Genomic DNA, 124,283 nt, shown 5'->3' on the forward strand with positions numbered 1-124,283 from the left:
AAGATGACAATAGTTTCTTAGGTGTTACTAGCTAGCGCGTGATAGGCCGCCATGACAAGCAGCTATAATGTCATTCAATGGTGAGCCAGTGTAACATGTCTCAACATTAATATATTTGATCGGTTTAAATCATTAATGTATTACTTGATTACATCGTCTTAATTAAATCAGTCTAAATACAATACTCATCACTATATTATTAATTACATTTTCTGACCATTCATGTGTCTTAAAAAGAATGACATCATGCAATAATTATTTACACTTTTTTCTAATTTAACTTTATAACTTCACAAATTATTTTACTGAACAAATCTTACTTCACAGTTTTATTTCGTGTTTGACGAAGGCGGATACTACACTCCACGTATGATCAATGTATCAATGTCTATATCAAAACCATCATGTTACGACTGTCCATAGGATTTTAACAAATATACCGTGCCAGTGTTACAAAATTTCAACATGTGATTACGTCATCACTATCTAGATTTAATTATATTAGAACCATTATTTCGTATAATTTAACATCTGTACTAATATAGTTTGCTGTAACTAAACATAATAACAAATAAATGGCTTACTGTTTATCCATCCATTTTGTCTATAGCAAAATTGTCAAAGCCAACTTTATTTCTCCTCTCTGCTTCTTTTACAGGGGCGTAGATCCTGGGGATACATCCCCCTTCATTTTAGGTGGGAAGTAAGGTGCATACAATCATCCCTCCCTACAGTTTGGTCTGTTGATTCGTTTTATTGCATCACAGGCCTAGAAATTGTGTGTTTGTTCTTGTGATTCTCGTGTTCTTACTAATCGAATTGCATAATTAGGCCTGGATGTAGGCTTTTTCAGTAGCCGAAATGTACATCTTTCATATTGGCATGCTTCTAAGCTTTTCGATCTAAGTGATAGTTCGTTAAGTATTAGTCAGTAGGCCTAAGTATACATGCAAAGCTTACAAGCACGATCACAAAATCTACCTACGTCTTGTACGTAGTGCAAGATTAAGCAAAATTTTAATCACAACAGATTGAACAGAGCATGAAATTCGAAAATATTACTCCCAAGCGTAAACTCCTGTGAGCTAGATCTGGCAGGCCATTTGTAGCTTGTAGCTGCATCAATCTTATGTGGATATTGTGCGGTTTTCATACGCCATTTGTTCTTATGCATGTCTCGCCGGTTTTATTGTCAAGCGCCTTACTCTCCTTAGCTGCCAAAGCCGCTGACCATAGTGTACGTTTAGTGTACAGTTAACGACAGGTTCGGGCCGCTCGGATCCAGACGCGCCCTACATCACCCCCTCCACTCTCTCTAGTCTGAGCCTCGATTTCACAACAGGGCTCATTAGACTTGTATTTGTGGCCCTCGGTAATCCATGAAATTTGAGATTATCACCGCCCTCTAATAAAGTGCTGGTGCTTTATGGTAAAAGAACAATATATTCTCTTATCATAGATAGTAAAAATATTGTATTTTCTTGTATAATTAGAACACAAAAGGAGCGATTTCAATGGCCTGAAGCCTCTACTCGAATTGTATTGCTAGTTTTTGTTTAGGTGTTTTTATTTAATAGACGTGCTTACAGACATTATATCACAACGTGTTTTATGAGCTTTAACAGTAATATAATATATTTGTGATTGTTTAAATATTTTTCGAGACATTTGCAATTACTTGTGTTGTAACTAGCACACATTATTGTCCCAGCGATGCCCAGGTGGTCAGTCGGCTCGGTAGTCACTGTGAGGTTCGCGCGTTCGACTTAAATACATTCTACAGTTCAGTCCTACTTCCATTTTGTTCTTTCTTCGTTCGTTGTACGTTAGAGTTTTTCAATGAAGACTGTATTTTAGTCTGTTGAGTCATCTGGGAAACAGATTCCAATTATGACAAGCAAGCGTCTGAAACTTTCTGATATTAGACAGTTCTTCAAGCCAGTTATTAGGAAAACAAGTGACAATGCAGATGCAGATAATCAAACAACCTCAAACAAAAAAGTGCTGTGTTTTCTTTTAGCAAAGCCACATCGGGCTATCTGCTGAGCCCACCGAGGGGAATCGAACCCCTAAGTTTAGCGTTGTAAATCTGTAGACATAATGCTGTACTAGCGGGAGGACAAGCAAAGGAATAGAAACTTGCCATACAGAGGAAATACCATGATCATCAGAGGATGAGTCTGAAAATGATTGTGGAACTATTGCACATCATGAACCACCAGAGAGTTGTGAAACAATTTTGTGCAGTAATGAAAAACCTGACACTCCACAGATACAGTATGGAAAACCATATCATCCAGACGCACAACTAATACCACGACAGAAAGCAAAATCTCAAAATATCAACTTCCAGGACAAGTGATTTGATGAGTTCCCATGGCTGCACTTCGACAATCAGACTCAAAAAGTCGTATGCTTTCATTGTTCCAAGGCGGAAAATAGAGGCCCTTTTACAGGGAAATTGAAGAGTATACCTTCATATCCACCGGTTTTTGCAACTGGAAAAAGGCAAAACAAAAATTCAACGAACAACAATCCTCCTCTCAGCACAGATTCGCTATATCTCAAGAAGGTTCACTGGATGTAACTTCAGTGACTGTCCAGCTACATGATGGAAAAAAAGAAGCATCAGGAAGAATACAAAAGAAGTTTAGACAAAATATTCAGAAGATTACGTTTCTTACTGTGTCAAGGTTTAGCATTACGTGGACATACTGATACGGATGGGGAACTTTCTGCAGTTAATGAAGCTCCTGGAAGAGGAAGATCCTGAGTTGACGGCCTACTTGTCAAAGAAAACCACATTCACATCACCCCAGGCTCAGAATGAAATAATAGAGATAATCAGCCATCAAATACTGAGGAACATAGCACACGAACTGCAGCAAAGTAAAATCTTTGCATTCATGATTTATAGCACTCAAGATGTTACAGGTGCCAAACAGGAAGCAATATGTGTACGATACGTAGATTAGAACCTTGACGTTCATGAGACATTTCTTGGTTTGTACAGTGTTTCCAGTACAACTGGTGAAACAATAGCCTCGACTATACTTGATGTACTGACTAGACTCAATCTGTCAGGATTAAGAGCACAAACTTATGATGGAGCCGCTAACATGAGTGATACGTACAGTGGATGTCAGGCAAAAATAAAAGAGAAGCAACCGTCAGCTTTGTTTTTTCACTGCAGAGCACACAAGGCTAATTTAATTATGAAACATGCAGTTGAAGCTTGTGAATGTGTTCGAGATTCTATCCAGTGGGTACATGAACTTGGCGTCTTGCTTCATAGGCTAGGGAAATACAAGACAATCGTTGAAAATATTGTATCGTCAGACACCCACAATGGTCCAGTTAAATACATCCGCCCACTGTGTCCAACACGCTGGTTGTGCCGCCTATCTGCAATTACATGTGCTAATGATCACTATAGTGACACTGTTAATTCTTTGTCTGAATTAGCAAATGAAAAATCAGATGTAGCAGTGAAAGCACAAGGTCTGCCGGACAGATTTGACAAAGGAAAGACAGTTTTAGGATTGTTGATGGCTCAGCATCCATTAGCTGCATTAGAGGAACTAAACCGTGCATTCCAAGCAAAATTAGCGACACTATCTGGCATGATTAAAGTATCTGCAATGACAGTTGAGCAATTGCGGGTATTGCGAACAGAGGAAAATTACAACAAGATATTTGATGAAACTGAAAAATAGGTAACTTTCCTAAATCTGGTGCCTATCGAACTACCACGCATTCGCAAACCCCGCAGAAGGATCACAGGTGATGGCTCAGCACACCATTCTGCAACAGCTAGAGATTACTACAGAAGCTAATATTTTGAATTTGTGGACACAGTTATAGAACATCTGACCACTGGATTCAATGTAGACAACAATGACTTGAGGCAATATCTGGCACTTGAGAACATGATCACATCTGGCAAGATTGACAACTCGGTTATAAAGTTCTATCCAGAAATCTCAGCACAACGGCTCGAGTTTCAGTTGTCTATGTTCAAAGGAACAACAAAAACAGTATCTCTGAAAGGTGCGAAGGATGCTTACTGTAAAATGCAAAGAAACAATCCAGCAGATGTTTAGTGAATGGTTTCTTCTCATGAAAATTTTGCTTGTATGTCCAGTATCCAGGTGCGAATGTGAACGCATCTTTTCTGAATTAAGACGGTTGAAGATGTGGTTAAGGTCAACTATGTCTCAGTGCCGCCTCAACCATGTGGCTGTTTGTCACACTCGAAAAAATGAGGTCGACAAGATAAATATAGAAGAGCTTATGAAAGAATTCATAAACAGATCATCACAAAGGAGGTCTACGTTTGGGAACATGTAGACTAGAGGACTAAATGAATCTTACTTCAATGAAAAGTATGAATAATTATGTGCTACATTGTATTGATGTGTAATTTTCAAGAGTTCGCAAAGACATTTTAATTATTTTTATCAAACAACATTAACAGTTTTTCAGTAGATATAAACTTATCAAGGGTAATTACTAATTTTATTAATATTTGAAAACGTAATTCATGCAATGAAAGTTATTAGTAACCTTGTCGAGTATAATGGCCATCTTTTATACTGTGCAGTGTGCAGGAATAAATTCATGTGGCAGTTAATTTGTGATACATTTGTCTTTATTCTATTAACATTTTGAAAACTGTTCACAACACCTCACTTATACAAACCTACATGGAAACCATGAAGTGTCGTGGCAACAAGATTACTCTGTGACTGCATGTTTACAGCTTTCAGGTTCACGTAATTAGAGATTACCAATTTGTAAATTGAACAGTTCACATAAGTGGTTGTAAAAATCATCCCTCCCATCGGGTGTAAAAAAATCTACGCCCCTGTTCTTTTACCTTGCTCAGAGTCAACTGACGTTAGGAACTAACAGTTTTATGACTGATATAAAACACGACAAACTAATATAAGAAGAAGTTCCAACATAAGTGAAGTTCATAGAGTAACTGACTCTGTTTCTTGAACATCAGTTACAACAATTTTAAATGGAGAAGCACACACACAAATGTGTAAGACAGAAGATTTCCAGCTTCTAGTTCGTCTCAAAAAAACATGTGGGCTCTTTCTTTGACTTTTCCTGGTTTAGTGATTGATAAAACATTAATTTTATCTTTCTTAACTGGCTACATTTATTTCTCAACCCCATAATATTTCTTTAATTATTGGTAAGAAGTTTATATTATGTATACAAATAAACATTAGTTTCCTTTTAGTCAAGCTCATTAGATAAAATTCACTGTTTTCCCAAATACGTACTGTAAAGTTAAAAGTTGGAATAAAGTTCAGAGGTTAATAAATTTAAAGATTATAATAAAAATTAGTATTGAAGTGTTTAGGTATATATTAGAGTGTTTATTTTAAAGATGTTTTCTACTTAAGTTGGTTACGTTGATATTTCTGTAATCTTTCTTACAAATTGATCTATTCCAGAGAATAAGTTTATACCAATTTAGATATTAACTCATTAAACACAGGCCACAATAAAATATACAAAACTCCACGATCAAATTTCATGAGAGAGTTTAAGCAAGATTATCATTACAGCTGGACCATTTCAGCCATTAAAAATGGCTTAGCATTTTTAAGTAATTAACAAAACAGAAATTACATTAATGACTAGTATAGAAATGTACAGTCCAGCTGATCAATAGAGGTAAGTACTGCTGCCTTAATAAAAAAAAAATTAACATAAATTATTAAATGAAATTAAATATTCACGATATTTTTATCTAAATATTCTAGAATGATTACCTGTTTTACACATGAATACTATACATAATATATTCTGGTCTATTGTAATATATTCCAGTCAATTACTAATAATTACCAGATGTAGTTAAACAAAAAGTAATAAAATAAAGATAGAAAATCTTCAACAATTTATCCTGTTGTACACGCTTATTTGCATTGAAGCTAGTTACTTACAAACAGAGCTTTCTTATCTATGCATTCAAAGAGGATCAGAATGAATTATGTGTAAGTAATAACTATTTATCAAGAATAAAAAAGAGTGGGCGATAAATTTGAATAGAAATGGAAATTCTGAATTCCAAAATGGTGCATTACTTTGCTCACAAAATAGGATTTTAATTGGTGCTGTCCTCTATTGTCACAAACTTTCAACATTTAGCACTAGCATTCCATCCCACACTTCTGTATATCTACATGTAAATGATTGATTACACAGCAACTCTTTACCAATGGGAGTGCACCCTCTACACATTGTTGTTGTTTTTCCTTGGGAGTTTGTCAATATTTAACTTGATATTACAGATTTAGTTTTTGTTTACTATGTTGTTGTCATTTCTTTATTTACCGGACCTTTTGTCAGTATATTGTGAATCTCACACTGTGGCATGTGGTGCATAATCAGACTTTTTTAATTCACACTGCCCATCCTGTGACTATGATCAATATCAATTACATTGTAACTCTTCCTACTGCAGACCTGATTTACAATTCCACTAACACTAGCTGTTAGTTGTGTGTCTCTATTTAGTCGTCAATCATTCCAAAACTATTACTTTTCAGGACTAGGCTACACATAGTGCGTATTGTAAAGATGTGGTGTTCCACAGGACTGCTAGCAATTTTCTCTAATGATCGTTTGCTTCATAAATATATTTGTCCTGGTAAAGCAGACAGAGATTGCTGCCCATCTCTGATGCTCTGTAGCACCGAAACTCTAATGATCTAATGATCGTTTGCTTCATAAATATATTTGTCCTGGTAAAGCAGACAGAGATTGCTGCCCATCTCTGATGCTCTGTAGCACCGAAACTCTTCTTATCACATACCTGATGTACAATTCGAAATGTCACCAAGTGTTAGTTGATCAAATCTGTTGATGTGGTTTCTCTGGTTTTTTTTTAAATATGGTATCTCAGTCACTCATTGCACTGTCTCCTCTAACACATCTTCTGGACTATCCAAAACATTTTCCCTTCCTTTCTCCTGGTGGAGTATGAAAATCATGCCACTGAAAAGTTCCCAGCTAGTGGGGTGGTAGATTATAGAGGCCTGTCCTTCTGTGTGCTGTATTCAGTTGTAAGTAGGACGGTGATATTCTGTGAGTGTCCATAGCATATAGCACTTCCTAACATGGACGTGATGTACAATTCCAGATGGTGCCAGGTTTTGTTTGTGGCATTACGACATATTAATATATAGCTATCTAACATATTGCTTTTTCTCACTGTGACATTCCTCCATTTCTCAGCTGTACATTTCTGGTGGGTCTGATGTTGGTTGAAGATGACTTAGTCACAATTAGAATAATGTGTCGATGGCGTGACACCGTTCCTACCTCAAACCCGATGCACAATTTCAGATACTGCCTGGTTTGGTTGAAGCACTTCCCCGTGTCACAACTATATATATAGAAATTTAATACTTAAACATTTTAGCAAAATTAAATCAAAAGGAAGGACTGTGTTAGAAAGAACAAATATAAACGTGTGATAAGTGGAATTTAAAAATTAACAAAAACACCACCAAACTAAAATTAAGTTAAAGATGCTGCATAAATTGAAAGGATCAACATGGTAAAGGCGGCTATAATACAGATTAAGACTGAGAGACAGTGTATCCTCACAACAATGTGGGTCTTACTTACACAGTTGCCTTCAAAACCCATAATACATTTTCTATCTCACATTATATCCTGTATCCTGGAAATTCTTTTAATCCATGTGGTAGGCTTAATTTTTGGGGGCTTGTTTCCGTTCATATATATACTGCATTCGTACCATGGACTGGGTGAAAAATGCCCAATGGCATCAAGTTTTGGATTGAAGATGCATCTCATGTTTGTGGTCCCTCTTCCTACCATTTCGCGAGTGTTAGTTCCCTACGTATCTAATGTTGGTTACAGCTGGATGTAGCACATGTATTGCTATTTACATGTGTCCAAATATCCTCCTCCTTCCAGAGCCTGGAAGAACTACATCTAATGATGCCATATTTTGGACCAAAGATGTCATCACACTTGAGCTTTTCTACTTTCTACCATCCACCCACTACGTGTTGGTTCGTGATGGATCAAGTGGTCGTTTGAAATGAGAGCAAGTGGAAACAGATATAGATATGGAACCTTGGCTTTCCTACCAATTTCTATTTTGAAATGTAGCTGATCCTCTGCCTACTGTTGTACAATTCCAGATTTTGCCAGATGTTGAATGAGGTTGAATTGCTATCGTGGTCTGTTGTGCCCTATCTACTGAACACCTAGAGATCTCAATCTCATTAATAGGTTTTAAATTTTGTGTTCGCGACATAGCCATAAAACAGTGAAGAATATAGTTGTATCAGATGTGATGCAGTCTGCTGCTGAGATGTGATGTTTTATTTTTGTTCCCACACCTCATTGTCATTCTTTGGGTGCTTCCTAAGTGTGGATCATTTTTTTACTGGCTCTCCAACAGTTCAGTGTGGAACTAGCTGTTTTATGAGAAGAGTTAAAGTATATTGTAAGTTAACATTTTCCTAAACTGAAAATGTATTTTCAAAAGATACTTACCTCCTCTAGCATTTCTCATCCAGCCTCTCCACTTCTGATTAGCCTTGAAGTAATTAATAAATATAGAGAGGGTGCTGTTTATGATAGGGATTGTGTCACACTACTATAACAATAGCTATGATAAACATTATGGCGCACTTGATAATTTACGAGTGGGTATACAGAAGAGGGCTAGTGGCAAGTGTTAAAAATTTACACCAATATAGAGCAGTACTAAGCATGAAAACTATTTTGTGACAAGAGGTAAATATCTAACCAAAATACGTTTTCAATTTAGGAAAATGTTAACTTCCGATATAATATCGTAAGTCATCTCCTAAAATAGCTAGCATCTCACATTGAATTGGTGAAAAGCTGGTAAAAAAATTATTCCTCTTTAGACATATATGCATAATTGGACATTAAAGGTGAATTTTACAGAAAAAAAAGAAAACTTTGCAGTCAAAAGAACTACTCATACTGATTAATTTTGCAGGATCACATTTTTTTATAAAACATGTGTGCTAATAAATGAAACATAGAACTTGGTGCCGAAAGAACCCTTTCCGAGCGGCAATCCGAACGTTTTAGTTTTTACGTTTCCCGCTAGGAAAAGTACTGTGACGTAATAGTTGCCAAACAAACTGCCAACGCCAGCGCGTTGAATGTAAATAAACATAGCCAGTACATACGGAGAAACAGAGGCGGAGTCTGTTTTGACTTTGTGTTCTGAACAGTGTTGAGTAGCGCCATATCAATTCAAACTTTATAAAATTTACATTTAATATGACAATGTCAAAGTACTGTGTTAAGATTAATTTTATTATGATGAGTTATGGAAATATGTTATGGAGTTTATATTTGATTGTTTACAAGTACAGAATGTATTTTTTAAATACATAAGATGTACTAGGTTACTTCAACATGCTCAAGACATAATCTTATTTCAATTTATCTTGAAATGTTAAATTTGAAAAATGGTATTCTTCACACTTTTCCATATGTAAAAATGATACAAAAACATCTACAGAATGATCTACTAGCTTTTAAACTTGGAATATACTCTATTTGGGATAGATTTGTCCACTGTCTAGACTAGGAAATCAAGGTTTCACTGACTTTCAGGTGCCACAAATGCAAAACACGCTCATGAATGTGAAATGTGTATGTCTAGCTACATTCTTCAAAAACTTTTAATTTTTAAATTATTATATTATACTAGTTATTGTTTATCACTTTATACTGTATAAAAACATTATACATTATTCTTATGAAAAGAATAAGTTCGTTCTTTTCGTGATGACAAGGGATGGCTTCAGATGGGTGGAACCTGTACGCTGCAGACTGAGATCAGTCCTCAGCTCTACACGAGGAAAAATGGTAGGGACGATCCTGTCTACTGCCGATGGTTTTTTTCAGTCTCAACCTGCCTGGCTTGAAACCCACGGAATCCAAAACAGTGGGATCCGATACAAAACATGAGCGTTCAAAGTGGTCTTTACAAAGTTTTGTATGGTGTGAAGGAGTCCAGTTCTTCCTATAGACTATCTGAACCCACTGTCGCCACCTTGTCGGTTCCTTCTCCTTGCACAGAAACGAAAAGAAGCTTTTGCCCGATGCCGAACCGTTTTTACAAACATAAGCAACGCAGTAAACCATGTTATCATAAAACAAACATAAAGTAGCAATATCAAGACAAAATTAGTCTCACAAAGTATGTAATCCGAAAAAATCACCGATAGATTTACATAAAACACCAGAACTGAAAGGAACAAATTGATCGGCGCGCAACGAAGAGTGTTTGGCAACTATTACGTCATAGTTGTAAAACGTCACGGAAACAGCCGAACGACCAAGAGGAACATGAGTTCGAGGACCGCATATTTTGTTTCATTTTTTGCTCAAAAACTAAAGTGTTTAAAAATACGGCAACTACACAGGAATAATACCTAACCAAAGTATAGTTTGTAAGGCAATTATTAAATTTGTTAAAAATTCACCTTTATGATATTAACAGGAGTGTTCTAAGAACAACAAATAATGAATATCAGGCTTTTAGTTTTAACCACATAACAAAGAAGAATTACTGACTTCCATTTCTGCTCCATGATTGGGTTTTAATAGAACTTTTCCACGAAGAATCTCTAAGACCTTTTATCTAAAATATACTAACCATCTTTTCAAATTAACAGAAATTTATTATTTTCTACTCTGTTTCTATTTTTACTGGAAACGGCTTTTTGACCCCATTTTTTTGGCTTTGGTCATAATAAACATCAACCTCTCTTTCACAATTCTGGTTTATAACGACTTACAGCGGAAGCAAATTCTTACCAACATGGAACAAGAAACTGTCCATCTGACCAATGCTTTTATTACAGACGAGGACATATTTGATAGTTATGAAAATATTAAATACTGTTTTAGAAAACCCTTGATTGCCTGTCTATTCAGTATACAGAATAAAAACTTTAATATACGAACAATTCTTTAAAAAAGGCCAGGGCTTGGGAGGTTTCTTTTATATTGAATACAATCATTAATCAGTGATGTCGAGAAACCCACTTGTTGAGAAATTTATATGCAAAAACGGCTCGTTTGGGTTGAGAAAATATTTTACATAGAAGAGCGAAACATTCAGACCCATGAATAAAAAAGACAGCACTTCTTTAGACTGCATAATCATTCTGATAGTATCATTAAACTGTATTTACTTATTTTATGAACTGAAACAAATGTTAACGATTTCTTTTGTTGTTGTTTTTCTCTGGTGACAATAGATAGTAAGCTTGTTTGTATTGCAGTGTCTATGGATAGACGCCGTCCACTTGTGTTATTTTTTCGAAGGTTTGCGTTTAGATTGCGTCCAGCATGAATTCCATCTCTTTTAAAGTTCCCGTTTCAGCATTACTTGGTACTAATTACGATTTAGTTTTAATAACACATCACAGCTGCTAACCTACTGTCAGCATCAGGAAAACCACCTGATAAAGACATCTGTGTTGGTAGTAATTTAATTTGTTCATGGGCTCTCTTACCTTCATCAAATCTGATAATTCGTGCACTACAAGAGTATGAAGGAAACCTACAGATGAAACAAGAAAAGGTTAAAAAAAGGAAGTGAATGTGAGAAAATCAATCCTTGAATAAAACAATACAACAAGATGGTACAGGAACATACTGTAGTCCAATGTTAATTGTATAGTTATATATATATAACAATACAACAAGATGGTACAGATGGTACAGGAACATACTGTAGTCCAATGTTAATTGTATAGTTATATATATAACAACACAACAAGATGGTATGGATGGTACAGGAACATACTGTAGTCCAATGTTAATTGTATAGTTATATATATAACAATACAACAAGATGGTATGGATGGTACAGGAACATACTGTAGTCCAATGTTAATTGTATAGTTATATATATAACAATACAACAAGATGGTATGGATGGTACAGGAACATACTGTAGTCTAATGTTAATTGAACAGTTATATATATAACAATACAACAAGATGGTATGGATGGTACAGGAACATACTGTAGTCCAATGTTAATTGTATAGTTATATATATAACAATACAACAAGATGGTATGGATGGTACAGGAACATACTGTAGTCTAATGTTAATTGTATAGTTATATATATAACAATACAACAAGATGGTATGGATGGTACAGGAACATACTGTAGTCCAATGTTAATTGTATAGTTATATATATAACAATACAACAAGATGGTATGGATGGTACAGGAACATACTGTAGTCCAATGTTAATTGTATAGTTATATATATAACAATACAACAAGATGGTATGGATTGTACAGGAACATACTGTAGTCCAATGTTAATTGTATAGTTATATATATAACAATACAACAAGATGGTATGGATGGTACAGGAACATACTGTAGTCTAATGTTAATTGAACAGTTATATATATAACAATACAACAAGATGGTATGGATGGTACAGGAACATACTGTAGTCCAATGTTAATTATATAGTTATATATATAACAATACAACAAGATGGTATGGATGGTACAGGAACATACTGTAGTCCAATGTTAATTGTATAGTTATATATATAACAATACAACAAGATGGTATGGATGGTACAGGAACATACTGTAGTCTTATGTTAATTGAACAGTTATATATATAACAATACAACAAGATGGTATGGATGGTACTGGAACATACTGTAGTCCAATGTTAATTGTATAGTTATATATATAACAATACAACAAGATGGTATGGATGGTACAGGAACATACTGTAGTCTTATGTTAATTGTATAGTTATATATATAACAATACAACAAGATGGTATGGATGGTACAGGAACATACTGTAGTCCAATGTTAATTGTATAGTTATATATATAACAATACAACAAGATGGTATGGATGGTACAGGAACATACTGTAGTCCAATGTTAATTGTTATATATATAACAATACAACAAGATGGTATGGATGGTACAGGAACATACTGTAGTCCAATGTTAATTGTATAATAATTGTATAGTTATATATATAACAACAAGATGGTATGGATGGTACAGGAACATACTGTAGTCCAATGTTAATTGTATAGTTATATATATAACAATACAACAAGATGGTATGGATGGTACAGGAACATACTGTAGTCCAATGTTAATTGTATAGTTATATATATAACAATACAACAAGATGGTATGGATGGTACAGGAACATACTGTAGTCCAATGTTAATTGTATAGTTATATATATAACAATACAACAAGATGGTATGGATGGTACAGGAACATACTGTAGTCCAATGTTAATTGTATAGTTATATATATAACAATACAACAAGATGGTATGGATGGTACAGGAACATACTGTAGTCCAATGTTAATTGTATAGTTATATATATAACAATACAACAAGATGGTATGGATGGTACAGGAACATACTGTAGTCCAATGTTAATTGTATAGTTATATATATAACAATACAACAAGATGGTATGGATGGTACAGGAACATACTGTAGTCAATACAATGTTAATTGTATAGTTATATATATAACAATACAACAAGATGGTATGGATGGTACAGGAACATACTGTAGTCCAATGTTAATTGTATAGTTATATATATAACAATACAACAAGATGGTATGGATGGTACAGGAACATACTGTAGTCCAATGTTAATTGTATAGTTATATATATAACAATACAACAAGATGGTATGGATGGTACAGGAACATACTGTAGTCCAATGTTAATTGTATAGTTATATATATAACAATACAACAAGATGGTATGGATGGTACAGGAACATACTGTAGTCAGGAACAATGTTAATTGTATAGTTATATATATAACAATACAACAAGATGGTATGGATGGTACAGGAACATACTGTAGTCCAATGTTAATTGTATAGTTATATATATAACAATACAACAAGATGGTATGGATGGTACAGGAACATACTGTAGTCCAATGTTAATTGTATAGTTATATATATAACAATACAACAAGATGGTATGGATGGTACAGGAACATACTGTAGTCCAATGTTAATTGTATAGTTATATATATAACAATACAACAAGATGGTATGGATGGTACAGGAACATACTGTAGTCCAATGTTAATTGTATAGTTATATATATAACAATACAACAAGATGGTATGGATGGTACAGGAACATACTGTAGTCCAATGTTAATTGTATAGTTATATATATAACAATACAACAAGATGGTATGGATGGTACAGGAACATACTGTAGTCCAATGTTAATTGTATAGTTATATATATAACAATACAACAAGATGGTGGTATGGATGTCCAATGTACAGGAACATACTGTAGTCCAATGTTAATTGTATAGTTATATATATAACAATACAACAAGATGGTATGGATGGTACAGGAACATACTGTAGTCCAATGTTAATTGTATAGTTATATATATAAACAATACAACAAGATGGTATGGATGGTACAGGAACATACTGTAGTCCAATGTTAATTGTATAGTTATATATATAACAATACAACAAGATGGTATGGATGGTACAGGAACATACTGTAGTCCAATGTTAATTGTATAGTTATATATATGGATATATAATGTTAATTGTATAGTTATATATATAACAATACAACAAGATGGTATGGATGGTACAGGAACATACTGTAGTCTAATGTTAATTGTATAGTTATATATATAACAATACAACAAGATGGTATGGATGGTACAGGAACATACTGTAGTCCAATGTTAATTGTATAGTTATATATATAACAATACAACAAGATGGTATGGATGGTACAGGAACATACTGTAGTCCAATGTTAATTGTATAGTTATATATATAACAATACAACAAGATGGTATGGATGGTACAGGAACATACTGTAGTCCAATGTTAATTGTACTGTAGTTATATATATAACAATACAACAAGATGGTATGGATGGTACAGGAACATACTGTAGTCCAGTTATATATATAACAATACAACAAGTATGGATGGTACAGGAACATACTGTATAGTTATATATATAACAATACAACAAGATGGTATGGATGGTACAGGAACATACTGTAGTCCAATGTTAATTGTATAGTTATATATATAACAATACAACAAGATGGTATGGATGGTACAGGAACATACTGTAGTCCAATGTTAATTGTAAGTTATATATATAACAATACAACAAGATGGTATGGATGGTACAGGAACATACTGTAGTCCAATGTTAATTGTATAGTTATATATATAACAATACAACAAGATGGTATGGATGGTACAGGAACATACTGTAGTCCAATGTTAATTGTATAGTTATATATATAACAATACAACAAGATGGTATGGATGGTACAGGAACATACTGTAGTCCAATGTTAATGTTAATTGTATAGTACAGGAACATATATATATAACAATACAACAAGATGGTATGGATGGTACAGGAACATACTGTAGTCCAATGTTAATTGTATAGTTATATATATAACAATACAACAAGATGGTATGGATGGTACAGGAACATACTGTAGTCTAGAACAAGATATGTTAATTGTAACAGTTATATATATAACAATACAACAAGATGGTATGGATGGTACAGGAACATACTGTAGTCCAATGTTAATTGTATAGTTATATATATAACAATACAACAAGATGGTATGGATGGTACAGGAACATACTGTAGTCCAATGTTAATTGTATAGTTATATATATAACAATACAACAAGATGGTATGGATGGTACAGGAACATACTGTAGTCTTATGTTAATTGAACAGTTATATATATAACAATACAACAAGATGGTATGGATGGTACAGGAACATACTGTAGTCCAATGTTAATTGTATAGTTATATATATAACAATACAACAAGATGGTATGGATGGTACAGGAACATACTGTAGTCCAATGTTAATTGTATAGTTATATATATAACAATACAACAAGATGGTATGGATGGTACAGGAACATACTGTAGTCCAATGTTAATTGTATAGTTATATATATAACAATACAACAAGATGGTATGGATGGTACAGGAACATACTGTAGTCCAATGTTAATTGTATAGTTATATATATAACAATACAACAAGATGGTATGGATGGTACAGGAACATACTGTAGTCCAATGTTAATTGTATAGTTATATATATAACAATACAACAAGATGGTATGGATGGTACAGGAACATACTGTAGTCCAATGTTAATTGTATAGTTATATATATAACAATACAACAAGATGGTATGGATGGTACAGGAACATACTGTAGTCCAATGTTAATTGTATAGTTATATATATAACAATACAACAAGATGGTATGGATGGTACAGGAACATACTGTAGTCCAATGTTAATTGTATAGTTATATATATAACAATACAACAAGATGGTATGGATGGTACAGGAACATACTGTAGTCTTATGTTAATTGTATAATACAACAAGATGATGGTATGGTACAGGAACATACTGTAGTCCAATGTTAATTGTATAGTTATATATATAACAGGAACATACTGTAGTCTTATGTTAATTGGAACATACTGTAGTTATATATATATACAATACAACAAGATGGTATGGGAACATACTGGTACATGGATGGTACAGGAACATACTGTAGTCCAATGTTAATTGATACAATACAACAAGATGGTATGGATGGTACAGGAACATACTGTAGTCCAATGTTAATTGTATAGTTATATATATAACAATACAACAAGATGGTATGGATGGTACAGGAACATACTGTAGTCCAATGTTAATTGTATAGTTATATATATAACAATACAACAAGATGGTATGGATGGTACAGGAACATACTGTAGTCCAATGTTAATTGTATAGTTATATATATAACAATACAACAAGATGGTATGGATGGTACAGGAACATACTGTAGTCCAATGTTAATTGTACAGTTATATATATAACAATACAACAAGATGGTATGGATGGTACAGGAACATACTGTAGTCCAATGTTAATTGTATAGTTATATATATAACAATACAACAAGATGGTATGGATGGTACAGGAACATACTGTAGTCTAATGTTAATTGTATAGTTATATATATAACAATACAACAAGATGGTATGGATGGTAATGTTAATTGTACAGTTATATATATAACAATACAACAAGATGGTATGGATGGTACAGGAAGATATTGTAGTCCAATGTTAATTGTATAGTTATATATATAACAATACAACAAGATGGTATGGATGGTACAGGAACATACTGTAGTCTAATGTTAATTGTATAGTTATATATAACAATAAACAAGATGGTAATGGTACAAACAAGAGTGTTAATTGTATGGATGGATGGTACAGGAACATACTGTAGTCAATAAATGTTAATTGTATAGTTACATATATAGGAACAATACAACAAGATGTTATATATATAACAATACAACAAGTATGGATGGTACAGGAACATACTGTAGTCTAATGTTAATTGAACAGTTATATATATAACAATACAACAAGATGGTATGGATGGTACAGGAACATACTGTAGTCTAATGTTAATTGAACAGTTATATATATAACAATACAACAAGATGGTATGGATGGTACAGGAACATACTGTAGTCTAATGTTAATTGAACAGTTATATATATAACAATACAACAAGATGGTATGGATGGTACAGGAACATATTGTAGTCCAATGTTAAATGAACAGTTATATATATATATTGTTACGTGTTAATTCTTATCTGTGGGGTCATGTAGTAGTGATGCTACTGTCATCCCTACTAGCTTGTTTAAATTATTTTTATAAGTTTATTAACCAACCTTACATTTACTTCCTTTATTGAATTTTTAATTATTTATAATTGGCTGGTAATTCCTGTTTCATCCTGAACATAAGCTTTATAAAGAAACAAATTATGTAAGAGAGCTAACATCAAGGGGTAATGATAAAATCGTTTACACTTGAAACATGAAAAATGGATCAAACTGACTTATGAGCTCAATCAGCCCTAACAAATTCTCATTCTGCAGTGAACCAATCTTTTCATCAGTTCCTCAAAAAGCCAGGCTACGTTCAGCTAACGTACTAATAACAACTATTACACGCTCCAAGACGTGTTCCCAGTAAGTGCACTCTTCTTTAATTTGTTTTCCAACTCTTGTCGCAAGCCTAAACCTTGTCTACAAGTCAAATATGTTAGCATAGAGTCTTGGTGAGTAGTGCATTTTGCATGATGGTCAAGTACAATAGTATTTCACCAGTCATCAAACCCTTCTATTTCAACAAAATGCGAGGAAAATTTAGGAACAAAAAGTTTAAAACAAAGCAGTAAACCGAACCTGTTGATAGTGAATACAATAACCACTCTCTCTTATATTGCTCACCATTGGTTTTCACCCCAAATAAAAGTTTTTGCAAACATTATCTCATTAGTTTGCCACTATTAAAAGTCTGACAAGATTGCCAAATGGCCTAATGTGGTGTTGATAGTCAGGGAGTCCACAAGCAATCCAATAAGCCACATCATCAGCAGAGAAATGGAGCCACAACCCTGGATCATTTGATGTAGTTTCTTCATCTTTTGAAGACTGAAGAATTTTATCAAAGTCCAGTAGATTTTCATTTTTAGCAATTATTTCAACTTCAGACTGTCTTGTAGAGCAACTTGCATCAACATTAACACTAAAGATATCATGAGAATTTACAGGCAAAGTGAGATCAGTTGTGAGGCTTGTCAGTTGAGCCAGCCTGTGACACCTCAACATCATCATGAGGTTCTGACCTTGAAATAGCCAAAATGGTATTTCTAGCTGTGGAATTTGGTTAAACTTCAATCTTATCAAAGTCAGATGCAGTACAAATGACTTCCGATGGCAAAGATGGGTTTTGACTTGGAAGATTGTGTTGTGTAAGTTGAATGAAATATTAGTCAGCTTTTTGGTCTTGGCCACTGAATGCAAAGCCTTTTGTTGTTGTTTTTTTTGGCAGTTTTCTCTTTTGTGCACCACTTAAGTGAACACGTTTCATCTTAGAGTCTGAAAAATACAGAAACAAAAATAAAAAAACACAAAATAATATATGGATCATATATAGTTATAATGATTAGATAAACACTGAAATTCATAAAGAAAAACATTGGTAAGACAGTCAAATATACTAAACTCTAGGTCTACATTTAAACAAAGATTGTCAGAAAGTTATTCTGGGATCTCGGTCCATCAGCACATAAACATGAATTCATAAATACCTTTATTTATTTTCTGCATTCTGATTGGTTGAAAATCATTCGAGGCTGGCTTCAATCCATTTTAGGATAATTAGTTTTCAATCATTGCTAAAGTTTCATTAAGGTTGTTGCTATGATAGCTGTATGTAAGAATCAATGTTAATGGTGACATGCAAATCCCTTGTGAACCAAAACGTATTCCAAAACAATTTGTAATCAACGACACATACTGCAGTAGCCTATATACACAGTGATCATTCTGTACTGGTACACATACATAACATATAATCAATTGTAAACTGTACTGCACATCGTACTACTAAATACTGGGTTAGGCCTAGGCTAGAGTACCTTAAGCCCAATCAAATATGTGAAGAATGAGTTGTAACCTCAACTTTGAGTTGTTTTGACCTGGGAACTTTAAATGAGCCAACAAATCATACATCAACAAAATAGGCATATGCCTGAAACTTTATCTGCATGCCTGGATGCGAAGGCAAATTCAAAATGATTACTTTAAATTGGGAATAGTCCACTTCATTACTCCAGGCTACAGTACCATTTCCAGTGTACTTACACTAAATTAGTTACAGTATTTAGGCCTCACTCAGTTCTCAGAAAACAACAGTAACGTTAGGCCTAATGCTAATACATCACATCTGAGCCAACTAACGTTAAGCCTAGTACTCAGTACTAACCTTGCTCACATGAACTTGTTCAATTCATGCAATTTCAGACAATCCTAAATTGATTTTGTTCATTTGTCGATTCTTTGCAGAGTCTTTGTATGACCACAGTGCTACTACTAGTATAGAGTATACATAACAACATTAAGAATCATGTTGTCGCACATGTCGAAGACTTACGCAATTTGACCTAAAAGGTTGAATTATCGCCTTCAGACTGCTCCGATCAGTCAATTGTTTTTCCAGCTTTTCAGAAGTGTAACAGAACACATACTGATCTGAATTTATAGTCGTAAAATAGTTGAATTACACCTAAAAGTCTATCGTCGTTGTCTCCGTGTGTCGGTTTCGGTTTGTTCGTTTATCTCATAAAAAATATCACAAGAGGCTCTAGCCGGGCATAGGTATTATGACGTCAGGATAGGATCAAGAAAGAAATGAGGAGAATATAATTGTGACCTACATTTTTGGGTCTAAAAATGGCATATTTAACAAAATTTTATTGGCTGTTTATGAATGGGAATAAAAACAATGGTGCCCGGTCTTAAACCACATTTAAGAGCGGGCACCCTTGTATTAATACTTTAAGTAAATCTCAACTTCAGATCTGTTTATATTATTACATAATCGCAAGGGAATACATACATGCCCAAATACTCTTAAAGGTTACATATAATCTATGAACGGTGGCATTGGTACAGTGGCATTCCTTTCTAAATTTATTCTTGGTATGATAAATTACAAAACATGTACTCATACACAAAGGAGGTTTTTTTACAGTACGTTGTTTGTAGCCAAAAAAAAAATTACAGCTCAGAAAAGCTTCAGTGAGAAACACATTTATGAAAATATTACAAAAACACACATGAATAATGCAATACTAACGCAAGTAAAACTATTATAAAACACACGAGACAATCACCCAAATATAACGTACGAAAACAGAAACCGAAAAAACATAAAACTAGCCACGTCTCTGTACACCTCTATCACCATTTCGTTTGACTTATGTTTATGTGGTATTATACTATTATTTTTCTGTAGATGTGACTGAATAAAGCAGTAAAAGGTAAAACAAAACAGTTCAACTGCCTATAGTTTCTTATAAACAGACACGACAGAAGGAATGATTGAGAAAAATATTTCATTTTCAAGGTTAGACATCATAACATACGATCATCTTTTACTTGAAGTTTTATTAACATTTTGTTCTGCTCTTTACAGTAATCTTTCGCAAATCAATGACTTCTTACTTCTGATACACAGTTTAGTAGTTTCTCGAAACTTCAGTCGCTCTCCGAGCCAAAGAAAACGTTTTTATAGCAATGCAGAGTAAAGTCGAACATGGGCAGATAAGGACAATTACAAAAAAATCGAGTAAGTTTGGTGTGGCAGTGAAAGAGTTAAGGGCATGATAGCTTGGCAAAAACTCTGTGGTGCCCCATTCTCTTGGTGACCTCAGCACGTGCTTATTTTGCTTAACGGTTAATCCAGGGCTGGTTACTTTATATGTGTGTGAAAAATGTGAACTCGGCTTGGGTTTGAAATCTATCTGTAGCAAGACAAGAATGGCAGACAATTCTTAATGACACAGTTTCTCTTTCACGATACATTGGCAGTAAATTATGTAGATATAAAGAGAGAGAGAGACACGAAGGAGGTATTTGACCAGAAAGTAGTTTATCTCACCTAAGTTGTTTGGTTTGATTCTTAAGTAAACTAGTCCATGGCCGAAATAGAGAGAAGGAGGGATGAATGTGTTGCCCTAAAACTGCATACCATGATTAGTAAAAACGTATGAGAATAAATTTGCGTCTTTCGTTTGCTGGAAAAGGAGAACAGGGTAAAGAAATTTAGCTCACAGTTGTCAAGTGTAATATTATGTATTATATTTTGAATAATGAACATATCTAGTAATCATGTGTCAGCTTTAAGTGGATAAAACAGCATAATTATGTCGATCTTACGTTCATGAAGTATTTTTGATACTTAAACGAAATGGGAAAGCAGTCTGCTGAGGCCCCTGAATCTGGGCAGTGATCACGTGCTTCGTTAGGTCTCGCTAACGGGATGGTGTCTGCAAGTTGTTGCTGGCTGATATGAAAGGCCTTACGATCGTCACTTGTTACCTAACGCTCTTTGAATGACTTCGTAAGATCTTGCTCGTGTAACATCGAAGGTCAAAGCCAGGGATCTTTCAAGTGTGAGGGCAAATGTCCAATATTTCGTATATCACTGTGACGTAGTTTATTTTTGCCGTTCAATCCAAATTTGGTCATGAAATGTACAGAAGTGTATTTAATGAAAGTCGTGTTCGTCTATTGATATGGGTATTTAAGATCAGTTATTCGTATATATTTTTAAATTTAAGTCGAAGTGATAAACTTATTTTGTGATGAAACGTAGCTTGTCTTCATGGATGGTTGGCCAACATTTTAACAAGCTCACAGACTAAAAAATTTGAGCCGTGGAAAATCATTATTCAAATGAGTACTTTTTCTACAGAACTGGAAGATGAACGATTACAGTGTGAAGATTTTGGGTCTAACTTTAGCCTGCTACAAATAAATCATGACACCAACGACCGTATCTCACCGGTATCACGATTCATTCATCCTCGGCGGGTGAACCTTCCCCCGTTATCGTGGGACTGGAGTCGTCTTAAAAGGTACACTTTTCAGTCCCCAAATAACATTTGGTAGGCCTTTAAAAATCGCAACTCGCCTTACGTAGCATGTAACTTGTAATATTGTATGTAATTTATAACATAACATTATAGGGCTGTAGGAAGCGGTCAGGCCATGGCCTGACTACGTTTTTCATGGCATGTATAGGTACAACTTATGTATTCGAACTTGTTTCTTTTAATTCAATACATTACGTTCTGTATATGCAACATTCGGAGTTCAAATAGCACCAGATTTAATCTCGTACTATTAAATTTTCAAAATCGTACTTGTGAGCGTGCTCTTGGACCCCTCCAACCCTCGTAGAAATGGCAGGCTTTGCATACGATAGTGTGCTTATGACGTGTTCGACACATTGGTCTGTGGCCTGGCCAGTCAAAAATTGCTTCCTATAGCAATTAACTATTTACATAGTTCTGTGTGTTTTGTGGCAGATAAACAATTTTTATAACTTTCTGTCGTAGCTAATATGAATATGAAACAATAATCAATTTTGCATTTGCACTGATTTAATTAAAACTACTGAAAATAGTAAACATAACATGAAATACAGTAACTAAACTGAACAAAATACTAACATTATATACTTTAACCTCTTTCATTTTATCCAACACCATTTGTATTCAGTTTATCATCTTTCATTTTATCCAACACCATAACTGTTTAGTTTAACCACATTAGTTTATATAATGCAACCACTGTTTTTGTTTTATATTGATTGAAGAATGTTATGCTAATTTTTATTTAATTTTAAAATCCAAACAACTGGATGTAACTGGTAAAAATTAAAACGTTGATTTAGACGGCTATATTGTGAATGGTATGGGCTATTGTTCTCCTTTAAGTATTTAAAGTTGTGTGTTATTAAGTGAAATATACTAAGTAACAACAGGTTCTTTCATATATATTCATTTACAGGAGTTCGTAATTTCAGGTTAGGAATATTATCATATCGCACAAGACTGGTTGGTTCTTATTTAAAACACTAGTAAATATTCAGTTGTGGTTTCCATTGTGCAAGAAAAATGCAGATTTGTTAATGTCTATGAAAGTATTAAATGATTTGAAAAATTAGATTTTGAAGAGATAGACTTAAGCATTTTATTCATGTGTGAGGACTAATAGTTATTAATATTGATAAGGTATACAAATTTAGGACTAACAAATTAACATACAAACAGCAAAGAAGCATTTGTTTCTTCAATCCTGTTGCATGCCTACTCTTAAGAAATGGTCAAAGTTAAACCTTTTGTTTATTTGCCTGGAAGTCATTAATTCTCTTAAATACTTATTAAGTGCTGTCATTTGCTGCTATTGATTGTAACTCATTCTATAAGCCAATGAACTGTTGGAAAACTTTATACTGTCATAAATTTTTTCTAGATCTTTACGTGTTTCCTTTAGAATACAGATAAAATGTTCAGAGACCCTTACCCTGTTGATATCCTAATTAATCTTGTAAACAGAGATCACTATTTACTCGTGTTTTCTCGGTAGAACGTGAATTAAAAACGTTTAACCTATACCTGTAAAATAAATTTTCCATATCTGGAGTCATCTTAGTTGCCTTAGTTAGTTGGTATTGTTTCTTAGCACACATTATTGAAAGTGAAGGCTAAATTGTAATTTATTGAAAGATGATAATCTGTCATGATTCTAATCAACATGTTTTGTAAGTACACCTAAAAACATTCTGTTAGGTTTAACAACAGAACACTGCTTCAGTGGGAAAAGTGACATATACACCACTAATGCTAATATCCTTTTCTTCAGCTTCACTGAGTACATTCTTATCTATATAAAATGTGTCATATAAATTATAATAATACAAATTCATTATCTTGCATTTTATAATTAAAGGCCAACTTCTGAATTGAAACGAGTCATTCTGTATAGTTCGTCAAAGTCAACGTTGATACAGGTAAAACACCCAAGAGTTTATTGTCGTCAGTGAACTCGACTAATTACACCCCATCACTAAAATTAATGTGAAAAACAAAAGTCCAAACACTAGTAATATTGGTCTGGTTTTTACTGGAATTTAGAAAAAGAAACCTTTTTTTGTTCTTTTTCAGTTGTTACAACTGTCCAGTTAACCCTTCTTTCATTAACCTCAGTTAACTTTTCAAAATTGTTAACAGATTAATAAAGCAAGGTTTCTCTTTAATATTTTCATCTTGGATTTTGTAAATGAATTATGCTATACATTAATTATGTTTTGTTCTATTATGATATTTTCTTGTTTGGATGCATTCCTGTTTATATTATGTCTTAACTTCCATTCAGAAAGTGTTTAGAAAGTGTCACACAAAACGTTAATTATAAAGTCAGATTCTTATAAAATTGTTTAAAATGTTAAACAGCAATAGGTGTACTAGAGTGTTTTAAAATAGGTCCCTTATTGTTTGTTTTATTGTTTTACATTAGAATGTTATGTTCTAACAATATCAAGGGTAATGAAGAGATCACACGTTAGAATGTTATGTACTAACAATATCAAGGGTAATGAAGAGATCACACGTTAGAATGTTATGTACTAACAATATCAAGGGTAATGAAGAGATCACACGTTAGAATGTTATGTACTAACAATATCAAGAGTAATGAAGAGATCACACGTTAGAATGTTATGTACTAACAATATCAAGAGTAATGAAGAGATCACACGTTAGAATGTTATGTACTAACAATATAAAGGGTAATGAAGAGATCACACGTTAGAATGTTATGTTCTAACAATATCAAGGGTAATGAAGAGATCACACGTTAGAATGTTATGTTCTAACAATATCAAGGGTAATGAAGAGATCACTCGTTAGAATGTTATGTACTAACAATATCAAAGGTAATGAAGAGATCACACGTTAGAATGTTATGTTCTGATTTGTCCCTTTACTACAGAAAAAAACATGAACAAGCCAGAAGAATTGCAAGCTATGGTCACTGCAGTGATATATATAGTTTAGGTAGGAGTATAGACAAAAGCATAAAACCTTTGGTGACATAAATAGTTTAGGTAGTAGTATAGACAAAAGCATGAAACCTTTGGTGACATAAATAGTTTAGGTGGTAGTATAGACAAAAGCATAAAACCTTTGGTGACATAAATAGTTTAGGTGGTAGTATAGACAAAAGCATGAAACCTTTGGTGACATAAATAGTTTAGGTGGTAGTATAGACAAAAGCATAAAACCTTTGGTGACATAAATAGTTTAGGTGGTAGTATAGACAAAAGCATAAAACCTTTGGTGATATAAATAGTTTAGGTTGGAGTATAGACAAAAGCATAAAACCTTTGGTAATATAAATAGTTTAGGTAGGAGTATAGACAAAAGCATAAAACCTTTGGTAATATAAATAGTTTAGGCAAGAGTATAGACAAAAGCATAAAACCTTTGGTAATATAAATAGTTTAGGTAGGAGTATAGACAAAAGCATAAAACCTTTGGTAATATAAATAGTTTAGGTTGGAGTATAGACAAAAGCATAAAACCTTTGGTAATATAAATAGTTTAGGTAGGAGTATAGACAAAAGCATAAAACCTTTGGTAATATAAATAGTTTAGGTTGGAGTATAGACAAAAGCATAAAACCTTTGGTAATATAAATAGTTTAGGTTGGAGTATAGACAAAAGCATAAAACCTTTGGTAATATAAATAGTTTAGGTTGAGTATAGACAAAGCATGAAACCCTTGGTGACATAAATAGTTTAGGTGGTAGTATAGACAAAAGCATAAAACCTTTGGTGATATAAATAGTTTAGGTAGTAGTATAGACAAAAGCATAAAACCTTTGGTGATATAAATAGTTTAGGTTGGAGTATAGACAAAAGCATAAAACCTTTGGTAATATAAATAGTTTAGGTAGGAGTATAGACAAAAGCATAAAACCTTTGGTAATATAAATAGTTTAGGTAGGAGTATAGACAAAAGCATAAAACCTTTGGTAATATAAATAGTTTAGGTTGGAGTATAGACAAAAGCATAAAACCTTTGGTGACATAAATAGTTTAGGTGGTAGTATAGACAAAAGCATAAAACCTTTGGTGATATAAATAGTTTAGGTAGTAGTATAGACAAAAGCATGAAACCTTTGGTAATATAAATAGTTTAGGTAGGAGTATAGACAAAAGCATAAAACCTTTGGTGACATAAATAGTTTAGGTGGTAGTATAGACAAAAGCATAAAACCTTTGGTGATATAAATAGTTTAGGTTGGAGTATAGACAAAAGCATAAAACCTTTGGTAATATAAATAGTTTAGGTAGGAGTATAGACAAAAGCATAAAACCTTTGGTAATATAAATAGTTTAGGCAAGAGTATAGACAAAAGCATAAAACCTTTGGTAATATAAATAGTTTAGGTAGGAGTATAGACAAAAGCATAAAACCTTTGGTAATATAAATAGTTTAGGTTGGAGTATAGACAAAAGCATAAAACCTTTGGTAATATAAATAGTTTAGGTAGGAGTATAGACAAAAGCATAAAACCTTTGGTAATATAAATAGTTTAGGTTGGAGTATAGACAAAAGCATAAAACCTTTGGTAATATAAATAGTTTAGGTTGGAGTATAGACAAAAGCATAAAACCTTTGGTAATATAAATAGTTTAGGTTGGAGTATAGACAAAAGCATGAAACCTTTGGTGACATAAATAGTTTAGGTGGTAGTATAGACAAAAGCATAAAACCTTTGGTGATATAAATAGTTTAGGTAGTAGTATAGACAAAAGCATGAAACCTTTGGTGATATAAATAGTTTAGGTTGGAGTATAGACAAAAGCATAAAACCTTTGGTAATATAAATAGTTTAGGTAGGAGTATAGACAAAAGCATAAAACCTTTGGTAATATAAATAGTTTAGGTAGGAGTATAGACAAAAGCATAAAACCTTTGGTAATATAAATAGTTTAGGTTGGAGTATAGACAAAAGCATAAAACCTTTGGTGACATAAATAGTTTAGGTGGTAGTATAGACAAAAGCATAAAACCTTTGGTGATATAAATAGTTTAGGTAGTAGTATAGACAAAAGCATGAAACCTTTGGTAATATAAATAGTTTAGGTAGGAGTATAGACAAAAGCATAAAACCTTTGGTAATATAAATAGTTTAGGTTGGAGTATAGACAAAAGCATAAAACCTTTGACTTGCTTCCTTCATAGTTTTCAAACATGGCTGGATTTAGGCGTTAAAAGATTGACAAGTATGAGTAATCTTTCATGGCATGGTCTGTTAAAAAAACAGAATAAAAATCATTTACTAACTGTATGTTCAACAGCTTGAGAGTCAGGATTTTTGGAAAAAAAATTATACACAAACAGATTTGAAACATATAGAATGGTCTACTACATGAACTTGTCTGTCATTAATTAAAAATTAATGCACATGTTTGTTGGATACATGAGTGAAAGAGCAACATTTTGTTTGTTTTGGATGAATGGATGATGATCTCATTGGCTGAGTGGTTTATTGTCACCTCTTTTTCAAATGAAACCAAGTTTGTAAACATGAAGCTGTTTAAATCACCACTATTTAGAAAGAAGTATTTGTTTGTATATTTTTCTGGCTCAAATTAAGTAAATTTGTATGCATACTGAAATTTAATAGCTAATCTGGTTTGTAAGCCTATAATGCTATGTGGCTAAAACATCTTAATATGCAGTGTCTCTTTAATCACATATATAAAAGCAGATGAATTACCTCATTTTTATGTGTGAAGCTATTGATAATTGTTAACATTAGTTAGAGCTGACTGAGGTGCCCTACACAAAGATGGTAACAGATAACAAACTCAGCATGTCGTTAGCTTATCTGAAGTACCAAATAACTACCCTATTTCTCCTTCGTGAGTGTCACATGATCTCGACTGTAATTAATAGAGGCAGTTAATTTACATTTCCTTCATAAAACCTTTTGCTTTTACCAGTCATTGTTTAAGTATAGTGATACCCTTTACCAAATACACACAATAATAACAAAAGCTATTAACATACCAACTACATTTGGAAAGTTTAGTAGTGAAGCAACTCATTTCCCTATTTTATAAGTGGTAAAATATAGACTACATGTACACATAGTCCACTAAGGGCACCTCTCTTGTCTGTCAGAAAAGCTAACCTAAATTAGACATGCTGCCCTGTTTCACCTCTGTAACATAACTATCAAATAACAGTTTAAACTAACTACACAAGGCACATTATGATGCAAGTCATTCCACAAGATTATAGCTGTCAAGAAGTAATTCTGCTAAAACATAACTAAAGAAAAAATCTCTGATATTATTAAAAGAATGTATTAATTATGTCTTAATGTATGTATAGAATAGAATATATGACAATATAAACTGCATTAATTAAACCATTTTAAATGAAAGTTCATTACACTGTGTTCTGCACATAAAAAGTAGTGGATATATTTTTACATACATAAATGTATTAATGTTGGCCACTAACCAGGTCTTTGACCCCGAACTCATACTTAGATCAGAGATCCTATTCACTGGCAATAGTAATTATATAGAGAAATATGAATGTAGCTGAACAGCCATAGAATAAATGAAAATACATATAAAGTGTTTGTTAGCCGTAAGCTTAAAGTCTTAAGCTATAATTCAGGTCTTTATTTTGTCATGTGAATTATGTAGTATATAATTTATTTTTTAAGAATATAAACATTTGTTTTATTAATTTTATCTTTAATTATTAGAAGCTAAACAGATAAATGGTGTTCAGTGTGTGATATCTCTGGTAATTGTATAATATTTTTTACTAATTCTAGAAAAGGTAGCATGCAATTACATTTATGTCATATTTACTCCAAATATTTATTCTAAAGCTGTTTATTAGAAGTATGTGTTTGCCATATCTGCAAAAATAAAATTGGGATATTTAATATATTGAAAGAAATTCAAGATAAGAAAAGAAATTAAAGTATTAGATTTCCATATATATATAATTTTATTCACAAGTTTTAAGATTAATTCCATTTTTACATTTGAACCTGAAGCAGTGTTTACAAAATTGGATGTTTTTAAAAGTAAGAATTACAGATTACAGAGTAAACCTTTTGGTGAATTCAGAATAATTTTTGAAAATGCAAAACAAACTTAGATGTTGCTTGTTGTTGTTGTTAAAAAACAACAACTTCATTTTAACAGATGTGAAATGTTTGAAAAGAAAGAAAATTATCCTAATTCTTTAAAATAAGTGTACTATTTCTGTTTCAGAATTTTGGAATCAAATTCCAAATCTCTAAATTCCTTAACGCACACACACTCCCAGAAATCAATGGATTCTAGCCTTGTCTCTGTCCACTCTTCCCACAGTATAGCACCTGAAGATGAACAACTGGAAGAAGATGTTTGGATTATTTGGGGAAAAATAGTTAATGATTGGGACAATCACATGAAGAAAAGACATTTGTATGTTAAAGTAAGAATGTTTTTTATCTTCAGTTTTATTTTAAGATGATGATTTCTTGTGTTTATTATCTCATATAATATGTAATACTTTTAAAGAGTAACTTATGGTATGAAACCCATCTGAACATTATAAAAAGCCATGTATAGCCTAGTGGTTCTGAGAATCAGTGTTTCAAATTATTTTGCTTCAAAGTCACACACTGTCAGCAATGGTAGAATTATTGTAATGATGATTAAATCCTACTATCTGTTAGATTAAAATACCCTAAGATGTTGTTGAGTGGCTGCCTTCCATCTTGTAAACCCATTAAACATTTGTGATGTTGAATGCATACAGCCCTTGGGTACATTTTCATAAATCTCACCCAGAGTAAGTCATGTAAACACAGAGAAAATCCTGAGAGGGTGAGTGATATATTTATTTTGACCAATATTAGGATTCATTTCATAACAACTTAATGGAATCTTTACATTAATTAAAAATAATATAATGTTATCTTGTATATTATTATCAATAACAGTGCTAATATCCATAACAGCCATTCTGAGATACATTTTTATTTCAAGTGGGTTTCTCATCATCAAGAATGGTGTCTGTCTCTCATTTATGATGGTTAGTTCCCGTTCTGCTTTTGAAAAGCTGTGCACGCAGACAAAACTCAGTATTCACTTTTGCACGCAGGAATCACTAAATTGTCAGGAATTAATCATGTAATCTATCATTCACATTTCATAACGTGATGTTAACTTGAAATAAAAGTACATGATTATTATAAGTTTTTGTTGAGCAACTCTTAGCATGACTGAAATGTTCAACATTGTGGTGGGTGGTACAAGTAGCTCAGCATTATGACTTTGAGTGAAACCAAGATTGCTACAAAATTACCCTTTCTAAAGTCCATGAAATAATTTAAACTGATAGATTAACTTTCTCATCACTGGGGATGGTGCTTATCTTATTATATAATCATAAATATTCAATAATAATCAACTCAAACTGCTTGAAAATTGTAAACAAATGTCAGAGTCAACTTGCTATAAACAATCCCAGCAATGTCTTTATAGAACCACAAATAATCTAGAACAGTGACAGACTACATACATTTCTCATTTTCTTGTTAAAAACGTTTGGGCTTTCTGTTTATATATAACAAAAAAAGTAAACTTTGCTTGCATGATGTCATTTTGGTGCTGTTCTATCACTTCCATTGCTGTATTACTTGTCATTTTAGCTGTTCAGTGCTAACTGTCTCTTTGACTGAATCACTTGAAGTAAACATAACAAGTAAAGTCTCACTACTAAGGAAAGTTAAGTACACATTAATAATTGCAATGAATGATGAATCATTTTATTTAGTGTTGAAACAAATTTATTAGAACATCTCAACAATTACCATTTTATGAGTCTTACAAAAGTTTCACAGATTTGCTACACACATTAGCTTGTAAACATTGGAAATTATTTTTACAGGAATTTGTTATACATTTAATACACAGGTGATCTCTTAATATTCAGTCTGGCCACATATGACAACAGTAACAGCTTGGTAATTTTGATAATGTTTGTTTTATTCAATTATTAATGTTGGAAGCATGTTTAAGCTTTGTGACTCTTCTCAGATAAGTTCCACAATCTAAGTATAATCTACATCACTTTTATTAAGGCAGATCACCTGTATGATGTTGGTAACCACTCTTTGTTGTTTTGTTGAAATGTTAAATGAAATTGTTACAACAGAAATCAAGGGAACATTAAAAGTCGATCCTTGCATGCAGTTAGCTAGAGATTTCAGAAGGGGAAATGAATTAATGGATCATTAAGCATAAAAACATTTGCTTCTGTTGGTCAAAACTGCTGCAAATAAATGATTATATGTCAACAGGAGGACTCTTAGATTCAAAGAAACGTGTGTTTTTGTGTGAAATATTATATGGCTTGCACTGTTTTGCCTTTAATGATTTCACTTCTTTTTTGTAATGTTACAGGATGCAACCTGGTCATCAAACTTATTTAACCAAAGAGAAACAAACCATTACCTATGTTATATAGAGGCTTAGAAAATACAAACTACATAATAAATAAAACATCTTTCAAACTTTTACTTTTTAATGACTTTTAGAAAAGGGCTTTAGTTGTCAGAAACTCCCTCTGTCCTTCTTTGTAGAGATATGATTCACAATAATGTAGTTATCTTCTAACAGTAAAAAATTGTTTGTTGATTTAATATTAATCTGTATGCAGACTACTATTTAACAAGAATAAAAGCTCCCAGGACTTTAATAATATTTTGATCTAAGATTACATATTTATATTGCTTGAGAAACACAATATTTTAAAAGATTTTTAAACATAATTCATAACTTACTGTTCAGAATGTCATTAAGCAGCTCGTACATTCTTAGAAATACCTGTATTATTGGTAAAGATAGAACAAGGAGAGAAATAATGATAATTGGAAAATGAATTCTTATTTACATTTCTTGTGATCCAGGAGCAGGTTCGGAAGGGAATTCCACATCACTTTAGGGGATTAGCATGGCAGCTGCTCTGTAATGCTCAGAATTGTTCTGCCAAGGAACATTTCGCAGAATATATAAAGATTTCATCACCATGTGAAAAGGTAATTAGAAGGGACATTGCCCGGACATACCCTGAACATGAGTTCTTCAGGGATAAGGATGGACCAGGTCAGGAAGGTCTCTTTAATGTTATGAAAGCTTACTCACTACATGACAGAGAAGTAGGATACTGTCAAGGAAGTGCCTTCATTGTTGGGCTACTACTATTACAGGTGAATACTTTCAGGGCTAATTAAATTAGTAATATTAGAATACTACAGTATTCTAGGCTTTTAATGTCAAATGATACCAGTATTTCACTGTAGTGTACTATATAGTACTTTCTTGAATGATATAGCTGATTCTGTCTGTAAAACATTTATATTTTAATGCAAGTTAGTTTCAAGTGCTGTTAAAGTATCATTTAAGTAGTTCTCTATTATTCATACTGCTGTGTTTGATATACTTCCTCATATTATTGACAGATACGAGAACAATCCTGTAAGAGAGGAAATCATATTTAAATTTCTGTTTTTCTATTTACATGTGTACTAGCTGAAGTGTCCATCCTCTGAACAGAAGATTTGTGAATTCGTGATTAAAGAAAAGTTATCTTATGGCATTAAAAGTTGTTTCCCTTGTATGTATTTCTCAAAAATGTAAAATCATCTATAAAATGTGAAGCTGCAGTTTTGCATGTATCTCCACATGGGCCCAACAAACCTTCATGTCAAATTTGGTGAAGATTCCGAAACAGGAAGTGATGTACTGGTAAAAAAATGTCCAAAAAACACAAAATTCTAATCTAAAAATTTGTATGTATCTCCCCATGGAACCAATGAATGTCCGTACCAAATTTGGTGAAGATGCTTCTTGACCAATGGAACTTCTCCCACCATCCTATCACCCTTACTTTGGGACCAGGACTGACCCAGTTTGAGTAGCTCGACAGTGCTCTTACCGCAGTTTGGGTTCCTCTTCCTACACTTCATTACAACTTTCATCTGTTCAATATTGCTTTATTGGTGGGTTGGGGCTTACCTTGACTCTTGGGAGATTTTGGATCTGTTTTCCTTAGTAGAGGTTTGTCAGCTTTCAGTCATTACCTCTCATTCTTGTGGGAATGGGTGGTTTTAGTTCATTCAGACAATCCACTATCATCAGTTTATCACTAAACAAGGGGAGAACTAAGTCCAGGTCTCTGTGTTTTCAAACACTCGACCTCTTGTACTGGGTCCACAACATAGTGATATTGATGTGTCACATTCCTGGGATTGTGAATCAAATTGCAGACTGCTTGTCCTATCCAAACTAAGTCCTTTTTACAGAGTTGTCCTTTCATATTCAGGTTTCAATAGGTATGTTCTCACCTAAGAACATTACATATGGATGGATTTGTCACTCACTGGAATGCCAAATTTTCTTCCTTTTGGCCTCCTTTACCACACCTGTCAGTTTTGGGGGATTGATGCATTCAGTCAGGATTGGAGGGACCTTCATCTGTATACCTACCCTGCAAACAGACACATCTCCAGAATAGTTTCTCTCATACAGACCACTCCTTATTGACCTACTCAGTTGTGTTCTAACAACTTTGATCAGACATTTCATTCTGATGTCATCAAACTCTGTATTTATGCACATATTTTGTTTGGTTTGTCACCTTCACTCAGTGTCTCATCCCTTGTGTAGTGTCTTTGCATACCCCCACCATTCAACCTTCCTCTTTGTCTATGAATAAACATTGGTCTACCTTCAGACAGTGGTACATTTGCCATTGCTACTGTCCTAGTTCCTTACCTGCCTATTTGATCAGGATTTTTCCATTTCTAGTTATTGTGCTGTCTCATCCAACACGTTTCATTTATCCTGTTTTACTAATTCCTTTTTCTCCCCTGTTATTTCCCTCCTTTTCAGTTACTTTCATTTTGTTCATACCCGGAGTGTCCCTTTGTGTCTCCAGAATGGGATTTCGTTGGGGTTCTTTATGCCCTAGCTCATTCTCCATTTGAACTAATTGCCAATTTTCTTTGCATCATCTTTCTCTTAACATCTATTTCCTTTTCCTCCTACCTTGTGGGCATTATTGTTCTTATATTTATGTTGTTCTTATATTTATGCTATTAATGCTTCCTTCACACTTTATTATTTTTCTTATATTCTGTTTTATTCCAATTGTTTCTTTCTTCCTAGAACATCAGCTGCTCAAGAAGGTTGCTTTGCCTTTTTTTTGTCTTACTTCTTTACCTTCTATTTCTCATTTCCAGTTGAAATCCAGATTGACTTCTTTCTCCAATTTGTTCCCTTTATTGTTAAATGTATTGGACTGCCTTCTCTCATGGTTCTCTCTATTCCATGGAATCCCTCTGTATCCTGTGATCTTTGCCATTACTGGCTGGGTTTGGCAACTCATACATCTGGCTTTTCTGACTTCTCAGTAGAAGGTTACCAGCAATTTAATATTTCTTCACACTAAATACACCATCTAACTATGTCCTTAGCTGCTCAGATATGCCATCCATTGGAGGAGATTATTCATGTTGGTATTTGAAGTTGGGTTTCGTCTTCAGCCTATGGCAATTTTCCACTTGTCTGTTCACTTTTTACCAGGGCAAGTGACGTTTTTTTTCTTGTTTTTTTTCTTTTTGCCTTTACATTTGTTTTGAATTGTATTTTTAGGTCCCATCTAGAGGCAACTTTTGCCTGGTCAGGTATGACTGAGTTTTGTTGCTGTTTTTTCTTACCACAAACAATATGTATTTTTCTAACACTCACTGTGAATGTGAGGTGTTTTTGTAAGACCACTGGCCACACATTCAGTGGTGTGTCTGTATCGATTTATCAGTTTTTGGTTTTTTTTATCTTTATGTATTTGCAGTTGACTATTGTTCATGGACTTCACGAGTAAAGCAGATAGGGATTTGTACCCATCTCTACTGACCTGTGATTCTTACAATTAGGGATTTTCTGCTTTTCAAAATAGGGAAGTGCAGACATGCTTTTGCACTATGTCCAGAGCATTGTTCCTCCAGAATCCCCTCCAGATGCATAATTCCTCTTTTCTTTTTGTGAGGCAAAGGGGCCCTTGCCAGTTCTTAACAAAGGTTTCTTCACAAGTAGGACTTTTGTAGTAATTACAATTTCCACTTTCTGAGAAGAGGGCTATCATCATTATGCTTCATATTATACACTCTTGTAATACTCTTAATCCAAGGTGCTTCACATGGATGTCCAGTTCACCTCACTTGTTGATTATGACATGAACTGTTAATGCAAAGCACTAACACTGGATGTTATCTGCCTGGATGAACTGCTCTTTCTCTACTCAGTAACCATGAGCCACTTCTTTTGTTCTCTTAAAACCTTTTGTACATGATATAAAACCAACAGTCTTATGGCACTAACACTGGATGTTATCTGCCTGGATGGAGCATGATTGTCATAACATCTTTTATTGATCTCTCATTTTGTTAGAATCACAATTTATGCAATCAGTCTTATGAAAGGCATTTACTCTGGATGTCTTTTGTCTGGACATACTGCACCTGTTGATCTTTATAAACTTGTGCAAGACACTTCCATGTTGTTTCGGCTCTTGAACTGCACTAGGCATAATCTGTTGTATTGCAAGGTACTTTCCTTGGTTATTTTCTTCTTGGGTGGGTCACACTTGGCCTATTCATATACTTTACGGTCTTTTGGCCAAAGCCATGTAATCTCTTTATTTCCATCTCCATATGCTTCCTTTCTTATTTACTTAGCAAAGAGCATGCCTGTTTCAAAAGTAGTACCATACCTCATAGTTGTGCCTCCTTTATTTTAATTGTAACACACCTGTTCTTTCATTGTAGTTGTTCTCTGTTTATGTTATTGTTTTTGCACCTACACTGGCTTCTCCATCTTTGCAATGTGGGATTCGGATAAGTGGTGGTAGTACTGTTTCAGTAGTTAACATTGTTTAATACTTAATGTATATCCTCTCATCCACTTTGCTTCCCATTGATTTGCTGACGCATCTTGTTTGTTTATGTCTGTTCTCGAAAGCAAATATTGTGCTGCAATGCTAGAGGGAATTAATTATCTGGACCAGTATAGATGGTACAGTACGATTGATGATGAATAGTTACACAGTTGGCACATGTTGCTACAATGATGCAAAAATGAAAGGGTATAAAAGACTGGTGCACTGTTAAAAATTTAGCATGGTTAAAGGACAAATGAAGATAAAGATGGCTTAGGGGTAACTTGGGGTAAGTACCTATCAGAAATATATTTTTAGTGTTAGAAAATTTTAAATTTTGTAAAATAAGTTGTGTATTCAAACATTTCTAGATGCCAGAGGAAGAAGCATTTGCTGTTCTGACAAGGCTCATGGAAGATTACAGACTTCGAGAAATTTATAAACCTAGCATGGCTGAGCTAGGCTTATGCATGTACCAGTTAGAGTCCATTGTCCAGGTAAAATTTCACTGTAATTTATTTAAGATAGATCTTTAAATTCTGTAGCAAATTTTTCTTCAAAGTTAGTATTCAAAAATTGTAAACAGATAAACATAATATGCAAAGTCATATCATTCTGTGTTTTAGATTTTTTTTTGTAATGTTTAAAAGTTTTTGTTTTCTAACTTGCCTGTCAGGCAAGTTATAAATTTGATTGCATAAAGAAAACTAGGCAGCTTGTTGTCCTCCTTTTCTGTTAGGCCTACTACCTAAAAAAGAAAATTCTTATATTTTTGGGCATAACTGGAATAATTGCACAATTTATCAAATTTATTACAATTTCAACTAAAAGCTTTTTTGTTATTTGTTAGTGGTAAAGAGTGTAAGCCATCTTGATTCAAGGTTAAATGTACAGTATTGTATATGTATACAGTTCTTTGTAGTTTAAAAAATTACTCTGTTGATATAATGCCAACAAATATCATAGTATAGAATATATTTAGCATTATTTTAATGGTGAGTTATTTTGTTGTTTTTTTTAATTTAAGTTGTTTGGAAACAAAAATTAGTGTTAACTATACCATGCCCAAAGTAACTGAAGTATGGACATGCAAGGAACAATGTTAAAGTGTGTATGTACTAATGAAACTTGTCAGATTTATTTTGTTGTTCAACTTCTTTATTGCTTACTGAGCATGTTCATACCTTTTGTCTCTTGTTTTACTGACAGGAATGAAAACTCTAACTACAGGTTTACCAAAAATGTAAAATTAAATCTTTCATATCATTGTTTCAGTTACAAAATATAACGTTTTTTTTGAACTGGGTAATTGGTAATAATTTTATGCTTTGCTGAAATAACAAGTATAGTTGCAATACAGATAAATAATAAATTAAAACATTAAAGTGTCCACGTCATTTAATTAAAAAAGTATTTGGAATGAGAATATATATCGCATCATCACTTAAGCCCTGAATTTTATAATTTTATAAGGTAATATTTAATAAAATCCCAACCTACCTTTCCCTAGTGTAAGTAGCATTCCATCTTCTTTGTTTTATTCACTACCCCACCAATAAATATAAAATTCAACATTAATTGCTCACTATAAATTTGTCATTGCACATGCAAACTATGCTCTTTATAGCTTTCAGTTTTGTTTGGTTACAGAGCCATCAAATAGAAAATGAGACTCCTCTTATCTTATGCTATCCTTCAAGATTTGTTAACAGTTCTGTTCTCGTTTAATTCTATATTATCTATAACCAATAAAGAGCTGAGGGTTTCATCTGTCAAATGACATATTTTATTACATTGCTTTCTGAACAGCAAATTCTCAATTTCACTGTTGGTACAAGTTTTGTTCCCACAGAAAAGATAATCACTAGTTTGGATGAATTTGTAATGGCTTTTGTGGCATAGTTAGAAAGTCAGAAGAATTATTATAGAAAAAGGAAACTGTCTTTGTTTTCCATGTTGTTATTTTACAATATTTGGTGCATTATGTAATAAAATAAAATTGTTCTGCATTACTACCATTTGTACAAAATCAAAAAAGTAGGGTTAAGGGTCATAGCCAGTTGACAAAAAAAAAAGACAAGTAAATACTTCATTCTTTATTTTTAACGTTTATTATTTATTTATTATTGTAAAAGTAACTAAATGTAGAAGTAGAAATCTCTCTAGGCTAGTTAAGGTTACATGAGGTAAAATATTTCACAAGTCACACACACGAACAAGTTGGAGTAGCTCATGAGTAATGTAATTCAGTAGTGTAACATGAACTCGACACATTCTCTAAGTGATTTTATAATTTAATAATAGCACCAATAGTAGTTAGATATTGTTCAAATGGCAGTAAAACAATAAAACTTAATTATAAACAGATGTTTACTGTTGCAAGTTTAAACTGACTAATCTCATATAGAGTTAGAGTAGATAAACATTTGAAATGTGTTTACGAGATTTTAAAAATCAAACAAATAAAATGAAAATATTTTTTATCTTACGGACTATTCAAAACAAATACTTCATATATTCATAGACAAATCTTTATTTTAGTTTATTTAAAATATTTCACCAAAAATTATAATTTGTCATATGTAAAAGGCTTGTAATGGTTACTGAAAGACTGCCAAGTTTCATGAAGATATACAAACTATACTAAGTTAGTAATATCAAGATATACAAACTATACTAAGTTAGTAATATCAAATCTATAAAGAATGAATGTGTCAAATTGACTGTGTTGATATTGAGAGAATGGATGATGTATAACGACTACTGAATACAGATTTCTTGTACTTCTTTCATAGAAACTGATTCTTATAAAGCTACATATCCATTATCAGTAACAAAAATTTAACTTGTTTTTAACTGATTCTTATAAAGCTACATATCCATTATCAGTAACAAAAATTTAACTTGTTTTAACTGATTCTTATAAAGCTACATATCCACTGTCAGTAACAAAAATTTAACTTTGTTGTTAACTGATTCTTATAAAGCTACATATCCACTGTCAGTAACAAAATAATGATTAACTTTATCCACTGTCAGTAACAAAATTTATGTTGTTAACTGATTCTTATAAAGCTACATATCCACTGTCAGTAACAAAAATGTTAACTGATTCTTATAAAGCTACATATCCACTGTCAGTAACAAAAATTTAACTTGTTGTTAACTGATTCTTATAAAGCTACATATCCACTGTCAGTAAGAAAAATTTAACTTGTTGTTAACTGATTCTTATAAAGCTACATATCCACTGTCAGTAACAAAAATTTAACTTGTTAACTGATTCTTATAAAGCTACATATCCACTGTCAGTAACAAAAATTTAACTTGTTTTTAACTGATTCTTATAAAGCTACATATCCACTGTCAGTAACAAAAATTTAACTTGTTTTTAACTGATTCTTATAAAGCTATATATCCACTGTCAGTAACAAAAATTTAACTTGTTTTTTCTTCTCAGAAAATGATTCCTATGTAATAAGGTATCCACTGTTTTTTTCCATTTCAGGAACTGCTTCCTGAGTTACATGTACACTTTCAGTCTCAAAGTTTTTACACATCAATGTATGCATCATCTTGGTTTTTAACCCTCTTCACAGCTACTCTTCCACTCCAGCTAGCATCAAGGGTGATGGATTTATTTCTTTCTGAGGTAAATATTTCTAATCTTTATTAGGTGTTTGTATTAAATACAGGAGTAATGTAATGAAACTACACTGAGAATTTAATTTCACAATAAATATGATCAAACTCATGACAGTGTAAAACTGTAGGAATTGTTTTTTTACTGGTTATTGTTTACATTGGAATGAGGTAGGTTGATTTTTTTTTTTGTAAATGTATTAAGTTATGTCTGAATTAGGTTTTAGGCATGGTTTCACTGATTTATTTTTTAAAATTGTATATTCCATCCATAATAAAACATACAATTTAATCCAGTATTTAATCATTAGGAAAAGCAAGCACCAGAAATTCTGAACTGAATGTAAGACAGCAGAATCTCAAATAGAATTAAAGTATATGTATTTTGAAAAGATTCAAGTATAGTAAAGTTTCTTTGTATTCTTTGATGTTAGCTTATTTTGCCTATAAACCCAGACCCAGCATGGCCAGGTGGTTAAGGTGGCAATCAACTAGTAACCTGAGAGCCATGGGTTTGAATCCCCGTCACACTAAACATGCTTGCCCTTTTAGCTGTGAGGGCATTATAATGTAATGGTCAATCCTACTATTCATTGGTAAATGAGTAGCCCAAGAGTTGGTGGTGGGTGGTGATGACTAACTGCCTTCCCTCTAGTCTTGCACTGCTAAATTAGGGACGGCTAGCACGGATAGCCCTCGTGTCGCTTTGCACAAAATTCAAAACAAAACAAGCCAAACCTATAAACCCCTTAAATTATTATCATGTTTGTTGAACACACACACTTACATTATAAATATCTTGCATGAGGTAATTATATTTTTAAAAATTTAATATTGAAATAAAATGTCTGTAGCTATGAAAATAAAACCCATAATATCCATATACTTAAATAATTTCAGAGAAGTTTCACAATTATTGTTGCTATTTATATTAATCTTTATTATTGTCAAAGCAACATTCTTGTCACTCACATGATTATAATAATATTACTTTTATTTATACAGAAAATAACTGAATATTTGAATTAGCATGTCCATGGTGGGTTTTATTGAAACAATAACATGTTTTTCAAATTGTTTGACACACACTCTCATTAGTTATCTCTGTGACAGTGACCAGTTTTACATGGCACCTGTCTTAAAAGAGTTGTGAGTGTTATTTAACGGAAACAATAAACCATAGTTCGTGCATGTGTTTCTCAAAGTGCTGTTTGACTGTGTATGATCAATAGTAGAAATTCAGATACTGAAGTTTAGTGTATTTTTATAACTTCTATCCATGTTACCTCCTGGTGATAAGCGTGAGGGCTTATAACAGTGAAATTAAGAGTTCAATCTCTCTGCAGTTGACAAAGCAGAGATAATCCGTTGTGCAGTTTTGCACCTGAAAACAAACAAACTTATTTACTTTGCTATAAACTTGACAGATTTGGTGCTATTAATTATCTCATTATGTTCCAGAATTAAATTTCCAAAACAATTATTTATAACTCTCAGAGATTTGTGTAAATTATATTATTACTAAATGTGAGTCTTCATTTTCAGGGCATGGAAATGATATTTCGAATTTCGGTTGCAATCTTGCATTTCTGTAAAGAAGACTTGCTTCAGCTTGACATGGAAGGCATGCTTAAAGTCAGTAAACAGGCTTGTAATAACATTTTGTGAGGAGTTGTTTGCAATGTTAGTACTAAAGATTTGATTTCACTGGTTTTTACAAAACTAAAAATAAAAGAAGTGAATTAAATGTAGTTTTGGTAAAAATGTAACTGAACTTGGAAACAATAAGAACTTTTGAATTGTGTACTGTGATTGTGTTTACCACAATAGCAAGTGAACTACCAGTTAATGTGTATAAGATACAATCAAGAACATATATAGACCCTTCAGTGTACTTGCAAACCTTTATCTTTCACTGATATGACATATTAAAGGTTGAGCCCAGAAATGCAAGTGAAAAGTCATAACAAAAAAAATTCAGGTTTTATTTATAGACTTATAATATTTTAAAGTTACTTTTAAGTAATGTTTGTATTAAATAAACTGGTAAAAGGCTGCACATTAGATATAAACATAGTAGCAATTTACATAATGCTATTTCCACAGTTAAATGAGTTACATTACCTCGGCGATTTCTTTGACAACCTGCAATGGAGTATAGATATTGGGAATATATAATTGAAGTGATGCTCTGAGATTACATTCTTAAAATTAGTACTTTATGTATACTAAGCATTAAGACAACTAAACCGAGTTATTGATTGTGATTGGCTGTAGAACATTTTTTTTAAAACATTATCCTAACATTACAAACATTCTCTTCTTTAAGTGTTCAACAACTCTCATTTAAAAATGCATTATTTTTGTATGAGGGACATTAGTTGACTTAAATTTACAGAGAGCCCAATATGGTAGTTTTACAACAAGAAAAACAGAAGGTACATAAATAAATAAATCACAACATATGGAAAAAAAAAGACACATTTGTTTACCAACATTAAAAAATTGCCTTTTAAAACTTGTGATTATTTATTTAGTTTCTTGTTTTCCTTCAAGTACTTTCAGAAAGAAATGCCATCTAAGTGTGAAACAGACCCAGACTATTTAGTAACCATGGCACTTCAGGTCAAATATAACAGCAAGAAAATGAAAAAGTTAGTACACTTGTAATTATAATTCTAACCTTCGGTCAGTCATCAGTTGGTTTAAGTAACTTAACAAATCAGCAGGAAAGAGTTTTACCATGTGTGGCTTGTCACTAGATTGTAAATACTATAGTTTTTAATACACTTTCTGGTGACTTGCATAAAAGAGGTTTTATATCATTTTGTAAATTATGAATCAAATTGTCAAAAACATAAGTATCTTACAAATTAGACCATTTATGAAGAATGTTTCCTGAATTTTAATCAAATTGTCTCAGGTCATGTACTGCCCTTTGAACTGCTACAACTGTAGACTTGCCAGTTCTTGTTATTTAGATGTAATTATTCCATTTTCATTGTGAATTGTTGTTTTATTTTACAATTTTATACACAGTTCTGGAAGTTTTTACCCAACCTTGTTTTTTGCTAATACTTTTCCAGAAATAATTCACCATTTTTTCACTTTGTATCCAAATCTTGAAATAGTTTATTAAAACGTGCATAAGTGTTACATCAAGAGTACAGTTTTCAGTTATGGTACAATGTGACTCTAACAAGCAAAAGAAAAGTTTATGTTTAAGTATGACTACTTAAACAGTGGTATTGTGTCTTCCTCAAAGAGTTTTAATTGTCACCATGTACAGTTTTTTATTAAATAAAACACAATTAATAACAACACTATTTTTACTTTATATATATTTTCTATTTTTCCCATGTCCCAGTTGGAATTACCATTATTTTTTAAAAATTTAATGTTGGCAAGTCTGGAAGTACTAAAATGCTGACATGACATATTGTCATGAGGTACTGGATGGCAAGATGATTTTTTAAATATATTGACAGATCCTTCCATGTGCATGGGCACAAGCTTCAAATCACATTTAAGCAAACTAAAAAAATAAATGTTGCTCTTTAGAAATAGACAGGGATTGGATTAAATGTAACAGCTGTGAAACCAGTTGGTTACTTTTATCCCTAGTCTAAAATGTGATTGCAATATAATATTCTGTGTTATTTCCAAATTACATTGGTTGCATTACAACTACTAAAAATATGTAGAAAAAAAAAAGAAGGGATATTATATTATCTCTTGTACCATGAGGTGCAGAAAGTTTTTCAAAAAATTGTGTTCATTTTTTCCTATAATTGTTTAACTTAGTGAGAATTTCAATTTAACTTGGGATACATATTTATAGCAAAGAAAGTAGGAGCTTTTTGAGCATTCAAGTTGCTTTTCATACACTAAAATAAACTTCTCTGAAAATGATGTTAAAAATATTTTGCATGCTGAATAAAAACAGTGGGTATGTAAAATTGATACTTTTGTTTTGCATTTAGAGATAAAGAAAATTTGGAACAACTATTTTTTGTTACTTTGGTACACTATTAAAACTGAATAGTATACAGAAGTTGTAGGAAATAAGAGACAACAGCATTATGAGGTAATATTAAAAAACAATTTTAAATTCTAGAAATTAAATAGTAATAATTTATGATTATTGTCTTAATTTCTGGTAATTAGTGCATTGATTAATCTTAAAAATTTAAAATGATAGATTTAAAAAAAGTTTCAAATAGTGCCTGCATTTTCCACTTTTATAAAAGTTTTAGGTTCATCAAGTTAGTTTTAAACTTTCCTTTTATCAAATGTGTTGTTACAATTTTGTTAGAATCCCTTGATTATAAATCCTGCCAGAAGGAATATTTGTTATATTTGGAAGTAGTTTTGAAATATTCTGATCATTTTACAAAATAAGATGTTTTTTTAATGTATTTTGTTGTCTGACATCTTCTAGACTTGAGAAAGATTATACAACATTAAAGGTCAAAGAACATGATGAACTGATCGAAATGAAGGTGAGGCATTCAGAAAATGTCGGCAGGTGATATTTCAGAAAGTTAAGTTAATAGTAGATAACTACGATGTGTGACTTGTACTTTTACTTTTAAAATATTATCATGGAACAGCTATTGTACAGTGTTAAAAATAAGTTTTTATATTTGTGCAACTGCTAATGCTATTTTGTAGTTTACAGATATTTTAGCTGTCTTGTATCAAATATATATTGTATGGTACTTTAGCTGTCATGCATCAGTTGTATTCTGTACATTCTATACACTGGACTGTATTTTAGTTGTCATGCATCAGATGTTTGGTTGCTAGGTTTTTTAAGCATTGATTGTTCTCGCAATGGTTAACTAATTATTCTAGATATACTTTTCTCTTATTTCTCCTCCTTCCAATATGCACCTTTACCATATCCAGAGAATCTTCTGTGCCCAATCAAGGCTCATCTTTGTTATATTGCCCATACTGGGAAAGATGTTACTGACTTTATTACCTGGTAATCCTCCTTCCTTTGTGATCTTTCACCTTCTACCTTTACCACTTGAGTCTGTCTTTTGGTTTGAATGGACTGTTCCTCCCTACCTTCTGAAATTTGTTCTTGGAGTCCTCCCAACAGATCTGGCACCTCATTTTTTCTCTTGATTCTTGTTTTCATAATCCACTGGAGGAGATTCTGCAGTCAGACATGTCAACCACACCCAGTACATTCATCTCCCTCTATGGCCCAGCATGGCTAGGTGGGTTAAGGCATTCATAATCTGAGGGCCATGAGTTCGAATCCCTGTTGCACCAAATGTGCTCACCCTTTCAGCCATGGGGGCATTATAATGTTAGAGTCAATCCCATTATTTGTTGGTAAAAGAGTAGCCCAAGTTGGCAGTGGGTAGTGATGACTAGCTGCTTCCCCTCTAGTTTTACACTGCTAAATTAGGGATGGCTAGCACAGATAGCCCTCATGTAGCTTTGCACAAAATTCAAAAAACAAACATCTCCATCATATTGCAGACTCCTCTTCATCATGAATTTGCCTACCATCTGTTGCATTCTGCAGACCTTGGTGTGACTCTGACTGGTATGTTTTCATTCATACTTTTCTTCACAGGGATATTTTCTTCATTTATCATTATTTTGATCCCACTCTTTGGTGAGAGATGCCTGAATAGGTATTCCTTGATGACTCACACTTTATCTTCCATGGCGAAACGTGCTCACCACATAGGGTGTTCCACAATGTCACGCTTGTAGGTTCATGCTTCAAAAACATACTCATCCCAGACTGTACCACCATATGAGTAAAGCAGAATGGGATTGCTGTCATGCCTAGAGTGAATAACTTGGTATGATCTGTTTTTCAAAGTTAAGTTTCATGGCCACCAATTGCACTGTCTTGGGTGGTGATGTTCCTCTAGACTCTATACCGCATTTTCACCCTTCTTTCTTTGAGTCATTCCCCCTGTTGGTTAGAAGGCGACACATGTTGGAATCTTCAACAAAAAAGGGGGGTAGTGGAAGAGTTGAGGCATGCTTAAAGAAAAGGTTCAGATATATAGGGCAGCATTGATTGAGAATAACATCTTGTGAGAGAAAGTAAGTAAAGTAAGTGTACCTATTGGAAACACGTTCTCAGTAAGTTATAACTTGTAAGCATCAGGTGAGTGAATATAGACAGTTAATGTAAAGAAATAACAGTTTTTTATGATAACCATAGTGAATGCATGTTAAAACCTTTAATATAAGTGGCTAGCATTTAAATCACTAGTCGAGGTAGGAAGTAACAGTAAGTATACATGTTATTTTGTTCCCATTTTTATAAACGAACTTGTATTCCATATAAAAAGTGAGCATATCATAAAAATGTTTTGCTTTGTTTTTAATTTAAGGTCATCCATTAGATTTGTAACCTTCTGTTATAGTAGTCTTTGTTATGTACTTCGGAATATGAATTTTTTACTTCAGGCATGCAAAAATGTTTTGTGTGTATGTTTTGTAAACTTGAGATTATACAGCAATAAAGGTGAAAAAAATTAATTGTAAAAAAACTTGTTTTTAAAACAAGGAAATGGTTTGTAGAGTAGTTTGGTTTGGAACTTTGTTATCAATACAAGTTTGTATGAAAACCACTTCATACTGATAACATACATCTACCTGGCTCTTTTGAAACAGAAAAGGTTGGTTCACTTTATAATTTATGGCATAACTCTTATTTTCCATGTAATTTTACAGTTGTTTCTTTTCTTTTATGGATAGAGGTTGCGTACTGAGAATAGACTACTGAAACAAAGAATAGAAAACTTGGAACAGGTGAGCTGTTTGAACTGATGAGTGCAACTGACATTGTATGATAGGTCTTTTAAAACACACACGTAAAGTAGTGGTCATGATCTTTATCGCAAGACATCAACACGAAAGTTTTTAAGAAAGGTTACAAAAGAGTAATGTTGTATTGTTTTACATGTTATATCTATACGTAATTTTAGTCTTAGGTGTGGTAAATTAATTTTGGAACAAAAGTTTGAGTAATGACAAAGATTGTCAACATCTAACTGTGCATTTCTCAGGTTGGTGTTAATTAGTTTCCTTTTTGTTACCAACATTACTCTATCAGTTTCGGTCATTAATTTTAAATTAAATCATGAATGCGTTTTTTGAGCTATCAGTTTTTCACCGTTGTACTTCTAGCTTTCTCATCTTTTTTCGAGTAACTTATCTTCATCAGATCTATATGTTCTGTACTGTTATCTGTAACAATTAACTTTAGTCAATTGAGTTCAATAAACTAGGAGGTTTTTTTTGTACTACTTTCTCTTCATTATATCATCAATATACAGCATCATAGATCCACTTCATATTTTTTGCTAACAGAGTAAATGTTAAATGATTGTGTCTTTACACAAACAAATATTGGCCTTTTTAACTGGAACTTTGAATATAGGATTACTTGCAACTAAATTTTCTAAAGCTCTGTTGATTATCCTAACTTTATATATATCATTCGTTCTAATTTTCATTTCTAAATTTGTTGATTTCATGATGGAAGTATCTGAATGAAACTATCACAGTCTGCATTTTTACGTAATGCTCCCAGCTCTTAATCTCTGTTTCAGCAACTGTGGAATATAATGTAATTTTGGAATATTTTGTTAAGCCTTACAAATCTTTAACTGTGAAACCTTTATACATTATGTCTCGTACAGTCATTTCATTTCTGCTAGGCAGTGCATTAAGTAGAAAAGAAAAAAGTAAAAAAAAAAAAAAAAAAAAGTTGAATATATATTAATTGGTTGCATATCCTAATAAACTCCAGCCAGAACTTTTAATATAAAGGTATATTTGGTTATGTAATACACTATGTTAACTTACTTCTTAAATATATGTCTTATGCTTTGATTATACAAATGAATAGAACAATGCCTTTTTTTTTTTTCAGGAAAGCTCATCCTTAGCTGACCGGCTTATCCGAGGTCAGGTTACTCGGGCTCAAGAACTTGAAGATAATTTTGCCATCAAACAAGAGTTAGCAGATCTTAGAGATAAAGAACAAATGGTTAAACAAGAATTGGATTTGGCATATCAGCAAGTCCAAGCCCTTAGTGAGGTAATAAATCCCAAACTTTTTTGTCAATAGTACTTACAAGGGCTTAATAATATGCTGATATATGATTTTTCAGTATGTGTACAAAGAGGGTAGCTACATCCATGCATAATATAATTTGTGTGTACATGATTTCTCTTGTATAGATTTTGCCTGATTAATCGACAAAATAATAATGTATATTTTTATTGATAGAATTGTTTTTACGGTATTTGATATAATTTTTTCATTTGCCAATATTTATATTTTTATTCATTTATCTCATGAGTAAAATTCACCTGTCTGCCATCAATTGGCAATAGGCAGGATCACAACCTCCATCTATTGAAAAGTCTGGTGACAACTTGATACAGTCATTGCAGGAAGAACTAGTAGTGGTCAAGCTTAGAGAAGCAGAGAAAGATGATATTATGCAAGATTTAAGAGGACAAATACAAGAGCTGGAAGATGTGAGAAGTTTAATTTATTCTCATTATTAATTTATAAAAAGATTATTGAATTAATGTATATACTTTATTTCAAACTAAGCTGAAAACTATGTTCCTAAGAATAAAAGAATCATTGTAAATCCCTTTACTGTTTTTGTTTTGTCTATTATACCAGTAAATCTAAAGGTAGTACAATTAATTAGATCTGTTCTTTCTTCTTCTTTTTAACTCCTTTAGGCCAACAAGCAACTACAAGAAACTAAACCTGATAAGACACTAGCTCAGCTGCAAGAAGAACTGGTTTCTGTTAAACTGAGAGAGGCAGAAGCAAACTTGTCTATGAAAGAACTTCGACAAACAGTGTCTGATTTACAAACAATATGGCTGGTAAATGTAGTTTTCTCTAGTAGTATCCATTTTTGTTAAACTGTTGTAAAACTTGCAAAAATCAGTAATAACAGTAATGCAAATTTATAATTGGAATTTATAACTAACTCTCGTAGAAAGCACAGACATTTTTGGTTTACTTTTTGACATTTTTTTGTATTTTAGTTCATGTATGGACTATCAACACTCGCACAGATATTCTTTCTTGATTCTATTGTCAACCTGTTATCTTCTGATTTCGTAAAGTATTTTCCTACTTTGAAAAGTTCTTTCTGAATTAATTATTAACATAATTTTTAATGTTGTAAATAAATTTTACATTACATAACATTTTCATTTGTAAAGTTAGGTTTTATGTAGGAGAGGTACAGGCACATAAGAAGTATATTTCTCTTGTTTTTTTGTCTTTGTCCAACTCACCATATGTGAGCTAAGTCATTTATATTAAACATGAAACTATGAGTATTATAACTGTGGGTTTACTAAATATCTCTTCAGGAAATTTGGTAAGACTATAGCAAACATCACATTTTTTTATTCACAAAAAATATTTTTAATAAAACGTGTACTCAAGACACACATCTGAATTTATAGCACTTCACTGAGTAAGTTTCAGTACAGAATATTTTCACATTAAGAATAAAAAATATTCATTTTATATTTTTTAATATCTAAAATCTCTGAAATGAGTATAAAAGATTTTTTTCCAGAAAAAATAATTATATTTTGTTTATTTTATTTTTATTAATGTAACATTAACTGTTTCAGAACAAGTAATGTAGGATAAAATTTAAAGTTGAGAAATATAAAATAAGTTTAATTATCCTTTCCTTCTTCATGGCAATATTACATATTGTAACAGACAAGTACACACTGTTTAACAAATACACTTATATCCAAAACTAATTAATTTTCAAATCTCGTAGTCATTTATATTTACTGCTTTACAGCTGCATTTAAAAGTATATGCAAAAATAAATAATTTATCACAGCTGGGTAGTTTCACTTAGTAAGTTTCTGGTTTTTACATTTTATTTATTTTTATAACAAAATATATACATAATAAACAAGAAATTTGGTACGTGTGTATTTCAAGTTTTTAAGTCTCAACAAAATTTAATTGTACTATATAGCAAGTTTGGTGGTTGCACTTTTGTAATTTTTATCTATTTTCTAAAATTTAAATGTACTGTGTGGTAGGTTTGGTGGTAACACTTTTTTTTTTTCCATATGCAATAATAAACCACATTTAATAAAAAAAACAATGTCCTAAAAACTATTATTCTTTAATTGCTTTTCTAACCAAACTGTAAGTGAATTATAATAATCCTGTTAATTAGTCCAGGTGATGTTTGCAGCAAAAAATGAATGTATTGGCTAAATAATTTCAGTTAGAATGAGTTGTCCTTATAAGGAATAGAGTAGATTAAAATCTTCTCTTTCTGTTGGTTATAAATAAACCAATAGAATATATAGAAGAGAATTACTAACAGTTTTGAAAAGATAGGCTGAGATAGGAGGGCATGGCATGTGGGTTTAACTTTCTGGTATATATTCAGTAAAACAAGGTTAAGTAAAGGCTATGACTTTAGATATCATCTTAGCAATTCCTATAATTATACATATGTAATTTTTGCCAAACTTTTGAGGAGTGATGTAGTTATAAAAGTACTAGATTTCAAAATATTTTCATATTTAAAGTTAAGCTTTAATATTAAAAACTTTGTGTGGTAACCAAGTAATTTTAACAGTGCTTATCTGTATTACAGGAAAGTTGGCAGTTTAGTTTTGTCTTTTCTTTTACAACTCTAGCAACATCTAAATGAATCTAAAGCAGGTTCACCTGAGCTTTCTAAGAAATGGGACAAAACACTGGTTGTAGAACTTCAAGAAGAGCTTATCTCGGCTAGAATACGAGAAGCCGATGCCGTAGCAGAGCTGAAGGAACTTCATCAGAAAGTAATAGAACTAGAAGCTCAGGTGAATTGTTGTCCCGTCAATCAATGCTTGAAGCACTTTCACATTTAGTCGTTAATCTTTAAAGATTTTTATGTCTTAAAATAAGATAAAAAGAAACATGAATATTGTGCTGTTAGTGCTTTTACGTATTTCTTTTAACTACCAACCACTTTATAAAGACCAAGATAAAAACTGAGCAAGTATTGGTAAATAATGTTCCAAAAATTGTTTAATTTCTAAGTCTAAGTTCAAGAGAGTCCAGTTTAATCTATACTTTAAGCATTGTGTGTGTGACTATCCAGCTTATAGGCTTTTCTCATATCGACTACAAGGGATTCTCTCACCAACAGTATGTCTGTTATTATATTTATAGTATTAAAAGATTAGTTTGAATAATTTTAAACATTCAATTACTTGAGGTAGAATTTTCTAAAGACCACCTCCATTATAGGACTGTCAGTGAAAGTTCTGAAAACTTTGTTATTTACTGTTCTTTATTTTGTGGTACTCTAAAGCAAATACTGAATTTTCTAGTGTTAAGGTATTGTTATTTACTTATAATTGTTCAGTTTGTATTATGCCATAGTTTAAAGCTGAAACTCCAGAACTCTAAGATATTTTAAGTTTCATGCATTTAATTTCCCAGCTGCCTGTGAACTATAAATAACTTCAAATTTCTTAGTTAATTTGACTATAGGTTAAAAACTGTACAAATATCATCCCAAAGTATTTGAATAGATTCATTTTTAATGACAAATACAAATATATATATTTTCTCTTTAAAATATAAATTGCTTATAATTATTTTATTGCACAGAACCAAGTAATATTGAACCAAATAAGACATCAAGAGGAAGAAGTTGAAACACTCCATAAAACTATGGAAGAGACAATCAAGAGAGAGAGAGCTCTGCAGAACCAGTTGAAAGAAGAACAAAGAAAATTTGCAAGTCTGGATTCCAAGGTAATATCAATTTGCATTTTGTTTTATAATAGGAAATATTTATTAACCTTAGAATTAATTTGTTAGCATGTTATATTAGTAAGAATATGAAAGATGCATACACATTTACAAGAAATAAAGTACTTACTTCTTTGCTGTTGACCGTAGGTGACACTTAACTTTTTAATAGTTATCAATAATATAATATTAAATGTCAGAGAGCACTACTGGCAATTGCTGATAGAGAAAATGTGACAGGTTGTTGTAGCAAGAGGGGCCTGATTTTCTATTTGGTGGCTCTGTAACCGAATAAGGTTAAAGACTATGAAAAATATGCTGTGCCTGAGCAATTGCAACAATGTGATAAGAAATGTTCATTAAATTTCACATTTCCATATTGAAGAGGAGATGTCCAGAAAGAAAGTGTTACAACTTGCACACTGGGGGGAATTTAGGGTTTTAAAATATTGAAAGAATTTAAAACAATAAAATATATATTATTAGCTAATTTGTTATGTTATACTTATTGATATACCAGGAAAATAAAGTGGTTTTAATTAATGCAACTCACTAAAAAGCTCATAATATGCACAGAAGATGCCTATGGAGAGATAGTTAATAGTTTGACAAATTTTCAAACTAATTCTCCATTTATCTATAATTTAAGTGTATTTTTGAACTCATGAACTTTAAAACATGTTTAAGAGCTCTATACCAGATGAGAAGTTTTTATTATGTTCGAATACATTTATGTTATACATTAACTATTTGTATGAAAAATGTTCACTTCGTTTTCCTTTTGCTCCCACTGATTCTAGAAATTCTTTTTGTCCTACAAAAGTTTAAAGAAGGTTACAATGTTCATCTCTTTTGTGTGGTTCTTAATATGATGAGTATATGAACTACAATTTTAGTTAAAAGATATTAAACTGTTGTGAATATTGATATTATTTGATAATATCATGTTAACTGTTAATAACTGTTCATCTTTTCTTAATATTCTTTTGTATTAAAATATAAGAATTTTTAACACGTACGTTGCTGTTTTGTAAACATGTCCTGTGGTTCCCAAATTGTGGTTTATGGTGATGCTTACATTTATTACCATTGATTTAGTGTAAACCAAAGAAGCTACAAATAAATACTTCATGTGAATTAAAATATGTTTTCTCATGGTGTGGCTTAGTGGACAGTTTGTTTCTCTGTGAGCTGAATGGTCTAAAGTTTAAGATGCAATGCTTGAGCTTTAGGCATCTTATAAAAATGACAATCAGTGCTGTGATTTGGCTTAAAGAACCAGATAGAACCTTTGTAGGTGCTGCTGGCTGGATGGCATTATAACTTTTAAATCATTCGGGGAACATGCAGCTTACGCTGAGCCACTGAATTACATAAGCTACTTTCATAGTTCAAAATTAGGCTCTGATCTACTTATTTAACCTACATATACATCAGGAAGCATTCAGATTGAAATGTTAATGTATATTTAGTCTTTTCAAAGGACCTAATGTGTTTTGTGGTTGATATAAAATTGTGACCGATAAATCAGTTTAAAAGTAAACGGTGACGTGAACCATTTCAACTTTGTATTCATAGAAATTAATGAGACAGTTTTATTTTTCATTATTTTATTCCAAAGTTGTAGTGTTACTTTAGCTAACTATTCTGTTCAACTCTTAGCTGTTGATTGTGTTGAAATAAGATATAGTGTTAGAAATCAAAACTTTCTCAGCACAAGTCACTCTTCTGCTCCCTCTCTCCAACACATTTCACGTCCTGACTAAGACTCCCATGAAGTCACTCTTAAGACCAGAATTATCTATTTGTCTTCATTTTTGAAACCACATCTTTTAATCACCATACTTCACACAGTGACCTCAGAAATGAGCAAAACAAGATATGGTTTAGTACCTACATAATTAGGGGTTATTATGTAGGTTAATTAGAATGATCTACACATTGGTGCAGATATAGGTGATTTAAAGCACATTAAAATTTAAAAGCAAGAGTTCTTTATTTCCACATATTTTGTTTCACTCACAAGCTTTTCTTATAAACTTATTTTGAGTGAAAATTATTTTGAAATGCAGAAATTAATATTAATGACTGAGAAGCAATCCTTATAGCCAGTTTAAATGTTAATAATGGATTGACTCAACAATCGGTTGGATACTGACATATATAGGGAAGAAATACATGAAAACAGTTGGTGATACTATAACAAAAGCTTGTGAGTGAAACAAAATATGTGGTTAACTTGAAGATGACCTAATGAGGTTGAAATGTTGTTTTCTGCTTTATTAATAAAAGTGTTAACACCCATACCAGCCGTCCTAAGATGCATTTTTACTTCAAGTGAGTTTCTTGTCATCATGAACTTTTATGTTCAATTTTTACCAAACTGTTTGAAGTTTTTAAAAGATTTTCAAGCAGAACTTTCCCTTCTGAGTTATAAATTTAATACACGGGCATTACTGTAATTACTTTGTAAAATGTTTTTAGTTTTAAACATTACTGGTGACTGCTTTACTGAATTTAAATATTTCAGATAAAGGAAGAACAAATGCTAGATAAAATAAAAGAGGAGAAACTCACTCAAGTTATAGCTGAACTGAGACAAAATCTTTCATCTCTTGAGATCAGGGTATGTCTGGCAAAAATTCTTATTTTGAAACGTCATTACTTATACTTATTTCCAAAACATTGGTGGCAATTTTTAGGTTTATACAATAGTGATTTACTTATTCTATTGCAGTTGCAAGTTTTCTATAGCTTCCTCCAGTAGCTCAGAAATATGTCTGTGAACTTAACACAAAACATCAAGCACTTGTGATGGGCCAGCACTGACCATCTTCTAGCTTTGTACTTAACACAAACTAACAAACACTTGCTACACTCATCTTATGATCTGTTTCCAGAAGTAAGTTTAAAACTAAAAGCAGATAAAAAAAATCATTGAAAAACATTAAACTTTTGTATTTTAAACAGATACCTTAAGATATATATTTGATTATATTAGTACTTTCACTTATCTTTTCAGTGAAAAATTGTAAGTAGTTCACATGACTATTAGTAGTAACACCCTGTCCTAAAATGCAAGTCATATACGTGACTATTAGTAGAAGCTTCCTGTCCTAAAATGATGATAGGTTGACTTTTGTGTTTTTGTTATATGTTCTTGTCTTTTTAGACTAATGGAAAATATATTCATGAGACAAAATAAGTGAAATTAAGACTATAATTTAATTTCTACAAGAAATTGTCTAATGAAGTAAAAATGTTCTGATAGAATTTGAAAATACTTAGCTTATAATTTTTGTTGATATGTGAAAATTTTCAAATGATTTGTAAACATGTAATTCACTTACAAATTAACATTATATTTACATTTAATTCCTATGTCCAGCAGGTTTGTCAGGACTACTAAAAACAATCTAATTGTTTTCACATATTTCTAATTGGTAACTTATGATATTGTATGCAATGCTGCTGTTAGTGAAAACATGACGCTTAATGTTACAACCTTAAACAATAGACAAGTTAGAACAACTGCACAATGTAAACCCTTATGACCGATAAAAATGTTTATTTTCTTTAGTGGAAAGTCAGTTTTTCAAGTAAAATATTACTGAATAGTATAGTTTTGTAGATGTGTTTAATACTACATTTATTAGAGGAGTTAAAAACTTAGATATTGGGTGTGTAGTTTTTCATCAAATTACTCTTGCAATAGTAAATGTTTAATTTAAGGGCTTAAAGTGAGCAACCCTCATTCTATAGGTCACACCATTGAACCCTGTCACTAAATATGCTCAAAATTTCAGCTGTAGGAGACTATAGCTTGATGGTCAATCCCACAATTCATTTTTAAAGAGTAGCCCAAGAGTTGATAGTGGATGGTATTCACTGACTGCCTTTCTTCTAATCTCACTTCAATATTAGGAAGATGGCTACCACAGATGACCATCAAGGAGCTTTGCTTAAAGCTCAACAAACAAGCAAGCAGAATGTAATTTAAGAACAAGAATTTTCATATTATTTGGTAAAATCTCTTTACAATATCCACAGAGTCAAGAAATGATGGCAGCTGGTCAGTTAAGACATCGATTAGGTCACGTGAGCAGTAAGGACAGTAAAGATTTACATGAACAGGTATCAGAGGTGAGGCTGTTATTAAAAGTATGTAAGATTTATTTTCAAATGCTTCCTTGATTTGTATATTTCAGCTTTCTACACTTTGGAATATATGTATATAAAATGTGTACAAACTGTTGCTTATTTATATATTAAAAGAATAAACCTTTTTAGTAACAATAATTAAAAATTGATAGTAATTTTACAAAGCTGGTATTGTTAAACCCAGTGTAAGTTTATATCAGAATCACTACAAATTGTAACCAAGTAACATATATCCCCCCCTCCCCAAGGTATACTGGACATCAGAACCACATAATGCATTATATCTTGAAACTAATACTTTAGTCCATTCTCAGTTATATTAAAGTTTAGCTTTATTATTGTTTGAATTTTTACATGATACTTGCAATACTTTTTTCCCCTTCTCAATTTCACTCTTTTTCAGGCAGGCATTCGATATGAATAAACATGCCATCAAAGATTTCTTTTATGTCACAACTGAAGCTGACATAAACTAATTTTTTACAAGAGTCTTGAGAACTTAATAAGACTCAATTAAGTTCAGTGTTGAGATTAGAACAAAAACATAAATTTTTGTTTACATTTTTGGAAATAAGTTTGCATACTGTAATATTAAAATATTATAGTTATTTTTGGACTGCTTTAATAGGTTCTTTAATACTTTTATAAATTTATATTTTACTGAAACAATAAAAACTATTGTAATTGACATGGAGATAAATGTGTCCATTTTTATTTGAAATTGTACAAACATTGAGAAATAGTGACAGATTTATCTGTACTTGAAATGGAGTTTATAAATAACAGCTTTTATTGAAAACTCTTTGATACTTACTCTGGTTTAGATTGTTCATCTGGGAAGTTTGAACAAGAAATTGACTTCTGCTGATGCCATACAAAATCCAAGTAGCCCAATTTACAGTCTGTCCAAAGACAATTCCTTGACCAACCTATTGGAACTGACCATGAGCCAAAACAACAGCTTCTGTGATGAATCTCTTGGTGAACTTTTGCACGTTGGAGATGACCAAAGTCAGTTATCCAATGAACATCTGTTAAACAAGAACAACAAGACAAATGGGGAGGCAGATAGCTAAGCCTAACATAATATTTGTCCTCTAATCACATAGTATTATAATAAATGCTGAACGAAACTTCATAAACCAATATATGCATGATGAATATAATGCCTGTTTTGGACATTAGTGTATCTGGAATTTGATTTAAGTTGCCACAGCAGGTATATATGCTATTTTGTATACAAACCTTGTGTTAAAGTTTTGCTAGAGGATTTCCATTCATCATAACTGTTATTGCTAGATACTTGATACAAGTAAAACTATAATGAGGTTTTACTTGGTATCATTGTCAAGGTTGACCAGAATGTCCAGTGTATATTGTCCAAATCATGCGAATTATGCAATACAGATTTTTTCAAGCAGCGTGAAGTCTATTATCATAGTGTTGCTTGTGCACATTTTGTTGTTTCTGTGATTGTTCAGTGCTCCGTCCATGTGTGTAGTGAAGAGTGTGGCTTATCATTCTTGCTGGTTTACAGCCTGTTCGCACAAATTTCTTTTACTGTAGGATTTTCTCTCTTCTTCTTTTCACTCTTTCTTCAGTGAATATAGATTTAAACATGGGCTTCCCAAATTTTTATTTGTTGATATTTCATGCTGTAAAATCCAAAGAAAGTTAGAGTAAAATAATGTTCTATCTTTCATAGTCCTGAGGTATTAAGGTATTAAAGAATAAACTCTCAAGATTTGTCCAAGAGATTCTAAAAATTACTTATGTCAACCAGTATTAGTTTTCTTCACAAAGTGAAAACTAAGATGGTAGTTTACAAACATAGGTATGTGATCCTGTTATCCATTTTAAAACCAGATTTAAAATTAACTCATTGTTTGTTAACTGGTGTTCATCACTTCTGATTTCACAGAATGGAAGTTTTAAGTCTGTTAATCACAGATTCTGTTGTTCAACTGTTTTTCAGCTACTGTTATTTTGTTGAACAAGTTACTGGATATGTAGTTAATGCTGTATATCATAATGGTATCCATTTTATCCACTCCAGTATTTCTTCAAGTGACAGATCTAGGTATCCAATGATGACTCACGCTAAAGACAGTTACATAATGATTATACACCAATTTGACCCAGACAAAATGAAAATATTATAATTCCAGTTTTATTCATGTTATACAAAAGTAAGTAAAGATACTTATGTGGTAATTAAAGTCTCAACTGAGTGTATATTAATAGTTGTTAACAGTTTTACTTTTGTCTGTACCCTGCGAGGAATGTCTTCAGTATGGCATTTATACATCACTTGTTCTTTAATTTTGAAAATTATACATTTTGTCTGTTTTGCTTCTTTAAAAAACAGTTTGTTATCTGTAGCCCAAAATTTAGGAACATTATAATATGCTGTAAGAACTTCTGTGAAGTTAAAGAGATGAAGCCAGTTCTAAGATTTGTGCTGTTTTATAGTAATCACTATGATAACTGAAGATTGAGAAAAGTTATAAATGTTAGACTATCAAGAAGTATTCTGGGCATTATATAAAAGGTTGAACTAAATATAAAGATTGGGACAGGGTCATTCAGTTGTGTACAATGTAAGTTCACATAGTTCATGTGCTTTACGGTGCCCAATTTTTTCTGTATTAAGAACTTAAGAGTTCCAAAGGAACATTTTTATCAAAACTCACTTTGAACTAGTCAAAATATTTCAGTATTTTTCATATTTAATCATTTTACAAAGTTATAGAAATAGAACTAATAATCACATGTATTTTTTTACAGTATTCTGAACTCTAATTCATTCCCAGTTTACAGTTATGATCCTTTAAATACAGTAGTATTTTTAATACACTGTACTTATTGTACAAGGGTCAAAGGCAATTTTGTAATTTATTATTTTATTACAGATTTAAAAATCAGAATGTATTTTATGTGTGTGAATGTAACCTTTAATTAGATCCGTTCTAAAAGTAGAAGTGTTGCTTGTTACGTTGTGGTGCAACCACAAGACAGTTACCATATTTGGTTTATATAGGGACCAAACCTTTTGTATTTATAATCTGCAACCTAAAAACTATGGCCAGCATATCATGTATATATTTGTTGTTTTGATTTATAAGACACACACATAAAGTGCTTTTATAATTATGTCAAACAAGTAAATATGAAATTAACAGTTTCACTCCTGTCTGTTCCCATTCAAGAATATGTTAAACAATACCATTTATGCATGGCTTGTTTCTTAACATTTGAACATGTATTTTTCATTTATTTAACTATTGTCTGTAAAGAAAAACATTTGTTTAATAAGAGAAGTATATTTTGTTATACTGTAAAATTAAAGTGGTGAATTCAGTGTTCATGTTTCTGTTATTATTTAACCAACATATTGCATGTGTTCAGTTCATTTTATCTTATTTTAGTTTTATATTGCTCTGGCCTCCATACAGAAACGTTCTCTTCAGCCCTTCTTCCAGAAGTACGGTTAAGTCTTAAAGGCGTAAAGGCTGATATCTCAACAGTGTGACACTTGTGTGACAGATGTGTGAGGAGTCTTTGAAATGGAAAATTACATTAAAAATGTCAAGAAGTGTTGTATAAAACAGTCAAGACAGGTTGGGCACAGAGGGTCAAGAGAGTGGATTGAGCAGAGAGATGCAGACAGCAGTGTGTTTGTTAATAATAATAATAAATAACTAAGAAACAAAAAAATCCATTACTAAAACAGCAGTTGCTTGAAATGGCCCTTTCGGGTCCATGGAGTCCAGGGGGTCTATAAATCCAAAGACGAAGAATTTATTTGTGGGGGATGACCAGCGTGCCCAGAGAAAACCACTTTCACTGGATAGATGCCCAATAATCTACCCATCCAATGCCCAAAGTTGAAAATGAAAAAAACCGGTTAATAGGTACACTACATAATTAAGGAAGATTTTCCTTACATGGTATTGCTTATCTCATCAAAAGGAGAGATATATTTAGCCCATAAAGCAGGGGTTTTAGCTATGTGTGTGATTTCTTGAGTTTGTGAGTTTCTTCTAGAGGTAAATTTATAATATCTTGATAAAATTTTGATGAATTGGTGATGTAAAGGAGGTATTTCAGGTAATGCCTCAAGGTAAACTGTTGGTGTGTAATTAGGTAGTCAGAGTGCAATTTGACATGTTTGTTTTGGAGGTTCTGTATTCTTGAAGATTGGTTAGCTGCCATGTTGCAGTTTTGTCGTACTTGAACAGAGATCTAATGTATGCTCAGTTGATTGTTAAAATGATTCTACCTGCACATCCCTTGTTGGTTCCATTGAAACATTTCAGAAAATTAATTCTTGTATTGGTTTTGCTGATGATATTATTAAAGTGTTTTGTGCCAAAGGTTAAGCCTAGAAATTTAGTGATGATAGTAAAACTGATGGCTGTATTGTTTAATTGTAGTTAAAGGTTATTGAATTTTTTCCTGAATTTATTCACCTTTTACAAAATACTATCACTTGAGTAGTAGTTACACCACTGTGTTACAATGTAAAGTGTTGCTTAGAGTCTATAGAGAGAGTGGTACTTGGGTGGCTAGAAGTACTTCATTTAGCTGTATCTTTGGCATGTTGGGAAGTTAGAATGTAGTTGTTTTGAGGAGGATGGTTTATCATTAATGAAAATATTGTAAAGCACAGGGGCTATGTACTGATCCTTTGGGTACTCCAGCTATTAAATTGAAGGGGTTGGAAACTGCTTCTTGTATTTTAACTTTAGCTTTACGGTCAGTGATAAGGCTGGATGTCCAGTGAACCAAATGGGTTAGTAGACCAATAGTGTGTTTGTGTTAAAACTTAAGACATTTATGCCAAACTAAATCAAATGATTTTTGCACAACAAGAAAGGTAATGATGTTTTGTTTATGACTGAAGCCTTAGTATATGGACTTTGTAAGCCGGACTAAGTGATCTGTTGTTTGCCTGCTTCTTCAGCCTTTATTTTGGTTGTTGCTCAAAATTTTATTAGTGTTCAAGTATGAATTGATCCTACTGGTTATCACTTTTGTCCAATAATTTACCTAAGGTGTTAAATAGACTTATAGGGTTATAGTTACTGGGGCTACTATGGACATTATCTTTCTTAGGTATTAATCTGATGATAGCTGATTTCTGTAGATAATATCCAGATAAAAACGAAAAATTGAATATTGTGACTAGGTGACTTAGATTTGAGTGAGAGGTTCTTTAAAACTATGTTATTGATGCTATCTTTACCCAGTGCTTTCCATTTGATCTTCTTTTGAATTGATTTTATTTTCAGTCACTGATATTGGGCGTGTTTATAGATCAAAGGTTTGGTTCATTTCTACTGGGAACCATAGGGCAAAGATGTCAGTATTTCTATTTAGGAAGTGGTTGATGTGGTGAATGTGATCTGAGCCTAAAGTTAAAAGATTCAATGTTAGAAACATGTTTTCCAAGCATTCAGCAAATGATTCAGCTTGTTTGTTTTCGGTGGTGGTTGTGTTGTTGCTGTATGTGATTGAGAGTATGCTGCTATTGGATTGAATATCAGTTAGGGATCTAACCTTGTGTCAGAATGAGGCATGACGAGGGTGAAATTGTCAATAGCTTTGCAAAGATTGTTCCAGTTTTCATCTTGTTGTAGTTTAACGAGTTTTTCATACAGTTATTGATACCATTAATTATAGTTTTTAGTGGCAAGGTCACACATCATCTCAAACATCTTCTAATGGTAATTAATTGATGGATTTCGGGAGTGATCTCCATGCAATGAGGTCAGGGTTGTATGTTTTACTAGGTATTGTCTCTTTAATTGCCTTGGCTATGGCATTGGTCATGTCATTGGCATAATTATCTATGTCACTCTTGCTTGCAGCTCTAAGTGTAATTGATTGTTAGCATTTGGAAATGTATTCATTAGGAAGTAACCAGACAGTGTGAGAATGTTTGTATATCAGTGATTCATGCAGGGTTAGATTTTTGCAATCAAGAAAAGTGGACAAGGATATTGGATAGTAGTTGCAACCAATATTGTCATGGACTTTAAATTACTGGTGTATCTGACAAGAGGAATGGGGTCTACTGCTAGGCCCAGCATGTCTTCAGTGCCATTATGGTGTGTACGTATCATGTTGTTGATGTTTAGTGTTACGAGGTTGTTGTTGTCCAAATAAATTCACAGTAATGTGCCATAAGTGTTGGTTATGCAGCAATTAAAACCGGTGTGCTGATTGTTGAGGTCACCAGTGATAATGTTGTTGGAGTAATGATTGTACATTCATTGAAATGTGTTAATGTTGGGTGGTTTGTCATTTGGTGACAAAATTTCTAGATTTATATTGGCAGTTATTACAGGTTGAGCTTTAGTAGGATGAATTTTTACAATTTTCTTATTATCTGTTAATGAAACGTGGGGGAATGTAACTCTAAGGTACAACATTGAGATAACTCGCTATCTCTGTCTATAAAGTTTATGAACTATTTTATATGTTAGAATACTAAACTTACTTTGTTCCTTAAGTACACTTTCATTAATATTAATGGAATCAGCATTAATTAATTGACTGAAGTATTTCAGATGTTTTATAGCTTACCCCACCACGAATATTAATTGACTGAAGTATTTCAGATGTTTTATAGCTTACCCCACCACGAATATTAATTGACTGAAGTATTTCAGATGTTTTATAGCTTACCCCACTACAAATATTAATTGACTGAAGTATTTCAGATGTTTTATAGCTTACCCCACTACAAATATTAATTGACTGAAGTATTTCAGATGTTTTATAGCTTACCCCACCATGAATATTAATTGACTGAAGTATTTCAGATGATTTATAGCTTACCCCACCATGAATAGTAATTGACTGAAGTATATCAGATGATTTATAGCTTACCCCACCATGAATATTAATTTATAAAGTATTACCATCAGGTAACAGGAGTAAATGAGAAACAAAAATAACTTACATTTTGGTTACATTTCTGGTTCTGCAATCACTGAGGATTCTAATCAGTAGGATGGGATGACATTCCTCAAGATAGTATGAGGCTGCAGAACAGACTTCAGTTGTTAAGTATGAGTAATTATCGGTGAGTTGGTCTTCTAGTATGTTCATGAGAACATCAGCGATAAAAGCTGTGATTCTCACATAAAAGAGTTTGAATGGAGTTTTAGATGTGGATTTAGTGGCACTGACATACCTCAGTGGGTTCTTATCTGGAGATGGTCTGTTTCTGGTACATCTGGTAGTTGAGGCTGTTAGACTGTTAAGGTGCAGGGTCTGGATCTGTTTCTGGTTGTGGCTTGGATAGGTTTACTTTGGGCTAGAGACTTGAACTTAGGGCATCCACGATATCAAGCAATATGAGGACTGCTGCAGTTTGCACATCTTGTCTGCTCATTGGCAGAGTATAGCCCACCACACCTCACACATCAAACCACTACTGTAACTGAAGACTTGGTAAACTTATAAAACAGTATTTGATTTGATTATTAATCAGTTTTCAGTGACCTTCAATTAACATTCAGATTTTCAAGTAGTTTTACAGACTTGAATGTTTATCTTCTTTTCCAAAAAGCTATTGTCAGAAAGTCCCTGTTCTTTGTCTTAAGAAAGGAAAGTTATCATGACATGAACGTTTTTAATGACATTTACAGTATGTGTATGTATATATATATATCAAGAAACTGTTTGTAAATACAATTATACCACAGTACTTACATGTTAAAAGATTTTACATATACGTGTTTTGTTCACACGTATTTGTAGCACACATTTACCTACTTTATGAAATGTGGCTAAAATAACCTAAATGAGGCATTCATAGTTTTTCTACTTAATGAAATGTAGTTAAAAAACTTTAATTCAATGAAAAGTTTTGTTATTGATTTTGAATTTTTTAACTACAAAAACATCACACAAACATTTCCTTCTGAACCATTTACACAAATTTAAACTTGTCTTAGAACAGTATTGATTAAAGTTATAAGTTCCAATAATAAGAGGATTGTTTTATCACTACAATCAGGAAATACTATCGCTTCCTAATCCACCATTCAAGAAGGAAAGTTTGACATGGTTATATGTTTGTAAAATTCCTCTTATAATGATTTAAATAATTTTATGATAGGTTATGTTTTGTAAATATTATTAGTGAAATATATAAAACAACTGCAGGTGTCTTTTATTCCAAATTATTTCTTCACTATTGTTGGCTTTCTGAAGATCTAAAATATATTTTTTTCCCTATGGAAAGTAGTGTCCTAAATAATGTATTATTATGAATGGACAAACAACAATAATAATCCATGATGACAAAAAAACATAAAGAAAGCACTATGCAGAGGAGCAAACCTGACGATGACTGAAGAAGGTCGAAACGTTCGCTCCTCTACATAGTGCTTTCTCTACCCATACCAGCCATTTTGTACATATACAAACAACAAAAATAAAATGAACAGTTGTGAGTTATGATGGTGTTATGTCTTTTTAAGTGTGAGGAGAAATAAATCCTTAAAATCTCTTGGTATTCCTCTTAGAATGCCTTTACACATGTAAATAAAATTACAAGTTCAGTGGTTTGACCTAAAAAAAAAACAGTTGTTTCAGTCATAAGCCTATGTTATGTAAGTACTGATAATATAGACATGGTTTCAAAATGTTATAATGTGAACTGAATAAAGTTTTTAATTTAGAAGTAGAGGTAGTAAATGGGTAATTATCTCTTTTTTATTAAACATACAAGGGGGGATCATATGCAGCCCCTGCAAGTGTATACTATCTTACCATTAGTGACCCATTTTTTATTACATATTTGTAATAAAATGTTTGATTCACACATTGTACCTAAATCAATATGTCAGTTTATTTTCAAATTCATTTTAAAGCCAGAAATGTCACTTGAGTACAGTAAAGAAATGCAGTAGTTATTTGAATGTCTTCAAGTCAAGTACAACCTGAATGATGTGTAACTGTTATGCAGAATATATAGATATGATGAATCCTAAAGTTATTATACAGAATAATGTTTAGTTGAGATGTATCATGGGTATTATATAGAATGCTCTGAAGTGTAATATATATTGGTTTAAAGTTAATCACACAGAATAGCCTAGAGAATGCAACATGGTTTCTTAGATAACTTTAGGACTCAAGATGTTCCAGGCTGATTGAATTGTGAACATATTATGTATGGAAACTGAGAACTTCAGTTCTTTCAGCTCAGTTGAATTGTTGATGTTCTATCATTATTAAGCTGTCTGACCTATTATGTAATATATCCAAATAACTAAAGGTTCAGTCAAACAATATGCGTGACTTTAATTCTATACATTATTTTCAATCTCTTTCTTGCTTCAAAGTGAAAAGTAATATTTATTGACAAAAACAGTCAGTGACAAGAGGACAGCATTTTTACTGAAAGTAAAGATTAGATTTCTCTATAACTTCTACAACTTCATCTTTGTATTAGGTTTGGAAAATCTGCTTGTTCAATTTTTCCTTAAAGATGTATAACTTAAGACTCTTACTCTGAAAGGAATCTGATTATGTGTAATGCCCTGAAATCTGATGTAATGTGGATGAAGACTGATTGTGTGTAATTCCCTGAAATCTGATGTAATGTGGATGATTGTGTAATGCCCAATAATATGAAAGAAAATTAATTATGTGTAATGCCCTGAACTCTGACATAATGTGGATGATTATTTGTAATGTGGACAAAGACTGATTGTATGTAATGCCCTGAAATCTGATGTAATGTGGACGAAGACTGATTGTGTGTAATGCCCTGAAATCTGATGTAATGTGGACAAAGACTGATTGTATGTAATGCCCTGAAATCTGATGTAATGTGGACGAAGACTGATTGTGTGTAATGCCCTGAAATCTGATGTAATGTGGACAAAGACTGATTGTATGTAATGCCCTGAAATCTGATGTAATGTGGACGAAGACTGATTGTGTGTAATGCCCTGAAATCTGATGTAATGTGGACAAAGACTAATTATGTGTAATATATCTGAGAATGTTTTGAAGTGTGATCTAGCATAAATGAAGGATATTTTAACATTATAAATATGGTAACCTTAAAAACTTTGGGTAATATGAATGAAGGTCAGTTACTCTCAATATGCTAATTTGGTTTCATATTGCACACATTAAATGTATTTTTATAATTACATGAAATCCCTTGGTGACTGATGTAAAATTCATGAACACATTATCACAGAGAATACACTGAGCAAACTTTATAAAGTTTTCAGGACCTCCTAAGATCCCATATTAGGCTTTCTCAAGTTACTGTCATTAGATGGGATACATATTACCAATTAGCTACTGGAATATTATCTGGAGTTTTATAGAAATGGGAATTGAGGATGAAATCTCAAAATGTGATTGTTTTTTTTTGTGTAAAGTCAATAATTAAACAGTTGTGTGTCATAAATGAATATAGTTAAATAAAATGTAGGTAGTATGGTGTATTATACATAAAAGATGGTAAATTCTCGTGAAGTACATGTTGGAGGTATATAACATGAGTCAAGTCTGTTTAATACTTAGTCTAATGTAACATGACAGAAGATTTATTGTAATGTAGAATGACATCTCATGTAACTTGTTGAAAAGCTGGTTACTGACCAGGATATCTTGACATCTCATGTAACATGTTGTAAAGCTGGTTACTGTGCAGAACATTATGACATGTCATGTAATACGGCGTAAAGCTGTCTCCTATTCAGGATATCATGAATGTCGTGTAGCATGGTATAAAACTTTCTTCTGACCAGGACATCATGATATCTCGTGTAGCATGGTATAAATCTGAATACCATTACTAAGATATTTCGTGAGTCATAACATTTCAAACTGATGTTTTGTAAAATTTCACCAGCTTACTGTCAAAAAATGAACTGTGTGAAACAAACTCTCATCTCACAACTCCTGAATACTAATATATTAATTATAAATAATTCGGAATTCACATGAACCTGGTATGAGGCATAATAACTTTACTGAGGCTGATTAAATACCCAGTAGCTGTAGTTTTGTAATGGCTTAAATTTGCTTCTGGTTAACTTATTTCATTCTAGGCTATTTGGGTGAAGGTATAACTTATGAATTGCTGAAACTACACGAAGTGGTAATGACTTTAACGAATTATAGCTGTACTAGGAACTCCAACTTATACAACAAGATTCATTGAAAAACGAATTATATTTTACAGTATATTCATTTCTGATCAAAGAAATTTAGTTATATAGGACAGAACTAAAAACTAACCCATTCATTAATATAAATATTTTGACATACCATTCCTCCTACTTAATACATTCTTGTTGTTAACTTTGGCCAGCTTGAAACATATAGGTTAGTCCTATATCCATATTAAATCACCAAGATACGTCAAATAACTACTAAACAAAGAGGCTTAACAGCAGTTAGTTACCCATATCTAGTCAGATCACTACTCCCAACGAGTTTTACTAATTAGTCACACATATCTAGCTCAATTTACTACTCGGGCCGGCATGGCCAGGTAGTTAAGGCGCTCGACTCGTAATATGAGGGCCGCGAATTCAAATCCCCGCCACACCAAACAAGCTCGCAATTTCAGCCGTGGGGGAGTTATAATATTAGGTCAATCTCACTATTTATTGATTGGTAAAAGAGTAGCCCAAGAGTTGGCGGTGAGCGATGATGACTAGACTAGCTGCCTTCCCTGTAGTCTTATACTGCTAAATTAGGGACGGCTAGCGCAGATAGCCCTCGTGTAGCTTTGCGCGAAATTAAAAAAAACAAACAAACAAATGACTACTCGCAACAAGGTTTACACTAGTCACGGAGAGAATGGCTTTTGAAATTAGCTGCCTTGAAAGGTAGTGGAGAAAAAAACTGGATAAATGCATAAGTAGTAAGGGTTGTGAGCTGAAAGAAACATCTTTGATGGACTAATAAGCTCCTTTTTGTTCCTTTAAAGCAAGTGGATCTCAAACTGTTGAGTATATACATTACACAGCAAACAACACTTGATTTCTCAGAAAGCAAAAAAATAAAAAAAACTATATTTTTGCTTTCCGTTATTGTTTTTAATCAAATGACCATTGTAGTTACTGATATTGTAATCAACTGCAGCCAAGGTAATCAGGGTATTTTTTGTTTGTTTCTTTACCAACCAGTATAACTTTCTGACGCTTCTTCAAGTGCTTCTCATTTTGGTCAATCAGAGAAGGACTTTCAGCATCGGCTGAGTTTGGCGATTGAAACAGTATTCTCATTGTCTTCTTATACGTCATTCTTAATCTGTGATTCCTTGTGTAGCCAATGCACAAGTGGCTTGTTAATAAGATATGTATGTCGACATGTTCTACACACTATGCATGCCACATGACTATTATACCTTTCATGCAATTGATCAGTTGTCTAAAGATGAGATGATAATCTGTCTAGCTACAGCTGAGCTGATTTCATGCTTCCAACTCCCATGTTGGAACTTATATTCATTGCCTATTTTGTCATAGTATTTATCCCACACAATAGCCTCTCACAGGTCCAAAGCAACTGCCATTCATGCTAAGTCTGGATCCTTCCTGGAGCTTCTGAAAAATTAATCATTTTATCCAGTGATAAGCAGAATTTGCCAATGTATGGATTGATTTTTAAATTGCTTTAAACCCAATTTTATATTCAGGGTCAAGAATTCAAAGAGTGGAAAGGATTTCACTTTGTTGTTAGAAAATCCATTATTGTTTCTGTGTTGCTGGCTCAGATTATGCACATATGACAAAGTCGTAGTCCTGCAAGGTTAGTATTCGCTCTGCAGTCTACTAACACTAGCTATCTTTACTGTGTGATGATTGAGCATCTATCACCAAACTTGAATGTCTATGAAAGTAGGCCCGGCATGGCCAAGCGTGTTAAGGCGTGCGACCCGTAATCCGAGGGGCGCGGGTTCGCATCCCCTTCGCGCCAAAACGTGCTCGCCCTTTCAGCCGTGGGGGAGTTGTAATGTGCGGTCAATCCCACTATTCGTTGGTAAAAGAGTAGCTCAACAGTTGGCGGTGGGTGGTGATGACTAGCTGCCTTTCCTCTAGTCTTACACTGCTAAATTAGGGACGGCTAGCGCAGATAGCCCTCGAGTAGCTTTGCGCGAAATTCAAAACAAACTATGAAAGTAAGGGTCGCAATGTTTTTAGCCCTCTTGACCAACAGTTTGGTGATGATTGAGCAACATTCTCAAAAGGTACTAAGTAAATTTCATTGTGAAATACCACTCAGTAGTTTGAGAAATAAAGAATACCACTTTCTTTTATACGGTAGTTTTTACAATAATTCAAGTTCCAGTGTTACTAAACCTTATAAACTACTTTAAAGTGCATGGTTTACTCAGAAGGTGAACTTTCTACCATACATATAGCATCAGCAGTGTGCAATGAATACCACAACTTTGGTTAATTCAAGTCTTTCTTCACTAGACAGTGTCAACATCCAGCAGCCATACATTTCACTCCATCCTGCAACAACAATAACACAGCCTTATTTTATTGTCAGTGGCATCAACATTAAAGAAGAACTCACACTCATGTTTTGAAGATGCCAGTAATCAAGCTTTCACTAAAGTGCACTTTGGGACAGGAACGCTCAGTTACATTTCTCAGTGGACTGATACTGGTAATTATGCCCATATTACTGAATGCCAAGGTATGAGCAGTTACTTTGAAGTAATTATGCTACCATCACCCAAAGAAAATGCTTCAGTCCTGCCTTATGATGCGATGTCTGAATGGAACGATCATTCGAGTAGGCTGTAGCACAAATATCATGGGCTTACCAGTGAAGCCCTGTTCATTCGCTTGGAACCAATATTATTACATTGTAGCACTGTTATGTGTCTGGGATTTGTTTGCGTTGGAAAACTTGATCTCAGTGATGTAGGACACTATCGAAAGTGCAAGCACTTGAGAAGCTTCTGCTTGCTATTTCATCTCCGACAGCCTATTTGAAGTCATGACTTTGAATCATGTTAATGCAGAAACTTCCTCCTTTAACACAAGAATATCTCTAACACCCATCTGATGTTTCATTGAAGAGGTTCTTCATAAAAGTGTCGACTAGAATATTTTTTCGATCTACTTCAGTGATACTTTAAGTGGTAAAAATCATCAACATAGGAACTTAATTCTCAAATAGATCATTATTTTGACTTCTGAACTTAGTCTGATGAACAGCTTGATTGTACACTGGTCCAAATCTTGATAAAATTCAGTCGCAACTGTTCCCAAAGTTCTCAGTTGCCCTTTGTGTAAGAGCGTAATAGCATCAAGGACTGAACTTTCGAAACTCAGTGTCAAATATTGCAATGCTTTTTACTGAGTACAGCCATTCCAGGTTGTAGCTTGTCTAAAGAGCTTTGTTCTTATTTTTTCTGAAATTGACTAAAGTTTCAAACGTGAATCTACATGTCAGTTTCCCTTATTCAAATAGTTATATGGTTTCCATGTCATATTTTGGCACAAGTGCGATTTAATATATTAGAGGGTAAGGCTGTAGAAAATTGAAAATCTTTAGATATCTGACAGCATTTGCTAAACCTAAGCCTCTTAATCTTCTATTATGAGAATTATAAAGTGTAAAGTTGATGGTTGGTAACGCTGATAAAAGTTCATTTGTCAAAACGTATTTTACGTTAAAATGTAGATAATGATTTCTCAATGATGAATGTGGTGTTTATCCTTAAGCATGTTAAATGCAGAGGGCACTAATAATTATGTTTGTGTGAATTGTAATTTTAATGGGTTGTGGAGTCGAGAGAAAACGTTATGGCTGAAATTAATTTCAATGCAAAAAAGTTAATTGGAGTTGAATATCCAGGAATAGTGAAAAATGTTGACAAGATGCTTAATTCTTTAGGAGGTGAAAAATCTTTGTCAAAGGTATCAGTGTAGTATTTTGAATTATTTTAATGATAATTAGCTCTAGAGTGCAGACAGTTAACTATATAATTAAATTAGTTATTGCTTGGGTTCGTAGTCCAGTTAACTATGACAGTGACAGTTTTGATGACATTATGCAGTGTTATTTCGTTTTGACTTTTTTTTTTTCAATAATGATTTATGGCAGCAGTAAATCGTTTTCCATGACTACACGTTTCGTTGTGGAAATTGAATATTTGTTTGTTTTAACTTTTATTGTAAATATATTTAACTGACAGTACTCAAATATCGATTGGCTGTGTGTCGTATCAGTAATCCAGTGATCATTATTTTGGTTTTAGTAAACATTACAATTTATACATAATAAGCGTATAATTGTATATAAGTTCATACACTTATTACTGTTGATATTCAGTTTCCTATCAAGAAAAATTGTGAAAAAAATGTTTTAACTTCTGCATTTGTAAAACACTTTAAACATCTAAATTTTGTTGTTTTTTCTCAAAATGTAAATATCTGAATAAAACTAGATCATCATTGTGTAATTGTTGCATTAGAAAAGGTGTAACTTTTATAAGCTCTCTGTTAGTATAAGTCAAGTTTTGCAAGCCTGAAGAAGATGATGTAAATTCTTTGGTGGAATTATTCGACTATAGGATAGTATAAACAGTATGACACTAGGAAGCCACCTTTGAATATTTTTATATTAGAATAACATTACTATAAGATATTAATTTGAAGTTGAATAACTACTCCTTACAACAAATAAAAAATCTTTATGACATTATTTCTTATTCATAGCATCTCAGAGTTATGCTTCATTAATGTTTTAGTTTATTATATATAGTGTGTGTTAATTAAACCTTCAACTTATTTCTTATACAAAGATATAGTTAATGACATATTAATATCTTTGTTTGCAGAGTAGAATATTGTTATTTAAGTTATTACACATATTAAAAACCTGCATCCAATAGTAACTAATCAAATCCAGAATGTGAGAAGTTGAAAGAGCAGCAACACATACTATGACACTAAATTCTAATAAATACAGATGAAAAAATTCAAAATGAGCTACGTGTGTAGTATCCTGGATTTTTATTTTTTTTTTTTTTAATTATTCCTTTCTATTTATAATTAAGCTAAAAAAATGGACTTTTGAATTAGTTTACTTTGAAATGGTATAAGGAAATAATTAATGCATAACAGATCAGTTGTTATTATTATTATTAGGTTTTAAAAGCACAAAGGATTCATGACAGTGTAGTTGCACAACCAAATAATATTAAGTAAGAATGTTTAGAAATAGCACAACCTTACAAAGGTAAAATAAATGGTTAAACAGTGAACTTTGCCTGTCCTTAGGCTTGATCTTTCCATAGTGTATGTTTATATGGGTGTAATCTAAGCTTATGAGCTGTGGCTGATGTTGTAATAACATAATAAAGCTGCCCTCACTGAGCAAGTGATAATAACCTACGAATTTAGAAATAAAGATTTCTAAAGTTTGTATATTTAAACTAAATTAAAAATATACTTATTTTCAGTGTTATGAAAAGATATAAATGTTCTGTTTTGTTTTGTTTTCCCATGGAATAATGAAGAAGTAGTATAGAAAAGTGTTATTTAGATGAAAAATTTAATACCCATGTAAGAAAATCAAACTCATATACTTTAATATATACTGTATTTCCTGGCATCGAAGATGCTATTTTTTCCCTAGAATAAGTCTTAAAAATTTACCCTGCATCTTCCAGGCTGAAGGTTATGTTGCTCATAGGCCTAAACCTAAACCTAGAGGAAGCGTTTTGATACTAGACAGTAAACCAAGCCACTCTATATGGCTCAGAATTATTTGTATAAGTTACTTAGTGTTAAATAACAAATAAATAAATAAGAACAGGTCACGGTACATATGGTGCTGTAATACCAGCATTCTTTTTAGCTCCTCAGGTTTTAAATAACATTATTACTGGTAATAACACAGATATTCTAGTGGTAATATAAGGTACACACTTTCAAAAAGAGATATAATAAGCAAAAAAATCACAAAAAACAAAGTGGACAAGAGGATTTATGTACCATTAAACAATCCATGAAACATCATGCTAAGATTGATGGAAGTGTTCCAACCTTATTCTTATGTTTACCTTTTTTTTTCAAAACTTGGTTAATCAGAATTGGAGTGTGCCTTCAATGCTGGGAAATACGGTACATGGTACTTTTTCTTACACTCCCAGTGAAACTATAAGTACAAGGTTTTAAATATCGAGCAGTATAAATACTAGTGTAGTTACAGATAGCTTTAATTTTTCAAATTAGTTCTCTAATGATTGAACCTTTTGTTGTAAAGTGTTTTTTAGTTTTAGAATCATCAGTGTTTCATTTTCTTGATTTTGTTTCTATAAATTTCATTGTACTTCAGATATACTCAGAACCTTCCTGTCGCTTAGAGTTACGTTATCGACCAAATGATATCTACTGCAAGTGTGGACATGGTGACAGATTCAACACAACAAATCTTTTAATGAAAGTAGTTCGAAAAAAGGTGAAAAAAGCTGATGATGATAATTCTGTATCAGAATCTTCAGAGTGTTACATGTACAAAGTTGATATTATTGGAATTGTAGACACCACATACAAGTTTAAAGGTAAAAACTTAATATTAGATTTATTTATAGAAGACAGTGGCTTAGAAACACACACATTAGACAATTTTTGTCTGTTTCTTTTACCCAAAAAATTAAACTTGTACATGTTTATCAACAATTTTGCTTTTGTTAATGATAACAATGTATTTGTAAAAATTGGTTTTTATCATGAAGAGTCAATAAATAAAAATAATTTTTGATTAGAGATGGCTATGAACTTTCTTAAATCAACTTTGCCACCAGTATAGGTACTTAAATACATATTTTTCTTCCATGTTTAATTGTAAAAATTATGATTTATAATTCTGTCAGTTGAGTACCCTTACTATTAATATTTTCACCCAGTATAAGAGGTTTAGATTATTCTTGAATACAGATATTAATCTAACAATGGAATACAACCTTTATAATGACAAACAATAAATCAGTATAAAAAGTAACATTAGATATACTAACTAGTTTAACTAATACTATTAATGAAATTAACAATAAAAAATAACATAGCTAGATTGTGTTGACACTTTAATAGAGTTTTGGTCAGGTTGTAACAAGAATATAATTTCTAACTATTCTAAGATAAGTTAGCTTATGCTAATTAGTGGCTTCTGAATTTGGTGTCCAACATGATTGGATTGATTCCTTTGTAATACAGTATGAAACTTAACCATATCTCCCATTTTTATGATGGAAATTCTAATGTACTGTATTTGTATGATGTAAAATGTTTTCTGTGGGTTCAAGTTAAGTTGGATTAGTTGTTTATTAAATGTGCAGTTGATATTTGATTATGGAAGTGTAGACCTTACACTTTTTGGGCAAAGTTGATGTATTTAGCCATGAAATTGTTAGCAGTGCTGTTTCAATGTTAAGTATATATAAATTCCATAATTCTGATAAAAATATGGTAAACTTAACTTATTTAATTCTTAAAAGAAAGTTTCCTTTTGATCAATAACATACTGCTAACTTTTGTTGAATTTCTTTTTTCTACCTTGAAATTATGGTTGGATGTTTTTGGATTATGTATTGTAGTTCAACTATGTTGATACAGAAGAAGAAACACAACATTGAAATTTTTTTAAAAATTGACACCATATGTGCTGTCTCTTAATACATGGTTATTAGGTTGTTGAGATTTGCTTTGGTAAAATGCATTATTTGAGTGGGTGTGTCTCCCTTGTCATGTTTGAGGGTTCCTTGTCAGACCCAATTACTGTGTGAAACAGTTTTGAGGGGTCATCCTGAGTTCATGTAGTCTACACCAGTTTGAGTTCTCTCTGCTCCTACTTTTTCTTTTTTCCATTCCTCCAGAGGTCAATGCTATAGATGAGGGGATGTGTCTTCCAAGACAGATGAAACCAGTTTGCAACAATTCTTCATCGTTGCATTTAATGATGAATCTTCCTGTTTTAACAGCTTGTTTCAGAGGGTCTTTGCATTCAGTTCAGGTCCCCTACACCTTATCTTAAATTTTCTCCTCTCCTGCTCAGGTTCCTGTCTTTTCCAGTCATCACACTGAATTGGTTCAGGACCTCCTATGCCCAAGGAGCTACCAAACAGATCATGCCCACTTATCCAGGATTTTACTCATATCTTTTTACTGTCCCCATTAAGATAGGAAATTGAAGACCCATTATAAATCTTTCCAGGCTGAATAAATTTCTGGAGGCAACCTAGCTCACCATAGAGTCCTAACTCTCTCTTCAGTGTTTTTTCTCCATCCAGAATCCTAGATGATCAAGTTTGATGTGATGGATTCCTACTGTCATATTCCTATAGCTCCAGTTCCACTTCCTTTCATCTTGTTTATTCTCCACTTCTTTTTATTCTTCCAGATTAGGATTTCATTGTCATTCTTTGTGTACTGTTGGCTCACCATTTGTATCTATTGCTACTTAATTCTTGTACCATCTTATCCTCCTCCTTGCATGTAGTCACTGTTGTTCCGATGTTTGTGCCATTAGCATTTTCTTTCACCTCTATAATTTCTTTTGTTATTCTTTATCTGGGTCAGGTCTTCTTTCCTATGACAGCTGCTACCCAAGAAGGTTATTTTGGCTTTCCTTCTATGTCCTAATCCACTCCCACCTGTACTTGCTTCATATTGGAATATCTTCTCTGTCTATGCACTTACTGCACCGTAACGTGTCTTATATCACCTCCTTTCGTGGCTCTTTCACACCTGTTTATTCCCTAGAATCCTTCTGTTTCACAGGGCTTGTCTCCTGTTAGTCTTACTGGCCAAGTTTCAAAAGTCATACAAATAGCATATTCCAATTTCTCCATGGACAGTAACTAGCTATATAATGTTTTATTGTTCCAAATTCATCATTCAGCTGTGTCCTTAGTTGCTCAAACCTGTTGGCCTTTGGAAGAGATCATTCAAGTGGGAAAATGGACAACTCCCAATACATTCTTAGCACACTGTTTACACAGTCAATCTTTGTCTTCCTTGATCGAGTGTCATGTTTTTTCTATGATGATTCTCCACATATCTGTTCACTTTTGACTGGGTTTAGTTGACTTATTATTTTTTGCATATTTTTCAGGTGATATGCATCATGTTTTAGGATCTCACCTAGTGACAGTTGTTGCCTGGTCAAGTATGTTAAATACTAAATCTCCTTACTAAATCTATATATTTTTAAATACCCATTAGAGATAGTGTTTTCTGTAAGACCACATTTATACAAAGAACTAACACTCATGGAATTCATGAGTGAAATAGATGGGAATTTGTCTTTTCCACTGACCCATGGTTCTTATAATCTGGGATTTTTTTATTATCAAAGTAGGGATTCACCAACATTCTTCACACAGTCTAAAGTGTGTCATTCATCCATACTCTGCAATGTGTATTCTCTCCTGTCTTTCCTTCTAATGGTTCTTAGTCACTGGAGTTGTGGACCATGAAAATGTTTCCCCAAAAATGGTTGTGCAATGAAAAACATTAAACTCATAAGTTATAAGTATCCACTTATCAAAAAGAGTGTTATATTATAATTATTGAATAGGCAATAACACTGCACAAAAAAGTTTTTGCTTCTTGAACGCTGTTGGGTGTACTTGATAGATTTTTGGCTGCTGATCATGAAAATCACATCCAAATTTGCCCATCACATACCATTTCATCGAAATCTTCAGTTTTGTCATGTTTTTTCCTATATTTGTGTCCAAAAATTTTCATTTCTGTAAGAGACCTATGAACAATGTTTTGTGCAATCTGGGCCAAGATCAAAGAGGCCATTTTTGTCGGCCCTCAGATCAGACATGTTATGAGTGACAAGCGGTTTGAAGATCTGTTAGTTAGGCCAGAAAAGAGTGCCTGAAAAGCCTTCAAAGATGTTGTTGACAATTTTCTTGGCAATTACAGAGCTCCACATTACATTCAACTGGTAGACAAACTTTTCAAAGCATACAAAACAATGAAGTGCAACATGTCACTCAAGATTCATTTCCTCCACTCACACTTGGACTTCTTCCCCGCAAATCTCGGTACTGTCAGTGACGAACATGGTGAAAGGTTTCACCAGGACATTGCTACAATGGAAAAACAATATCAGGGAAACTGGAATCTGTCAATGCTTACTGACTACAGTTGACACTGCAACGTAATGCACGGACATTGAATACAAACAAAAATCAGGAGCAAAACACTTTTAATTATGTTGAACTTAATAGTGTATTAGAAACATAAATGCAATTAAATGTTATTAACTGTCTATTTCTCAGAATTCCTACGTGATGAAGTAAAACCAAAACTATATTTGTGCATACTAACCAGGTACCTGTCACAAATCAGCAAAACCTTTTCAGGAAGCAAAACTTTTCAAAACAATTGTTGTGCAGTGTAACATACTATTCTGTAGCCAAGGCAATTCCTCTGGATGTTTTGTTCAAGCTGACCACACTTGACATACCTGATAAAATGCGAAGGTGTTTTCCTGAATGTTTATGCCTACCAGACTGCACTTGTTGGTCTCTATGTTTTACGTAACGTGCCTCCACTGGATGTTTTTGTTTGAACCTCACTTGACCATAATTATATATCCAAGGTGTTTCCATTGTTATTTTTACCCAGATGGACTGCACTTGGTATAATCTGATATATATAATTTGTGGTTCTTTAACCCTAGAAACTTGTGCATATGTCACAGTATTTGGCACTTATTATTTTAATTATTCCTGTATTACACATTATAACCTACTACATGTATGGAAGGATAATGCTCTATCCATTGACAAGGAGTTGATTCCAAATTTTCAGAGTAAATTTAATGTTACTATTTATGATACTTCCCTTGTTTATTTTTGAAGGAAAAGATTGCTTTTGTTGTTACCATTATCTTTGACAAGACATCAGTGAGCTCATTTCTTGGCACATTTCTCAGGCTCATTGTTGAATAAATATTAAACATTTTACACGTCCACTCTATGCTGATTCATGTCACAGTTATACCACACTGCTCCAAAACAAAGTGTTGTACATCCGTCTCTTATGGATACAGTACTGCCTCATACATTCCTACATGTAGTTCCAGGTGCATATTACTCTCTTTTTCTGGCACATCTATTCTTTCCAGGCAATTATCATCCACTTATTTAAATTAAGTTATGCCTTCACCAGCCCCTCCACCCTTTCAGTGTAGGGTTTTAGTTTGTGGTTAATGAAGGTAGTGCTGTTTTGTAAGTTAACATTTTTTTTCACTGAAAATGTATTTCTGATTTTTACCTCTATTTACCCACTTCTCACCCTTCCTTGTTATTGATATTCCAATACTTTGCATTTGCCAATACTTGAAAGTGAGGACTGTACTAGTATAGGTGGTGCAGTGTGATTGGTACAGGGTAGTCACATGATATGCATAGATTCTGTTGTGGTGTGAAAGTAATGAGGTCTAATAGACTGGTGCAATGATCAGAGAGCAAATTAAGGTAAAGATAGCTTTGGGTGAGTTGAAGTCAGTACCTACTGGAAATGCATTTTCTTTGTAGGAAACTGTTTACTTGTATAAGGAACTGTTTTGCAGCTGACATTAGCTGTAGTGAAAGCTTAAACTAATGGGAGATAATTTTAAAGCAGTGCATTAACTTCCTTTGAGAGTAAATGGTAAATAAATGTTTCCATTATATATTAACTCTCTCCAACTTTACTTTCTATAAATTTCATATATAAAAGTTTCATAACTTTTATAGTTGTTTGTGTTTTAATTATAAGAGATTTATAGAATTGAGAAATCATTTTAAAACATAAATGTTTGTTTCCATAATGAAATGACCATGGAATATTTATTTTACTTTCATTTACAAAGGAATGATGGACTTTCAGTATTTGCCCATGAAAGTCAATCCTGATGGCCAGTATAGATCACTTATTTCTAGTCTTGTTCCAACTGGAATTCAACTCTGTAGTTGGTTACAGAAAGATGCAGAAGTTTTCATTCAACCACCACTTTTTTCTCGACTCGACATGCCCACCAATTATCACTACAGAAGAGATCCAGGTCATCGTGATTCTGGTCATAATTTGTCTACAAAAAATCATCCACCAAATATTATTGGAAGATGTAAGTTTATTTGTTTGTGACACAAACACACATTGTCACATTGAGAGTTAACCTCAAAAACAGAAATTTAACATGGGTAATAAAAGTCATTTGATAAATATTTAAACAGTGTAGTGCTCATATGAGGCACTTAAAATGTTATACACAAAAAATATAATGGAAATACCCTAAAGCACTCACACCTAAATATCTTATACAATGGTTTAGGCCTTAGATTAGGTAATAGTTAAGTGAAGACTAATTGTATATATCTAACTGTGAGAGATTTAATGAAATATCTTTCAATTTGTTTAAGTTTGTTAAGTTGGAAACTAGTTAAAGAATAAACATATTTTTATCCTTTCCAGACCAGAGAGCATTATCCATGAGTGTGCAACTTTGCATATCAGATTTCAAAATTAAAGTAAAAATGATTATTCTGACTTAATATCACCAATTTATTTCTTAAACTTAGTTTATAATTGAAATATATTTAGTGTTTTCAAAAAATAGTTGAAAACATTTCAACTTCCATATCTGTACAGTTATTTAGTATCGTGCTTATAAACAATTCATTTTGTTAAGGATTGTTTGTATCATCCCAAAGAATAGTTTTTGTATTTGTTAATAACTGTCATCTTTTGAAAATACTGTTAACCAAGTTTTGTTTCTTTTATTGTTTTCCTTCTCTGTTGGGTGATTTATTATTATAGACCTACTTTTATATCACATGGTATGAGGTTACAAACGACTGCTAATGAAGAACAGCTTTACAAATAGACAGAATTACTTTCTTTCCTGAAAACATTTTTATCTTAAATATTTGCTTGAAAGTTACGGTAAACTTCTTCTGAAACAAGACATCAGGCAAGCTTTAGTAGATTTAGAGAGTATGGTAGCAACTGCAGAATATCAAAGTGGCTCACATCCTTGTGTTGTTATTAAATTTATTATATTAAAAATACATAAATAGAATGACTTAATTTATTGAAAAATAGTTATTTTTAGTATTACAGATTGTTTTTCAAACAATAATTTTGTTAGCACACCATTCTGATAGATCAAAATTTCAATGAAAGATAAATCTCTTTCTTTTTATGATTCTTATCTGGAAATGGTGACTAATCCAGAAAGAAAAATTAAGTTTGAAAAGCCATCAAGTTGAAATTGATTGAATCTGTACATAGTGTAGCTTTCTCATAAAAATACAAACAATTGAAATTCTAAAAGGAATGGAAATACTTTCATATTTTTTTCAAAAACTCAGTGTCTCATAACAAATTCTTGTAAATTTCAAAACATGAAATATTTTAAAAAATGTTAAATAATATTATGTGAGTATTGTGAGCCAAAAAATATATTTACTAGTTAGTAAGTTTCATATAATTTGATTAAATATTTCCACTGTTAAGAAAGAAAAATCAAGAAATGTCAGTGATATTCGCCTTGAGTTAATAACAAATAATTTATTCATGTGTTTACTGCTTTTATGTATCAAATAATTGCATACATTCCGTAAGTTGTCCTATAAAAATGTTGCATGGGAACTGCTTCTAATAAGTGCACTGTATTCAGTCACATGGACTTCCTCAAGATAGTTTTGTTGGTGAACTGGAATAAAAGTTTTATTTGTTAATTAAAGTTCTAAAACAAGAATTCTTAACATAAAGCTCATGCCACTGAAATAATACCAGTTAATGAAGTAACTTATCTCTATTCAAGCTTTTGAGTTTCTTCTTGTTCCTTTTTACACAACTTAATATGTTTTTAAATTTTAAAGACAAACTTTATTCTTAAGTTAAAATTTGGACATTTATCATGTTTTAAGAAATGTTCAAACTCAAGCAAAATTAACGCTTCATATTTTTTTGAGTTTAGAAAGATAAAAAAGGGCATCGAAGTAGGACTTGAAGATTTCTAATGTTACATTTGTGTTTGGGATGTATGTTAGTCCTGTTATAGAGATACATTCGTGTTTGGGATGTATGTTAGTCCTGTGATAGAGATACATTCGTGTTTGAGATGTATGTTAGTCCTGTGATAGAGATACATTCGTGTTTGAGATGTATGTTAGTCCTGTGATAGAGATACATTCGTGTTTGAGATGTATGTTAGTCCTGTGATAGAGATACATTCGTGTTTGAGATGTATGTTAGTCCTGTGATAGAGATACATTCATGTTTGGGATGTATGTTAGTCCTGTGATGGAGATACATTCATGTTTGGGATGTATGTTAGTCCTGTGATAGAGATACATTCATGTTTGGGATCTATGTTAGTCTTGTGATGAAGATACATTCGTGTTTGGGATGTATGTTAGTCCTTTGATAGAGATACATTCATGTTTGGGATGTATGTTAGTCCTGTGATAGAGATACATTCATGTTTGGGATGTATGTTAGTCCTGTGATGGAGATACATTCGTGTTTGGGATGTATGTTAGTCCTGTGATAGAGATACATTCATATTTGGGATGCATGTTAGTCCTGTGATGGAGATACATTCCTGTTTGGGATGTATGTTAGTCCTGTGATAGAGATACATTCGTGTTTGAGATGTATGTTAGTCCTGTGACAGAGATACATTCGTGTTTGAGATGTATGTTAGTCCTGTGATAGAGATACATTCGTGTTTGGGAGGTATGTTAGTCCTGTGATAGAGATACATTCGTGTTTGAGATGTATGTTAGTCCTGTGATAGAGATACATTCGTGTTTGAGTTGTATGTTAGTCCTGTGATAGAGATACATTCGTGTTTGAGATGTATGTTAGTCCTGTGATAGAGATACATTCATGTTTGGGATGTATGTTAGTCCTGTGATGGAGATACATTCGTGTTTGGGATGTATGTTAGTCCTGTGATAGAGATACATTCATGTTTGGGATGTATGTTAGTCCTGTGATGGAGATACATTCGTGTTTGGGATGTATGTTAGTCCTGTGATAGAGATACATTCATGTTTGGGATGTATGTTAGTCCTGTGATGGAGATACATTCATGTTTGGGATGTATGTTAGTCCTGTGATGGAGATACATTCGTGTTTGGGATGTATGTTAGTCCTGTGATAGAGATACATTCATGTTTGGGATGTATGTTAGTCCTGTGATGGAGATACATTCGTGTTTGGGATGTATGTTAGTCCTGTGATAGAGATACATTCATGTTTGGGATGTATGTTAGTCCTGTGATGGAGATACATTCATGTTTGGGATGTATGTTAGTCCTGTGATGGAGATACATTCATGTTTGGGATGTATGTTAGTCCTGTGATAGAGATACATTCGTGTTTGGGATGCATGATAGTCCTGTGGTAGAGATACATTCGTGTTTGGGATGCATGTTAGTCCTGTGGTAGAGATACATTCATATTTGGGATGCATGTTAGTCCTGTGATGGAGATACATTCCTGTTTGGGATGTATGTTAGTCCTGTGATAGAGATACATTCGTGTTTGGGATGCATGTTAGTCCTGTGATGGAGATACATTTGTGTTTGGGATGCATGTTAGTCCTGTGATGGAGATACATTCGTGTTTGGGAGGTATGTTAGTCCTGTGATAGAGATTTTGATTTTTGTACTAGGGAGCTAAGTTTAAATCCTTGCAATACTATAATATATCCCTTTTATTCTAAGTTGTGGATACATTATAAAAGTAACAGTCAATTCCTTAGCATCGGTGGTTGACTGAGTGTCTTCCCTACAGACAGAAGTGTAAAATTTGGGCAGCAGTGAACAGCTTTAGTTGTTTTGTTTGGTTATAGTGCGAGCTTGCTTCAGTGATTGAAAATCTTATTCAGTGACTTCCATTCCTCAGTAATTGACATCTAAGTTATTGACATTAATTCCTTAAAAAGCTGCAGAGTTTGATTTCAAAACATATCTCATAATGTGTTAAATTAAGATCATCTCTCTCAGCTTTGCATTTACAGCTTTCAATATTAGCAATACTGTTTTAACTTACCCACACCTTTTTTTTTCTGTTTTATCTTGTTTCTGTCTTGTACTCTGTGAAGTTGATAAATTGTATCCACTGTATGCTTGATAATAACAGTAAAATGCCCTCACAATACTAATATTATAAGAATCAGATTTCCTCACAATACTAATATTATAAGAATCAGATTTCCTCACAATACTAATATTATAAGAATCAGATTTCCTCACAATACTAATATTATAAGAATCAGATTTCCTCACAATACTAATATTATAAGAATCAGATTTCCTCACAATACTAATATTATAAGAATCAGATTTCCTCACAATACTAATATTATAAGAATCAGATTTCCTCACAATACTAATATTATAAGAATCAGATTTCCTCACAATACTAATATTATAAGAATCAGATTTCCTCACAATACTAATATTATAAGAATCAGATTTCCTCACAATACTAATATTATAAGAATCAGATTTCCTCACAATACTAATATTATAAGAATCAGATTTCCTCACAATACTAATATTATAAGAATCAGATTTCCTCACAATACTAATATTATAAGAATCAGATTTCCTCACAATACTAATATTATAAGAATCAGATTTCCTCACAATACTAATATTATAAGAATCAGATTTCCTCACAATACTAATATTATAAGAATCAGATTTCCTCACAATACTAATATTATAAGAATCAGATTTAAGATATTTGCAATGTCCTTGTTTATCATTTAGTCTGAGAGTTAGGAATGCATTTTTGGTGGGTTGGTTCCTAAACAAAACAGAATTTTATAATTTTATCCTTTTTTAAATTTCTCAATATATAGATTTGAACTTTTTTCAGTATCTGGAATTTGAATTGCCTACCAGCATGTTCAAATTCACACTTGTTTCTAGACTGTGATGGATTACAACACATACTATCATCATTCTAAATTAACACAAAACACAGTAGTAACTGCACATGTTGTGCAATAAAAGATCTGGCTCCTTAGCTCTATGTTTCTTGTTGATAGAGACGTTTGAGAAAACTCAACAAACATTACTTTCCTCTGTAAGGTAGCTTTTTGTGATGCTTGCTTAAAAGTATAACACGTGTTTTTGTAGTTGTGATAAAATTTCTCTTGAGAAGAAATTAATGCTGAAGAAAGGAAGTTTGCAAGGAAACCTCATGAGAAACTTTACGTTTCTAACTACCTTCACAATCAAGATTTCTTCTGAAACGTACTTTGTCTCATCTGCCATTCTAAGTTTTGGTGTGAACCTTACCTCGTTTGCTTCACCCCTTATATCGCACTGTATTTCCTGTGACAGTTCAATCCTTGTGATTCTTTCTGCATGTATCGATGTATGTCTATAACAGATCCATGTATAAGTTCCCTCTTCTTACTTCCTATTCACTTTTAGCAACAACAGAAGGTTATGATAAAAGGTTTCTTTTACATCTTGTATAAATTTAGTTATACCTAAGCTTTGGATGATTTGTTTTGACTCATATTCTTAGATTTTGAGTTTGTTTATTTTCTGTATCCCCACACACACAAAGAAAATATCTGAGATATTTCTGATACAGAGTCTTCTAATGCTTCCAGTTTTTGACCATTGAAGTTTATAGTGTTACATGAGTGTCTGGGGAGACCCTTTTCTGCAGAGGGTATTTAGTTTCTAATATGCAGAGGTTGAGTCTTGCATGAGGTCTAATTTTTCTTCTCCTGTTAGCTCAGAGCCTGAACTTGCTGAGGATCAGGAATGAACTAGGGAGAAATTAGACATACAAGCCTCAAACAGACATCCTGTTTCCTGCAACATTTTTACAACTCGTACATCAAGTTTATGGCATCTTGAATATTTCTTCTGTATCTATGACTCTTGTCCTCCATTTTGGAGGGAAAAATTACTTGGCTCATTATGTTGTGTTTCTACCTTCATCAGACATTAACATGCATTCTTGGTGATTTGTTGATCAGGTAAGAGAGGGTGTTACCATGCCTTGTTTTCTCTATTTATCAAATCAACATAGCTTTCTAAAGCTTGAAGGACCCATATTTAAATTTTCAGAGATGCCTTGTTTAAGGACATTCAGCTTCTTTTTTTTTGGCCCTGAGAGATCTCAGAGAAGCTTCTTTTATCAAACATTCAATTTTTGCAGGTATTCTAGATTTCATGGAATCTTGGGTGGATGTGGTCCATTTCCATTCTTTTGTTTCAATACTGTCATCTTGCCTTTCCTAGTCTTCTGTCAGATTGTTTGCTGCATCTCTGGTTTGAGTTTCCAGACCTTCTTCACTTTCTGTCTGTTCCCATGGGTTCTGGTTTTGTGGAGGCTCAACCCAGATGGTTTCTGTTTGATTGGAGGACCTTCACTACTGATCAATGGATTGGTCATTCATTTCACATACCATCCTCCATTGTCTACTATACCTGATGCCTTTCCCCTCCCCAAGGATTATCTTGCAACCAGTCATCAGCCACAAGCCATCCATGATTTTTCTGCTCAAAAAGGCTGTAGAGTGCATTTAGTCAGGGCTAGCTCTTGAGGGATTTTTATGTTCCCATTTATCTGTAGTACCAAATAAGACAACCAATTTGAAACCTGTCATTGACCTTTCATGTCTCAGTCATTTTCTCCAGCTTCCTCAGTTTATCACATGGTTCTTTCTATGGATGATAGAGTTAAGTGTTACTGATGCCAACCATGATATTCCAATTATGAAATATTTATATTATTATCTCCATTTTATGCATGAGAAAGAGATTTTTTCAATTTCACACTCTATCACTTGGTTACACACCCGCCCCATACTCTTCTGCAAGATAGGCAGGTCTTTTTTAGAACATTTTCACTGAATGGGCATTCACATTCACCATTGTATGGATAACTGGCTTCTTTTTTGGACCTTTTTTTTTTTTCTTCTGATGTGTCAAGAACTAGGTTTTTTTAATAAAACAGAAAAGTGTTCTTTTCCCCACTGAGTACCTTCCTTGTCCATTTAAGGTTATTTTTTCATTTTCACATCTCAGTTGAACCCAACCTTCTCTACATGTTCAGGCCATAGAATGGACTGTTCTTTTTATAAAGTTGTCTCCTTCTCACCCAGTATTCCATTTTTGGAGGGGTGTAAGCATCCTTGGAATCCTTTCGATGGGGCCTACATGCATACTCTTTGATGGCTATAATGAAACCCATGGACCCATTTGTATAGATGATTGTCCAATAACCTTATTGACTTCCAGCCTGTCCAGTCTTGACTAATGGTTGAACAGAAATGGACAACACAATGGTGGGTTTCCCTCTACTACCCCCATGTCTAGAGATACATATTTTCATGGATACTTCTCTCCAGAGATCTGGGCTTGTGTGTGGGATATGGAATTTAAAGGTTTCCTGACAGAATAGAAATTCTCTCTATATATAAATTGATAGAGCTACCAGCAGTTCAACGAAACTGTCTCAGGCTCTTAAATTGTTGAGAGACAAGGTGGTAATGCTTCAGTTGGACGATTTCATTGTGTTTATTTACATTTCCAAGGAACAGGTCTACTCATTTCAGATTGTTTTGTTTCCAAACATTGGAACTTCTCTTTTAGGCCCAAAATCATCAGATTGTGTTTCCTTGTTTGTCTTGTTCAGTGTGTTATGAATTTAGTAGCCAATCTTGCATCAACAGTTTTTCCCACAGAATGGATGCCCTATCCACATGTTTTTCTTTGGATCTGCTCTCTTTTTGGGATGCCTCATATTGATGTTTTTGTTCAGTGTGTTATGAATTTAGTAGCCAATCTTGCATCAACAGTTTTTCCCACAGAATGGATGCCTTATCCACATGTTTTTCTTTGGATCTGCTCTCTTTTTGGGATGCCTCATATTGATGTTTTTTTCCCTCTCACTGAAATGCTCAGTTTCCATCCTTCTGGTCTCCTGCCCCTCACTTTTTAGCTTTTGGCACAGATGCTCTCTGTCATGTTTGGACAAGACTTCAACTTTATAAATTCCAATTGATTCATCTGTTATCTAAGGTTATTGTACTGATTTGCCCTTTATCCTGTCAGGTTCTTCTGGAGGTATCATATTTGCTGGGCTAGCCTTAGTTTTTACTCATTGAGTATTTTCAGGAGTGCCAACCTCTTCCACTACTTCTCTAGCCATCCCTCTTATGTCAAGATCAATTGAACATTCTCTGGTCATCATCATTCTCTGGCTTCATGCCTGGCTATTATGTGGCTAGTCCATTGCATGACATTAAGGTTTGACCACTTTGGTGTCATCTTTATAAATGCAGTCCTGTCAGCATTCTTCCTTAGACATTTATCAACAAAAATGGTTTACTTATCATAAGTGGTCTTTCAGATGTGGTATTAATCCTTCTTGTACTACTGTACTGACATGGTTAGTTGACAAAGGTTCAGCACCCTCTTTTGTTTCTCTCTATAAGGTAACTTTTTCTGGAAAATGCAAAGTTTACGAGTCTCTTGTTTTCCCATTGCTTCTAAAATTTTTTCATGTTAGTGATCCTTGAAGCCCTTTCAGGGTTTCTAATTGGAATATCTTGGTGGTTCTCCATGTCTGATCTCATCTACCCTTTGAAAAAACTTTTGTGTTATGTTTCCTATATTACCTTTTGATTAAGACTTATTTTCTTCTGTTGTTGTCTACTGGAGGTTGATGTCCAGATGTGATTCTTGTAGATGGGACTCTTACCATTTCACCTTTTTCCTATTGTATTCCAAGCTCTTTCTTCTTAAAACATCAGTGACTAGAGAAGGGAGTAAGGCTTTCTCTCTTATTTATTTTCCCTCCATTTCCCATTTTAATGAATGCCTAGAATGGATTGTTATTTATTTTAAGTTGTCTAGTTTAAGACTCTTTGATGTTATGTTGCCTGTAACAAAGGGTTTTGAGGACATGCCAAATGATATTTTAGGATCTCAACGGATGAACAAACAGTGACGTAAACCAAAAAAAAAAAAACAGCTGGAGTTGCCAGCTGGTGCTTACTCTGAACTTTCGTCAAAGGAACAGAGACTTTTTCAGGATTCTTCTTATCAAGTTTGCCCCTGGCAGTTGGACTGCATCACCCACTGAAGGAGGTTCTACAGGCTGATATGTGAACAATAATTAATACCTATCTCATTACTTACATAATTTGACTGTTGCTTTCTTGGAAGTTGCAATAGTTTTTCCATAATTCAGCTATGCCAATTTCAAAAATAGTAATTTTTTACTATCACATAATGATTGTTTACAAATTGGAAAGGAAAACAAAGCTTACTTAGATTAATTTATTATTCAGTTTATCACAGTGAACACTTTTTATTATCGTATTTGAGTTCTAGAATGATTCATAAGACTCATGTCACTATTGGTCTAGAGAAATCTACAACCAGTGGTTGTCAACATGTCAAGCATAATGTAACCCGATTTCAGTGAACTTGGTTCATTTATGTAAAAATTACACATGGCATTTTGTGGAAAAAAATTTGTAGGTGATGGAAATAAATAAATATTTTTGGATTCAGTGTACCTAAATTACTGTGGAACATATAAACATTTCAAGACAACAAAAACCGTTTGAGACCCTGGTGGTCTAACACTTAATACTTTTAAATCTCACTATTTACATGATTTGACAGTTGCTTTCTTGGAAGGTTTTAGGCTAACCCATATAGCTATTCTCTATGTCCTTGTTCAATTGTAAAGTGAGGAGTGATTTTATATTGAGTCACTTTTTATCATATTTTACTTTAGTGTGACTTTCAATAAAGGAGGCTAGTTTTGCAATTATAACAAGGCATTTTTATATTTGATGCAAAATTCAACATGTTTTTAATACTTTTATAGTAGTGTAATTATATGATAAATAATTAAATAAAATATTTTAATTTTAACAGGCAGCTCCCTTTTAAGTTGTTACAATAGAGCAAATTTGAGTCTGTTACAAATGTTCTCACAATGTAATCCTGTTGAGAGATCAGTTTTAAATAGTTTTTAGTAATAAAAATAGCCACTCTAAAAAATTGGTATGTTATGTATTAAAATATGTTTCAACTCATAAAATGTTTTACTTAACTAGGAAACGTTTAAACCAGCCGTATGTGGACTGTTGGAAACATACAAACCGTGTATTGAACCTTCTGTGACATGTTCGTATGTTGTCAGAATTGATCAGATGTATTCTTATATCCAGTTTGTTTGTACTTCTACACTAGTTCTTTGTGAAATTCATGGACTCTGCTGTTATAAAGTATTGTCTTTAACATTTCTTGTAGCTCGGAAACGGAGGAGTGGGTTTGCCATATTTATGAATTTTGAAGACAAGAGAGATGTTCCTCAAAAACCAGCAGATCAGGCTTTGAAACAGATAAAGCTTCATCACCCAGATTCAAATACCGTGGAGAAAGTCCGAAGGGTTTTTCTTCCTTTTCTATTGTTTTTTTTTTTTACTTCAGAATATAATAAAAATAAATTTCTTTAATTATGCTGATATATTTCAAAATTGATTTATTTTCTAGTACTGTAACTACAATTTAATTGACAAACACAATACTTCACAAATCATATATACTGACAAAAACAAGTATTTATGTCTGGTTTCTTAGAAGACTGTGTAACATGTTTCATAACGCCATTCCTCAGTAGGCTAAACATCCAATTATCATGCATATACTTAGATTTATTAGAAAAGTAACATCACAAGTGTACAAAATGTTGTAATTAAAAGGAAAGAAATAAAACCCCAATACCGAGCAGTAGTAAGAACTAATAATGCATTTGATTTACCAACAGTATTTATTGTCCTAATTTGTGCTGATCTACAGCCGTGGGTTTAGGAAATGATTGTAAAATAGTCTTAATTTGTAAAACAGTTAAAAAATGTTTATATCTCAACAGACAACAAGGAAGCATGTTATAACCAGTTCTACTTTAAAATATAATAAGTGAAGTTCTCAAACATTTGCTGATTTTTTTCTATTAAATTTTAGTACCAATATAATGAAAGCTTAGCACAAAAAAAACAGTAAAAAGCTTAAATATAAGAAAAAAACAGTCAACAAACCAGTAGATGGGTCTTTTGTCATAACAGTGACAAAACATTGAACCTAAAATTAAAAAATGACTGGAACCAAGTAGTAACATACTATATCACAGAATACTATATCAGTAGTAAAAGAAACAACAGTCATCAAACCAGTAGATGGGTCTTTTGTTATAACAGTGGCAAAACATTGTACTTGAAATTAAATGACTGGAACCAAGTAGCAACATATTACAGAATACTATATCAGTAAGAAAAGAATCAACAGTCATCAGTAAGCTTACACAGTAATGCAGAATTAAAGACAACATTATCAGTTAGTAAACTCATGTAACAACGAATCTATAAAGACAATATCACTAAACTCATGTTGTAACAATCATTAGATATTTATAAACTCAGATACTACCAGACCACTTGAAACATTATTTTTGGAAATGGCCTCCGTCCAACAAAGAACTGTTACCTTATGTCATTAGTGTGAAGACTGTGCATGCCTCAAGCCTTAAACAAAGCTCCCACCCCCTGCAAGAAATAATGTGTACTGGTATTTATCCATCGTAATGTGTACTGGTATTTATTTATCGTAATATATACTGGTATTTATTCATCGTAATATATACTGGTATTTATTCATCGTAATGTGCACTGGTATTTATTCATCTAATGTGCACTGGTATTTATTTATCATAATGTGCACTGGTATTTATTCATCGTAATGTGCACTGGTATTTATTCATCGTAATGTGCACTGGTATTTATTCATCGTAATGTGCACTGGTATTTATTCATCGTAATGTATACTGGTATTTATTAATCGTAATGTGTACTGGTATTTATTAATCGTAATGTGTACTGGTATTTATTCATCGTAATGTGTACTGGTACTTAATCATCGTAATGTGCACTGGTGTTTAATCATCGTAATGTGCACTGGTGTTTAATCATCGTAATGTGCACTGGTATTTATTCATCATTTTTGGTGTAGTCTTTAATTTTCCTGATTATGAGAAAGATACCAAATTTTAAAAAAAATTCATGAAAACTTTGATTTGAATTACACTAAGCAATAACATCCAGTTTTTCTCTGTTTCTAGAAAAATTCAATTGTTTGAGTGATCTAATGATGCTTATTCTAAAAATCATGTTGAAAGTTACTGATTGCCTCTAGGCTTTGCATTATGACAGATTGTTTTTAAAAATATTATTATATATGGTGGAAATAACTACCTTATGTCTGATGACTTTATTCATTGCAAATTGCATTTATGAACATATAATGTAAATGCTTTGATAAGTTTATTTCATGTTCACAACATGAGCAACAGGAGTCAATGTCTCAGTGTTCCCAGTGGGCAAAAGCACACATTTCAGACATGCTTTAGGTGTATCAATAAAGAATTTTGATTCTTGAAAATGGTGTTCAGTATCTAATTGCACCATTAATGCATCATCATTTATAGAGAAACAAAAAGTATCTTGTAATAACAAGCAAGACTTTGGAACCTTCAGTAAATTAAAACTCTTGGTCATGGAGTTAAATTACACTGCTGAAAACAAGGGCCAAGAAAGTTCCCCATGCTTATTTGATAGTGACAAGTCATGAACTGGACCAGTTAGCTCCTGTGTGATCATATGAGGCAGATTATGTTAAGGTGTCACAAGAATAGAATTACTAGATGATTCATTGTCTTCTTCACAGAATAACTCTTCTGTTTCCCAATTTCCTGGCGTATGTGGTACAGGAGGACAATCTCTGTGAGGTACTGGTTTCATTGTAGATGCAATGTCTGGATATTTAATGTATTTTTGCTTTTACCTGAATATCTATAAAAATTAGTCATGAAAAAATAACAACCCAGTTAGATTATCTTTTTGTTCATACCATACGATGGGAGCTACAAATAGCATACTTGTTCTCTTCTTATTCAGACACAGTGTCAAGCCAGATGTATAAACTGTACAACACATGCATATGAAGCCCAGTGTTTTTCTTGGCCACCAAATTTGTAACCACAATAGTGGTAGTAAGGTACCTTTACCTTGTGTGTGATGTTTTTTCTTTCATAAAACTGTCATGTAATTTCTACAAATGTAGTAGAAAACTGTTTGGATGACTTCTGCACTTTTGGACTAGAGGCAGCCAGTATTTCATATGAATTTCTAAAGAAAAATGAAAGAAGTTATGTTTACATAAGTGGAAGTTAAAAGATTTGACAAACAAAGCTTTGGAGAATTTGATTATACCACAGATATGATTCAAGGAAGAGAATCAGACTTTGATTCATTGTGTACAGCAAAGTGACCAACTGAGTGAGTGAGAGGCATCTGACTCTGCCACTTTTATGTTCAGTTGAGGGATTTGTAATTCCTGGGTGGAGCAGGTGAGCATTGCAATTTGCTTTAATTGCATTGAGAACAAATAGCACATGTGAACAACATATTTAGAATTTTACACCAATACAAGACAGCCATGGTTTGAAGTTATTCAAAATGTATGCCTTTTATCCATTAAACTGTCCAAGTAAACTTAATTTCATAGCATAAGTTTATTGTACCATGTTGATTGCATGGTACTTAACATAGAACTGATAAAACATTGAGATATTATGATAGCTCAAAATCTTGAGCCTATGGGCAAATTCTGAATACATTTTTGAAATAAGCACTATCAGATTATCCTAAATCACTTGAGTTTTCCTCTGTAGCAAGTTTTCTTTATCCTAAATCACTTGAGTTTTCCTCTGTAGCAAGTTTTCTTTATCCTAAGTCACTTGAGTTTTCCTCTGTAGCAAGTTTTCTTTATCCTAAATCACTTGAGTTTTCCTCTGTAGTGAGTTTTCTTTATCCTAAATCACTTGAGTTTTCCTCTGTAGTGAGTTTTCTTTATCCTAAGTCACTTGAGTTTTCCTCTGTAGCAAGTTTTCTTTATCCTGAGTTTTCCTCTGTAGTGAGTTTTCTTTATCCTAAGTCACTTGAGTTTTCCTCTGTAGTGAGTTTTCTGTTGTCTAGTGTTTTCTTCAATTTGTTTTTAGAAATTTGTAATTTTAGGACACATTCTATTGTCACAATAAGCTTTCTTTATCCTGTTGTTTTAGTGATATGGGTATTAGGTACTGTTCATTGTCTTCATCAGATGAGTCAGAATGTTCTAATGCTAGTGTTTTTGAAGGTTGCTGGACATGGAAGTTGTGTCTGTGTCCCTACTGGTTGGACAGCAGTAAGTCTTGGGACTTACAATGCTAAAATCAGGGGTTTGATTCCCCTTAGTGGACACAGCAGATAGCTCAGTGTAACTTTGCTATAAGAAAACACTTACTGGTGGAGGGCTATAATGTAATGATAATGACATCAAGGTTTGAGGCTGTATTAATACTTGTAAGGGGTGAGAGCCTTTATTGTGTACAAATATCTTCATGGAAGTAGTGTCAAGCAGTAGCTTTGTTTTTTCTGTAAAAGTAAGTATATTTTCAGGTAAGAAGGAAGTTAAAGTGAACATCCATAAACCTAAGAATTTGTACCATCTGGTAGAAACTATCTTACTTCAAATCTAGGAATTACAAACCAAATGTTTTTCTTCAATTTATAACAATTCTGATGATTTGATTCATTTTAAAATGGATAGTTAGAACATAGATTAATCAAAAGTTAGCAGTAAGTTTATAATATAAACCTTTGCTGATTTTTGAAAGCATAAGTTTGAGTCTGAATGTGTACATTTATATATATACCAGATGTTTCCTTTAAATACACAGTAATTCTGTAAGACTAAACACAATGTCTTTGGATTAGGAACATAAAATAGTTTTACTTCTGTAAATGAGGTGTTACAAAACCAGATGGAAGTTACTGAGTTAACAACTCTTTTTTTTTTTCATTACTCTATTTCACGAGTTAGATTTGACTGTTACTCTTATAATGCACCCACAGCCACAGAGTGTGACGAAAAATTTTGCATCAACTGAATACGTAACATGGACCATCAGATTCACTGACTTCTGGACCATATATGCATAATTTAGCAATATTATAACATAGAGAAAATTTAAGTGCATGAAACTACTACTAATAGGCATATCAGTTCTTTTATTAACAATGTGTGAAGCTATTAATTTTAATCAGTTTATAAACAATTCATATCTTTAAGACATTTTCTGGTTGCTTCATTTTATCCTAAGGTTTTCACTTGCAGACATTTTCTTTTCTGTTTAATTTGCATACATGATGTTATTTTGGTTTTAAAGTTTGTCACAACAAACCTTGAAATTTATTAAAAGCACAGTATTGTTTAAGGATTATTTTCAAATCTTCAACTTGGTGTGTATTTAGCTGCATGTAATAATAAAAGCTGGATACCATATGAAGAACATTTTTCATGTTAGCTAGCTCGAGAATCTCTGCTGGAAAGTTTAGTTTTCTTGTGTCAATGTTTTATCTGACTTCTAGCTGCTTGTTACATCTTCAAAAAAGTCAGATGATTCATCAGGAAATGGAGTAAATATTTTTGGTACATTACTGGTTATCAGGTAACCTGGTAAGTTGTTTTTGTAAGATAAAAACAATGTCTAAATTACTCAATTTGGTACTAATATATTTTTCAAAAGTATCTCGACTTTTATTTGGTAGACATAGGTTTTTGAAGATAGTCCAACGTTTTTTTGAAAATATATATGTAGTACAGATAAAAAAAAGCAGTTATTGTTTTTATGTTACAATATACATCTTTATTTCACCGTGGATATGAGCTAGTCTGTGGACACACAATTTTACAGTTACAGTAATGTAATTATGAAAAACTTTTGAGTACTGTTCTAGAACACCATATACAGCATGACATACGTAAATAAAAATATCTAAAAGAGATGTGTTCATTCAGAAAACTCAATAATTATCTTTTTAAACTGTAAAGAAATTAACCCTGGAGAATCTTTAATTAAATTACTTTTATCAGCATTGTCTGACTATTTAGCTATTTTAAGAAGACCACACATGATTGTTTACGTATTCAGTTATTGGTTGAACAGTGGCTTCTCTCTTACTGTAGCTGTTTGAGGAGCGTCCAGTTTGGTCAAGAAATGCTCTGATTGCAGTGATGGGATGTGAAAGAGGTATCATAAAGTTTATTTTGCCAATTTTTTCATACTATCATCTCACAGGACCATGGAGAAGTTTTTGGGTGAGATTTCAGTATGATCCAAGAAAAGATCCATTATCCAAACAGTACCAGACTCTTGACTTCCGTGTTAAACTATGTAAGTGATAAGTTTTGCAGAGTTGGTGTTTTGGCATGATTAATTGATACAATCAGTTACTTATGAATGTTGATTATAATTATATATGTTATGTAAAGTAATCAAAATTATGATTACTTCAATTAATGTCATGAAAACAACTACCAGAGACACCCTCATCTAAGTTCATAATCAGAAGTGTGGTTACAATCCCACAGGCTTGGAATTCTGGTCGTATAAATAAAATCGAAAACTATGTTTCTATCTTGAATATTGACAAAGACATATTAGCTAAATTCTAATGTTCATATTACACCCCTTCATGGTTATGTTTGTTTAATTAAACTGGCTATTTCTATGGTGGGTGTCTACGTATTTGTTGGAACCACATAAACATTACTGTTCTATAATTGTAGGTAACTGACCACGAAAATTAGCTTAAGGTGAAAATTGGTAAATATTCATATTTTGTGACTGTAATGTTACTTAAGTGAAATGTTTGAGAATAAAAAATAAGAGAGTAGCACACAAATATTGTTTAACATCTTACACACATTTTAAACTATGGTTTGTATAGTATTATACAAGCTAGTATTAATAATACTGTAAAAATAATAATCAGTTCATAACTTCAAACAATTTTCAGTGGGACCATCACATGATGTTGAAATTAAGTCCAAAAGAAGTGCTTATAACTACAAGCTTCCAACAAAGTTCAGCCGACCGGGTGATCGGGTTGCCACAATTCAAACTCAGAGTTTCTCACTTTCTAGAGGTGAAGAACAAGAGGACAAACAGGGAGAAGAAGAGATGAACAGAGTACGTACTCAGTAAGATGGTTTGTTTTTGTCAGCTTTTGTTGCACCACTGTGTAGCAAGAGAAAATAATTAAACTAAACAGTGATGACAATAAAACCCACTGGTAGAGAAAAATGTATATGTAAAAACGGCTCGTTTGGGTTGAGAAAATTTTTATGTAGAGGAGCGAACAACGTTTCAACCTTCTTCAGTCATCATATGGTTCACAAAGAAAGAAAGGGGTAACTGACCGATAGCTGACCACATGTTTGAAGGGGGCTGTGTAATTTAGTGTAAGAATGTAGAGGGCATGCTTAGATGTTTCATCATATTTATTAATATAGGTATAAAGGTGTTCCTTTGTATTGGTTTATTTTGGGCTTGAGTTGTTGTTATAAGTAAGGCTTCTTTAATTTTGCGTTTGTTTATGTTTGTTTCTTTATTTAGTATTTGGGTGTTTTTTATGGTTGTGTTTATTTGACTTGCAGTGTTCGAAAATGTGTGGTGACTTTTTGTGTTCTTTGAATCTGGTTTTCATTTTTCTACTTCTTTCTCCCAATATAGAAGTCGTGGCAGTTATCACATTGTATTTTATAAATAATGTTGGTGTAGTGTTTGTTAGTGTAGTTTTTACATAGTATAGACCTCAGTTTTGTGTCTGGTTTTTGAATAAATTTGGTATTTACTGGAATGTCATATTTTGTTACTAGTTTTTGCCAAATGTTGGTTATTTTTCTACTGATGTCAGGAATATATGGTATACAGCAGTATATGGTTTTGTGATTTTAATTTGTGAGATATATTTATTTTTGGCTGTTGATTTTGCTTCTTGTCCAGGTGTGTACGTATAATGTTTTCTACGGTTTATGGAAGAAATTTATTGATGTTGATGAAGTATTGTTTTATTTTGTCTAATTTGTCATTAATTTTATCTGGTGAGTTTTATTGCTGTGTTTATTTGGTTTTTTAGTATGTTGAGTTTTTGTTTTGTTTCATGTGCTGAGTCTTTCTTTGTGAACCCGACAATGACTGTGGAAGGTCAAAACGTTGTTCGCTACTCTACATAAAAATTTTCTCAACCCAAACCAGCTTTTACATTTATAATTAAAGTAAACAATAAGAAAGGGAATATTTGTTTTAAAAAGAATTAAATGTATGGAAACACTGGAATAAAAATATGAGTTAAATTGCTGATGAATTAGTTGAAACAGTAAGCCTAAAATATTTGAAAACTCACATTGATTGCAGATTTTTTTCCCACTTTACTTTGACTTTGTTTTTGTGGATCCAACATGAAACAACTAGTAATCCACATTATCCTTTGCCTCTCATGTTCAAGAGAGTTTTGAATAATTAAGCCTGTTATTTTAATATTAAAACAATGTAAAATATTCATCATTTAACTATTACCAATCGAGCAATATTGATAGCATGAGATATTGTCCAGTAGATTTAAGTGTACTTGTATTTGTTAATCTTAACTCAGTTTAGGATATATTGACACATCCATAAGTTTGTAATGGTGGTCATTTATTTGCATGACTAATAGAAGTACATGATTTATAAGCCTCAAGTGTTTGTTCAAGTGTTATTGTGTAAGTATAGTTAGTCATAATTTGTTAAACATACAAGTATTAGTAGTGAATTTTAAAATATATAAAATCATATCAACTTTATGAAAAACAATTCTCTCTCTTCAATGTATTCATATAAGGCTCATAAACAAATATAAGTTGTTGTGAGCTTAAATGAATAGAATGTTCAGTGATGTGTATATGTCTTAAATTAATCAAATGTGCAGAATTATGACACACATTGTCAATATTCAAGGCAAGCATAATATCTGTAACAAATAATACTAGTTGTAAAATCCAAACACCTAAAGGGGAAAGTGGTTAAGAAACAAACACACAATCAACAAAACAACAAACCTTGTGCTAATGCATTTTTTAACCATGTCCAAGTTTTAGCTATCACAACTAATTTTATATTGGGATATCTCAACATTTTCTCTTTCTGAAACTACTAGAAACTGAGCTACAAATTCATCCCAGGACTTCTGCCACCTCGCCGCCAGATGTTTTATCAGCTTTGCGATGTAGAAGAACCAAGAGTTCAGGCTCTAGTTCATCAGAATGATGATGAAAGTCCTGAAGAGTGCCATCCAAAAGATGGATGGTGTGTGCCTGGTGTTCTAGAACAGTGTCGAGAAATCATGCAAGAATCTCTGCAAGAAACTTTGAAAAAGATTAGGCTAAAAAGTATGTACTTACTGTTTTAACTTTTAACTAAAAAGTTTGTACTTACTGTTTTAATTTTTTAACTAACAAGTATGTACTTACTGTTTTAACTTTTTTCAACTACTATTTAAATCCACTATTGCATAGCAAAAACTGCTTTTTTTTGTTTACTACAATATTTGTATATTGTGTGTGTATATTAACAAGCAATACTTGACTTAGCCAATGAAAATTAGTTTGCTAAATGAATCTCTGCAAAATCCAGAGAAAAATAAATAACTTGCATAGGTGGGTAAGGCACAGATTCAACCTACAAGGGCATTTTGCTGAAGTTGGAAAGGTTGAAGGGTATAGAGGTGAAGCAACTTTTGGTGATGGTCATCAGTTATCCTTGCCAGTAATTAGTTTCTTCATCTTATTTCTTTCTAACCACCTTTCAATTTTGCTGCTTTTCTTACTATTTATTATACAGTCAATCTTCCTTTGATGACTTCTCATCATACTGCTGTTTATCTTTCTTCATTTTCTGCTGGTATATCAGCAATAATCAACATTATTTTCTATCTCAAGCAAGCTACCATTTCACCATCCTTAAGAACCCTGGAATATTCGACTTGATCTTTTTCATTATTCTGTTTTATCAGTTGGTCCTACTGTGGGCACCGTCAGTTTCCTGCTGCAGAACTAGGAGAAAAGTTAGCTTTTGTTGCTTTCTCCTCATTTTAGAAGCAGTTTTCCCTAATCCTGATTTACCAATTGAAAGGATTTCTCTCCTTATTTTTGTCATTGACAGAAGCTGGTTTAAATGCACTGAGACCTTTGAGCCTGATATGTACCTTTTGGGCAACAAGTTATGCTGGAAAGACAAGCATATCAGGTTTCTCATCAGTCACACCTGCTGCACTTGTAACATTTATAACCTTACACTTTTTTCTCTAATTCATTTGATTTATAGAATGGATATGACCTTCTATTTCCTATATATTTTCACGTCACATATCTATATATTCAAATAGGTATTAGGACACCAACATTGCTTGAGAACCTGGAAATAACAGATTGACATATGAACAAGTACTTGTTTGTTTATTTATATTTTTTCCTCTATATCTATACTCAAAGTGTGAATTCAAGATGGGCTAGGTAAAGTCAGGGTGCCCAATAGTGATTAGTTATCCTGTGCAGTCACTCAGGAAGTAATTTGTTTTTTTACAATGAACTTTACTGGTCCAAAATAAAACAAATTATCAATTTTAACACCAGAGATCTGAGATTTTAAGGTTATCACAAAACTTAAAATTGCTAACTAACCCTAAACAAAATGCCTAGGAAGGATTTGTGGAAAAAATATATTTTTACATATTTTATTTGTACAATTATAACTTAACCCTTTCCCAATGTACAAAATACACCAGCTTATCTGAACATCTACACGTGTTAAGTTTTCTTCCTGTGACTTTTGATACAGCATGTGTATCTTTACAAAATTTGAGACTAAGTAAAGTTTACAAGTATTTTATATACAAAAAATCACTTTTTGTAATGAAGTATTTGTAGTAAAGATACGTTTGTGAATAGTTTGTTGTTACTGATTTCATGTTATGATTAAAGAAACTATTCTTTGTCCCAAACATTATTTGCATAAACTGTAAAAGCTCATACATACATTTCAAATGTTTGTTTTCAGCAAAACTTTATATTTTGTTATTTTCTGTACTCTGTGTGTTGTGTGTCACTTGACTAACTTTGTATCCTGCATTAGAAAATATCAGGAAATAAGTATAAATTATCCATGAGGACAAAGACTAAAGAAGGTCGAAACATTGTTTGTTCCTCTACATTGGGCATTCTCTACCCACATCATCCGTTTCTACATAAATATAAGTTGCTTTTTTTCATGCTATAATGACTGCATCTAACAAGAAAATGGTTTTAGTTGAAATAGCGTACGTCTCATAACACTATATACGAAAGTATATATCATACTGACCTTCCAGTATGCCTGGTTTACATTTACACGGTACACGTACATTCATGTCACAGATCCAGTAATATAAAACTGACCTTTTGTCTTTCCTATCTTGGTTGTTTTTACTGGACTAGTATTTTGTAATACACTTTACATTCACATGTAAATTATTCTTCAAATTCACGTATTTTATCCCCTTGTATCTTATTTCAAGCATATTCTGTATAGATCTAAGTACATAGAATTGCATACATCCACAAAAAAGTGAAGTAGCCAGAACCCAAGTAGGTTAATTCTGTGGTGTGTGTTTTAAGTTGTAACATCCGTCTTATAAATACTGAGTGAAGATAGTTACTTAAGAGTTAGCCTGGCTTGGCCAGGAGGTTAAGGCACTTGAATCATGATCCAAGGGTCGCAGGATCAAAGCCCCGACATGCCAAATGTGCTCGCCCTTTCAGCTGTAAGGGCATTCTGACGTGATGGTCAATCCCACTATTTGTTGTTAAAGAGTAGTCCAAGAGATGGTGATGGGTGGTGAAGACTAGCTGCCTTCCCTATAGTCGTAAACTGCTAAATTAGGGACAGCTAGTGCAGATAGCCCTTGTGTAGTTTTGCACGAAATTCAAAACAAATCAAAGCAAATACTTAAGAGTTCTAATATTTCTTCTCTTTCTACCATTCTTGAGGAACATTTGCATATTTTTTTATAAATGTAATTGTGCACATCTTGATGTTTTCAAATTGTTAGCAGTTACATTTTATGGATGCCTGTTTGGCAGCAGTATACTTAATTTCAGCAGCTTCAAAAATACTCGGGTAAGTTTTGAAATTTATGACAAACTGGTGTAAATTCAAGCTAAAGTGATATAGAAAAATTGATTCTTTGTGATATTTTCTGTAACTGATGTCCAGCACATGAAGAAGCTGACTTAAAAGAGGAAGATTTTGAGGATCTGGAAGATGATGCTGAATTTTCAGACCAAGAAATAGATGCTGGTGAAATTGATGAAGTAATGGAATATATGAACACAGAATAGACTGGTGAACAGAGTTTAACTTTGGCCTTTGATACAAACTGAAGCTGTATTTAAATATCAAAACTGTAATCTATTTTTTCTAAATTACATTTGTGTATAAAACACTTTTTGTACAATAAAAAATAAAACAGTGAGATTGTAAAGTTATCTAGTAGTCATTGTATGGAAACTGTTAAAAGTAGTAAAATGCACTTTTATGACTTTTCTATTTCTTCCTTAGAAACTATGAATTTTTGGGCCAGTCGACTCAAGGAAAAAAACATCTATAAACTAGGAAACAAAGTAATTAGAATAATGTGTCTAAAGAACTTAAATAGTTAACACTAACGGAAAATTAGTTATGATTTAAAGCACAGGATGATAACAGTGATGACGAAACACAAATTTAAATAAATATTTTAATTCATAGAAATAAAATAGAAGGTTACAATCCTCCACCTGAAGTTAATATATATTTAACAACATTCGTTTTGTACCTGGACCTATGAAAAATTAACGTCATGATTTCCATTATTAAGTTATACAAAGTTAATTTTAGCCTAAACACATGAATTTCAAAGATTACAAAAACTATTCCCATAAAAATAAGTACTACTGCTCTCTTTTCTGACTGGTTACCAGCCAGATTAAAATAGAAGCCCCATTAAGTAAAATGTACATTGAAAACCTATGAGAATAGACAATTTAAATTTAACATAATCACATATTAAAATTCACACATAGTTGTTCAAGATTGGGAACAAGGATAATAAAAATGGCAAACATTTTTACAAATCTTGGACTTACTACAAATTAAATGCACAAGTTCTATAAATCTAGTCAAATGATGATTTATGTAATTGTACAAACTTAAATGAAAAGGTAGGGTCTATGACAAGGCACCTAATTAATTTTTATACAACCTAGTTCATTGGCCTTTGTTTATTTTAAAAGGGAAGCTAAATAGCTTTGCTCTAATTTGGAAGCAAAACTACAAAAACAATAGAATTAATCCTAATTACTAACAGCAAGACTGATTTTTTGTGCTACTACTCACAATTATGTGAAACGAAAAAAAACTGGTAACTATCACAGTTTTCATGTTCACTACACAATTAATTGTGCCTACAAATTATGATAAAAACTCTAAGAGGATAAAACGGTAAGTTTAATTACAGAACTTGCATCTTGTTGGAAAATATATATTTAGAGTAGGATGACCCACTCATGCACACTTCCTATCCAAAGTTAATTTTTAAAATGTTATCAAATTGTTGGAGAAAAATGAACATTGGAACATTCTTCCAAAACATGAGAGAAATCAGTTTAAAAGCTAGGAGATAATAGTTAAACAGTCTGCTATCAGAATAACTCACAACAAGGTGAAATGTGTTACAACTTTTTAAAAATTATTATTAGATTGATAGTCATAAGTTGCAAGGCTGTAAATTTTTAACTAGAGTGACTTTTTGTAATTTAAATGTTTTCATTTTAAAGTTCAGTATGTTCTTTATATATTATTCTGCTTCGTAATTCAAAAAGACATTTTCATTTATTGGCTAAAGGGGTGAACATGTTTGGTGTGATGGGGATTTGAACCTGCAACCTTCAAATTATAAATTGGGCACCCTAACGACCTGGCCATGCTAGGCCTTTTTTCTTTATTATAAAATCAGAAATTTGGTTTTAAAATGTATTTTTTGCAATCCTATTTTTAATGCCTCATGAAAATATACAATATATTATAAATATTGGGCATTTTAAGACTAAGTGCCATTTTCTCCCAGCTTTTAAAATGGCTTATATGATAAGGAAATTTATAATATGTGAAATGGCATGTGATTTATTCCATATATACATTATCTTTTAACAGCTTAACTGTTACATGTACTAGGTTTTATTTTCTTAAAATTAAGACTTCTTTGTAGCAACAATTCTTTGAATTAGAATGAATACATGAAAAGAGGTATATCTTTCACACTATCTTTATACCACATACCAAGATTCAATAAATTTGGTTAAAAGTATCAAATCAAACAGGGAGAACTTTTTTGCCATTGATTAAACGAAAAGCGTTTCGAGATATTTTATCAAAAAACAGTAAGCCTGCAGCTCTTTCAATGCTTTCAACTGGAACCTGTAACAAATCAATAGAAACAAAAATTAAAATTTAGTATGTATGATTCTTAACAGAAGTTAATAATAATATGTATTAACAACCTGGGTAGTATCTTATCCAGATACTCAACACTGTAAAATACAAAGTTCTCATTGTAGGTGATACAATTCATTTTGATTAGATTTGTCAATCTAAAAATACAAAGTAACAATTACATTTATTGTTTCTAATCTGAAAAATTATGATTCCATACAAGAAATTTAACTCACGCATGGTTGTGAGGTAAATATATGCTGTTATAAAAAAAAAAGTAACAGAAAACCAACTTGTAGGAATTAATGTTACACATTAATTTAAATATGCTGGATCTCTGTATCACATAAAAAGAGTGTAACGAGTCTAGGGCTTTTCTCATTCATCAGAACCTCCAATTAGTTCTGAATACAATTTTAGGAGTTTGGAAAGGCAAGAATAATTTATCTCAATAAAAGATACAGTTATATTTGGTTTTGCTTCAAGTTCTGAAAGCTTTTTCTCCACATCAACAAACTGATATAACTCTAAGAACTTGTGAATGAAACAAAAAAAGAGCGTAACAATATGTTAATTACACATCTGCCATGTCTAGTACAGATGAGGTTCTTCAGCCCAATACCATGACCTGTCAGGCTGGCTGGGATACAGACATAACAGCTATTAACATCGTTACTTTCATGAACATCTTTTGTGATGTGAATTAGAATAGGAAAGTGAAATGTAATTATTTTCACATGCCATGACATTATTATTAATGTGATGTCAAATCAATGAAGAATACAATGTTTCAACACTCATGATATAGCTTCATACAATGCAAATCATATGATTTTAAAATTCTATTTAAAACTGAATTTTTTATAATAAACAACAATAAAATATCAGTGTTTCATTTTCTAAACACACAACACAGAGTAAAAACATTATCTGAAATATACAGTGTAAACACCACAACATGAAATATAATAATTTATTCTTTTCCCTATACTACAGACAACTACAATCATGACTAGCATCCTTATAACACAATTTTATAACAAAAAATTACAGGATTATCCACACACACACACGTGTGTGTGTGTGTCTATTTTGAGTTTCGAGTTCTGAAATCTTTTCTTGCATACCAGTCTATTAAAAATTACTTTGAGGAACCACAAATAAGGATGTAAACCACATGCCTAGATAATGACATAAAACTTATAAGAAGAGAAAATTGATAGACTGTCAACTTGCATTCTGGTATTTTATCTGCATATTATTAAACACAAGACATCATCATCATCCTACCAAAAATAAATTCCAGAAAATAAGCTGGTTGGCTATCTGTGCCATACAACTGATTAAACAATAAAAGTAAAAATTATTAAAATACATAAAAAGAAATCATGATACAACAAAAATTTCAATTTTTGTATTAAAAACGTAAACTTATAAAGGTCAATGGCCCTTAAAAATATTTAAAAACAGAACTTAACTGAACAGCGTCACCAGTGACTTCGCCAAACATCAAGGGTAAATCTATAGTAAAACTATGTCTAAAATAGTGCCATTGCTCATGGTTTTAACAGCAGCATTACAGTAAAATGTGGGCTACTGTAACTTGAGTGTCACACATTGGTGCATCAGTCTCAGATGAAAAAAAAACAATGAGTTAATAAACTGTGACCAATGCGTAGCCTAGCTCGTACAACTTCCACCTGATCCTTATAAAAGCAAGATGGCCAAAGTCCAATACAAGATTTTATCTGGAAAAGCTTGTTATCACGTTGCTCATTCCAAGTCAACTGCTGAGTAGCATGAAGCTGAGCCTGAAACACAGGACCTTAGTCCATGTATAGGATAGGCATGGCCACGATAACACCAGAGCAGATGGACTTAGCTTTGGTATCACCAAGCTCGTTCCAGGGAATACCGTGATCCAGTATCCATAAGAACTGAATAGAAATGGATGATAAAGAGAAATGAGCCAGTCAGTTTAGAATACCAATGAGAACAGAGTAAGAAATAATGTAAAGAAATTCCAGGGCCAGTAGAGAGCTAAGTGAATTGGTATAAATAGTACAGTTCATGTACTGCATAGCTTCTATGTGATCCATGGTAAGAGAAATGGCATACAGTTCTGTAGTAAACACAGAAATTGTAGAGGGGATCCTGTGTGCAACCACCCAACCACAACAAACCATAGAAGAGTCCACTGAGTCACCTGATCTTGAATTATCCACATAAATGGGAATGGTTTGAATGATGTGTGGGAAATAGAAGGCAGTACTTCCAATCAGGAGTATCCTCCTTCTTCAGATGACTGAAAGAAAGGTCACAGCTGATTATGGTAATAAGCCATGGTGAGATGGGCTTACAAGTGGAGACAGCAATGTCATCCAAGGATAAAACCAGTTCAGCAAACTGGGCCTGGATACAGAGGCCAAAAGGGGTAATGGCAGACTGTTTATTCAGAAAAGGCCCACTGATGGAAGAAGTCTTTACATATACAGTAAACACAGCTGCAGAGGCGTAGAGAAAGTTCACGAGATTCAGTGTACAAACTCTTGACTCAAGAAGTGCAGAAAGCCCCTAATAATAAACAGGGTACAACATCTTCAAGGCTGAGGTCCTGGCAGAACCATAGACCATTGACCCATAGTGAGCCTGATGATGATCGATGAAGGTTGAAATGTTGTTCACTCCTCTCAATAAATAAAAAAAATGTCAGCTTATGATTAAAGATAAGCCCCAAGAACTTTGCCTCAGGGACCACAGGAAGCACAACTTCTCCAAGAAGGAGATCAGGATTCGGGTGTATACCCCAATGACAGAAGAAGCTCATGCAAACTCTTTAAGAATGGGAAAAAGTAAAACTGTTTGCTGTGGTCCACTTCAGTAAACAAACGAAGGCAGTCTGTAGCTGGTGCTAAATAAACTTCAAGCTTGACAACTGACACAAGATGTGAAAGTCGTTGACATAGAGGCCACTTGCAACTGTAGAGGGTAGCTGTCCACTGATGGCATTAATCTTTGAAATTAAAAATTTGACACTCAAGACATAGCCCTAAGGGACTCCAACTTCCTGCAGGAAAGAATTAGAAGAAATCAAAACAAGATGATGCTGCCTGAGAAAGACTTCCCTGATTGACATTTCAAGTCAAATCAGGCGCGCTCCATGGTAGAGTGCTGTTGTCAGGACCCACACTGGGTGGGTGAGAGGAAATTGTTTGATTTGAGGAACCAGACAAGATGAGCATTAACCATCCTCTTTAAGATCTTACAGAGACAGCTCATCAAAGCAACTGAACAGTAGTTTGAAAGAATCTTGTAATCTTCCTAAGGCTTAGAAAAAGGGAAGACAACAGCCCAGCACAATGCAACAGGAAAAACATTCTCCTGCCAGATATGGTCAAAAACAGCCAAAAGAATAGCAAGAGAAACAGGAAAGAAATGTCACAGCATCTTGTAGTGTATATCATCAGATCTGACTGACATACTGCCAGACCAATGAAAAGCATAAAGACGATCAGCCTGAAAGGAAAGGGCCAATTGCTCTGCCTGAGTATTAATGGTTAAGAAGGTAAAGGATGAAGCAGAAGTGCTAGATACATGAGAAAAGCTTTTGCCAAGAAAGAGTATCAGAGAGCAAAATCAAAATGGGGCAGAAATATACTGCCCACTGACCTTCTGAATTGTGTCCTATATAACTTTGAAACTGATGGTAGAAGAGATGCTAGTTTTGAACTTAATCCAAGATTTCTTCTGGCTTTGATGTTTTACAAGCCTGCTGGAAAGTTATGTGGTTTGAAAGTATGTGATATCTAGGAAAGTTATCCCAGGCCTGTTTTCGAGCCTTCCATGCCATGTGGCAGGCAGAATTTCATCATCAATGAGGATACCATGGGAAACATGTCATGATTTTGGGAACAGACTGAGCAGCCTCTTGGAAAATAGAGTCAGTTGCTGCTGCTGCCACACAGTTCTCTACTGATGGTTTACAGACATCAGGATCAAGTTCCAAGAGAGCAGTGAAAGAGGGCCAATTGGCCTGGTCCAACACTTTGATATAGTAGCACTGATCATAGCCAGTTTTCCTCAGTATGATAGGAAAATGATCATTGTCCAGTAGGTCACTGTTGGCCTCCCAAGGAAAATGAGAGAAAAGTGAAGGGGAGCAGATAGAGAAGTCAATAGCAGTAAAAGACTGATTAGGTGCATGAAAATAGGTATGTGTACCTTTATTGAAGAAAGTATATGCTCTACAGAATGATTCCTCCTATGAATATCAGTACCATCCCAGAGGGGATTATGTCAACTGAAATCCCCCAGGATTAAAAAGGAATATGAGAACTGTTCAATGAGACCATCAAGGTCAGACTGATCATAGATTTCCTCAGGAGACAGGTAGAGAGAACAAACAGTGATGGTACAGTCCAAGGAGACACAGATAGCTACAGCCTCCATGGGTATATCAAATGTAAAGATAAGGTGGTACACGGTGATCAACCAGCAGTGCCACCCCTCCATGTACCTGTCCATCACACAACCTGTCATTTCTATACAAAGAAAACTGCCAAAAGGTGGTTGTATTGGCAGATTTCAGAAATGTTTCTTGTAAGGAAAGACATGCAGGATGGTAAGAATCAATCAGTGCTTGGTGTCATCCAAATCACAACGGAAACCTCGACAGTTCCATTGTATTCAAGTGGCCTTTTTTTACTTGTGTGAAGGAGAACTGGATGTAGAACCTCTCTGTTTTAGACCACATCTTTTCTCTTTAGTAGAAGATCTATAAACTTCCATGGATCCTGCTCTGGGTCAGGCATGCAGGTCTCTGTTGGTAGATGAAGACTCCAGCGACTAAAGGCATGAATGAATAATTGTTCTGCGTCTTGGGGTCAAAGAAAAAGATGGACCCAAAGAAACACCAGAAGCTGCAGGCAAAGGAAGTGGATTGGGGAGCCACTAAAAGCAAGGGTGGGGATAGGGATAGGTGTTGATGTTGACTTGTCAACTCTGTTAACCACAGAGGGCATGAGTTTCTTCACATGGTTTGAAAAACCACTCTGTTGGAGATACAGAAAGGTGTGTCTGCAGCAGCATACATCCAAGATGGGGTGGTGGACAGTAACTTTTGAGTCTTGGGGTAAGAAATGTTAACCATTTTCAAACATTGTATCTCTTTTTTTCCTCCACCTATCTTGCACAAGAACAAAAGTAAGTGAGGTGAGAGCCACTATAATTGGCATGATGAGAGTACATTTCACACTTGTAAGCATCATGGTTCTTGCCACTGCAATGAGCACACATCAAGGAACCCCAACATGATGTCTTTCAGTGACTGAACCACTGACACTTGATACATCTGAGAGTCTGGAATATATAGCCACACCTTGCAATTTAGATAACCCACCTTGATAGTAGCAGGTGGATATAATTATGTTAAAATTAGTACATTGGTCAGCACCATAATTCCATCTTTATGAGTGGAGATAAGTCTCATTGCATAAATTCCTTGGGTGGAGAAACCACCGAGGATCTCTGACTCAGAGATGTTCTTCAAATCTCTCTCAACAATAACTCCTCATAACAAATTCAAAGTTGAATGGAGAATAACATCAATGGGTATATCCCCAATGGCATTTGTAATCAAAAGAAGTTTACTCTGTTTTGAAGTGGCAACTTTCACCAAGATGTCCCCAGAATGTAGCTTTTTGGCTGCTTTAGGAGAGCCAACAAGCCTCTCTAGTTCCTTATGAATAAAAAAGGAGACATTTGCCCTAAAGATTTGTCTGATAAAAAATGTAATATCAAAAAATGAGGTACAGATGTTGAAGGAATTGAAGATTGATGTTCAGAATCAAGATGTAGATTTTTACCTATGGTCTCTTTTTACACAAGTTTATTTTTATTTTGGATTGGGTGATCCATAATAAAGAAAGAATATTTCAGTGTCCACTGACCCCACCCACCATAGAGCCCAAAATGCCAAACAAGAACATTGTAGCAGCAATGCCAGGGTTTCATGAGCACTATACCCAAACACCAACATTAGAAACAATATCCACAACACCCACTGAGAAAATCCAACACTTGTACTTGGTTGACCTTAGCCCAAGTGGAGCAGTCGATTGACCCTGGAGAGGTTACCCCGAGGGTGTCCATCTACAGAAATTCAAGGCCAAAGTGGTATGTTAGGGTTGGATACCTAAACCAGCAGGATCCTCTCCTTCCTTTCATGGGTCACTATGCACAGCAAACACATAGGTGAATGTTTAGATCCCACAGGAGGTAAACTGAAAGTACAGAATTTTCTTCAGGAGTTACCCTCACTGTGCACAGAATTGCACAGTGAGAGGTCCAAAAAATAAGTCCAGCAAAAAGTATAACATAACAGCTAAAAACATAAAACACAATGTATACAAGCAAAGGGATTCCTGGGAAAATTAAGGATTCTAGAACTATCACTTAAATGAAACCTGAAGCTTCCATGAGAGCAAGGTTCATTGAAACATTTCAATAAAACTGTTAACAATGCAATGTTTTTGTAAAAGAACACTGAAAATAAGCAGATTATACCAGTATGCTTAAATTTACATACATGTAGATATTTAGAAACAAAAAGTGTTAACAAACAAGGTTGCATTTGCAACCAGCCTTGGATGATACTGATCAAACCAAACCATTAATACACTTAAGAATTCCAATAATCCAACCTTCCAAGGCAGCTACAAGAGATTCAAAGTATGTTGATTTATTATAATTAAATCAAATTCTGAAGCCATAAATGCCAATATCAAGATGACATTTATCCCCTGTGTACAAGGCCAAGCAGAAAATGAAATAAACGTTAAGGTTGAAGCAAGAACATGCACATCTTAACAAATTAGATAAAATATCTTCAAATTCAAAGAAGACTGACCAAATACTATTTCAGCCTTAATATAAAATGCTAGTTATAGTACACAAGAAAGTAATGACATGAAAACAATGGGAAAATATTTCCAAAACATCAAAAAGTCAAGTAGAGTTCTACCATGAAATAAATATAATGAAAAACACTGTAGAAGTGTAAACGTAAAACCCAAAAATCCTTTATAAAAAATTACACAGGGATCTTTTTCTGCCCCACTTTGTCTAAACAGCCCTAAATTATGGTAAAAAGAGTGAAAAGAGAGTGGCTTCACTGATGATGTTTAGACTGGAACCTCATTAAAATCATAAGATTTTGAATTGCATCAGCAAGTTTCCAACAGGTAATTAAATTTGTTGTACAAACTTCATAGGTGGACCCATGGGTCACAAAGTAGGAAAAAAAAGAGAGTAGAGCTATAAATAAGAAAAAAGTAGGGAGAAATGACATAAAAATATTATCCTCTCCACATAAACCATCAAGTTCATAATAGGGCTCACAGCTGTTAACAGGAAGAAGTTCCAAGCACAGATACAAAACAGTTTATAAACATGGTCACTCATAAAATCACCTTCAACAGTTATTGATGTGTATTTAAAAAAAAGAAGTTGTATACATAAACATTCAAAATACGAAGTATTTTGTCAAACACAGCAAAATTAATTCATGAGAAATGGTTTTTATACTTTTACATTACAAGACACCAGCAACAAAGTTAAAGAGAAACAAAATAATAGGAAAAGCTGTTAAAATACCAATAACTAAGAATGTATTTTATTTTTCAATTTGTATTTATAACAAAGCTACTAAGGCCATTTTCCACCATCTCTTATTCTGAAGTACTGACCACAGGGAATTCGGCTAATCAGCAATGACTTACCCCTCAGCATCCACATGTACTATTATATATTTATTTTAATATCAATGTTTGTTTCAGTTAAATACATATTTAGAAATGTATGAAACTAATACTGTTAATTGTGAAATTCCCACCTGTTCCCTAAATTTGTAGAAGATTCTTGAGTGTAAAAATCAAGAATGTGTGTTTTATGAAAGGACTAGCATATTGATGGGCCAACAAAAATTTCTGAACACGTCTCAATGTGTCAAGACACACTACATATATCCATGGTTTGCTGCAGTTCGTATATTACAAACCTCAGATGCTATAACTCTGATAAACACTTATTAATCAGGAAACTACAAACATTTGACCAGAAATGTTTACAGATTTTGAAACATTACAAACCATTTAAGTTAAGTGGATTACCTTCAGTTGTTAGTATGAAGACATCATATAACTCCAGTTGGGAAAGAGCTAGCTTGTTCCCCATTAAGTGTTTGTACTGATATCAACTTAAAATTAATTTGTTTGAAGTTAAGCCTTTGATAAGATATCAAGAAAATTCTAGCTTGGATAGAAGACTCAGTTTTGTTTGTAAGTTCATAAAACTTTTACATACAAATCATTATTTGTTAAAACTGTTATTATAAATTGTATTATTTTTTGTATATTAAAATATATTTATGTTAAAAAAATAACACCATGTGCATCAATCTTGTGTGTAAGCATCATAAATGTGATACATCTCTACATTCAATTAACTTTTAAGTTCAAATTACAATTTAATTAAATTTCAAAATGTAACATAATAAACTGGAGACTTGTCTGAGATAAATTTTAACAGATAACACATGTTAAACAGTTAACTTTAGACAAGCTCACTGTTAAAAGTGGTATCTCATTCATTTGAATGTGACTCATTAAACTAGAATGTGAGAGAGGGATTCTTCAGCCAAAAACAACATGAATACTGAGCAAATACAAACACAGAATCAGTCAAAGGCTGAGTCATTAGAAACTCTTAACTTCCTATACCTCAAGATATAAATAAATGGAAGATGGTCAGTTTCAAAATTGGTAACAAAATTATATGCGTATTAACATCAAATAAAGACTGAAATATTATAGAATAACAAACAATTTCCTTTCCATAGCTAAACAGATGAAAAAATATTCACCCAATGGATCAAACGTTTTTGATGGGGATGTCTGGGCCTAGTTTTAGTTTTTTCCATTCATATGTTAAATTCAACATTGTCTATGTAGTGTTATGTATTTCAGTAGTTGAATTTTAACTAAATAACTTACCATAAAGGCACTAATAGAAGTATCATCATCAATAACTTTATTAGGCATCACATATGCTTCCAGATCATACTTCTGCTGGTCTGTCTCTCCAACTATAACTTTAAAGAAGTGTGTTGGAACAGCAACATTATTTGCACCAATCACTTGATATTTCACATATTTCTTACCATCTGGCTCTTCTCTGTAACACAGAAGACCACACTTATACATGTAGGCTTAATATGAAAGGTATAATGAACCCTTCTCATTACAATCCATCATTAATATAACTATGTTTAGCTAAAATAAATGCTGTTTTTGTAACCTCTCACTTTAAAAGCACTCTTGGTTATTTCTAGATTCAGTACATGTTATTGTAATATGTGTAGATACTATAACAGATTTGTGAAAAGGAAAAAAAACAGTTCTGCGATTGTGATCATACGGTAATTCTGGACTTGTGTACATTTTGTGTCACTGCTAGGAAATATTTGAAGTAGCATAAGTTTAATCACTTGCTCAAAAGAAAATGTCTTTACAACACTATCTCCACTCAGTAATAACTAACTGTATCAATTAAACACTATCTCCACTCAGTAATAACTAACTGTATCAATTAAACACTGTCTCCACTCAGTAATAACTAACTGTATCAATTAAACACTGTCTCCACTCAGTAATAACTAACTGTATCAATTAAACACTGTCTCCACTCAGTAATAGCTAACTGTATCAAGTAAACACTGTCTCCACTCAGTAATAGCTAACTGTATCAATTAAACACTGTCTCCACTCAGTAATAACTAACTGTATCAATTAAACACCGTCTCCACTCAGTAATAACTAACTGTATCAATTAAAAAAAACATGTTTGTGAAATTTGGTTGTAACTACCTGTTTTAGAAAAATACAAAGTATAGCACAAAAACAAGACTGTGTTACATTGTAGGAAAAACTTAGATAATTTTCAACAGGACTTACTAATTAGTAGTTTCAAACTACACATAGGCAAGTTGACTTAGAAACCAAAATAAACTGGTATTAAAAAATCAGTAATTATATTTTTATCATACATTAGCTGAGGTACAAGAGTCATGTTTCTAATAAGTGTTATGTGAACGTACAGACTCACATGACACATCACACTTAATTTAAATGCAACACATTAAATGTTTACATACAACAGACATACACTGTGTGTGTTTTTAAAAATTACTAACACTCTACTAAATAGAACCACTTTACTCAAGGGATACATATAACACTTTTATATCAGGCCTATCAAAGTTACTACAAAAATAACATCACTCATTTCCTTGTTGTTACTTTTCATTATTTTAAAGCATGGATTAATTACTTTAACATACAAAACAAATGTTTCACGTCCTTAACTATGGACAACACTTGTGGTAAACACACATACATGGTTCCCATAAACAAGGCCCCCCGCTAGTACAGCGGTATGTCTCCGGATTTACAATGCTAAAATCAGGGGTTCGATTCCCCTCGGTGGGCTGAGCAGATAGCCTTTGCTAAAAGAAAACACACACACCCATAAACAAGACTTCATATTACTCTGGCAGAAAAAAAAACGTATGTAAATCCTACCTTCACAATTTCAAAATGCTTTACATACAGTCTTAATAATATTTTCTTTTTTTAATAATATTTGAAGAAAATATTTTATTCAACTCTGTTGACACATATATGGTATTGGTATAAAGTTGTTTTACACTTAAAAACCACACCATGACAATAAACTTGTATTTAAATATTTTGTTCATGCTAATTATATTACATCATGTATTTCGATGACAAACAAAACCTTTTGCTGTTAATTAGGAGCTCATATAATAATTAGGTAGTCTAGTCACATGACTGAGATTCCTTGCTTAATATAATAAAGACAAAAAAATCATTTCCATAGTATTTCTTTGCAAACATAATCTAATAGCAACTTGTATCCAACAAGTATGGAGTTATAGCAAAAAACACAAGCCCTGGTTATGCACAGACAAGTTAACCAATGAAAGTGTAAGTTAAGTGTAGACAACTTAAATTTTATAACATGTGGTCGATAAGTAACGATTTTTGAAAATTTTAGAATCCTAATTAAAACAGTTTGGTAAAATAATCACAGATCAAAGGAATTCATACTCTTACACAAAAACAAAACTGTACAATGTTTTTTGAAAATTAAATCGTTCCCAGCTTCACTCGTCCAAATTTATAATTAATTTACACAGTAATATATTACACTCAATAACAATAAGTTCTCATTACATTTCAGAAAACCAAAAATGATCAACATAATAATAGTTATTTTACCTTGGTAAATAAAGAGGGCCTGTACAAACGTAAACATTTCTGTAGGTCTTACGAGTTAAGTGTCGGACATGTTTCTCCAGTTTGTTCCACGTGTCTCTATTAAAACCTTTTCCAACCTGTCATTATAAAATTACATATTATATATGTGTGTGTGTGTATATGTGAGTTACTCAATACAATATCAAATTAAAATAATAATATTATATATACAATAAGTTCAGACAGACTCCAAATAAGATTTAATATTCTGAACATTATTTTGACCTTTGCAAAGAAAGAATGGAAATCATTATCTTATTATCAGGTTAAAAATATCTAAAATTAGAATAAACTGTTTAATTAATACCAAAATTTCTTCTGAAAGTTTAGTATGTGGACAGTTAATCACAAATACTGATTTATATGAACAACTTATCCCATAGCATTACCAGGTCTCTGAAAATACCAGTAATGCGTTAAAATAAAGTAATTAATAACAGAAGATTATATGATATATATTTAGCATATTCTGTGATATTACAAAATTTAGGTGTAGGATGCTTACAAAGTTCACTAAAGATCTTGTTAAAACTGACTGAATATAAGGCATTCATACCTTAGGTTTATGTTGTATTTTAATATGTCCTTATTTTCTGTTACCACAGGTTTATATCATATATTAACATGTCCTTATTTTCTGTTACCACAGGTTTATGTTGTATTTTAACGTCCTTATTTTCTGTTACCACAGGTTTATGTCGTATTTTAACATGTCCTTATTTTATGTGGGAATTTTAATGACAACTTTCATCATGCTTTATCTATCCACCTTACATAAAGGTAATCAAATACAGTTATCACACAAATCACATAGTACTGTTGTTCTCAGCATAAATTTGAAAATTTATTTTTTAATTTTTTTTTTTAAATACACACCTGCGGGGCTATGTTACTAAGAAGAAACGTTTGATTCACAAGCTCTTGTCTTGTACGATGGTTGCCTGCAGCAGCTAGGTGTCCTCTGTCATATCCACTTCCTCTGTAATCACTATTTTGTGAACGGAAGAAGGGATGGATAAAGCTATCTTCCTCAAACTCGCATTTACCCCTATCTACTTGTTCACCGATTTTTAAACTTTCTCTTGTTAGATGTTCAAACACCCAATGTGCTACCCGGTTTCTCTGATCATATGATAAAACATAATTTTCTTGAGACTTGATACTATTGTGACCAGGAATACCAAACCTTATTATCTGATTAATGCTGGTGGCATTTGATACTGGCTCAACTTGACTTCGTGCAACTGGTTCAAGAGACGTTGCTGCTATCACTGAACTTTTGTTCTTCCATTTTTCATACGTTACACCTCCTACCCATCCAACAAAACCAGTTACAGCAAAGCGAACGAAATTTGAAGACATTGATCACTCAGTTAATAAATTATCTTTGCCGTTTAGCAGTATATAATACAAAAGACAGTAAAAGATGGCATATATTAAATATTTGTTACAAAGTCTAAAACCACACGTAAACGTCCGTTATCTGTAAGAAAACAATATCATATTAACACCAACAAAGGTATTAAATTATACTACGCAATCCCAGATTGCTCTTGAAGAAAAAAGTTACACCATTCGAAAGCACTAGGGTTATAAAGGTTTCACTTTCAGTTTTATCGAAACTCTTTCGACCTACGTGTCTTTAGCACATCATGAACAAAGGTATTAAAAGGTCAAATTGTTGTATGTAATATCTATTATCCTTGTTTCACACCTTTAGTTTCGTATTCACTCCTGTGTATATTGTGACGGATATATAATTAGATTAGTTTAAAAAACATATTTGAATATTTTAAAACTATTAAAAACTATATATTTTATTATTTTTATAAACTATGTAAATGATATCACAAGTAAGTTAATACGTTTTTTCTAACAGCAGTCTACTGGTTTCACATACGTACAACTTAAAATAATACGAAAAGTAAATAAATGTAAACATACTACAATGTTTATTTTATTTATCAATTTTCCACCAGGTGTTTGTCTGAATGTGTACTATTGTTATAATTCAGACTTTTATATTCAAAGAGTTCATGCCATTTATAGAATTACCATTGGCAACTGAATGCTAGATACCGCTTTGTTCTAATCATCATGGAACAGATAATATTATAACCTTTCTCGCGCAGGTTTCTATTGCATTGTTTTTCTGATGATGTGAAGCAGTAAATATAGAGTTTATTCCTAAAAGTGTTCAAGCTCCATTTATTAATTTTATAAAACAACAGCTGGTTACCTTATTTAGTACCATAACTCGTAGGTTGGGTTGAACGACAAGCAACATACTTTTGTCTGGAATGGCATTCAATATAATCAGAAAATACTTTAACATATAATTAGTGTTCAGTAAAAGTTTTTGTCTCTCATCGTCCAGCCCACCTGACGACGTTTGGTATTAATCAACAGACTTCTTGTGCGTTGTGCAAAAGTGGTTTGTTTTTTGTTAAGCACAAAGTTATACAATGGACCCGTTTGTGCTATGCCTAACATGAGTATCAAACCCAAGCCCTACAGACCACTTTTGAGTATTGGGGAGCCTTCAAGGAGACTTTTGTTGCTCTTCTTAAGCTCAAAGCTACATAATAGACTATCTGTACTTATTTGTTTGTTTGTTTGTTTTTGAATTTCGCACAAAGCTACTCGAGGGCTATCTGTGCTAGCCGTCCCTAATTTAGCAGTGTAAGACTAGAGGGAAGGCAGCTAGTCATCACCACCCATCGCCAACTCTTGGGCTACTCTTTTACCAACGAATAGTGGGATTGACCGTCACATTATAACGCCCCCATGGCTGAAAGGGCGAGCATGTTTGGCGCGACGGGGGTGCGAACCCGCGACCCTCGGATTACGAGTCGCACGCCTTAACGCGCTTGGCCTTGCCGGGCCGCTGTACTTGTTAACCACCGGTATCGAAACTTGATTTTTAGTGTTATGAACTTATGATTTATCGATAAGTCACTAGAAGCTTTAGGAAACAAAAGACATATCTGAAATTACACTTTTACACGCTTCGAGATTGAATCCGCATTAATTCCTTTGTATTTTCTATCAAATCTAGTTCCTTTGCAATCATTATTTTGTGAAAGGAAGGAGTGGATAAAAGGATCTTCCTGAAACTCACATTTACTACGATCTATTTAATCATTGTAAAAAACAGCCAGATTTGAACTTTACATGATTTTACGCAAACGTTTAGGCCTATTTTAATCCACACAATACAAACCCTTTATTTGAAATATATATGCATATATCGGTAGAAAATTGTGAAAGTGATAAAATAAATTAGAATTTTAGAGAGAAGAAATAATCTTTAAGAACTGTGGAAATAATTTATTAACTTGGCAACCTTTCGAGTAAACGCTCTTTCTCTAATACACAGGAAAGATGTGATGTGTGTTTTCTTATAGCAAAGCCACCTCAGGCTATCTGCTGAGCCCACCGAGGGGAATCGAACCGCTGATTTCAGCGTTTTAAATCGGGAGACATACCGCTGTACTAGCGGGGGCCGCAGGAAAGATAAAGAGGGTCAGGTGTGAATGTTAAATATCTATATCACTTCCCATGATGTTTTAAGGAAACATGCTAAATGTTGTTGAGACATATTGAAAACTGTAGACACGAAATGCAGCCATATAAGCAGAAGGGTCTCCTATAAAGATTGACAATGGGGAAGAGACAGACCTGAATGTCAAAATCCCTGCATCACTCTCTGTGTGTTTTTGAAGTTTGGTAGATATCAACATAATTCTACAGAGAAATAGTAGGGACCCGGTGACAATATAAAGGGTCAAATATAAACACCGACCCTGCTTTATCACTGCATGAAAAGCCCTAAGGGTACATTCCAGGTTTCGGTGTGATCAGTCACAAACTTGAGCATGAAAGACACACACATAGACAGTGGTCCTCTATGGAGTGACACAAGGGTAAACTAAGAAAGAAAATAATATTGGTATAACAGTCGATCAATCTCTAAAATCATCCCAGTAATGTGCTATTACTAGAAGTAAGATAAATTGGATTTTATGGCAAATCTACAGAGATAGTAAATACAAATTTAAAGATGCTATAATTTCTTTGTACAGGTCACAAGTTAGGCCACATTTCGAACAATATGTTCAGTCTTGGGTTCCTTTCCTTAAAAAAAGACATTGAATAGTTTGAAAGGGACCAGAAAAAAGTTACAAGAATGGTGCCTGGGGTGGAGAGGTTGTCATATAAGGAGAGATTTAAATCTGTAAATTGTTTTCTCGTGAAAGATAGAAGAATTAATGCAACCTATTAATTGAGGTGTTTAAGGTTGCAAATGAAATTGATAGTGTTGATGCATCATCTTTTTCATACATAATAGTTAGAATAGTAGGACTAGAAGACAGAAATATAATTTTTGGCACTATAGGAGTCATATTCAGCAAAGAAAGTTTTATTTTTCTAACAGAGTGGTTGGCCTCTGTAATTTTTTACCTTAGGATGTTTAGAAGGCAGTAAATGTGAGTTTACGAGAAAACTTGATAAGTACATGGATTATAAAGCCTGGCTTTAAGATTTTTTTTTAAATTTATATATTAACATTTTTATTTTAATTTAGACGATGGAACAGCTGAGATAAACCAATAGGTACCATATTGTTTCAAACACTTATGATACTCCCTGAGAACCCTTTCTTGCTGTTTCGTTGAAATTGGTCACAAATTATAAGTGTCAAAGGCATAGAGACAATGCCCAGATCCATCAGTAAATGATATAGGGTAAGGTCTGAGCACTAGAGTTTTATATTTCTTTTACAGTTGCTTACCTGAAAAAGACCCAACATGTGATAAAAAAAATGCAGGTGTACAATGGCCTATTAATATAAAGAGACTACTATTAATTTTAAAGCCAGGAAAGGATACTCTTCTGGTGTACTAGTCATTGTAAAAGATGGGAGTTTTAGGACTTAGTTATAATATAGTTATTTTAATGAATACTCGTGTGTAGTAATGTCTACCAGAAGAAAACGCCAATATGAATTAGTTATGACTGTTTTTCTGTGACCAGTTTATATATCTTTTTGATCTACTAAATTTCATAAGATATTTTAACATGTTTATTAAATTTGATACATTTGTAAATGTCTATGGGCTTTGAAATTTCTTATCAATTGATCATTAGTAGATGTTTCAGGAACATAGCCTAATTACCTTAGTAATGCTGTATAAACGTCTGCACTTCCAAAATAAACAAAAATGAAGATTTTTCTAAATATACGGCCACAAAAAATGTGGCCCAACATGGCCAGGTGGTTAGGGTGCTCAACTCGTAATCTGAGAATCGTGGGTTCGAATCCCCGTCACACCAAATATGCTCGCCCTTTCAGCCGTGGGGGCATTATAATGTACGGTCAATCTAATTATTCGTTGGTAAAAGAGTAGCCTAAGAGTTGGTGACGACTAGCTGCCTTCCCTCTAGTCTTACACTGCTAAATTAGAGACGGCTAGCGTTGATAGCCCTCGGGTCGCTTTGCGCGGAATACAAAAACAAGCAAACAGAAAAATGTAAACCCATATATGTTTAAATTAATTAAGAGTTGTAGCAGATGGCGTTGTATAAAATTTATATTGCTTTACAAAGGCTACTGAATTCATAGTTACACTTAAATATAAATTGGTACAATAAAAAAGTAGTGTTTTGCAGCAGGATTAAAATTAGGTATTCCCATAAGAAATATTAATGAATTCGAAAAGCTGCTTGAAAAGTATTACCATTTGTGTTGTAATATATTATTGTAAAATATGTTTTTCGTATTGTAATCAGTATGTTAAATAGTGGTGCACAACATTAAGACATCTGGATAATTCTGAAGAAGTGATGCACAATTTTTTGTTAATATATTCGAAAACAGAATATGTATATGGAGTTATGCGGTATCGAGAGAGAAAATGTAGTGAATTAATGTATCGTTAATGATGTATAGTATGTAGTCATTTCAAGATATAGGACTGAATCAGTCAGTGTTTTTTCATGAAGTAGTTATATATGTGTTAACTGTCCAGGCTATAGGGTTACTTTATACAATAATGCCAATCTTATGGCATTATTGTTAAAAGGGTTTGAAAGTGATTTGTGATACAAATGACGTGATCTTGTGATGAAAATAGTTCGTACCATTAGAACTTTTATTGAAAAATAGCTCAGTTTCTGTTGAGCATTTGGAATAAGTATTAAACAAAGTTACAGTAATAGATAGTTTTAAATTCATAAGTCACTTGAGGTTAGTAGCTTAAAAGGATGTTTTTTGGAATTAGGTTTGATATTGAATCCATATACTCACTACTTTATGAAACTATTCATACATATTTAGAACTATTATACCATAATAGTTTCGCTAAAGAAGAAATCAAAAGTTACGATTTACTTTCAGTTTAACACATTTAGTTTTCGTGAAATATTTAATATTATATACACTTACACTGCTAGCGGAAACGACACCCAATGTGTAGCTGTTTGTGTTACTTCTTGCGAAATGTGTGGTTACTTTATTGTGACAATCCCAACCCAATATAATACAAAAACGTTTTCTAAGCTTTATTTCTGACTAAATATCTTCTCCATACACAACATTGCGAATTTTTCTCTCTCTCTTTCAAGAGTTTCAACATGTCAGGTGATTCAGTTCTTGAAAACGCCACATATATCATGTGTGATAGCCTCATTTTGTTTTTATACGAGACTCAATTTCGTTAGAAACTTCTACTTATAACGTTGAAAAAAATCTTGCGAAGTTTCATCCAAATCGGGTCCCCTACTGGCACAGCGGTACTTTTACGTATTTACAACGCTAAAATCATGGTTTAATTCTCCTCAGCAGATAGCCCGATGTGGCTGTTATAAGAAATCACACACTCATCCAAATCGGCCGTAAATTCTTCCTCGAGTTTCCGCCAGATGGAGATTAGCCTTATATGTAGAATTGTTAGTTCCGCTGCAGGTAATAGTTATAGTTTTATCAGTAGATGACGTAATAGATGTATTTCATTTACAATGTGTTATTGTTTTGAATTAAATACAAAGCTACACAATGGGCTATCTGTGTTCTGACCACCACGAGTATCGAAACCAGGTTTTTAGATGTGCGAGTTCGCAGACATTCCGCTCTGTCACTGGAATGCTTATTTAATATATAATTAAATTTGCTCACATTGTTTTGTGTCAGTTACTTTTGTAATATACAATAATTGGTTGGTCAAGGGCACTAATCTATATTAGATTAATTTTTGGCCACTTAAATTCGTAAAAAATTCAATCAAACGCCGACGACAAACGGCTCTTTGTGCTAGTAATTACTAAATACATTCTACACAATTTATTGTGAATAATAATAATAAAAACGTGGATTTCTTTTTCTTCTGGGAGTACTAGACGGGATTTATATCAGTTTTAAAGCCTATCCGTTTCGGACTTGTTTATATTAATTACTACGAAAAGTATCCGACTTCGCTCAGGTTATTAGTTTTGATATATTATTGATGACTTTGTCACTGTGTGTATTCTTTAACCAATGGAAACTATAAATTAATAAATCAACAAATGTTTTCCCTTGTATTGTTTATAAATTTCATTTTATACTTTCAGTATATAGACTAGAAACCTATATTAGGTTATACTTTTGTTGCTAACCAACATGATATAAAATCCACTTTTAGAATACATTGCTATCAAAACGCATTGGCTCTTCTATACATTACAAGTTATTCATGGAATCATTTTTTTATATGCTAATTAGCTTGCCTCATTAAAAAAGTTGCACACATACGTAGATAAGCAATACCTACTTACACACCCTCAGCGTCCACTTAGCATGGGTGGAAAATATCAGGTTTCTAGGTTCTTTCCTCTTGGAGACATAGAGGACACACACAAACACGCCCTGGTTTTTTTATTGCCTCAAAATGATGCGCACGCGCATGTAAGTACATATCATAAAACCCAGATGCACACACTCAGGGTCTTCTTACTGTGCTTGTCTGTCTGTTATTTCTATTTGTAATATAAAAAAAACACTTTTCTGTTTTTTTCTTTCCTAATTTGCCTGATTAAAAAAGATGCGCAAGCGCATGGATAAGTAAAAATAGCCAGGCACACACCCTCACAGTCCACTTAGTATGGGTGCAAAATTTTAGGTTTTAAAATTTGTTTATCTTGGAGCTGTGAGCCACACACACACACACACATTACCTAGTTTTATTATTATAGATTCCGGTGAAAAAGACATATTGACGGACACGTCATTGCTTCATTATAGTAAGATATGTAGATGTTACTGTGTTATTTCCAAGTAAAACAATTTCTCTAGAAGTCTTACGTAGGAAAAACCCGCAAGTAACAGAAGATTTGATCGTAAAGTTAGGAGAGTATCTTGTGTTAATAAATTAACTAGGTATGAAAAACGAGACAGGTTATAACGATAAATAAAATTCAAGATATTTAAGTATACTGTGTAAAAACGAAAATTATCCAATCTTTCACGGAGATATATCAGAGTATCAACACATAACTTGCACGAAATGATAGCGCTTTCTGCTGAAGGAAGGAAATTTGTCCTTTTAAAATACTTCCAGATATTTATATATCTGTAATGGATGATACACTAATTTGTGCGCATAATTAGTTTTGAAGGTAGGTTAGTAGAGACAGTAATGAGTAATAAAATTTAATCAGATATACAAATGCCCATGCTTGGTATGGCTGAAACACGTAGATCCTCATCATTGGCTGGAATTCCCAATTAGGTATGCTTGGTCGTAAGGAGACACAATATTGCAGAATCACCAGTGTGTGTTCAAATGGAACTCTTGGCTACAACTCTACAGTTACCCGGGTGTTTTAGCTGTGCCACATTTCATTTTGAAAATACCCAAAATAAAGCGTGCTCCTTTGGTTCACCAAACCAAACCCGGGAAGGCAGTCCAAAGAAAAGACCCTAATATTCATAAAAAAATTCACTGTCTTTACCTTCACAGTTAACAATTTGCAGGGTCTCTTACACTTGACGAAGTAGGAATATCTTTCAAAATCAGTTTCTCGCATGTTTCAGTCTATAAGGATTTATCAAGAAAAAACATTTGGACATAAGT

General features: G+C 32.8%; 4 protein-coding genes across 8 annotated transcripts; 2 read left to right on the forward strand and 2 right to left on the reverse strand.

The window, feature by feature from the left end:
• Positions 1–17,529: 17,529 nt before the first annotated feature.
• On the reverse strand, positions 17,530–20,368 carry LOC143245347 (uncharacterized). 2 transcript variants are annotated; one of them, XM_076491587.1, is made up of 2 exons: positions 20,010–20,368; positions 17,530–19,120 (listed from the first exon to the last, which is right to left on the reverse strand). In XM_076491587.1, the coding sequence occupies exon 2, from the start codon at positions 18,854–18,856 to the stop codon at positions 18,515–18,517; it is 342 nt and encodes a 113-aa protein (XP_076347702.1). In that variant the 5' UTR covers positions 18,857–19,120; positions 20,010–20,368; the 3' UTR covers positions 17,530–18,514. The 2 variants fall into 2 exon arrangements, with proteins under 2 accessions (XP_076347702.1, XP_076347704.1); XM_076491589.1 differs by lacking the exon at positions 20,010–20,368 and adding an exon at positions 19,333–19,998.
• A 958-nt stretch (positions 20,369–21,326) lies between these two features.
• On the forward strand, positions 21,327–59,612 carry LOC143245348 (ecotropic viral integration site 5 ortholog-like). 2 transcript variants are annotated; one of them, XM_076491590.1, is made up of 17 exons: positions 21,327–22,665; positions 29,911–30,115; positions 32,598–32,897; positions 36,997–37,122; positions 40,134–40,277; positions 41,813–41,902; positions 42,824–42,921; positions 44,709–44,769; positions 47,009–47,062; positions 48,189–48,356; positions 48,656–48,802; positions 49,019–49,168; positions 50,981–51,148; positions 51,945–52,091; positions 54,619–54,714; positions 56,139–56,231; positions 57,074–59,612. In XM_076491590.1, the coding sequence occupies exons 1-17, from the start codon at positions 22,484–22,486 to the stop codon at positions 57,323–57,325; spliced, it is 2,481 nt and encodes an 826-aa protein (XP_076347705.1). In that variant the 5' UTR covers positions 21,327–22,483; the 3' UTR covers positions 57,326–59,612. The 2 variants fall into 2 exon arrangements, with proteins under 2 accessions (XP_076347705.1, XP_076347706.1); XM_076491591.1 differs by lacking the exon at positions 41,813–41,902.
• Positions 59,613–70,996: 11,384 nt separating this feature from the next.
• On the forward strand, positions 70,997–103,649 carry l(2)37Cd (general transcription factor IIIC subunit l(2)37Cd). Of its 3 annotated transcripts, none has more exons than XM_076491594.1 (8): positions 70,997–71,185; positions 73,611–73,836; positions 79,149–79,403; positions 89,602–89,741; positions 95,413–95,620; positions 96,246–96,418; positions 98,427–98,658; positions 101,864–103,649. In XM_076491594.1, the coding sequence occupies exons 1-8, from the start codon at positions 71,072–71,074 to the stop codon at positions 101,962–101,964; spliced, it is 1,449 nt and encodes a 482-aa protein (XP_076347709.1). In that variant the 5' UTR covers positions 70,997–71,071; the 3' UTR covers positions 101,965–103,649. The 3 variants fall into 3 exon arrangements, with proteins under 3 accessions (XP_076347709.1, XP_076347707.1, XP_076347708.1); XM_076491592.1 differs by lacking the exon at positions 101,864–103,649 and adding an exon at positions 101,519–101,786; XM_076491593.1 differs by lacking the exon at positions 101,864–103,649 and adding an exon at positions 101,519–101,786 and having other exon boundaries at positions 71,018–71,185; positions 89,602–89,732.
• LOC143245351 (endonuclease G, mitochondrial-like) lies at positions 102,028–116,859 on the reverse strand. Its single transcript, XM_076491595.1, has 4 exons — positions 116,047–116,859; positions 115,132–115,247; positions 112,825–113,005; positions 102,028–103,759 (listed from the first exon to the last, which is right to left on the reverse strand). Exons 1-4 carry the CDS (start codon positions 116,530–116,532, stop codon positions 103,655–103,657), a joined length of 888 nt encoding a protein of 295 aa, XP_076347710.1. The 5' UTR covers positions 116,533–116,859; the 3' UTR covers positions 102,028–103,654.
• Between the last annotated feature and the right edge of the window lie 7,424 nt (positions 116,860–124,283).

The sequence above is a fragment of the Tachypleus tridentatus genome, chromosome 2 (assembly GCF_004210375.1).
Source record: "Tachypleus tridentatus isolate NWPU-2018 chromosome 2, ASM421037v1, whole genome shotgun sequence".
Classification (NCBI taxonomy): Eukaryota; Metazoa; Arthropoda; class Merostomata; order Xiphosura; family Limulidae; genus Tachypleus; species Tachypleus tridentatus.

What these genes read in the sequence shown, in the direction of transcription:
- LOC143245351 (XM_076491595.1), bottom strand. Translation starts at nt 116,532, where the DNA reads ATGTCTTCAAATTTCGTTCGCTTTGCTGTAACTGGTTTTGTTGGATGG. An exon ending in TTAGTAACATAGCCCCGCAG is followed by an intron (nt 115,248 to 116,046) that starts GTGTGTATTTAA and finishes TTATAATGACAG; the next exon opens with GTTGGAAAAGGTTTTAATAG. An exon ending in GGCCCTCTTTATTTACCAAG is followed by an intron (nt 113,006 to 115,131) that starts GTAAAATAACTA and finishes TCTGTGTTACAG; the next exon opens with AGAAGAGCCAGATGGTAAGA.
- LOC143245348 (XM_076491590.1), top strand. Translation starts at nt 22,484, where the DNA reads ATGAGTACTTTTTCTACAGAACTGGAAGATGAACGATTACAGTGTGAA. An exon ending in TGGATTTATTTCTTTCTGAG is followed by an intron (nt 40,278 to 41,812) that starts GTAAATATTTCT and finishes CTTCATTTTCAG; the next exon opens with GGCATGGAAATGATATTTCG. An exon ending in GAATAGAAAACTTGGAACAG is followed by an intron (nt 47,063 to 48,188) that starts GTGAGCTGTTTG and finishes TTTTTTTTTCAG; the next exon opens with GAAAGCTCATCCTTAGCTGA.
- LOC143245347 (XM_076491587.1), bottom strand. Translation starts at nt 18,856, where the DNA reads ATGATGATGTTGAGGTGTCACAGGCTGGCTCAACTGACAAGCCTCACA.